At 43.5% G+C, this 111811-nt stretch overlaps 3 protein-coding genes across 9 annotated transcripts; 2 read left to right on the top strand and 1 right to left on the bottom strand.

Moving 5' to 3' along the window:
- Positions 1-23894: 23894 nt before the first annotated feature.
- On the top strand, positions 23895-31157 carry LOC123486035 (transcription factor PU.1-like). The gene is made up of 5 exons (XM_045217213.1): positions 23895-24359; positions 25010-25100; positions 25986-26173; positions 30282-30441; positions 30616-31157. The coding sequence occupies exons 1-5, from the start codon at positions 24312-24314 to the stop codon at positions 30936-30938; spliced, it is 810 nt and encodes a 269-aa protein (XP_045073148.1). The 5' UTR covers positions 23895-24311; the 3' UTR covers positions 30939-31157.
- Positions 31158-35103: 3946 nt separating this feature from the next.
- Positions 35104-79006, top strand: LOC123481013 (myosin-binding protein C, cardiac-type-like). Of its 7 annotated transcripts, none has more exons than XM_045217205.1 (34): positions 35104-35250; positions 38522-38842; positions 40567-40740; positions 41061-41138; positions 41318-41466; positions 41679-41796; positions 41981-42029; positions 44346-44405; positions 44556-44558; positions 45702-45731; positions 46005-46174; positions 46870-47002; positions 47190-47192; positions 47551-47675; positions 47916-48021; positions 49406-49572; positions 54449-54614; positions 54711-54817; positions 54911-54940; positions 55065-55204; positions 55838-55885; positions 56705-56864; positions 57274-57378; positions 57720-57908; positions 63146-63280; positions 65441-65608; positions 68889-68977; positions 70500-70695; positions 71347-71486; positions 74116-74275; positions 74501-74637; positions 74921-75107; positions 77957-77977; positions 78569-79006. In XM_045217205.1, the coding sequence occupies exons 1-34, from the start codon at positions 35226-35228 to the stop codon at positions 78616-78618; spliced, it is 3939 nt and encodes a 1312-aa protein (XP_045073140.1). In that variant the 5' UTR covers positions 35104-35225; the 3' UTR covers positions 78619-79006. The 7 variants fall into 7 exon arrangements, with proteins under 7 accessions (XP_045073140.1, XP_045073141.1, XP_045073143.1 ...); XM_045217209.1 differs by having other exon boundaries at positions 35105-35250; positions 40567-40701; XM_045217206.1 differs by lacking the exon at positions 44556-44558.
- Positions 79007-80220: 1214 nt separating this feature from the next.
- On the bottom strand, positions 80221-106454 carry LOC121556304 (leucine-rich repeat-containing G-protein coupled receptor 4). The gene is made up of 18 exons (XM_041870220.2): positions 105666-106454; positions 97484-97555; positions 93901-93972; positions 91785-91856; positions 89872-90087; positions 88231-88302; positions 87545-87613; positions 86400-86471; positions 85456-85527; positions 85127-85195; positions 84874-84945; positions 84699-84764; positions 84501-84572; positions 84113-84184; positions 83851-83976; positions 83586-83683; positions 83445-83498; positions 80221-83347 (listed from the first exon to the last, which is right to left on the bottom strand). The coding sequence occupies exons 1-18, from the start codon at positions 105851-105853 to the stop codon at positions 82002-82004; spliced, it is 2880 nt and encodes a 959-aa protein (XP_041726154.2). The 5' UTR covers positions 105854-106454; the 3' UTR covers positions 80221-82001.
- Positions 106455-111811: the final 5357 nt, after the last annotated feature.

Raw genomic sequence — 111811 nt, 5'->3', positions numbered from 1 at the left:
CACGGACGGTAACACTCACCCCTGCGCATTTTTCTCCCGTCAGCTGTCCCCGGCAGAGCGGAATTACGACATGGGGAACCGTGAGTTGCTAGCGGTCAAGCTCGCCCTGGGGGAGAGGAGGCATTGGCTAGAGGGGGCCGCCCATCCATTCGTCGTATGGACGGACCATAAGAACTTAGCCTACATTCAGGGGGCCAAGAGGCTCAACTCGCGCCAGACCAGGTGGGCATTGTTCTTCACCAGGTTCTGGTTCACCATCTCATACTGTCCGGGGTCGAAGAACACCAAGCCTGACGCGCTATCCCGGCAGTTCAACCCCGTGGACCTGGTGGAGAGGGACGACCCCATTGTCCCCAACTCCCTGATTGCTGCACCAGTTTTGTGGGGAATCGATAGGCTGGTCAGAGCAGCGCTACGGCGGGAGCGCAATCCGGGCGGAGGTCCATCGGGGAGGATGTACGTACCCAAGGCGGTGTGCTCGCGACTGCTTCAGTGGGCACACGTGTCCGACCTCACCAGCCATCTGGGGGGCGCCAGGACGTTGGAGTTCCTGCATAGGAGGTTCTGGTGGCCATCTGCTGAGGGGGATATTTTTGCCCAGTGTGCGCACGCACAAAGAGCTCACGTCTGCCCTACCCCCCTCTGATGGATACACAGTCATCCTGGTCGTTGTGGACCGGTTCTCGAAGGCTGCCCACTTAATTCCCCTTCCCAAACTCCCGTCGGCCCGGGAGACGGCTAAGTTGGTGGTGCAGCACGTTTTCCGGGTCCACGGCCTTCTCCGGCGCCTCCGCCAGCTTGTCTTCCGGCTTCCATCCCCAGTCGAACGGGCAGACAGAGCGCGTCAACCAGGATCTGGAGGGGGTGCTGAGGTGCTATGCCTCCAGCAACCCAGCTACGTGGAGTCAGCGACTGGTGTGGGCGGAGTATGCCCACAACACCCTTCTCTGCTTGTCCACTGGCCTGTCCCCCTTCCAGTGCCAATATGGGTACCAACCCCCTTATTCCATGAGCAAGAGGAGGAGGCGGCGGTCCCATCGGGCCACGCCCACATCAGTCGCTGTCGCCGCACCTGGAGGCAGGTACGGGCGGTGCTTAAGAGGGCCTCGGTCAGGTCTCAACATCAGGCCAACCGCAGGTGTCGCCCGGCCCCGGTTTTTCACCCGGGACAGAGGGTGTGGCTCTCCACGCGGATCTTAATAATAATAATAATATGCCATTTAGCAGACGCTTTTATCCAAAGCGACTTACAGTCATGCGTGCATAATTTTACCGCCTGCAACTTCCCCCCACCATGCGGGTGCATCCCACATTCCATGTGTCCCTCCTCAAGCCCGTCGCCACCTGTCCCCTGGCTCCCCCTCCTCGTCCTGTTCCCCCGCTGCACCTCGTCGGAGGACAGCCGGCTTTTACTGTGGACCTGATCCTGGACTGCCGGCGGGTGGGGAGGGGTCTCCAATTTCTGGTGGACAAGGTAGGGTTATGGGCAGGAGGAGCGGTCCTGGGTGCCCAGGAGGGACATTCTGGACCCAGGGCTGATAACAACATTCCGTCGCCTCCACACGGAGGCGCCGAGGTGAACGGCTGAGGCCATTCGTGTGGGAGGGGGTCGCAGTTCCAGAGCGACCCACTAGGTGTCATCCTCCGACAACCTTAGGCAGCTCCTCACTCACAGTCTGGACTAATCAGTATCCTTTGGTGTCACCTGTGTCTACCTGTTCACCTGTGTATTTATGCCCTCACTTCCCTGTGTTCCCTTGCTCAGTTTTCTCTGTTAGTTTCTCTATGTCCAGCAGTACTACTCAGTGTCTGATCGGAGACCTATGTACAGGTACTTGAGAAGTGTTCTCCCTGTTTCGTTATTTGTTTCAGTCGTAGGTAGTATTTCGTATTTTGGGTGTCAGACGGTTTTTGGAGACTTATTTGCTCCGCCTTTCTTTTATCGTGATAAGTCCGTTATTTTGTATTCTGGCTTCGGGACCACCAGTAAAGATCCTCGTTTCACCATCTATGCCTACTGCCTACTGTATGTCCTGCACCGCACCTGGGTCACACCTCACACCAACCCTTACAGAAGTCTTCCGTCTAGCTTGGAAAGACAGTACCGTGCAATATCGAAGAGCCCTCACTGCTGATCGATCATCCTATTTTTCCAACCTAATTGAGAAGAATAAGGACAATCCAACATTTCTTTTTGATTCTGTCGCAAAGCTAACTAAAAAGCAGCATTCAATAAGAGAGGATAGCTTTCACTTCAGCATTGATAAATTTATGAACTTCTTCGATGAAAAGATTACGGACTCCTCATTGAATCTGCATATTTCTCCAAAGCTCAGTTGTCCTCAGTCTGCACAGAACTGCCAAGACCTAGGATGAATGGAGACACTCAAGTTTTTTAATCCTGTATCTCTTGACACATTCATGAAAATAGTCATGGCCTCTAAACCGTCAAGCTGCATACTGGACCCTAATTCCAACTAAACTACTGAAATAGTTACTTCCTGTGCTTGGCCCTCCTATGTTGAACATAATAAATGGCTCCCTATCTACCGGATGTGTGCCAAACTCACTAAAAGTGGCAGTAATAAAGCCTCTCTTGAAAAACCCAAACCTTGATCCGGAAAATGCAAAAAACTATTGGCCTACACCGAATCTCACATTCCTCTCAAAAATGCCTTCCTGAAGACAAATAATGTATACGAAATGCTTCAGTCTGGTTTTAGACCCCATCATAGCACTGATACTGCACTGAAGGTGGTAAATGACCTTTTAATGGCGTCAGACCAAGGCTCTGCATCTGTCCTCGTGCTCCTAGACCTTAGTGCTGCTTTTGACACCATCGATCACCACATTATTTTGGAGAGATTAGAAACCCTAATTGGTCTAAACGGACAAGTTGTTGCCTGGTTTAGATCTTATCTGTCAGAAAGATATCAGTTCGTCTCTGTGGATGGTTTGTCCTCTGACAAGTCAATTGTAAGTTTCGGCGTTCCTCAAGGTTCCGTTTTAGAACCACTATTGTTTTCACTATATATTCTGCCTCTTGGTGATGTCATTCGGAAACACAATGTCAACTTTCACTGCTATGCGGACGACACACAGCTGTACATTTCGATGAAACATGGTGAAGCCCCAAAATTGCCTACCCTGGAAGCCTGTGTTTCAGACATAAGGAAGTGGATGGCTGCAAATGTTTTGCTTTTAAACTTGGACAAAACAGAGATGCTAGTTCTAGGTCACAAGAACAAAGAGATCTGCTGTTGGATCTGACAATTAATCTTGATGGTTGTACAGTCGTCTCAAATAAAACTGAGAGACCTCGGCGTTACTCTGGACCCTGATCTCTCTTTTGACGAACATATCAAGAATATTTCAAGGACAGCTTTTTTCCATCTTCGTAACATTGCAAATATCAGAAACGTTTTGTCCAAAAATGATGCAGAAAAGCTAATCCATGCTTTTGTCACTTCTAGATTAGACTACTGCAATGTTCTACTCTCCGGCTACCCGGATAAAGCACTAAATAAACTTCAGTTAGTGCTAAATACAGCTGCTAGAACCAAAAAATTTGATCATATTACTCCAGTGCTAGCCTCTCTACATTGGCTTCCTGTTAAGGCTAGGGCTGATTTCAAGGTTTTATTGCTAACCTACAAAGCAATACATGGGCTTGCTCCTACCTATCTCTCCGATTTGGTCCTGCCGTACATACCTACATGTACGCTACGGTCACAAGACGCAGGCCTCCTTATTCTCCCTAGAATTTCTAAGCAAACAGCTGGAGGCAGGGCTTTCTCCATGTGAGAGACGTAGACTCGGTGTCGACCTTTAAGTCATTACTGAAGACTCATCTCTTCAGTAGGTCCTATGATTGAGTGTTGTCTGGCCCAGGGTGGTGAAGGTGAACGGCAAGGCACTGGAGCGACAAACCACCCTTGCTGTCTATGCCTGGCCGGCTCCCCTCTCTCCACTGGGATTCTCTGCCTCTGACCATATTACGGGTGCTGAGTCACTGGCTTACTAGTGCTCTTCCATGCCATCCCTAGGAGGGGTGCGTCACTTGAGTGGGTTGAATCACAGACGCGATCTTCCTGTCTGGTTTTGCACCCCCTAGGCTCTTGCGGTGGAGGAGATCTTCGTGGGCTATACTCAGCCTTGTCTCAGCGTAGTAAGTTGGTGGTCTGTTGATATCCCTCTAGTGGTGTGGGGGCTGTGGCTTTGGCAAAGTGGGTGGGGTTATATCCTGCCTGGTTGGCCCTGTCCGGGGGTATCGTCGGACGGGGCCACAGTGTCCCATGACCCACCCCAGTCTCAGTCTCCAGTATGTATGCTGCAATAGTCCATGTGCCGGGGGGCTAGGGTCCGTCTGTTATGTCTGGTGTAATTCTCCTGTCTTATCTGGTATCCTGTGTGAATTTAAGTATACTCCCTCTAATTCTCTCTCCCTCTCTCCCTCCCCTCCCGGAGGACCTGAGCCCTAGGATCATGCCTCAGGACTACCTGGCCTGATGACTCCTGGCTGTCCCCAGTCCACCTGGTCGTGCTGCTGCTCCAGTTTCAACTGTTCTGCCTGTGGCTAGGGAACCCTGACCTGTTCACCAGACATGCTACCTTCTCCCGGACCTGCTGTTTTCGTCTCTCTCTCTCTATATACCGCACATGTTGTCTCGACCTCTGAATGCTCGGCTATGAAAAGCCAATTGACGTTTACAACTGAGGTACTGACCTGTTGCACCCTCTACAACCACTGACTATTATTTGACCCTGCTGGTCATCTATGAACGTTTGAAAATCTTGAAGAACAATCTGGCCTTAAATGGCCATGTACTCTTATCTCCACCCGGCACAGCCAGAAGAGGACTGGCCACCCCTCAGAGCCTGGGTCCTCTCTAGGTTTCTTCCTAGGTTCCTGCCTTTCTAGGGAGTTTTTCCAAGCCAACGTGTTTCTACATCTGCATTGCTTGCTGTTTGGGGTTTTAGGCTGGGATTCTGTATAGCACTTTGTGACATCTGCTGATATAAAAAGGGCTTTATAAATACATTTGATTACACACCACGGACCAACAAATATTATTTACATCAACAACATAGGAATCACTACAAAACGTATTGTATTACCTCTTATACACTATATTAGGACCAGCCTTTGGAACTTTGCTTTTCAAAGATATGGCTACTATATTGTTATCACTACAGCCGATGGATTTGAATACAGCTTTCAAACAAATTTCTGCAGCATTAGTAAAGATATGTCTGTAATTTTTATCATATGTACACTTCAACTGTGAGAAATGATCCAGAAAATCACAATGTATGATTTTTAAGTAATTAATTTGTATTTTATTGCATGACATAAGTATTTGATCACCTACCAACCAGTAAGAATTTCGGCTCTCACAGACCTGTTAGTTTTTCTTTAAGAAGCCCTCCTGTTCTCCACTCATTACCTGTATTAACTGCACCTGTTTGAACTTGTTACCTGTATAAAAGACACCTGTCCACACACTCAATCAAACAGACTCCAACCTCTCCACAATGGCCAAGACCAGAGAGCTGTGTAAGGACATTAGGGATAAAATTGTAGACCTGCACAAGGCTGGGGTGGGCTACAGGACAATAGGCAAGCAGCTTGGTGAGAAGGCAACAACTGTTGGCGCAATTATTAGAAAATGGAAGAAGTTCAAGATGACGGTCAATCACCCTCGGTCTGGGGCTCCATGCAAGATCTCACCTCGTGGGGCATCAATGATCATGAGGAAGGTGAGGGATCAGCCCAGAACTACACGGCAGGACCTGGTCAATGACCTGAAGAGAGCTGGGACCACAGTCTCAAAGAAAACCATTAGTAACACACTACGCCGTCATGGATTAAAATCCTGCAGCGCACGCAAGGTCCCCCTGCTCAAGCCAGCGCATGTCCAGGCCCGTCTGAAGTTTGCCAATGACCATTTGGATGATTCAGAGGAGGAATGGGAGAAGGTCATGTGGTCTGATGAGACAAAAAATATAGCTTTTTGGTCTAAACTCCACTCGCCGTGTTTGGAGGAAGAAGAAGGATGAGTACAACCCCAAGAACACCATCCCAACCGTGAAGCATGGCGGTGAACACATCATTCTTTGGGGATGCTTTTCTGCAAAGGGGACAGGACGACTGCACCGTATTGAGGGGAGGATGGATGGGGCCATGTATCGCGAGTTCTTGGCCAACAACCTCCTTCCCTCAGTAAGAGCATTGTAGATGGGTCGTGGCTGGGTCTTCCAGCATGACAACGACCCGAAACACACAGCCAGGGCAACTAAGGAGTGGCTCCGTAAGAAGCATCTCAAGGTCCTGGAGTGGCCTAGCCAGTCTCCAGACCTGAACCCAATAGAAAATCTTTGGAGGGAGCTGAAAGTCCGTATTGCCCAGCGACAGCCCCGAAACCTGAAGGATCTGGAGAAGGTCTGTATGGAGTGGGCCAAAATCCCTGCTGCAGTGTGTGCAAACCTGCAAAATCGGCAGTGTATCAAATACTTGTTCTCCCCACTGTACACTACCAGTTAAATGTTTGGACACACCTACTCATTCAAGGGTTTTCTTTATTTTTACGTTGTAGATTTTTTTGTAACCTTTATTTAACTAGGCAAGTCAGTTAAGAACAAATTATTATTTACAATGATGGCCTACACCGGCCAAACCCGGATGACGCTGGGCCAATTGTGCGCCGCCCTATGGGACTCCCAATCAACCAGAGGGTCTATAGTGACGCCTCAAGCACTGAGATGCAGTGCCTTAGACCACTGCGCCACTCGGGAGCCCGATAATAGAATAATAGTGAAGACATCAAAACTATGAAATAACACATATGGAATCATGTAGTTACCAAACAAGCGTTAAATAAATCAAAATATATTTTATATTTGAGATTCTTCAAATAGCCACCCTTTGCCTTGATGACAGCTTTGCACACTCTTGGCATTCTATCAACCAGCTTCACCTGGAATGCTTTTCCAACAGTTTAAAAATAGCGATATTTTGGAGATGATTTCATTTTCAAATAACTGAAAGTGAGAGGTTGTAATCTGAATAAAGGGAAAAAGGCCATTCTTGAACTTTGGGTGAGACATTCTTACTAATCTGCTAGAGAACCAGTTCGTATTTAAGTATAACTTTTGTATGACTGAAGCCTTTAGTGAGAGGTCTAATGCTTGAACATTTAATAATTTCTGCCCTCCGAATTCATATTAATTATATAAATATTCCAGTTTAATTTAATAATCCGTCTACCTTGCGGATCTGTTTGAACAATTTGCACATTCGGATCAAAATTATTGTTAATTAATTTCATAACCCCTTTTGAGTTTCTTTGCCATGGGAGAAGTATATTTTGCCTCCTCCCAGTCCTTCATCTAAAATAGTTGAATGAGTTTCCTGTAACAATAGATATTATATTCCTTCTCTTTCAGCCAGTTAAATACTGATCGTCTTTTCTTATTATCTGCTAAACCATTACAATTATAACTGGCTATACTTATTTCACCATTTACCATAATGAGATACAAGTTTCAATTCTATTTATCATAATATATGTTTGTAAACTCACCATAAAGTACCATAATGATTGTCCATATAGCTATACCATGGTATTTGCATTGCTACTGAGTAAACCTCCAATTGTTCTCCACTATTCCACCCGCTAAAACCTCCCCCCGTCCCAAGTTGGATTGTCGTCCCAGTGACTGTCCACCTGTATCCTAGGGCCTTTGAGAGATTGGGACCCATCCTTTAAAAAGAGCACACAGTGCCACCCACAGAACAGAAGCAGATTAACTGCCAAAAGCATTTCCAACGCACTCACCTCACCTACAGTTATTAAAAAATATATACTGTATAAAAAATCTTGCATATCTTAATTTATTTCCACAATTAACAAATAATATGTGTAATAATGTTGGCAGTTCATACGAAAGATTGTTACCTATAACCAGGATTGGCATTACAAACATTTCATTTTTGGTAAACAATTATTATTTTGGCAAATAATTATTGTGATTCATCCTGTATTGTCCCTAACATCATTACCCCATAGCAACAGATGTGGGACACACACACACACACACACACACACACACACACACACACACACACACACACACACACACACACACACACACACACACACACACACACACACACACACACACACACACACACACACACACACACACACTCCACACCCTTCCCCCCCACAAACAACCACAAGCTCAGATGTTCAACAGTTGTTCCATCCCCAAGCCCAACTCAAGAGAAGACTTGATGTGCGAATGCATATCCAGTTGTAGCTGTTTGAGAAGGCATGCATAATTGAGCAAGAATGGGGAGATTTGATTAACCAATGTCAAGTCCTAGCTTATGGCGCTCAGATACACCCCCCTACCCTGAAATACACACACACTGGTCCCCCATTGTGAACATTTCCCCAAGCATCTCTGTGCAATCAGACCTTTTGATGATTTTGTGACACCAGAGACACAATAATTTGCCCCTTCTCTGATTTTCCGAGTGTGACCCCCTCCCGGTGGGTTACTGCAGCTAGTGTTGCCAGCACTGCCACTACCTGGGTGGGGGCACCCCACCGTAATCCCCACCGACTAGGTACAAGGTCATCAAGGTTCTCATTAGCAGCTTTGAGAAATTCCTTGTATATTATGCTCACCCATCCGGGGGCTTTGGCTGTATTGGACCAACCCTGCCAGGCAAGCTCAGACTCTTGAGGGGGCAGTGCTGCTTTAGTGGGTCTCTGATGCCTTTATATTTCTGTCTTGGCTGCATATAGGCTACTTGCAGTAGGCCTATAAAACAGATAAGGATTTCTCCTTAGTGTGTGGGTCGCTCAGGTTGGCGTCTAGGGTACAGGGTTGGGGACCGCTCCATCATGATAAGACAATAAATAAATAAACTATTTTTATTATCTGTTTTAAAATGTATATCCCATATCTGCATAAAATTGAAAGCTCTCTCTGTCACATCTCCTGCTCGCAGACACGCACTGGCTCTGGCATTTGCAAACATTTCCCTTTTTCACTCACTTAACTCCAGACTTTTCCAAACACAAAAACACACACCCCACCTTCCACCACAATACACCCGCACATACTGTACCCACATACTGTGCCGTCTATGTCCTCTGTTCACTGTGTTTTTATCCCTACCATCTTGATTATTTTTGATATATTGTTTTGGTGCAACACAATGGACACATTATGGTCTTGAGAACACATGCAGACTGTTTGTGAGAGGTTAAGATAACAGAAAACATGAAAAATGTCCACACTATGAGTCATCCCTAGCTGACTTGAGCAATGCATATAGAAAGAGGAACTTATGGTTGGTGGGACAAGGGCCCATGAAGCAGAGTTTAATGGAAAACATAGTGTGTGCGTGTGTGTTTATGTGTGCGTGTGTGTGCGTGTGTGTCAATGGGCCATGTGATTTAACTTTGTCTTCTATCCAAGCTTTGTCTGATGGTTGGATCTTGTAAAGCCCAGTGCATTGGGGAAAATGAGGAATCGGGAATAAGAAGTGAGAAATCTGGATGTCCCCTTGCACGCCTGTCAGGGGTGGCTTCATGTCATTGTGAAAGAGATGACGGCCACCGAAACGGCTGGTGACAGTCAGGCAGGAAACCAGGGTCAGGGTCCTCTCTGCGGCCTGTCTATCCAGGCCATGCCCTCAAAACCATCATTTTCTTGACTGTTGCTCTCTTTTTCAGGAATGGTTTTGGGGATTTGATATTCTGAGTATCCTCCATAAAACATATGCATACAACCAGTTCTTTATTATCTTGGTAGACAGTAGACAAAACAAATAATTACGACTTACATTTGGATAACCCACACCCATAGCAGTGTGTGTCCACTCCGTTCTGTTATAAACAACTCTCTGATGTACATCCAAATCAATAAGGGCCCTTGGTGTGCAGTTCATCATATGGTCATCTAATGGAGGCTATGGCATACTACTGAATTGCAGCTGCAGTATAAGGCCTGGCAGGAGCAAGTGCCCCCACAGAGGGAGCAGAAATAAGATGACAGACGACTACCTCGACCACTACCTCTAATCAAGCTTTGCTTTGTGGCAAGCTGTTTAGTTACCATCTGGTTTAAGGAAGAAGGAGAAGGAGAAGAAGAAGAAAATATTTTGAGTTCCAGCTTAAATTGGTAAAATTAAGGAAGTTTTTAGTTCCCTAGTTAATTCAGTGAGTTATAGAAATCTCAGATTTCTTGCACTCTGTGGTAATTTGCTTTAACCGACTCAATGAGATTCTCCTGCATTCACAGAGAGCGTACTACTATACATGCTGCTCCTGGAAGACTGATGAGTGACGGTAAGAGTGAGGCTGGCTGGACTGAGAGAGACAGGAGGCGTTTCTTCCCATGAGCATCCTTTGATACAGATTATAATGTTATGAAATATGTTTTTCTGCTGGTTTCAGATCAGAGATATATCTATATTACTAGTATCGGTATTCTTGCTACTTTTTATTGAATGGAGTAAAAAGTTGATGCAATGACAGAGGCAATTTGGCCTTTGTAGATCACTTGGGAGAGATTCCAGTTGTTTGCATTATATCCTTTTCCATTATTTAATTTGATAGTCTTACAGTATAAGTTGTTGAAAAATAAATGCTAATTTACCCATGTTGATCGTTAATGGTATATTTTATCTTTGACTGAGAGCCAATGGATTACATCAAGAGTAAAAATGTGCCTTTAAACATTATCTTTAGCTAACATCTAGGCAGTAGACCTATGGTCATCACTGGGAGCTAATACTTTGTATCCACATTTGTCTTAATTTGTTTCTTCTAAATGTAATTACTTGGTTTAGAATATGTTGTCAGCACATCAAAACGAATAACAGTACTCTTTAAATAATAACTAGAATGAAGAATGTTTGGTAACACTATTTGGATAGTCCATCTGTAGATGCTCTACAGACACTATCAGTAACATTTCAACTAACTATCTACTAACCCTAGCTCTTATCTTAACCATTATCCTAATCCTTATTCTAAACCTAACCCTAACCATAACCTTAGCAAGCAGTTGCTTATCAACATAGTGTGTTGGGAAATCCGGACTATCCAAATAAAGTGTGATCGAATGTTTTACTGGGCTATAACATGTTTCCAACTATTCAAGCTAATTTACTCTAGTTGTTCAAGAGAGTTTGTCAGAGGATGATTACGTAAATGCGGTTAAAACCAGCACAGTGTGGACATTGATCTGGATACATTTTGGTCAAACAGAATAGATAGACAAAGAGTGCAACATTTCCTGTTGCGACGGTCTCTGTATCCTGTTTTCCACAGTCAGTGGTCATGCATGTCATCCCCTTGTGAGAGGGTCTGTGGGTACGTTCTCATGACCCAAAAGTGTGAGGCCACAGAGGTCTAGTAAAGGCTCTCTGTCTGTCAGAATAAAACTGACAGATTATGACATATGAATAATCAAAGGTATCAGTTAAAGCCAGATATAGTCCTGAATAGAAATGTAGGCCTAAATTGTGACTATTTTGCAATCCTAAAGAATACAGCCTTTTGCCACAAAAAAATATATTTAAAAAACTCTAATTGGTTTAGACCAGGGATGGGCAACTTTGATGGGAATGGGGGCCACATCCATACCCACACATGCAGTCAGTTGCAAAAGACCCTAGGCTTTTGGGGGGCCCCGCCACCTTGCAAGCAAAACATTTTACGGCAGATAGAAAAAAAATGTAAGCTGCAATTTGTAACTTTTTGGGACGAACCGACCAAATTCACATAGAAATATGTGTTATAGATCTGTCATTCTCATTGAATGCAAGTCTAAGAAGCTGTATATCTGTTCTATGTGCGCTATTTCTATGCTTCCAGTTCTTAAGTTTTGTTTTTGCGTCTTTTACTTTCGGTTTTGTTCACCAGCTTCAAACCGCTGAAATACAATATTTTTGGTTATTGAAAATATATTTGACAGTGGTTTAGATGGTACAATGATTCTCTACACTATACATTGCTTGTTTTGTCCGGTGAACTGTTTGAATTTTAGCAAACAGGAAATAGCGGAGCGATTTTTGCGTATTGCATCTTTATGTTTCAGAGCACATTTCCTGCAATTTTACACATTTTGCCATGAGGCGGAAAGAAGATTTTGCTGTTTTAACAGCTAATTTCCTGCAATTCTACACATTTTTCCATAGGGTGGATAGAAATGTTTGCAATGTTTAATATGATATTTGAGTGAGAGTGACCAACTAAATCAATGGGGGTGTCACGAATTCCGCCGAGACTGCTCCTCCTCCTTGTTCGGGCAGGCTTCGGCGTTCGTCGTCCCTGGAGTACTAGCTACTACCGCTTGATGTCTCGATGTTTGTTTGGTCTTGTCTTGTTAGTGCACCTATTTCATGTTATGTATTGATTAGGTCACCTATAAGTTTCCTTTAGTTTTGTTTGCAGTTGTGTGTGATTGTCCGCCTGTCCGTTGGTGTCTCTGTACGTTCTTATTGTGGAACGAGTATTTTACGCACTGTGTTGCGTAATCGTTTTGCCTCCTGTGTTTTCAAGGCCGTTTGATTTTGTTCTCTATTCAGTCTGAGTAAAGTCGTTTTGACTGAGCCTCTGTGTCCTGCGCCTGACTCCTACACCGCATCCACATCAGCTATTGTGACAGAATCACACACCAATACCATGGAGTCAGCAGGAGCAGCGGCGGTGACCGAGTCGCTGGAGGATTGGGTCAGCTGCCAGGACGCCAGGATCCAGCAACTCGGCTCCGCCATGCAGGAGGTGATGAACACCCTGCGCCGATGGGAACGGGGAGGCGTGCCCACACCTCCTCCTACATTACCATCACCATCGGCCAGCCCCACCAGACCAGCTCCGGAATCCAATGGGATTCGGCTCTCGCTCCCGAGGGCGTATGATGGCACCGCAGCCGGGTGTCAGGGGTTCCTCCTTCAGGTGGAACTCTACTTGGCCACCATACACCCGGCGCCCTCGGGATACGAGAGCGTTTCCGCCCTCATCTCCTGTCTCTCCGGCAAGGCGTTGGAGTGGGCCAACGCCGAATGGAGGGGAATAGACGCCGCCACCATCAGCTACGCGGAGTTCTCCCGCCGCTTCATGGCTGTTTTCGATCACCCTCCTGAGGGTAAAGCGGCGGGGGAGCGTCTGTTCCACCTCCGACAGGGGAAGAGGAGCGCACAGGAGTTCGCCCTGGATTTCCGGACTCTAGCGGCGGATGCGGGGTGGAATGAGAGGGCCCTCATCGACCACTATCGGTGTAGCCTGCGTGAGGACGTTCGTCGAGAGCTGGCCTGCAGGGACACCAATCTGTCCTTTGACCAGCTAGTGGACATGTCCATCCGTCTGGATACCCTGCTGGCCACCCGCGGACGTCCCGAGTTGGGGCCGTCCATTCCATCCCCCAGCACCTCCGAGCCGAGCCCTATGGAGCTCGGGGGTGCTGGCGCTAGAGAGAGAAGGAGAGAGAACCCGAGGGGGGCCGTCCCCTGCACCAGCTGTGGCCGTGGAGGACACACTGCGGCTAGGTGCTGGGGAGGGTCTCCAGGGAATCGGGGCAACAGGTCGCGCACTGGGGAGTCATTTCAGGTGAGTAGGCGCCCCACTCACCCAGAGCTCTCTGTTGTTCACTTGTGTATACCTGTGGTATTTCCTCAGGTTGCATCTCATTCCCAGCATAAGGCGCTAGTCGATTCAGGCGCAGCTGGGAATTTCATTGATCAGAAATGTTGTACTAAGTTAGGGATTCCCCTCCTCCCCGTTGATGCACCCTTTCCTGTCCATGCCCTAGATAGCCGCCCGTTGGGATCTGGGTTGATTAGGGAGGTCACAGCGCCACTAAAGATGAAGACGCAGGGGGGTCATGAGGAGATTATTCAGTTGTACCTGATTGACTCTCCTGCGTATCCCGTGGTGCTGGGGCTTCCTTGGTTAATCACCCATGACCCCACCATTTCGTGGCAACAGAGGGCTCTCAAGGAATGGTCTGACCAGTGTGTTGGGCGATGTTTAGGTGTTTCCGTTGGGGCGACCACGGTGGAGAGTCCGAACCAAGTGCCCGCAATGCACATTCCCCCTGAGTATGAGGATTTGGCACTCGTGTTCAGCAAGACGAGGGCGACGCAATTGCCACCTCATAGACAGGGAGATTGTGCGATAAACCTCCAGACAGGTGCGGCACCCCCGCGGAGCCATGTGTATCCTCTGTCTCAAGAGGAGACGGCGGCTATGGAGACATACATAGCTGAGTCCCTGAGACAAGGATACATACGGCCCTCCACTTCCCCTGCGTCCTCGAGTTTCTTTTTTGTGAAGAAGAAGGATGGAGGGTTGTGCCCGTGTATTGATTACCGCAGTCTCAATCAGATCACTGTGAAATACAGTTACCCTCTTCCTCTGATTGCGAGTATGACTGAATCATTACGCGGAGCGCGTTTCTTCACAAAACTGGATCTCAGGAGTGCCTATAACTTGGTGCGCATTAGGGAGGGAGATGAATGGAAGACGGCATTTAGTACCACCTCAGGTCATTATGAGTATCTGGTCATGCCATACGGGTTAATGAATGCTCCTTCAGTCTTCCAATCATTTGTGGACGAGATCTTCCGGGACCTGCATGGGCAGGGAGTGGTAGTGTACATTGACGACATCCTAGTGTACTCTGCTACACGAGCCGAGCATGTAGCTCTGGTGCGCCGAGTGTTAGGTAGGCTGTTGGAGCATGACTTGTATGTCAAGGCAGAGAAATGTCTGTTTTTCCAGGAGTCCATCTCCTTCTTGGATCATCGGTTGTCCGCGTCAGGGGTGAAGATGGAGATTGACCGTGTGTCAGCCGTGCGTAACTGGCAAACCCCAACCAACTGGCAAACCCCCACCAAAGAGGTGCAGCAGTTTTTGGGTTTTGCCAATTACTACTGGAGGTTTATCCGGGGTTTTGGACAGGTAGCAGCTCCCATTACTTCCCTGCTGAAGGGGGGCCCGGTGCGTTTGCAGTGGTCGGCTGAAGCGGACAGGGCGTTTTGTAAACTGAAGGACCTGTTCACTTCAGCTCCGGTACTGGCACACCCAGACCCCGCTTTAGCGTTCCAGGTAGAGGTGGACGCGTCAGAGGCCGGTATTGGGGCAGTACTGTCGCAACGCTCCGGCACGCCTCCTAAGCTCCGTCCCTGCGCTTTTTATTCTAAAAAGCTCAGCCCGGCGGAACGTAATTATGACGTAGGGGACAGGGAGCTGTTAGCCGTGGTTCAAGCCCTAAAGGTGTGGAGGCATTGGCTTGAGGGGGCTCAACACCCTTTTCTCATTCTGACTGACCATCGTAACCTGGAGTACATCCGGGCAGCTAGGAGATTGAACCCTCGTCAGGCTAGGTGGAACATGTTTCTGACCCGGTTAGTTTTTAAGATCACTTACATCCCAGGGTCCCAGAACGGTAAGGCAGATGCCCTGTCCCGGCGGTATGACACAGAGGAGAGGTCCATTGAGCCCACTCCCATACTGCCGGAGTCTTGTCTGGTGGCACTGGTGGTATGGGAGGTCGATGCGGAAATTGAGCGGGCGTTACGCACCAACCCTACTCCCCCAGAGTGTCCAGTGGGTCGGACGTACGTGCCGCTCGAGGTCCGTGATCATCTCATTTATTGGGCTCATACATCACCCTCCTCTGGACATCCAGGTATTGGCCGGACAGTGCACTGCCTTAGTGTTAAGTACTGGTGGCCAACATTGGCTAGGGACGTGAGGGTGTATGTCTCCTCCTGCTCGGTGTGCGCTCAGTGTAAGGCGCCTAGACACCTGCCCAGGGGGAAGTTACAACCCCTGCCCGTTCCACAACGGCCGTGGGCTCACCTCTCGGTGGACTTTGTCACGGACCTTCCCCCCTCTCAGGGGAATACCACTATTCTGGTCGTTGTGGATCGGTTCTCTAAGGCCTGTCGTCTCATTTCAATGCCGGGTCTCCCTACTGCCCTACAGACCGCTGAGGCTTTGTTCACCCACATCTTCCGGCACTACGGGGTTCCCGAGGATATAGTGTCTGATCGGGTCCCCAATTCACCTCTAGAGTCTGGAGGGCGTTCATGGAACGCTTGGGGGTCTCGGTTAGCCTTACCTCGGGTTTCCACCCTGAGAGTAATGGGCAGGTGGAGAGAGTGAACCAGGATGTGGGTAGGTTTCTGAGATCATATTGCCAGGTCCGGCAGGAGGAGTGGTCGGGGTATATCCCTTGGGCAGAGATGGCTCAGAACTCTCTTCGCCACTCCTCTACTAACCTGACCCCTTTCCAGTGCGTGGTAGGGTATCAGCCGGTTCTGGCACCATGGCATCAGAGCCAGATCGAGGCTCCTGCGGTGGATGAGTGGTTTCGGCGCTCGGAGGAGACGTGGAACGCTCCACACGTACATCTGCAGCGGGCCATCCGCAGGCAGAAGGCGAGCGCCGATCTCCACCGCAGTGAGGGTCCAGTATACGCCCCTGGAGATCGAGTCTGGCTCTCAACTCGAAACCTGCCCCTTCGCCTGCCCTGCCGGAAGCTTGGCCAGCGGTTTGTGGGGCCATTTAAAGTCCTGAGGAGATTGAACGAGGTGTATTACAAGTTGCAACTGCCTAATGACTATCACATTAACCCCTCGTTCCATGTGTCTCTCCTCAGGCCGGTGGTAGCTGGTCCACTCCAGGACAGTGAGATAAGAGAGACCCCTCCGCCCCCACTGGACATCGAGGGGGCTCCGGCGTACTCAGTCCGGTCCATCGTGGATTCGAGACATCGGATGGGGGGTCTACAATATCTTGTCGAGTGGGAGGGGTACGGTCCGGAGGAACGGTGCTGGGTGCCTAGGAGGGACAATTTAGATCCATCTCTCCTGACTGAGTTCCACCGTAGTCATCCCACGCGCCCGGCTCCGTGTCCTCCTGGTCGTCCCCGAGCCCGGGGTCAGCGCACGGCTGGAGCCGCGCGTCAAGGGGGGGGTACTGTCACGAATTCAGCCGAGACTGCTCCTCCTCCTTGTTCGGGCAGGCTTCGGCGTTCGTCGTCCCCGGAGTACTAGCTACTACCGCTTGATGTCTCGATGTTTGTTTGGTCTTGTCTTGTTAGTGCACCTGTTTCATGTTATGTATTGATTAGGTCACCTATAAGTTTCCTTTAGTTTTGTTTGCAGTTGTGTGTGATTGTCCGCCTGTCCGTTGGTGTCTCTGTACGTTCTTATTGTGGAACGAGTATTTTACGCACTGTGTTGCGTAATCGTTTTGCCTCCTGTGTTTTCGAGGCCGTTTGATTTTGTTCTCTATTCAGTCTGAGTAAAGTCGTTTTGACTGAGCCTCTGTGTCCTGCGCCTGACTCCTACACCGCATCCACATCAGCTATTGTGACAGGGGGCCACTAGACTAACTTACCAATCAAAAAATATTTAGTTGACAGGGGCTAATTGACTGGCTGTCAGTGACTGACATAACAAGAGAAAAACTGCTGATGCACAACCAAATTTCGAAATTGCACCTTGTGTATTCTATTATTCTAACTCTCAACAGGAAGTTGAGACCCCGACTGAGTCCCCACCCAGTGTATGTTCTCTATTGCTAAATTAGTAGTAATGTCACACTGTGGCCCTGAGAACTCAGCCCCATAGGGGTCTGTGAAGAAAGAGGTGTTAATGTGACTGCCTGCTTGTAAGGAGGCTTTAGCCATCAGAGATATGCATCTTGTGAACATAACTTCATTCAGACATCAAGTTGTGGAGTACTCAGTCACACACTGTGGTATCCTAAAACCAAAGCGTCCATGGGTGAAGGGCGATACAGTAAACACAACAGCATCCGTGTGCCTTATCTACGTGTCTCCACATAACCTTCTGTCACACCCTGATCTGTTTCACCTGTCTTTGTGCTTGTCTGCACCCCCCTCCGGGTGTCGCCCATCTTCCCCATTATCCCCAGGGTATTTATACCTGTGTTCTCTGTTTATCTGTTGCCAGTTCGTCTTGTCTCGTCAAGCCTACCAGCGGTTTTCTCGTACTCAGTTTTTCTCTAGTTCCTGTTTTCTAGTTTTCCCGGTTTTGACCATTCTGCCTGCCCTGACCCTGAGACTGCCTGCAGTTCTGTACCTTTTGGACTCTGTTCTGGATTACTGACCTCTGCCTGCCCTTGACCTGTCATTTGCCTGTCCCCACTGTTTTTGTAATAAACTTTTGTTACTTCGATACTGTCTGCATCTGGGTCTTCTCCTGAGCCGTGATTCCTTGGGTTTCCTTTAAAACAAGTAACACAATGATGGTGGTCGATTTTACCATCTTTAAAGTGTGTCTCTTGACATATTAAAGTATTTGTCTTATCTCCTTTTGCAAGGAATAAGGCTGAAAATAGTTACCTTCTGTTCACCAAACCTATCCCACGGTAGCATAGTTACACACTGAACTTCTGGGCTGGTTTCCCTTCTTGAATTAAAAAGCATGTTTTACGAAGTATTGCCATTAATTAAGTATTTCTATTCCAGTAAAAGGCTTTATCTGTGTCCAGGATCTGTGTCCACAAGTAATTGGTGGAAACCAAACACAGTAGACATTTTATCTACTGTGTTTTACCAAAGAGAGAAGCTGGTCTGATCTGGCAGGGACTGATTAGATAGAATAAGTATTAAGTTTCCTTACTGTATGAAAAGGCCCAACGTGATCAGACAAGACACTCACTGAAATACCCCTGTAGATTTATATTTTAAGTTTTGCGGCCTAGATCATACTGAAGTTTAGACACACAAATGGAGTCATTCACAGCAACCCCCCCTATAAGGAACTGAATCTAAAAGAGAATTTCCCAGTTCCTCTTTTACATAGTGTGTGTGTGTGTGTGTGTGTGTGTGTATGTGGTGTGCGTGCGTGTGTGTGTGTGTGTGTGTGTGTGATGATGATGATGATGATTATGGTGGTCAAGACTGAAATTGACTAACAGTAGAAATGTAAAACCAAATTATAGGCCTGATTCTGTTGGAACGTTATCTGCCTATTTCCTGTAGCTTTTTACATTGTGAGAAACATACATTTTATGTATTGAGCCATTCATTTAAACACAGAACTGAAAGTTTGTTTTTGTCTTTCCCAAAATGGGATGAGCACAATGCTGCCTGTTTTGGTTTCATCTTGTTTCTTAGCTGTCAAAGGCCTAGCATCCTGGAGCCTTATGTTGTATGTAATAGACCTGCATGTGGATGTACTGTGTAAAGCAAAGTACAGGGGAACAGAAATTACACTATATCATACTCATCAAACTAACTATAGTGCTGTCCATGAGGCTGAGGACCGGTCTCTTACTGAGATGTCCACCAGTCTCCACCTAATAGCACATTTTAAACAGATTACAAGATCTGGGAAACCTGATTGATTTCTGACAAAACAGCAAATTTTTTAGCTGTGTTAGAGAGTCGTTTGTGTGCTCTGAAAATAGCTGTGGTGAAAATAGCGTGCTGTACTTGCTGTAACGCACATAGTATATTCATACTAAATGTCATCAGTTTTGCTCAGACAGCTGTGATTAACATGGGGGCCATGGACAGGCTGTGTGGTTTCAGCAGCCCCACAAGTGGTAAAAGAATGCAGTGGACTCAAATTATAACCCCAGACCATGCAAGCAAGGCAAACAGAAAGGCCACATAAACCAAAATCCAACAAAGTACACCAAAATCGAATGCACAGGCCTACCAAATTAAGATAGTTATACCACAACCAGCAAGTCAAACAGATTTTTTGCCTTTTTGTTAATGTTGATTATTAAACAAACAATGCACTGTATTTGGTGCTGCGTAGCACATCAAAATAATATCAAATAAGGTTATAACATTCACAGAAAATTCAAGATAGTCTTTGATAGAGATAAAGGAGAGGAAAAACAATAGAATACAGTGCCTTGCAAAAGTATTCATCCCCCTTGGCGTTTTTCCAATTTTGTTGCATTACAACCTCTAATTTAAATTGATTTTTACCTTCAAAAGTCACATACAGTGGGGAAAAAAAGTATTTAGTCAGCCACCAATTGTGCAAGTTCTCCCACTTAAAAAGATGAGAGAGGCCTGTAATTTTCATCATAGGTACACGTCAACTATGACAGACAAAATGAGAAAAAACAATCCAGAAAATCACATTGTAGGATTTGTAATGAATTTATTTGCAAATTATGGTAGAAAATAAGTATTTGGTCAATAACAAAAGTTTCTCAATACTTTGTTATATACCCTTTGTTGGCAATGACACAGGTCAAACGTTTTCTGTAAGTCTTCACAAGGTTTTCACACACTGTTGCTGGTATTTTGGCCCATTCCTCCATGCATATCTCCTCTAGAGCAGTGATGTTTTGGGGCTGTCGCTGGGCAACACGGACTTTCAACTCCCTCCAAAGATTTTCTATGGGGTTGAGATCTGGAGACTGGCTAGGCCACTCCAGGACCTTGAAATGCTTCTTACGAAGCCACTCCTTCATTGCCCGGGCGGTGTGTTTGGGATCATTGTCATGCTGAAAGACCCAGCCACGTTTCATCTTCAATGCCCTTGCTGATGGAAGGAGGTTTTCACTCAAAATCTCACGATACATGGCCCCATTCTTTCCTTTACACGGATCAGTCGTCCTGGTCCATTTGCAGAAAAACAGCCCCAAAGCATGATGTTTCCACCCCCATGCTTCACAGTAGGTATGGTGTTCTTTGGATGCAACTCAGCATTCTCTGTCCTCCAAACACGACGAGTTGAGTTTTTACCAAAAAGTTATATTTTGGTTTCATCTGACCATATGACATTCTCCCAATCCTCTTCTGGATCATCCAAATGCACTCTAGCAAACTTCAGACGGGCCTGGACATGTACTGGCTTAAGCAGGGGGACACGTCTGGCACTGCAGGATTTGAGTCCCTGGCGGCGTAGTGTGTTACTGATGGTAGGCTTTGTTACTTTGGTCCCAGCTCTCTGCAGGTTATTCACTAGGTCCCCCCGTGTGGTTCTGGGATTTTTGCTCACCGTTCTTGTGATCATTTTGACCCCACGGGGTGAGATCTTGCGTGGAGCCCCAGATCGAGGGAGATTATCAGTGGTCTTGTATGTCTTCAATTTCCTAATAATTGCTCCCACAGTTGATTTCTTCAAACCAAGCTGCTTACCTATTGCAGATTCAGTCTTCCCAGCCTGGTGCAGGTCTACAATTTTGTTTCTGGTGTCCTTTGACAGCTCTTTGGTCTTGGCCATAGTGGAGTTTGGAGTGTGACTGTTTGAGGTTGTGGACAGGTGTATTTTATACTGATAACAAGTTCAAACAGGTGCCATTAATACAGGTAACGAGTGGAAGACAGAGGAGCCTCTTAAATAAGAAGTTACAGGTCTGTGAGAGCCAGAAATCTTGCTTGTTTGTAGGTGACCAAATACTTATTTTCCACCATAATTTGCAAATAAATTCATTACAAATCCTACAATGTGATTTTCTGGATTTTTTTTCTCTCAATTTGTCTGTCATAGTTGACGTGTACCTATGATGAAAATTACAGGCCTCTCTCATCTTTTTAAGTGGGAGAACTTGCACAATTGGTGGCTGACTAAATACTTTTTTTCCCCACTGTATACACCTGTTCTGAAAGGCCCCAGAGTCCGCAACACCACTAAGCAAGGGGCACCACCAAGCAAGAGGCACCATGAAGATGAAGGAGCTCTCCAAACAGGTCAGGGACAAAGTTGTGGAGAAGTACAGATTAGGGTTGGGTTATAAAAAAATATCAGAAACTTTTAACATCCGATGGAGCACCATTAAATCCATTATTAAAAAATGGAAAGAATATGACACCACAACAAACTTACCAAGAGAGGGCCGCCCACCAAAACTCACGGACCAGGCAAGGAGGGCATTAATCAGAGAGGCAACAAAGACACCAAAGATAACCCTGAAGGAGCTGCAAAACTCCACAACGGAGATTGGCGTATCTGTCCATAGGACCACTTTAAGCCATACACTCCACAGAGCTGGGCTTTACGGAAGAGTGGCCGGAAAAAAGCCATTGCTTAAAGAAAAATATAAGCAAACACGTTTGGTGTTCGCCAGAAGGCACGTGGGAGACTCCTCAAACATATGGAAGAAGGTACTCTGGTCAAATGAGACAAAAAATTAGCTTTTCGGCCATCAAGGAAAAAGCTATGTCTGGCGCAAACCCAACACCTCTCATCACCCCGAGAACACCATCCCCACAGTGAAGCATGGTGGTGGCAGCATCATGCTGTGGGGATGTTTCTCATCAGCAGGGACTGGGAAACTGGTCAGAATAGAAGGAATGATGGATGACGCTAAATACAGGGAAATTCTTGAGGGATACCTGTTTCAGTCTTCCAGAGATTTGAGACTGGGACGGAGGTTCACCTTCCAGCAGGACAATGACCCTAAGCATACTGCTAAAGCAACACTTGAGTGGTTTAAGGGGAAACATGTACACCAGTGGAACCCATCCAACTTGAAGGAGCTGGAGCAGTTTTGCTTTGAATGGGCAAAAATCCCAGTGGCTAGATGTGCCAAGCTTATAGAGACATACCCCAAGAGACTTGCAGCTGTAATTGCTGCAAAAGGTGGCTCTACAAATTATTGACTTTGGGGGGGCTGAATAGTTATGCACGCTCAAGTTTTCAGTTTGTTTGTCTTATTTCTTGTTTGTTTTACAAAAAAAAATATTTTGCATCTTCAAAGTGGTAGGCATGTTGTGTAAATCAAATGATACAAACCCCCCCAAAAATCCATTTTAATTCCAAGTTGTAAGGCAACAAAATAGGAATAATGCCAAGGGGGGTGAATGCTTTCACAAGACACTACACATGGACATCCATAATAGAGCAAATTTGACTCTATTTTGTTTTTGGTTGTGTGTTATATTAAGCTTTGTACAACCAAGGGAATATAATAATAATTCTGAAATTATCTTCAGTGCGATTTGGATCTTACTGTCTACAGTATTTCAAGTATCTTGTCCTTATCAGACTGATGCACTCTTCCTCTGCCCAAACCTACACAAGCCTGTCAGTGGAGGCTTGCCTTGTGTCCTCACTTCTCTTCAAGATAAAACAGAGATGTTGTGTCAGGGAGAGATAACTGAGACAGATAGGGCTGGTTTCCCAGACACTGCCTAGTCCTGGATAAAAAGGAATACTCATACTGTGTCCTGTAAACCAGCCCATAGGGTCAGGAGAGAGGGTCATCTGAGTCTAGTAGTAGACCTACAGTACACTGTACTCATTATGATGAAGAATATCTTGGTGAGAAAAACACATTTGGTCAGAAAATAGAATAAAACATTTGCGATTTCTCAAGAATTCCCCTACCAACACTACTATTGTCTCAGGATGTGTTTTATCTCCTCTCCCTTAATCTCCACAGACCTGTTGCAGGATTTCAAAAAGGAAGTGGCATGATTTTATGTGTCCAGCTAATCTACACGCAGATAAAACAGTTGTTTGGATAGAAATACAACAGAATTCATTGATGTATGTGAGTCATTATTATATTGATATGGCTAGAACTCAAGCTACTAGTTTGTTTTTAAATTGACATATTTACACCAAATCCAATGTACACACTGATACTGGTCTGATAAGTAGGAATTAAACCAGCTTAAAATGTGAGATGACAATGTTTATGTGTCTGGCATTGAAACATGGTAAAACATTTTTATTTTTTATTTTTTATATTCATATCGATTTTTCTAGTGTATGGAAGGTATATGAATATGGATACCTGCTCTTTAGCCACACAATTATTTATATATTTTTAATTTGGTTGGGAAAATTTGGTCACGATGAGATGCAAAGATACTATCCACTGACAGATGCTATGCTACTGCCAGTAAAGACTGACAGTTAAGACAGGCCTTGAAATGATTGGCTGGTTTGGGAGGTGAGCTTTAATAAATGTGAGATGTTAGAATCTCCCCCTGACAAATCACCAATGACCAGGAACTACCACCAGACACACTGAGATGTGTACACCCACAAAGATATCCAGAAGTCAAAATATCAGGTTCCCTTTAAATGTTTTGTCATTGAGTTGGGCTAATTTATTTTATTTTATTAGACGAAATTTGAGTCCCGGAGAATAGTTTAGCTTACAAGTGGATAAAGTTGTGTAGGCAGAGGGAGACATTTTGGGTTTCGTTCGGTGAGAGGAAATTTGGTAAACGTTGTGCAATGGTGCGAGAAAAGTTTTGAAAGAGTGTGAGAAACAATTGCAAGCTAAGTGCCTGAGAGTAGGTCGGTTCAAGAAGAAGCCTTCATGTTGCATCCATACAGAATGGAGGGGTACCTCATCTCACCTGGTCCTGTAAGTACACGATGAGTCAAACAATTTGTGTTAATTCAGTTATAGGCCCAAGTATGTACAGGGATGTGGTTATTTGTTGAGCATATTTACTTGTTTATATACCATAGAATGTACTTATACAGAAAATGCATCTCAAGCATCGTAAGCTCACTGGATTCAAGTTTGGATTTCATATTAACATTAATATTTTCATTAATGAAAATATGTTAATAGATTACTGCAAGGTCATTAATTTTCAAACTCTTAAACTGGTACACAATACATTTGTTTACGCAGTGTAAGTGATTTTGTGGTCTACATACTTTCACAAGAACAATATTTCTAACATAATAGTTTATCATATTTATTGATTCACAACAATTCATTTTGTAAGGTTATGACCGACCATTTAAAAAAAACAGCAAAGATATTATAGTAAATGTCAATGAAGCTCAAAATAAAAAAACAGAGCTGAAGTTGCTCAAGTTATTTTCATGTATGTTTTTGTCCAAAAACATGTTGTTCAGCAATGTCATTATCAACAAACATTATCAAGGGCAGAAAGCAATTTGTATATAAATGTTGAGTGTCAGTTCCTTGGAAACAATAGTAAGACATTATGTGAAGTTTTGATATGCTTTCAGTTGAGGATATCCTTTTTGTTTTAACAGCCATCAGAAGACATGTACGAACCCGACATCTATAGACAACAGATGTCAGAATATTCATATCCGTATGTCATCGATGGAGAGAGTCAAGGAGGTGAGCTTTAAAACACTAAAACATTTTTCCTAGTATTAATACCTCATGTATTATCTATTTATAATCATGATTACTATGATACAATGATATACTTTTTTAATTAATTTCCCTTTCTCTGATGAACTTACCATCACATAATTGTTGACAAAATAAACAATTTGAATATCACTTATACGGAAGTGAATAGTGCCAGCCCAACTAGCTATGTGTTTGACCAGGCCTGAGGAAATCACACACAGTAGCTATATTAAAGACAATAAAAAGCATCAAGACACTGCAGCTGGAGCCAACCATGTTGCCCCCATGGAGTACAGGAAACAGATGCCATTTCTGTCAACCTACAGTCATAGAACAACTTTCCCCCCTGGGGTTTATTGAAATGGAAAGGTTCAGTTGTATTTTCTCCTGTAATCAACTGATCCTACTGCCAAGAATAAACTGGTATTTACTAATAGGAGGTATAGAATTATATAGGCTCTGCTCCATTTAATGAACTAAATTATTACAGTATGCTTGATAAACAGAAAATAATAAGAATGGTAAGTCTCTGGTGCAGTGTCAGGACAGAACACAACAGATCACTAAAACATGTTTACATGCAGAACGTTTTTAGAGTTTCTACACGTTTTCACATTTGTGACATTTGGGCTCAAAGAAAGAAAAAGACAACTGCCAAAGCAAAGATGTGTGAACAGGAAACTGCTTAATACATTTTGCTGAACACTCTTTAAACTAATAGCAGACATTGTGTGTTACATGTATTTGGAATCTGTAATCAACTAGGTTCTCTCTATTCTACGCCATCTGAACACTGCCATTTAGTGTACACGTCCTTCAGACCTACCTCTTACTCTATGAACAATTTAAATGTTTCCCTCTGTTCAGATCACTGGGACTATCACACCACTCATCATGTTCATCCGCTGGACTTTGACAACCTGCCAGAGGGCCACTTCACTGAGCTCCAGAGTGTCCAGCATCTACATGTACCCAGCATGGCTCGTTATAATGATGCTGACACTCTCTCTCTGGACCCTGGCCTTGGGGGATACCACAATGCCCTACCCCCACCGGTGAGCCCACCCCCCTGACCCCTCTTTTCCCCTAACACAGACAGAGTGTTGGAGTTGGTAATTATTTCATGCAGACAGTAGAGTGTACATGACTAATAGAGAATGTTCTGAATGTTCAGGAGAAAAAAAAGAACATAACAGATCATCAATCCTAAAGCAAGTAGCATAATGTATTTCCATGTCCCCTCTAGTGGTAATAGCAATGCCTCAGAAATGTTTAATAACAGGTAAACAAAAAATCAGTCATCTGGCTTCAGATAAAGAAATGACTATGAAAAGTGTATCTGGGCTACTGTTTGTTACTGGTGAGCTGTGTTGCGTGGAGGATGTTGGGTGCGCCTACAGACAGATGGTTTGACATTGTGGCCTTTCCCTAACTGGGGCCTGCTGGTGTTGCTACAGAACTATAATCTGCCAACTCACTAACGGCTGATGAACAAATAATTCATTTTTAACCAGAAGAGGCCTCCCCCAACATTATGTCACACACGCACGCACACACACACACACACGAATCATTGTCAGTGTTCTTAGTGTAAAATCTGTAACAGCAACCACACATCACAGCTCATGCAGAGGGACGGTGCCCTATAATCTTTGCCACCGCTGGGCTAAATTGAGATGATTATATCACCAAGTAACAGGTCAATGGGCAGAGTTTAACAGATATACAACTCTTGAAAACATGGCGAAGGTTTGAACTGAGAATCATGTAAATAAAACTTTGAGTTATAAGTTGTTATTATGTTAAAGTAGTCAGACAAATGTGACAATACCTCTAAGATACAACTGGTCTCCTGACTTGAAACAAAGAGTCAAATGTAGCAAGCTAGCAGCGACATGCTAAGCAGAGATGGACAGTTATGCTGCCCCAGGGGCATCAATATAAAATGCTAAGCTAAACAGAGCTAGTTGGCTGGTAGATAGCTATCTTTTGCTAATGTTGAGTCAAAGAATAGACCTAGCTAGCTAGGTCTCAAATATGCCAGGAAATGTTAGTTTGGGTGAAGATAACAATAGGATATAATTTAGATAAGGGCAATTCCACGACTCCGATTTTTCCCTTAAAATGTATGCCAAACAAAAACGATTGATTTCAAAGTTTAACCTCTACGGGATCGGTGTCCCGTATACGGGACGGTTGAGTTTACGTGCACTAATGTGATTAGCACGACTGTTGTTAATAACAGCAAACTTTCCAGGACATAGACATGTCTTATATGGGCAGAAAGCTTCAATTCTTGTTAATCTAACTGCACTGTTCAATTTACAGTAGCTATTGCAGTGAAAAAAATACCATGCTATTGTTTGAGGAGAGTGCACAACAACAAAAAACTTATCATGGCAACTGGTTTGATACATTCACCTCGGAAGGTAAATAATGTACTTACATTCAGTAATCTTGCTCTGATTTGTCATCCTAAGGGTCCCAGAGATAAAATGTAGCATAGTTTTGTTTGATAAAATCAATTTTTATATTCAAATGTAGGAACTGGGTTCTACAGTTTGAACCCCTGCTGTCTCTGGCTCCACACCCACCCCACCCGGCCATCTAGATGTGTGAAAGTTAGTGTATAAGCTAATGATCCATCATGTATGACATTCCTGGGAGTGTGTAAACTTACAATTTGTATTACTATATCATTTTTGTATGTTCTCTATAGTTATGTACTTGAAAATGTATCAATTGACCAATTCGGCACATTTGGGCAGACTTAATACAAAATAGTCCAGTATTGCAACGCTTCATTGGATCAATCTGAAACTTTGCACACACACTGCTGTCATCTAGTGGCCAAAATCTAAATTGAGCCTAAACTACAATATTATATTGTGGCCTTTCTCTTGCATTTATTTCAAAGATCATGAAAAAACAAAACAAAAACAAACAAAAAAACGCATGTTTTTTGTTTATATTATCTTTCACAAGATCTAATGTGTTATATTCTTCTACATTAATTTCACATTTCCACAAACGTCAAAGTGTTTCCTTTCAAATGGTATCAAGAATATGAAAGTCCTTGCTTCAGGTCCTGAACTACAGGCAGTTAGATTTGGGTATGTCATTTTAGGTGAAAATTGAAAAAAAGGGTCCGATCCTTAAGATGTTAACAAACCATACAGTGGACAAGGACTCTATGCACAAGGGCTACTTTTAACAATTTACACAGAACATTTTACAAGAACACATTTACTGGAAGAACTGTGAAGATTCAAAGTTTGGTAACAGAATTTCTGTAAAATCTCCTTCAGTTCTTTTATGTGTCCACGTTTTCCAAAAACTCTGTTAAATATCTGCTCAAAATTAAGATTCAACAATGTCTGCAGAAAGAATGGGGTGTCAGCTATGACATGACACATTGACTTTGAAAAAATATATTCTGGTTATTGAACTACAATAAGTGAAGTGGATTTACACCGGGTAACTGAAATGCGGTAACGGAATTTCATCATGGGTCCCTGTAGCTCAGTTGGTAGAGCATGGCGCTTGCAACACCAGGGTTGTGGGTTCGATTCCCACATGGGGCCAGTATGAAAAATGTATGTGCTCACTAACTGTAAGTTGCTCTGGATAAGAGCGTCTGCTAAATGACTAAAATGTAAATGTCCCTGATCTGTACTACACAGAAATGCATAATTATGGATATGAATGTCATTCTCTTCATGGTGATCTATCTTAAATAGGTACACAAAGGTAGAAATGTGCAATATCCTCCTTTGCATATTTAGGGATTATTCTACACAAAGGCTATTATTTAAATGAGCTCTGCCCCCAAACAAGACCAAATTTGGTTGGTCGAAACCGGACCAAATCTGAAACAATCAAAGACGTCTATGTTTCAGAAGTTTGGACATCAAAGTACAGCACAGTAGAACTCAGTAGAGTACAGTACAGCAGAGCACAGAACAGTAAAGTAGAGTAGAGTTCAGTACAGTACAATACAGTTCAGTACCGTAGAGAACAGTAGAGTAGAGTTTAGTATAGTACAGTAGAGTACAGTAGAGTACAGTAAAGTAGAGCATAGTTCAGTTCAGTACATTACAGTCTACTGTACAGTACAGTACTGTACTGTACTGAACTATACTCTACTTTTCTTTACTGTACTGAACTGAACTGAACTCTACTCTACTGTACTATACTCTACTTTTCTTTACTCTACTGTATAGTACTGTGCTGTCCATACGTGTGAACCCAACTGTGGTTTGTGACTACTATGATTTCCCATTGTAGCCAATTCAATTGCAGAAATTCCGTTACCGATCAACATTATTGTGTTTTTATGTATTTTTAATACTTTTTAATACTTTTTCTGGTGGATGTTTTCTAAGACCCCTTTTCCATCTGTTTGACCAAAAATGCCTTTGCTTATTCCTGGTTGAAAAATGTATGTCTGCCTTAATTTCTAAAATACACTGTATAGACTCTTAGCTCATAGGAGCAATTTGACATGCTCCTATGAACTTCACATGTTGGTGCTCATGGGTCCTTTTACATGGAAATGACCATAAGTCCATGGCTGCCCCTAGGGCAGTAAATACTTTTGTGCTTGAATTCTGCCCTTTTTGTTTATATTGCTTATTCAACTAAACTTTTAATAAAACAAATGTTAACTGACCTACTGGCAGATTTGAGACCTAACTTGCTAGCTATTTTTATTTTATAATTCGACATTAGTAGGAGGTAGGTCTCTGCTCAGCTAAGCTACATTTAGCTTAGCATTTTACATTTCTTCCCCCAAAAGTTTATATAGCTTATTCAACTAAATATTTTGATAAAGTAAATGGGAGCTGATTTACAGGTATATTCGAGACCTAGCTAGCTCTATTCTATGACTGAACATTATATTTATTAATTCAACATGAGTAGCTAAGAGGTTGCTAAATGCTTAGGTAGCTAGCCTGTTCTGATTAGCTTAGCATGATGCTGCTAGTTTGCTACATTTTACTATTTGCTTCAAGTCAGGAGACCAGTTGTATCTTAGAGAAATACTAATTTGCTAAGTAGTAATTTCTCAGTGAATACTGCTCCAAAAATAATGTATTGTAATTGTAATGATGGTTTTGTATTGTAATGACTACATGATTATTGTTGTTTGTTGTTCCCAAGGTGCCGTATTGCCCTCGAGCCATGGGCTACTTGCACCCCTCTCCTCAGACAATGAGGAGCTCAGATGACGAGGAGCCAGGAGGCCGCAGCCCTCCACTAGAAGTGTCTGATGAAGAGTGTCTGAGAGACCACATCACGCATGTAACAAGGGGAGAATTGGGTAAGGAATTCATTCATAAACGCATTCCTAATATCTCACATGTTTCATTTAGCTTTTGATGTCACAATAATCCTACTCATGTAGGCCTACTCCATGTAGATCATAGGTAGGGAACCTCCTCAACTGATCCATTGCATGTTTAACCATTTTGCCCTTTTGTCAACATTAATATAGGCAACAAGAAGAAGATCCGTCTGTACCAGTTCCTGCTGGATCTGCTGAGGAACGGGGACATGAAGGACAGTATCTGGTGGGTAGACAGGGACAAGGGCACCTTCCAGTTCTCCTCGAAACACAAGGAGGCACTGGCACATCGGTGGGGCGTACAGAAGGGCAACCGCAAGAAAATGACCTACCAGAAGATGGCTCGGGCTCTTCGCAACTATGGCAAGACAGGCGAGGTCAAAAAGGTCAAGAAGAAGCTGACTTATCAGTTCAGTGGTGAAGTGCTGGGGGGGAGGTCTCACTTGGAGAGGAGGCCATATTCCCATTTGTAGAGGGATAAACATAGTGGAAGTCCTGAAGAAGGGTAGAGAGAGAGATAGATTGTTAACTGTATATAGTATGCAAGATGGTTATCAATGTAATAACTATTGTTTGTGTTTAAATCAACAATAACTGTTTTTGCTGTTCTTGTAAAAAGCATTTACAGTGAGGGAAAAAAGTATTTGATCCCCTGCTGATTTTGTACATTTGCCCACTGACAAAGAAATGATCAGTCTATAATTCTAATGGTAGGTTTATTTGAACAGTGAGAGACAGAATAACAACAAAAAAATCCAGAAAAACTGATGTCAAAAATGTTATAAATAGATTTGCATTTTAATGAGGGAAATAAGTATTTGACCCCTCTGCAAAACATGACTTAGTACTTGGTGGCAAAACCCTTGTTGGCAATCACAGAGGTCAGACGTTTCTTGTAGTTGGCCACCACGTTTTCACACATCTCAGGAGGGATTTTGTCCCACTCCTCTTTGCAGATCTTCTCCAAATCATTAAGGTTTCGAGGCTGACATTTGGCAACTTGAACCTTCAGCTCCCTCCACAGATTTTCTATGGGATTAAGGTCTGGAGACTGGCTAGGCCACTTCAGGACCTTAATGTGTTTCTTCTTAAGCCACTCCTTTGTGGCCTTGGCCGTGTGTTTTGGGTAATTGTCATGCTGAAATACCCATCCACGACCCATTTTCAATGCCCTAGCTGAGGGAAGGAGGTTCTCACCCAAGAATTGACGGTACATGGCCCCGTCCATTGTCCCTTTGATGCGGTGATGTTGTCCTGTCCCCTTAGCAGAAAAACACCCCATAAGCATAATGTTTCCACCTCCATGTTTGATGGTGGGGATGGTGTTCTTGGGGTCATAGGCAGCATTCCTCCTCCTCCAAACACGGCGAGTTGAGTTGATGCCAAAGAGCTCGATTTTGGTCTCATCTGACCACAATACCTTCACCCAGTACTCCTCTGAATCATTCAAATGTTCATTGGTAAACTTCAGACGGGCCTGTATATGTGCTTTCTTGAGCAGGGGGACCTTGCGGGCGCTGCAGGAGTTCAGTCCTTCACGACGTAGTGTGTTACCAATTGTTTTCTTGGTGACTATGGTCCCAGTTGCCTTGAGATCATTGACAAGATCCTCCCGTGTAGTTCTGGGCTGATTCCTCACTGTTCTCATGATCATTGCAACTCCACGAGGTGAGATCTTGCATGGAGCCCCAGGCCGAGGGAGATTGACAGTTATTTTGTGTTTCTTCCATTTGCGAATAATCACACCAACTGTTGTCACCTTCTCACCAAGCTGATTGGCAATGGTCTTGTAGCCCATTCCAGCCTTGTGTATGTCTACAATCGTGTCCCTGACATCCTTGGAGAGCTCTTTGGTCTTAGCCATGGTGGAGAGTTTGGAATCTGATTGATTGATTTCTTCTGTGGACAGGTGTCTTTTATACAGGTAACAAGCTGAGATTAGGAGCACTCCCTTTAAGAGTGTGCTCCTAATCTCAGCTCGTTACCTGTATAAAAGACACCTGGGAGCCAGAAATCTTTCTGATTGAGAGGGGGTCAAATACTTATTTCCTCATTAAAATGCAAATCAATTCATAACATTTTTGACATGCGTTTTTCTGGATTTTTTTGTTGTTATTCTGTCTCTCACTGTTCAAATAAACCTACCATTAAAATTATAGACTGATCATTTCTTTGTCAGTGGGCAAACGTACAAAATCAGCAGGGGATCAAATACTGTTTTCCCTCACTGTATGTGAACGTCAAAGCCAATGGAATCTGACAATTAGCTAATTTTGCTCCTATAAGTCAATGTTTGCACACACACCTCTGGACCTTTTACATTCCATAGCACGTAGAAACAGGACCCTTTAAAATAATACTGTCAATCATTATTACCAGAATGCTTATAGGAGTGGTAATACAGATGACCACTAGAAGTCCTCAGAGATCTCCTTTCTTAAAGCTGGCTGTATTCACCGACATCTACTCACTATGTTGGAGTGACTGACCATTGTGCACATTTGACATCAATTATACTTGGATGCAATGTAAACAAACAAAAAGACTGTGATAAAGAGCTCTTTAGCATTAATGAAATTGATTTGATACTCTGAGATGCACTGACTTTGGATACACACTTCCTGTTGCTTAACCTTTGGTGTAGCAGCACACACAAACACAACATATTATACATTAGCTTTTGCTAATCAGAATTTAGTATTCAGCCAAGCCGTGGTATAAAGCTTGTATATTTGTATAATGGTACTACATGTGTATTACATACTAACTCAAGGTAGCTCAAGACTTTGGGAAGTAAACCCTTCTGAACATTGGGAGATTGAACCTGCAACCTTTTCGGACTGTCCCCTTGACCATTACTTCCCTGTCACAACCCCTAGACTTGTTCCTGACATGGGGAGGGTGAAGAGGCTTGTCACCCAGCCTTTATCATCTGCTTGTGTTCTGAGATGAAGCACAGACCCTTGCATCCTCCGAGCAAAGGGTGCAATCTATTCCTAGCCTAGGAATTCCAACACAGGGATATTTCTCCCATGCTCTCATTCATAGACTCCTGTTTGAACTGTATGATAGTGTATATGACCAGTTGTTTTTCCGTACTCTGTGCTCTCTGTATAATGCATCTTGGCCTGTTTGTATGTTGGCATGACTCAGTTACATATCTGCACGTGATGAACTCGAAAGCATTTCTATTACTCACACGTCATGTGGTTTTAGTCGACTCATCCTCACATTGTTCCAGCACATCACAGACTGGCTTTAGCAAATCCTCTGGGAATCACAGCCATGTACGCAGAACCCCAGTGGCCGAGCCAGATAATATATAGACATTTGGGCAGCTGTGGAGACTTTACTGGGCCCACTGGCAGCATACAAGGCCACCCAGTCCCCCACCATCCACCCACCCCCAGCCCAGTTATGTGGCAGCCGAAGCCTCTAGGTGTAAATAATTCTGGGTGCTGACACAGCTCTATGATGGGAGCAAAGGGCACAGTCTGCAGTGAAAAGTGACGCAAAGTGGGGTATCCAGGGAGGGCGCCATCAAGAGGCACAGACAATATTATTAGTCGTATTTGCCCTACAGCACCTCTTGGATAAAGCAATTAAGAAATACAACTGAAAAGGAGACATAAAGGACAGGGATATAGTTAGAATAATTCAATTGAATAATGCAAAATCATAGACAGATTGAGGATTGATTTAAGTGAACCCTCCTGCATTTATTACTGACTGAGAAATAAAACGAGGTTGAAAATAAATACATATACTCTATTTATTTTAGGAAGTATAAGGTCGCTTACGGTAATAGCTGGGACACTTGAGACAACTGGGCAGACACAAGGCCAAGGTAAAACACAAAAAGGAAAATCCTAAAATGTTCAGGATGTAGGGTTAAGGATCAGGGTCAGACATGCCTTATTATCCACAGTTAACACTCCATAATATTTTATTCCAGTCAGTCAGTCTGTCAGTCTGTCATGTCCTCGCTATGCCACCGAGCCGAGGCTTCGGACGGTAGGCCTTTACTAATAAGATGCTAAGCTCCAGTGTCTCAGGCAACAGTATATGATTAAACCAGAACATGAATTATTTAGAGAGGGTAAAGGTCACACATATATGTGTATTACTTCCTTGGGCAATTAGGTTCTGATGTAAAATTGACTGCCAATTGGAAGGCTTGTTTTACATGAAAAAGTATTGTTACGTTACAAACATAAAGAAAGGTATTTTGCTGTTTACAGTGCTGCCTGGTCAGAAAATAAATGTTAAATTAACCAGATGGATGATGGAAAGCTGTGCACACGGCCATGGAAGGTTCCTGGAAGTCCTGGTTCACCAGGGGAAAAGAACTCACATTCCTGCCAACAGATAAAAGGAATACTCTAGCCTCTAGAAAGAGACCTCGCTGGACTCAGTTTCTAAATTTAACCCCCCACCTCCCATTCCCACCCTCCCTTGCTTCACCTGTCATGAAGCTGAGGTGTTGGGCGAAGGGACCTTGAAATATGGCCTGTAGGAGGTCAGAGGAGTCTGGGGTTGTGTGAGTGTGGGGTGGAGGAGTAGGGAGGGATGGTGCACGTCTATTATCTCATTGCCGGACAGAGAGGGGATTGGGTCTAGACATCGTGACAAAAGTGGGTGGGTTGGTACTGTTGTGAAGGGGGGTTGCTCAGGAGCCCCACTATTAAACGCAAGGGGTGAGCTAGGAAGGAGTTAGTTAGTTATTGTTGGTTACTCTCTGGAAGAAACGTCCAATCAGAATGCCAGAGCCAGTCAAAAAAACAGGTAAGTGCGCTTGATTAGATTCCATCTCGTTTTACTGCAGCATCATTGTATCACCAGCTGCTATCTAAAGACATCACTGGATTTTCTACCTCCTCTCCCGTTTCCCTCTGTAATAACAAATCCCTCCCAACCTGTGGAACTGGTGGGACTTTTGATCAGTGATCAGCTCATGTCATAGTTTCTTGTCTTCACAGTTGCATTTCAGAGAGGTTACGTTTGAAAGTTGTTGCTGTTACAAGGGGGAACTTTGCCAATACCTGCCTCTTCAGCTTCATATTAACTATGCATGTCTTCTGTGTTGTATTTTTCTCTATTTGATAATCTGTGTGAGAAAAATAACGCTGTCTCCATACTGTGTTTCTTTGACCACACCCTCCTCCATCTTCCAGTCCTTCAGAAAAGGGTCCATGTTCAAGTGCTAAGCAATGCATGTGTTTCAATGGTTTAAAACACACCGTTTTTAACCTACCCAGTTTTGGTTACAAATTACATTAGCGTAAAAGTACAGACCACTTTTATACTCACCCCCATGAAGTCATGATGACAGTTGTCCAACCATCATCTCACATTGCAGTGTTTATGCAGTAGCCTATAAACAAGCATTTTCCCCCCCTGTGGTCTACTCTTTTTAGGTACCAAGAAGAGTAGATAGAATTCTCTCACATAATTCTAATATTCTGAATAATGCACATATGTGCTGTGGCAGGAGTTGTGTAAACAGAGCTACTGCATAAACATGGCTAGGTTATATTGACTACAGCCCACTGTCATTTTCTTCTGGATCATTATGGAGCCAATTGTTACCAAATGAGTCTGCATGGACGTTGTATATTTACAATGCCCTACTTATTTATTTGGACAGTGAAGCTAAAACTTATAATTTGGCTCTATACTCCAGCATTTTGGATTTGAGATCAAATGTTTTATATGAGGCGACAGTACAGAATGTCACCTTTTATTTTAGAGTATTTTCATACTGTATGATATATATATATATATATATATATATATATATATATATATATATATATATATATATATATATATACAGTGGCTTTGAAAGTATTCACCCTGCGAAAGTATTCACCCCCCTTGGCATTTTTCCTATTTTGTTGCCTTACAACCTGGAATTGAAATGGATTTTCTGGGGGTTTGTATAATTTTATTTACACAACATACCTACCACTTTGAAGATGAAAAACATTTTTAATTGTGAAACAAACAAGAAATAAGACCTAAAAACTGAAAACTTGAGCGTCCATAACTATTCACCCCCCCAAAGTCAATACTTTGTAGAGACACCTTTTGCAGCACTTACAGCTGCAAGTATCTTGGGGTATGTCTCTATAAGCTTGGCACATCTAGCCACTGGGATTTTTGCTCATTCATCAAGGCAAAACTGCTCAAGCTCCTTCAAGTTGGATGGGTTCCACTTATGTACAGCAATCTTTAAGTCATATCACAGATTCTCAATTGGATTGAGGTCTGGGCTTTGACTAGGCCATTCCAAGACATTTAAATGTTTCCCCTTAAACCACTTGAGTGTTGCTTTAGCAGTATGCTTAGGGTCATTGTCCTGCTGGAAGGTGAACCTCCGTCCCAGTCTCAAATCTCTGGAAGACTGAAACAGGTTTCCCTCAAGAATTTCCCTGTATTTAGCGGCATCCATCATTCCTTCAATTCTGACCAGTTTCCCAGTCCCTGCCGATGAAAAACATCCCCACAGCATGATGCTGCCACCACCATGCTTCACTGTGGGGATGGTGTTCTCGGGGTGATGAGAGGTGTTGGGTTAAAATTAAAGTTGACATTCTGTACAGTCGCCTCATAGAAAACATTTGATCTCAAAGTTTTAGCTTCACTGTCCAAATAAATACGTAGGGGAGTGTATGTAGCGTAAGTTCTAAATTCAGAGTGCATCATTTCATGCACCACTGCATTCATGTGTAAACATCACTCATCATGTGCCGATGATCCAGTAATGCCTCACAGGATTCCACTTTTTTGGGTCAGACGGAAAGCATTGCCATTCACTGTGGAAAGAGCAACTCAACAGATCAGATGACAATACAGCCTCCTCACAGTATTAGTTACTCAGATACAGTATGTCGGCTAAGACATCTAGCATTCAAGATCTCCCAAAGTATAACAGTCATGGGCTGTTTGAGTAATTTAGCATTAACATCAATACCCTGCTATCAACAGATAATTATTCTGTAGATCAGGTTTTTGTTGAAGTGTCTTTTAAACGTAGAATTAGTCTCTCTACCGATACAAAGATGCTTTGCACTGCATCTGCAAAGGGGTTTTGAATTCCCCAACAGATGAAGAAATAATTTGTGGTAAACTATTTGGACTGAAATAAAACAAGAAACTAGAAGATACAGTTGAACTATATAAGTTAATTGGGTAAACACTTCCTGGTCCTAGTGCTAGCTAGCTAGCTGCTTTGCTTGCTAGCTATTTTTCCTCTTCTTTTTACAATAACTATTGTTATTTCAAATTATGTTTCAACCCTCATATTATATATTTTTTCTGATTTACTTTACTTTATATGAAGGAATTGGAGTGAAATGTAATATATGCATAGGCCCAATAAATACACTGTTGAGGTTAAGGAGGAGATACCAGTCATCACTAGCCTGAAAAAAGGAGGCGCACTTGGAAGCCCAGCACAGGCGTAACATTCTTTCTATACTCGCTGCGCAACTAAAATAGAGTCTCACTAATCCCTCTAGTGTGCTACCTGTGCCCCCGTCACTGGGGTTGCCTGCTGAGTGCATTTATTAGTGGGGCACATATGCATTCTATATTTAAACCCATAGGGTAATCTTGCTCCATATGGAGGTCATTTGTGATGTAATGAGCTGATGGAAACCTTTCCCTGGTTAGAGGGTAATAAAACACCTGATACGACTCACAGAGAGGAGAAATGTTCTAGACAATAAAAACCTCTTATTAACAACACATTGGAAGGCTCTGATATTAACCCACTACAATGCAGATGATTGCAATGATAATATTGGCCTTTTCAGCATTCATCAATTTCAATTGATTCATTCAACTGAATTCAAGACAGTGGTACAATGAAGGTTATATATTATCTTATTTGTAATTTAATCTGAGGAGCTTCCGTTTGATAATGGAATATTATGGTGTATCATCATAGCGCACTTCAAAGGTTTTACATCACAATGTACTGCAAAAATCCATGACAAACTGGGCATCTTAAAGGGAATTATTTCATTCTGACCCATCCCTCCCTCTCCAGTCTCAGCATTTGCCAAGAAACCAAAGACTCAGGTGGCAGAGGAGGGGGAAACAGTGGTTTTTGAGACAGAGACAGAGAAGCCTGATACGAAGGTGAGATGGCAGTGCAACACAAAGGACCTTGTCTCTGGCGACAAGTATGTGATCAAGGCAGATGGAAACAATCACTCACTTACCGTCCAAGCAGTCACCAAGGAGGACGGCACTGCCTATGCTGTGATTGCCGGAGGGTCAAAAGTCAAGTTTGACCTAAAGGTGAAAGAGAAAGAAGTCAAGGAGGAAGTCAAATTGGAAGTGAAGGAGGAAGTGAAGGAGGAGAAAGGTGGGAGTCTATGAGGATGCAGACCTGTTTCCAGTGCCATACTCACCTGTGAGCACAGTGTGAGGAGCACCGAGCACAGAGGCCACCAAACGCCATAAACACCATGTTCGTTGAGCACTGAGCACTGTTTGTTGCACTGCTAGTTGTTATCACCTTGAATCACAGTCTATTTCAGACAATCACTCAGTATGTTTCATTTCATCAAGCACAGAACACAGTGTGTACTGTAACATTCCCTGCATAGTTGATCACACAGCAACATGTGCACTTTTAGCCTGTCAGTAGGTACTGTGTGTGGTTTGATAAGATGGAAACGTCTTGGGTTAGAGAGAGAGTGGCTGTGGAGAGCTCAGACTTGGAGCAGCTCCTGCCTGTCCAGTGCTGCCATGATTCACATCAAACCCTCCCTGATGACCTTCACCCTGGCCTGACACAAACAGATTGTTTCCTCATGAGTCACCACAGCAGCAAGTGCTCAGGATAGATAGCCACAAGAGGCATCTGACAGGAGATAACACAGTGCACATGGAAACTTGATCTGTTCAAAGTTGATCAATTGAAATATTTGCAAGATAAGCGTAGAAAAATTTGTAAAATAGGGACCTTGTAGCAGTCGTAATGGCAGAAATGTTGCAAGAGGCAGGCAGGTTCAGGTGCAGAAGTTGTGCTTTTATTTATGTCAATGGTGATCCAGACTTTCAATTGACAATTTAGACAAAGTAATAAAACATAGTGAATATAATATAATGAAAAACAAAATGCCTAGGGGCAGGCAAACCTGTCTACTGCAGACTCAAGTTGGGGTATAACAGGCTCACATCAGCCTCCTCACAATTATGCAAACTGCCCAAAAACTAAATAAATAATAAACAAACAGGCAATTATGATTCTCTTAGCTCCCCCCTGGGACATACCTCTGTCAAGATGACAGTTAACCCATAACTGGTAATGTAAAATGCATATTAATTCCAAAATCCGTCATTAGCCTACAATGTAGAGTAATAGTCTAAAGCAGACATAATATTCATCAGAACTTATTTATTTCACAATTCACAGTCGAGTCATTCATAATATTGGTGTCCTCGCGGGAAGGCCACCTACAACTATTAGAATGCACCTGCGCACGAATACATTACAGGTAGGCCAACTCAGAGCCATCTATATACTGTATGTGTCTGCGCCTACCCAAAGATTGTCTATTATATTGACAAGATAGTAGATTGACCACCCCAACAATGTAAATACATGTCCTTTAAAGATGGAAGGCAGGCGGGGAGAGGTGAGATCAGATAGGACCATTCTAGCCAACGAGAGGGAAGATACTCGAGTGAACAACAAGCCATAGAGATAGATATCTGCCCCCCCCCCCCCCGATCATTTCATTAGTTCCTGCATGAACGCCGCCCCCTCAAGCATGTCATCTTCCTGCTTGTGTGACACTTTTGATATTCACAACCTGATTGTCTATGCAATTAAAATGTGGGTCAAAAGGGAAATAAAAGTATTATCTGACTTTTTCGAGGGTCCACCAGCCAACTTGACACAACTGTGGGAGGCATTGGAGTCAACATGGGCCAGCATCCCTGTGGAACACTTTCAACACCTTGTAGAGTCTATGCCCCGACGAATTGAGGCTGTTCTGAAGGCAAAAGGGAGGGATGTTTTTACTAACTAGAGAAACATTCAGTTCTATGAGTCTCTTATTGTAAACTCTTTGTTACCAGAGGAAGCCCAGGGTGGAGCAGGGGACCCAGCAGCTCCACATCCAGCTGCTACAGACACTGTAGCTCCAGCAGATGCCCCAGCTCTAGCAGAGACCCCTGCAGCAGCGGACACAACACCAGCAGCACCTCAGCCAGGTGCCAATATACAGGCACATGACACTCCAGGATCTGATGGTTAGACCAATGTTTACAGATTCCTTCCACCGATCCTTTGAGCTACTGGATACACGCTTGTGGTGGTGTTGTAGGGTCACAATGCATGACAATGGATACATTGTAATATACTTCACTGAAATCTTGAAAGAAAATAAAGAACTTGTGCACTGCGCTTGCCAGTATCACAATTTAGCTTTTGTATCAGCCTTACGGCCTTCCACAGAGCTTCTGGGAATAATAAAACATACAAAAAACTAATGATATAACAATACTCTGTAGTTTGCTCCCAGCTTCTCCCTAGCTCTGTCCTGTTTAACATTTTCCTGTTCCCTTGCCAGAAAGTCAAGCCCCTGACACGAAGACAGACCTCACAGGCCTGTTTACAGAGAAACCCCAGAGTGGGGAGGTCGCTGTGGGTGAGTGACACCATTACATTTTAGTCATTTAGCAGACACTTTCCTCCAGAGTGACTTAGTTAGACACCAGACATGGTAACAATAGGGAACAGCACCCCAGAGATCATAGACATTCATGTAAGCCATTCATAAAGATGCTATGGGCATGTCAAGGCATGTTTCTCTACTATTTTGTCCAGGTGAGAACATCAATTTTGTGGCTAAAGTGAATGCTGCTTCACTGCTGAAGAAGCCCACCATCAAGTGGTTTAAGGGGAAGTGGATGGACCTGGCTAGCAAGTCTGGAAAGAACCTGCAGCTCAAGGAACTTTATGATCGTAACTCTAAGGTTAGACTTTTGTCCCATCCATAGGCATGTTACATACTGTTGTCGCCAATGTACAGTTCTGAACATCATGATACAAAAACAGGTTGGACACTGCCATGAGCTGTTAAAAGTTGTTCAGGAAAGTCCTAGAGATCACCTTGCAAAAGACTTCAGAGGTTTTATGGTTTTGGCTGACATTATTATGACCAGGAATTTCTGGCCTTTGTTTTCAGGTCTACACCTTTGAGATGCAGATCATTGCAGCCAAGCCCAGCTTCGCTGGAGCTTACAGGTGTGAGGTGTCATCCCGAGACAAGTTTGACAGCTGCAACTTTGACCTAACTGTGCATGGTGGGTGCCCTCACACACAGTAAAATCAATAGGGGCAGCTTAACAGAAACTACATTTTTTCTCATTTTCTCCTTAGTGCCTTTCCTTACTAAAGCATAGAGTAAATATCAGTTATTTTTATAGTACCTATGGTATAAAAATCAATGATAGAGAAGAGATTACTGATTATTCTATCATGTTTCAGAGGCCCGGGCTGTGGAAGGGTTTGACATCAGGGCAGCTTTCAGGCGCACGTAAGCTCAAACATGTATTTATTTGTGTGTGTGTGTGTGTGTGTGTGTGTGTGTGTGTGTGTGTGTGTGTGTGTGTGTGTGTGTGTGTGTGTGTGTGTCACAGGAGGTTGGTGGTACCTTATTTGGGGAGGACGGGCTCAAGGTAATGGCTGGAGCGGAATCAATGGAACGGTATCAAAAACATCAAACACATGGTTTGATGCCATTCCATTCGCTCCGTTACAGCCATTATTATGAGCCATCCTCCCCTCAGAAGCCTCCACTGGTGTGTGTGTGTGTGTTTGTGTGTGTGCGTGTGCGAAAGTGAGAAGGATTGAAGGGAAAGTATATCACATTGATATTTAGCAAGCTGTATCAACAAAACAACACACATCTACTTTGTACTATGGACACAACAAAAGCATTTTCTCCCAGCCCCAAACTAGCAGTGGTGTGCATATTGTTGGATGGTTATTTAAATCCTTCTCTTTTTTTGTATACAGTATGTGCCACTACACAATAAGTAAATGGGGTGTGATAGTATTTGTACAGTCCTTTGGATATGTGAGAGAAATAACTTTCTGGCAATGCCAACTTGTCAGGAGTGGAGCTGCTAAGAAGAGAAGTGTACCATCAGGAAGGTAGTGGGGGGAGGGGGTTTGCTGCAACATTGGGGGTTCATATCCAAACACTTGGGCCTCTGATTACCAAAAAGACTTCAGGGAAAGGTTTTCAGTCCCTCTTTTTCTTCGCTTTCCTTTTAGGTCAAACAGAACCAGTTTCTGGGAATATGTAACTTCCTCTCTGGGTTTTGAGAAGACAGCCATGGTGTGAAAGAGAGAGGGTTTGACCTAACTAATCTTTTAAAGAGACTACCTCCGATGTTAAATCCACTGGGTCATCCTTTAGCTTGACAGCTTGAACACTGTCATTGTGTCAACTTTGACAGAACCAGCTTCTGGTCTGGAGGTGAGAGAGTACAATAGGCTCGGTTAACAAGCAGCTTAACAGCACACCAACTTTATATGTCACTCAAACTCTCTCTCTGATCTACCTGTCTTTATCAAAACAGCGGAACCAGTTGCACAAACAGTGAGCCGACGGAGTGAGTTTTGGTCTTGCCCCTGGTTTGATGGTATTGAAAGTGTCAGGATGAGTTAAGACACACAGGCTTTTCTGTGGCACTGGTTCTCCAGGGCTGTCGGATGAGAGATATCACTGGAGGAAGTCACTGCCGTGTGTTGTAATTCTACCACATGAACCACCAGGCCCTCGTTTAATCCTGATCGCTTCAGAGATCAGAGGGAGGAGATAAACACTTCCAGCCGCATATAAAACTGCTGTCCTCTCCCTGAGATCCCTCATCCCATTTGATCAGTGTGGTATACAGATTCCATGGGGATTTTGACCAGGTGCTGCCATTCAACTTGAGTGCTTAGTTTTTTGTTTGGAAGATTGTTGCTTCTCATGGTTACGCTAGTACAGGGAAAGCATCTATCTCTCCAACCAACCAACTGTCCATCCATCCTGTCTTCCATCTTTTCATTCATGCAACCACCCGTCATTCATCCACCCCTCATCCATCCATCCATTGATCATCATCTATCTTTCTGCCAGAAAAGACAGTCTGTCTATTATATTTACAGTGCATCACAAAGTTCTCTTTGTTTCTTTCCCCTTTAAATATCTACCAGCTCCCTGCGTTCCACCTTGAAAAAATGTCAAGACCCTGTCTGCTACTGTCTATAATTGTCCCCCATGATGAAATCCGTCCGTTCCTCTGTACGTTAGTCACACGCAATATCTCAGACAGCACTGGCCTGATTTTGAAAAAACTTGGGTGAATGATGAGTCTTGCCACAGAGATCCGGCATTTACAAAATGACACTGATTGGTCCAAGGCAGGAGCCATAGTAATTAACTGACAATTGCTGCATCATTCGTGGGGGACATTTACATTTTAGTCATTTAGCAGACCCTCTTATCCAGAGCGACTTACAGTTAGCGAGTGCATACATTATTTTTATTTATTTTTCATACTGGCCCCCCGTGGGAATCGAACCCACAACCCTGGCGTTGCAAACACCATGCTCTACCAACTGAGCTACATCCCTGCCGGCCATTCCCTCCCCTACCCTGGACGATGCTGGGCCAATTGTGCGCCGCCACATGGGTCTCCCGGTCGCGGCCGGCTACGACAGAGCCTGGACCACATGTTTACTGTTGTTTTCAAGGGTGCAGCTCATCTCTTATGGTGATGATGATAACCACACTATAAGAATACATTTCTTTGATAAAGTACTGACATTGTGTTATTGGTGCTGATATTTTTTACAGTAGTGTGGATGGAAGTGAGGAAGCAGGAGAGTTGGACTTCAGTGCCTTGTTGAAGAAAAGGTGAGTGTGAATTATCTCAGATTATTTCAGACCAAAAAGTTGAGTAACATTAATATAATTATTTTCAAAATCAGAAAGCTTGTTTCTCTTGGGCATATTATCTCACTATGTTCATCTCGCTTTGTCACCCCCCTCCATTTCACTATACAGAGAGTAAGTGACTACTACTACTTTACCTAACAGATTGGATTAATGGACATCTTTTCCAGCTACTTTATCACTAACCTGACTTCAGGTCTGTCTTGCTGTCTACTAACAATGCATCTTGAGTCCTCCTGCTAATCTCGCACTGGTCCCAGACTACTTCTGCCTAGCCCCTCACACCCCTCATGCCCTATAGAAGGCTCTGTCACTTCTACCACACAAGCTAGAACACATAGAGCAGTACACTCTTAAAAAAGGTTCCAAAAGGGTTCTTCGGCTGTCCCCAAAAGAGAACCCTTTTTGGCTCCAGGTAGAACCCTTTTTGGTTCCAGGTAAAACCCTTTTGGGTTCCATGTAGAACCCTCTGTGGAAAGGGTTATACATGGAACCCAAAAGGATTCTACCTGGAACCAAATAGGGTTCTTCAAAGGGTTATCTTATGGGGACAGCCGAATAACCCTTTTAGGTTCTACATAGCACCTTTCTTTCTAAGAGTGCAGAAGACTTAGCACACATCTGAATGTACTAGAAGCTTTCACAACACTTTGTGGTCTGCATCTGTTTCTTCTCTATGAGTGTCACTGCTTCATCACAATGAGTCATCACTGACTCTCAAGACCTTCCTTCCATATCCAGTCACGACTCCGCCTGTTTTAAAAGCACTGGTTTATTTCCGCCCCCATCACACACAAACATTGTTCCATCTCACTCAATCCCTTAATGTCAAACCCATCTCCTAGACTAGTGGATGTCATGCCCTGGCATTTACCTTGATGTCATGTGTTGACCTATACTGGCAAACACATTTTTTTTAAGGTCTCTTGTTTGTTGAAAATGTGAATGTTTTTTTCTCCAAAATTCATAATGCAGTATAAACTATTCTGATTTGATGTTCTGTATAATTCAGATTAATCGGAATTCATTTTCAAAAAATTTTTCAATAGCTATGGCACTTTTCTGTATGTCTGCAGACCATTGCAGCAGATATTATATTTGTTGTAGTTATTCCGCTGGTTTGCTGTCTTCATGGATTGGTTCTAGGGTGCTATAATTCGATTTTGGGTACTGCAATGTATATTTGATGTGTGTATTAATTTGTTTGGTTTGTCTTGTCATGCCTGTCGCTTGGGTTCTGCTTCGGAATGAGTGCAGCAGTTTTTTTAAAGGTTCACCAGGTCATCGGTAAGAAACAATTGTTGTCTATGTAATAATATGCTCTGTGATTGTTATGTGAAGACTGCAATGAGTTTTTGAGTGAAACCTGAATGCAAATTTGACTTGTAAAAATGTAATGGAAAATTGCAGGTAATGAAGAAAATGTATAAATAGGCCTATTGAACATGAGTAGGCCTAACTGTTACTGTGCATGGTCTGTAATGCAGCCTAATGATAATGCTAAGTGATGGCTTCAGACATTGGCTTACCCTGTCCCCTTGTGTCCTCTTTCTGTGCCAGTACCTCTAAGTCCCAGGTCAAAAGTGAGCCTGATGGGGATGTATGGGAAATCCTCCAGAAGGCTCCAGCCAGTGAGTATGAGAAGATTGCCTTCCAGTATGGCATCACAGACCTGCGTGGGATGTTGAAGAGGCTAAAGAAGATGAAGAAGGAGGAGAAGAAGAGTGAAGGTTGGTGTCTCTATCTTTGTGAAACCAACACTTATCCTTCAGCTAATACATTATGCATCCTGTGTAAGGGTTGGTGTGAGGTGTGACCCAGGTGCAGTGCAGGATAGACAGTAGGCAGTAGGCAGAGATAGTGAAACAAGGATCTTTACTGGTGGTCCCGAAGCCAGGATACAAAACAACAGACTATACACGAAAACAAATGAGGAGCACATAGGTCTCCAAAAAACAGGCTGACAACAAACAATACGAAATACTAACTCTGACTGGAAAAAGACAATGACACAGGGAGAACACTTCTCGAGTACCTGTAACTCCGTCACGTGATCCGACACTGATATGTACTGCTTGACATCAAGGAACTAGCAGAGAAAACTGAGCAAGGGAACACAGGGAAGTGAGGGCATAAATACACAGGTGAATCAGATAGCCAGGGAGAGTAAATGTTACCTCTGTTGCACAGGAGGCTGCTGAAGGGAGGACGGCTCATTATAATGGCCGGAATGGAGTTAATTGAATGGCATCAAACACATGGAAACTATGTGTTTCATGTAGTTGATACCATTCCACCTATTCCGCTCCAGCCATTACCACGAGCCCGTCCTCCCCAATTAAAGCGCCACCAACCTCCTGTGCTCTGCATGGTTAACTATAGGAAAGGTAATTGCTCTCCATGTGTCTGTGTCTCCAAACCCCAGCTTTCCTAAAGAAGCTGGACCCTGCCTACCAGGTAGAAAAAGGGCATAAAATGAAACTATGCATTGAGGTGGCCAATGAAGATGTAGATGTAAAATGGCTGAAGAATGGACAAGAGATTCAATCAACTGGAAGGTAGCCATGAGCGGAAAGGGTTTTCTGAGCTTGCATTCAACAAACTGAATGAATTACTGATGTACCATCTCTTAAAAAACGTGTGTACAACACATACGTATTCAGCAAATCAACAATACAATTTCTCTTCCCTACCCCCACAACACGTGGATGGACTGTGCTGATCTTGCTGACCTTTCATGAACAGCAAGTAAGTACTTTCATCATTTCAAGCAGCACATCTGAGATTTTTTTATCTAGGTACCGACAGTAGCAAAGGGCTCACTCCATACTGAAATAAGCCATTGTCAACCATTGTAAATATGGAAGCTTTTTTGGGTCTCCACACTGCTGTCTACTCTGAAAACAATATGATGGCTGATGTAAATCTGTTATGCTATAAACCAATTAACCAACTATCTATACAATGTATCATCAAGAAGAAGACAGTGTTACACAGAAGGCTTTTGTGATTTGAATGTTGTCTGTCAAAAAGAAGGGAAATGTATTTTATAAAAGATCTTGATGAATAATTGAGTGGATAATGAAGGTTCTTGTCCATCTACCAGGTACATCTTTGAGAGCGTTGGCAACAAGCGGTACCTGACCATCAACCACTGCTCTCTGTCAGACGATGCCACATACACCTGTGTGGTTGGAGATGAGAAGTGCACCACAGAGCTATTTGTCAAAGGTACATGTGAGACAACTGAAAGTGGACAATCAACGGTCCAACATCAATGTTTCATTTGTACACCAGTTTGAATGCATTTCACACTGACATTCTATTTGTGCCTGTGTGATGTTTAAGATAGCATCATGACATAACAAGGGACAACAAGGGAAACTCACAACAAAGGAAATATGATTATTTGCTAAGATGCCTGGTGGTTTAATTGTGGTTCTTATTGTTTCTTTCTCTGTGTGTCTGCAGAGCCTCCTGTCACTATTACAAGTAATCTGGAGGACCAGATGGTTATGAAGGGTGAGCGGGTGGAGTTAGAGTGTGAGGTGTCAGAAGAAGGGGCTGCTGTCAAATGGTAAGACATTCCCTCAACCCACAAATCAAACTCAAAAACCATAACTTCCTTACCATAGCAGGTGTGAGGAGGTCAACAATGGGAGCCATACCAGACAGGATCTTAAGATTTACAACGTGCCAAGTCCCTGACCCAGGACATCAAAAGCATGGTCTGGCATACTGTTCACATTAAGTCACTTCACAACAACTCGGAGAGACACAACAGATGGCTGGAATAACTAATATGGGTGACATAGTGGTACAGTAGGTTTCGTATAGGAAATAGCTGTATTTTCCGTTTCCCTTGATAGAAGTAATCCACATATCAGATATTGGTTTGAGGATAACATTACTCTGGTTGTAAGGATTGAAACAGTAGTCGTTTTTGAGTCTGTGCTGCATGGTGCACATTCCTCACATGTCCGGTAGATGGCATTTGTGTCGCTCATGGCTGTAACGTGTTAGTCACCCCCAGGCTGTGACTTCCCTGATTGACAGATATATGCTGACCTGCCTGTCACAGTGTCTCTGCCACAGGACTGGGCTGTATATCACGGTGTCTCTGCCACAGTGTCTCTCTCACAGTGTCTCTGCCACAGTGTCTCTGTCACAGTGTCTCTGTCAAAGTGTCTCTGTCACAGTGTCTCTGCCACAATGTCTCTGCCACAGGGCTGGGCTGTGTATCACAGTGTCTCTGCCACAGTGTCTCTGCCACAGTGTCTCTATCACAGTGTCTCTGCCACAGTGTCGCTGTCACAGTGTCTCTGTCACAGTGTCTCTGTCACAGTGTCTCTGTCACAGTGTCTTATCCACAGGGCTGGGCTGTATATCACAACATGCAGTAAATTATCAGCCACATGAAAGGTCACACAGGGCTGTTAGCACCTCCCCTGTCCTTTAGCGTAACAAGAAAGTCATCGTGAATTATGGTCACCCATCTAAAATACAACAGGGTGATGTTCCTGGAATTGGGCCTAACCATGGGCACAGAAATAAATACCTATCTGCCAGTTTGTTTCTATGGGCAAACATACAGTATCAGATTGCCATGATACCACTGTTAATACCTGTGCAACTGTGCCTTCATTGGTGAAAATTAAATAGTTATTGTAAAGTGATGACCTTTCAGAAAAGTGACATGTTGAGAACATTTGTCAGTGCCGATTTGTAATGCAAAATGGCTGACAGTGATACATCGACAACTCTGTAACACATTCACTAGATACTGTCTAACATAACCTCAAATCAGAGCTGTTATAGTGACACCTCTGACTGTTTATAAAGTCTTTATATAGTGTTGCTTAATATATAGAAATGTAGATGTAGAAATGTAGATTCAATCAATCAGACAATAATGGAGAATTTGAGACTGCTGGTGCTCATGTGGGGCTCTGTCTATGCAGGGAGAAAGATGGTGTGGAGCTGACAAGGGATGAGTCCTTCAAGTACCGCTTCAAGAAAGATGGCCGCAAGCACGTCCTCATCATTAATGAGGCAACTAAGGAGGACTGTGGCCACTACACAGTTAAAACCAATGGCGGTGAATCTATGGCTGAACTCATGGTGTCGGGTAAGTGCTCACGTCAGACAACATAACAGAATGAAATACATCTCTGCTCAACAATTTTGAACATGATAGCTAGCATCCGGGGGTCCAACCACCTGCAGTCCATAAAGCATGTCCAGTTTAAGGACAGACAAAGTAATCTTTGAACTACAGTACTGGGCTGAAGATACAGAAAACATTGTGAATCACCCTCCACCGATACCCAGCCTACTCTTGTGTTCCTGTCACTCCAAGCATGCCCCTGTTCTGCCTAACCTTGAAACATGGCTGCCCAGGCCATCAACCATGCCACTATGCCAAGGTTACAGCACAGACACAAGTCTGTCCAAATGCCGGCTAAAGTTAGAAGACATGGCCACATATATTTTATCTGAAGGGTACAGGCTGGCGCGGGTGACCCTTAATTGTCTATCTGTCTCTTTGTCTCTTTGTCTCTCTCTCTCTCTCTCTCTTTCTCTTTCTTTCTCTCTCTCTCTCTCTCTCTCTCTCTCTCTCTCTCTCTCTCTCTCTCTCTCTCTCTCTCTCTCTCTCTCTCTCTCTCTCTCTCTCTCTCTCTCTCTCTCTCTCTATGCCTGTCTCTCTGTCTCTCTCTCGCTCTCTGTGTTCCTTCTCTCTCTCTCTCGCTCACTCTCTCTCTCTCTCTCTCTCTCTCTCTCTCTCTTTTCTCTCTCTCTCTTTGATCTCTCTGTGTTCCCTCTCTCTCTCTCTCTCTCTCTCTCTCTCTCTGTTCCTCTCTCTCTCTGTTCCTCTCTCTCTCTCTCTCTCTCTCTCTCTCTCTCTCTCTCTCTCTCTCTCTCTCTCTCTCTCTATTCGGTTCTGCTGTATGTTTCATTTGTTCTGTATATCTAATTTTTGCCAACAGGGGTATATTTATAGGGATATTCCCGAAAAGATATTCAGGCAATACAGCAAACTGAAAATGTTGTCCTATTCCAGAGAGTATAGAGAATAACCCACAGGCGACGAGGTAGAGAAGTTGGATGATGACCATTCAATGGAAGCGAACGTAGAAGAAAATCTAAACGACCGTAGGACCAAAATTAAATAACAATATTAATTTAAACCGTGATTGAACAACAACCATCAATTCACAACGTCACTTCAGCATTTTCAACTATGCAGAACCTTAGCCATGTCACAATGACATCTAAAAAACACCCATTCTCCACCATCTCTTAACTAAGCATCAGTTTATGACCATTTCACAACCCTAACATGACCATAAATGCCCAGTCATTGATGTCAAGAGCTGCAGAGTGCAGACATTGGTTTTGCTGTCCTAAAGATAGACCTGCAATATTTTTTGACAATTTTTTATGTAGATGTAAATTACATATACAGACATGTATGTTTGTACAGTGGGGAAAAAAAGTATGTAGTCAGCCACCAATTGTGCAAGTTCTCCCACTTAAAAAGATGAGAGAGGCCTGTCATTTTCATCATAGGTACACGTCAACTATGACAGACAAATTGAGAAAGAAAAATCCAGAAAATCACATTGTAGGATTTTTTATGAATTTATTTGCAAATTATGGTGGAAAATAAGTATTTGGTCACCTACAAACAAGCAAGATTTCTGGCTCTCACAGACCTGTAACTTCTTCTTTAAGAGGCTCCTCTGTCCTCCACTCGTTACCTGTATTAATGGCACCTGTTTGAACTTGTTATCAGTATAAAAGACACCTGTCCACAACCTCAAACAGTCACACTCCAAACTCCACTATGGCCAAGACCAAAGAGCTGTCAAAGGACACCAGAAACAAAATTGTAGACCTGCACCAGGCTGGGAAGACTGAATCTGCAATAGGTAAGCAGCTTGGTTTTAAGAAATCAACTGTGGGAGCAATTATTAGGAAATGGAAGACATACAAGACCACTGATAATCTCCCTCGATCTGGGGCTCCACGCAAGATCTCACCCCGTGGGGTCAAAATTATCACAAGAACGGTGAGCAAAAATCCCAGAACCACACGGGGGGACCTAGTGAATGACCTGCAGAGAGCTGGGACCAAAGTAACAAAGCCTACCATCAGTAACACACTACGCCGCCAGGGACTCAAATCCTTTAGTGCCAGACGTGTCCCCCTGCTTAAGCCAGTACATGTCCAGGCCCGTCTGAAGTTTGCTAGAGTGCATTTGGATGATCCAGAAGAGGATTGGGAGAATGTCATATGGTCAGATGAAACCAAAATATAACTTTTTGGTAAAAACTCAACAAAGAACACCATACCTACTGTGAAGCATGGGGGTGGAAACATCATGCTTTGTGGCTGTTTTTCTGCAAAGGGACCAGAACGACAGATCCGTGTAAAGGAAAGAATGAATGGGGCCATGTATCGTGAGATTTTGAGTGAAAACCTCCTTCCATCAGCAAGGGCATTGAAGATGAAACGTGGCTGGGTCTTTCAGCATGACAATGATCCCAAACACACCGCCCGGGCAACGAAGGAGTGGCTTCGTAAGAAGCATTTCAAGGTCCTGGAGTGGCCTAGCCAGTCTCCAGATCTCAACTCCATAGAAAATCTTTGGAGGGAGTTGAAAGTCCGTGTTGCCCAGCGACAGCCCCAAAACATCACTGCTCTAGAGGAGATCTGCATGGAGGAATGGGCCAAAATACAAGCAACAGTGTGTGAAAACCTTGTGAAGACTTACAGAAAACGTTTGACCTGTGTCATTGCCAACAAAGGGTATATAACAAAGTATTGAGAAACTTTTGTTATTGACCAAATACTTGTTTTCCACCATAATTTGCAAATAAATTCATTACAAAACCAACAATGTGATTTTCTGGATTGTTTTTTCTCATTTTGTCTGTCATAGTTGACGTGTACCCATGATGAAAATTACAGGCCTCTCTCATCTTTTTAAGTGGGAGAACTTGCACAATTGGTGGCTGACTAAATACTTTTTTTCCCCACTGTTTATACAGTTGTCAAATCCAATCAAAATCAAATCACATTTTATTTGTCACATGCTCCAAATACAACAGGTGTAGTAGACCTTACTGTGAAATGCTTACTTACGAGCCCTTAACCGACAATGAAAAAAAAAAAAAAAAAGTAAGAATGTTTTTTCTAAATAGACTAAAGGTAAAATAGTAACGCAATAAAATAAAATAACGTGGCTATATACAAGGAGTACCGGTACCGAGTCAATGTGCAGCGGTACGGGTTAGTTGAGTAATTGAGGTAATATGTACTATACATGTAGCTAGGGGTAAAGTGACTATGCATAGATAATAAACAGAGAGTAGCAGCAGCGTATGTGAGGAGTGTGAGGGAATGTGAATGTATGTGTGTGTGGCGTCATATGCATGTATGTGTATGTTTTGTGTGTGTGTCCGTGTGTGTGTGTGTGTTGCAGTGTCAGTGTAGTATGTGCGGGTGTGTGGTTAAAGTCCAGTAAGTGTACATCGAACCTGTGCAAGACAGTCAATGCAAAAAAATAAGAATGAATAAGAATAAAATAAGGGGCTCAATGCAAATTGTTCAGGTAGCCATTTGATTAACTGTTCAGCAGTCTTATGGCTTGGGGTAGAAGCTGTTAAAGAGCCTTTTGGTCCTAGACTTGGTGCTCCGGTACCGCTTGCCGTGCGGTAGCAGAGAGAACAGTTTGTGACTTGGGTGGCTGGAGCCTTTGGCAATTTTTAGGGCCTTCCTCTGACACTGCCTGGTATAGAGGTCCTGGATGGCAGGGCCCAGTGATGTACAGGGCCGTATGGACTACCCTCTGTAGCGCCTTGCAGTCGGATGCCGAGCAGTTGCCATACCAAGCAGTGATGCAACCAATCAGGATGCTCTCGATGGTGCAGCTGTATATTCTTTTGAGGATCTGAGGACCCATGCAAAATCTTTTCAGTCTCCTGAGGGGGAATAGGCATTGTCGTGCCCTCTTCACGACTGTCTTGGTGTGTCTGGACCGTGATAGTTTGTTGGTGATGTGGACACCAAGGAACTTTAAGCTCTCGACCCGATCCACTACAGCCCCGTCAATGTGAATGGGGGAGTGCTCGGCCCTCCTTTTCCTGTAGTCCACGATCAGCTCCTTTGTCTTGCTCGTGTTGAGGGAGAGGTTGTTGTCTTGGCACCACACTGCCAGGTCTCTGACCTCGTCCCTGTAGGCTGTTTCGTCGTTGATGATCAGGCCTACTACCGTTGTGTCGTCGGCAAACTTAATGATGGTGTTGGAGTTGTGCTTGGCCACACAGTCGTGGGTGAACAGGGAGTACAGGAGGGGACTAAGCATGCACCCCTGAATACACAAGTATCTTGTGTGTATTATTTTGTCATGTGTCGCTCAGGGGTTGTTGCGCGTAGTTGAATTTAAAGATGATATCTGGCCCAGCTCGCAACTATAGTTTATCTAGGCCTCTAATCAAATGTAGCCATTGCCAAGAATTACCAGCTGCCAATCTGCTGCAGGAAGCAACGCCTCCCATAGCATAGCTCCCATTATGCTCTCAGTAGCAGCTTCTCATTGCCCCTGTCAGCTAACTTCATTCTGCTGTAACCTTCACTCTGAGTGGAGTAGTTTATATTGATCATTGCGGACACTACCTGTCCACTACCCTTAACTGTCTCGTACTCTCTCTTATTTTGATAGACTTTAAGCTTGCAGCCTCCATCGATGTCTGAAAGTCTTTGTTTCCTGTGTGGATCAGATGCCCTATCCTCTATGCATCTGGTGTTGTCATATACTGTATAAGTTATACGGTATATCCATGTCACCTAGGATCCCCTAGAAAAAGTCCCCCAGAAAAACATAGGATTATAATGAACACACCCCATACTCTGAAATATTTCATATACTACATACATTGTGAATCATATGAGGGCCAGTCATGACATACATCTCTGACCTCTGACTTCTGACCCTTTAGAGAAGGAACTGGAGGTGTACCAGAACATTGCTGACCTCACGGTGAAGGCAAAGGACGAGGCTGTGTTTAAGTGTGAGGTCTCAGATGAGAATGTGAATGGTATCTGGTACAAGAACGGAGTGGAAGTGAAGGCCGATGCCAGGACCCATATTACACACATTGGCAGGTGAGAATGATATCCATACTGTTGTATTGGGTAGGGTCAGAAGGTTTGTTGGGTAGTTGGACAAATTCTAGTGAAAATTATGTTCTCTCACTGAAGGATCCACAAACTCACTATTGATGATGTCAAACCCGAGGACGAGGGTGACTACACCTTTGTTCCAGAGGGATACGCGTTCAACCTCTCAGCCAAACTCAACTTCCTGGGTACTTTAACAATTACACCATGTCATGTGACCCTGTATTTCATAATGATAATTTTCATCTAATGAATTCATTGCGTGCTTGTCTGTTTTTCAGAGGTCAAGATCGATTATGTGCCTCGCCAAGGTATACCATGGTCTATTCTTCATCCTCGCAGCCTCTTATTCTATTGCAAAGATTATATATCTTGGATTGCTGGATTAAGATACATTTACATATGTTGCATGTCTATCATTCTTTATTCCTGAAGATCCTCCAAAGATCCACCTGGACTGCACGGGTCAGACGGCCGACTCCACCATAGTGGTGGTGGCTGGGAACAAGCTGCGACTGGATGTTCCCATCACTGGAGACCCAGCGCCTACTGTGGTCTGGACAAAGGGAGAAAAGGTAAACCAGCTGGTTTTCCTCATCAGCCACACAGGCTAGCGCATAGCCTCTATTCCAATCTTGGCAGCCCAGAACCAAATATTGTGTGAACACTGGCCTCTGGCCAGTGAATGTTTAGGAGAGACTACCTCAGTTCCAATCCAGATGATCAGGTCTTCTAGGTAAGGCTTGCTGTGAGAAGACTGAACCATGTTGTTTTATCTGACCCATTAGTAAGTCCTAAGCTGTCTAATACTTTGTATGTTCCCTCATACAATTAACTCTTCCACTACCAGTGGCCACGTACTGTAGACTAGCATAATTATTAATGTTTCTTTCCATGTTTTTTCACTATCAACTATGTGGTTTACCTTGTTTTCCACTATCAACTATGTGGTTTTCCATGTTCTCCATTGTCTTTTTAATTTATGTCTTGACTAATTGTTTCACTTTCATGGTGAGAGGGTCCCTTCCTCACCCATACCAACAGGTAGGAGGTCTGCAGGTGATCACATGACCTAAATGCCCGCAGATGACTGGTTGTTTACTGGGAACGGGAGGTTAGTTGGGGAGAAGGGGAGGACAAGAGGGGAATACCCTCTGGCCCTCTGGCCTCCTCTTCAGCACCCTTACTGCTTTGCTCTGCTCATGTAGGCTGGGTCTGAGGTGGCGGCAGAAACATGGAGCATCAAGGATGGGGATGTGAGTGTGGCCCTAAACACCAACGCTGAGGCCTGTGCATGTCTCTTTTCTGTTACTACTTCTCTCCATATCACCTGGGTTCCAAAAAATGCATCTCTTTGCCCTGTATATTTGTGTTGATGGATTTGTGTGTCAGTCTCATGCTGTTCTTCTTTCTCTTTTGACATCCCTGTTACTTTCTATTCCTCATTTTCTCACACACTGTTCATTTCAAAACATCAAGGATTTTGTCTGTGCCAATAGAGGCCTGGGTGGTAGCATGTTGCATTCTGTCCTACACCAGTTAATTACCTGATAATTAACACAGCATTCAATGCTAAGAAAACAATGCATGCAGTTTCATTCTTCCATGATGATCAGGTAAGAGCATGTTCGAAATCTTCTGCTGAAATGAAAGACATCGAAGAGGTGACACCAGGGCAGAACAGTAAGTATTATAGCTGCTTTTGCATGGCCATTTCAGCTGAGTCTATGAGCAAACCTCCCAGTGTGGTTGGTTTTCAAGCCAAAAAGCATGACCAGGTACATCCTTTCCAGCCAATGTGTCTTGGAAAGTGTATTTCATCCTTTTTTGGCTTTGACAATAAACAGTATCATCAAGGGTGTGTTCACTGGAACAGACCGGAAGCAAGCAAGCCAAAACAAGGAGGGACCTACCTGAATTTGTCCATTAAGAAACTCTTGTTTGCAACGGTGTTCACTAATGAATACACCCCAGATCAGATGATAAAAACGGTTGCATTACGAATTGGAATTGATCCCTTTAGTTCAGCTGAATGAGAATAACTCCACTAATGATCTGCTGTCCTGATGAGTCAGGTGATGACAGAGGAAGATGGAAGGGTCCACGTGGAGAGCACCAAGGGACACTGTATCTTCACTATTGAGGGAGCGGATAAACAGGACGAGGGCCTCTACTCTGTGATTGTTCGGAACCCTGCTGGGGAGGACAAAGCTGACATTAACGTCAAAGTTGTTGGTAAGATACAACCACTGTCCACAAGGATTTTTGTTGATACATTTTTGTTCCTGTTATTAGTCAAAGAGATGAGACACGTTTGTTTAATCAGGTTGTGCCTTGCTTATCCTGTATTTTACGCTATATTTCCAGAGCTTGGGACAAACGTTCTATCTGCATTTTTGTCCAAATTGAGTTATTGTCAAAGCCTTGTTCTGTTCAATGTTCTCTACCTATATAGTACTCTAAATACCCCAATTCATGTTGTTAAGTTGAAACGAATACTAGATATAAATTGCGGACACCATTCAAACCATTGAGGGTTTGGAACTTTAAAGCCAATTATCTCAGAATCATCTTTTTGGAGATAAAACCTTATAGTCCCAAGTCAGCTTATTCCTGTTTTTTTATGGCCTTTTAATTTCCTCAGATGCGCCAGACCCTCCCTCGGCCCCAAGGATCCTCAGTGTTGGGGAGGACTCCTGCGTTGTCCAGTGGGACCCCCCTAAGTCAGATGGTGGCAACCCGATCATTGGTGAGGATATACAGTAGCGTGCATAATGGCTTACCATATCTTATGTTCAGGCAGACACAGTGCTCACTTGTTTACAGCAAATATGAGTAGTTTGACTGTAGTATACTGATAGGTACAGTCACATGTCTATCAGTTGAGGCTGCTGGGAGGATGGCTCATAATAATGGCTGGAACGGAACTAATGGAATGGCATCAAACACATGGAAACCATGTGTTTGATGTATTTGACACCATTCCACTAATTCAGCTCCAGCCATTACCATGAGCCCGTTCTCCGCAATTAAGGTGCCACCAACCTCCTGTGATGTCTATAGTAACCATGTTTGACTTTTTTTCCCCAGGCTATGTGCTGGAGAGGAAGAAGAAGAAGAGCTACAGGTGGATGAGGCTGAACTTTGACCCCTACACTGATACTACCTATGAGTCCAAGAGGATGATAGAGGGTGTGGAATATGAGATGCGTGTCTATGCAGTGAACGCCATCGGCATGTCACGGCACAGCGCTGCCTCACAACCCTTTATCCCAGTGGGTGAGTTCCCCTCCTATGGTTTTTACTGTGTGAAATTGAACTTGCCTGTTTGAGGGATGGGGAAATAACTTTTGTCCCAAATGCAAACAGATAGGTGTCAGCTTTCAAAACATGTGTGGAGAATGATTTAATGGGATGGATGGTCATCCCATAGACACATGCTCTGGTGGGGCGGTCACACTGGGCTGTAATCATGCTTGACCTTTGGTCATTCCTGGTGACAGTCAGACTAGGGGACAGTCAGACTAAGGGCCAGGTCAGCTAAAGGTATCAGTCACTCCCCAGTCATATGAGTATGTTTACATGCTCACTAATAATTTGATATTAAACTGATAATGGCAGTAGGACCAGTATTTGCAATAACCAGAGTAAGGTGTTTACATGACTATCTTAATCGGCGTAAGGTCAAAATCGAAGTAAGCATACGCTGATTAAAACACCTGGTTTTCTGAGCAATCTTTTGAATTATTAGGACATGGAAACAGCTTAATCTGAGATCCAGCAGTGTATTTGATCTGCACATGTGCCAGCACCAGCAGCGCAAGCCTCTTACAAACTGTATATAGGCTTCCCAAAAATAACATGATCACTGTGGTACAACGTTTATTTTGATTGGTGATTTTCAGCATTTATTAAATGCCATCAGGTAGCCTGATTTCAGATGTGTCCATGTAAACAGGATTATTAGGAAAATCGTTCTTCTTACAAACCATGTAAATGTTTAAATCAAACTATTATATTCATCTGACTATTCACAATAATCGTATTATTGTGTGCATGTATTGTCACACTGTCACGTAAACACAACTTTTGTCCTGGCAGAGATGACTGCTGTCTGATTTACACTGACCTGCTGTGAGCTGACTACAGAACATAAACAGAGCATAAAAACTGTGGAAACAACCCCATTGTTCTCACTGCAGCTACATACCTGTATTCTCTGAAGATAATGTTGATATTATTTCCTTGAGAATACAGTTGCACTAATATGTCACAAAATTCACAGTTTGATGTATCATCTTATTATTTACATGATTTTAATTGAAAATGTGCAAAACTGTTTTCATCTTAAAGTATTTGGATTAACCGTATACATATTTTCAGTGGCAGTGTGTTTGATTGACTTCAGTGTTGTCTATCACTACAGTGAATTGTCTTGGGGGTTTGGCTACTGAGAGTTAAGTTTACATAGCCCCTAAGCCATGTAAGGTCTGCTATGCAATCACAACGGGCACCTGTAACCACTCAACAACACATGGTCATCTTGACATTTGGTTTCCATGGCATGCAGACTTGTGCTTGTAGGGAAAACATGTTTGGGTAGACACTGGCTAAAATAAGACTGGAGGTGTCTTCAGGACAGAAATCAGAGTCTGGTGGAATTAAGGGGCTCTCTTTTGCTGTGTCTCTTATTATTTTACCTTGGGTCCCCCTCAACCTACTCATCCTTCTCCGGGATGTGAGTGTGAACCCCGAGGTATCCGGACGGACCCATCTCTTGTAAGACAGCTGATTAGGAAACTATCCGTGGCATCCCCCTCTATAAATAATGGCATGTAAGCGCGCGGCGGGGCTGGGACCAGCTGCTTAGAACACAGGGGCTAGCTGCTACTGTTGAGGCTGCTCTAGGAGGACATTGACCCAGCTGAACTGCTGCTGTCGAGTGCTATCACTGAGGCAGAACAGAGAGAGAGAGAGGAGCAGCAGCAGAGTAGATTGAGGCGTGTGGGAGACAAGGAACAGGAGGAGTACGACAAGCTCACTTCGAACAGGACTATCTTAACCTTATTCAAGGATGACCAAGCCAATGCTGCCAAAGACGGCCGAGAAGAAGCCAGCGGCGGAGGAGGTTCCAGTGGACGGTGCAGCAAAGGCACCGACAGAGGGGAAGGCCAAGCCAGAGGCAGCAGCAGCACCTCCTCCAGAGGAACCTGCCCCAGATCCAGTGTCAGAGGCCCCCGTTGAGCCAGCAGCACCCACAGCAGAGCCAGCCCCAGCAGAAGGAGCCCCAGCTGAGGACGGGGCCCCTCCGGCAGAAGCAGCACCTCCGACAGAAGGAGCCCCACCAGCCGATGGAGCTCCTCCTGCAGAGGGTGCCCCAGCAGAGCCTGCCCCGGCAACAGAGCCCGTACCAGAGCCGGAACCTCCTAGGAGTAGGCATTGATTTATTTTCCTCTAAGCTAGGGTCAACTATTAGGGGCACGGTCTGTGCTGTAATAAATACTGGGTTTTCTTTCATGATGATGATAATAAGATAGAAGGTAAACCCTGGCTGTGGTTTCTGTGGTTCTGTTCTCCTTTTTACTGTTTTTGTGAGGGGCAATATAAGTAGGAATAGACAGTGCCACATTAATTGGTAGATCAGAGATGTTTGCTGTATGTTTTGTCTCTCTGTATTAAAACTCACAGGCGCAAAAGAGAAGAAATGTTTTCTACTAACAGACTTTCCTGTGTTGTTGTTTGTGTATTGGCTAGTAAGATGAAAAGGATGTTTATCAAATTATTATGTTTGCTGTGTTCCTGTTCTGCCGGTAGCCGTCGGTTGGTCTTTCCCATTCAGTCCGACCCTTTCAACACAGACTGACCTCTGACCTCTAGTACGGGCCTACATGGCGCCCCTGTCTGTTTAACCTGTGACATGGGACCAGAAATGATCAGTCTATAATTTTAATGGTAGGTTTATTTGAACAGTGAGAGACAGAATAACAACAAAAAAATCCAGAAAAATGCATGTCAAAAATGTTATAAATTGATTTGCATTTTAATGAGGGAAATAAGTATTTGACCCCCTCTCAATCAGAAAGATTTCTGGCTCCCAGGTGTCTTTTATACAGGTAAAGAGCTGAGATTAGGAGCACACTCTTAAAGGGAGTGCTCCTAATCTCAGTTTGTTACCTCTATAAAAGACACCTGTCCACAGAAGCAATCAATCAATCAGATTCCAAACTCTCCACCATGGCCAAGACCAAAGAGCTCTCCAATGATGTCAGGGACAAGATTGTAGACCTACACAAGGCTGGAATGGGCTACAAGACAGTTGGTGCGATTATTCGCAAATGGAAGAAACACAAAATAACTGTCAATCTCCCTCGGCCTGGGGCTCCATGCAAGATCTCACCTCGTGGAGTTGCAATGATCATGAGAATGGTGAGGAATCATCCCAGAACTACACGGGAGGATCTTGTCAATGATCTCAAGGCAGCTGGGACCATAGTCACCAAGAAAACAATTGGTAACACACTACGCCGTGAAGGACTGAAATCCTGCAGCGCCTGCAAGGTCCCCCTGCTCAAGAAGGCACATATACAGGCCCGTCTGAAGTTTGCCAATGAACATCTGAATGATTCAGAGGAGAACTGGGTGAAAGTGTTGTGGTCAGATGAGACCAAAATCGAACTCTTTGGCATCAACTCAACTCGCCGTGTTTTGAGGAGGAGGAATGCTGCCTATGACCTCAAGAACACCATCCCCACTGTCAAACATGGAGGTGGAAACATTATGCTTTGGTGGTGTTTTTCTGCTAAGGGGACAGGACAACTTCCCTCAGCCAGGGCATTGAAAATGGGTCATGGATGGGTATTCCAGCATGACAATGACCCAAAACACACGGCCAAGGCAACAAAGGAGTGGCTCAAGAAGAAGCACATTAAGGTCCTGGAGTGGCCTAGCCAGTCTCCAGACCTTAATCCCATAGAAAATCTGTGGAGGGAGCTGAATGTTCGAGTTGCCAAACGTCAGCCTCGAAACCTTAATGACTTGGAGAAGATCTGCAAAGAGGAGTGGGACAAAATCCCTCCTGAGATGTGTGCAAATCTGGTGGCCAACTACAAGAAACGTCTGACCTCTGTGATTGCCAACAAGGGTTTTGCCACCAAGTACTAAGTCATGTTTTGCAGAGGGGTCGAATACTTATTTCCCTCATTAAAATGCAAATCAATTTATAACATTTTTGACACGTGTTTTTCTGGATTTTTTTGTTGTTATTCTGTCTCTCACTGTTCAAATAAACCTACCATTAAAATTATAGACTGATCATGTCTTTGTCAGTGGGCAAACGTACAAAGTCAGCAGGGGATCAAATACTTTTTTCCCTCACTGTACTCTGTTCCAGCCATTATTATGAGCCAGCCTCCCCTCAACAGCCTCCACTGATGGTTAAATAAGACAGATGGTTACTTAAGGGAAAAATGAAAGTAGGGTGTTTGGTCAGGGTGGATGAGTAGGCATATCATGCAAACGTCTAGCAACCCAAAGGTTGCGAGTTTGAATCTCATCATGGACAACTTCAACATTTTAGCTAATTAGCAACTTTTCAACTACTTACTACTTTTGAGCTATTTTGCAACTACTTAGCATGTTAGATATCCCTTCCCCTAACCCTAACCCTAACCCCAACCTTAACCCTTTTAGCTAACCCTTCCCCTAACCTTTACCCTTTAACTTAACTCATAAACTTTACCTTAACCCTAACCCCTAACAATAACCCCTAGCCTGGCTAACGTTAGCCAGCTAGCTGATGTTAACCCCCTAGCCACCTAGCTAGAATTTCTAACATATCATAAGTTTGCAAATTCGTAACATATTGTACGTGTCGCAAATTCGTAACATTTAATATGAATTGTAATTCGTAAACATGTCATACGAAATGGGTAATGGACATCCACAAATTAATACATACCATATGAAACATATCATATCATACTAAATGGAGTGGCTCGGATATGCGTACAGAATAATACGAAATGCTCTAAGACCAGGTTGAGTATTGATGAAAGCTGTGTCCTGCAAGGGCCATTCTAAATCTCCAGTGTGCTAGCTCCATGTCAGCTTGCCTGCAGGGGAGCTTAACACATTGGTTGTGGTAAGGTTGGAGATACTGTATTTCAGGACTCGTGCATTTATTGTAGGACCCTAGTTTACATGGCTGTTACCTGTAGCAACATTACACTTTATCTGCAGCTAAGTTAAGCTGCCTTGATGCTGAGGCATCAGTGACAGGTAGCAGTAAATCCACAATAAAAATATCCTGGCTTGACACCTGCTGACACTGATATGTTTCCTCCTCTGTTTTGCAATATGTCTTCTTTACAGTCACGTACTGTGACATCCGTGACATAACATATGGAACTATTTATGTATTTTTTCTTGACATAGATTTCTTATTTAGACTAGACTAATGTTGCTGATCTCCCTCTCTCTTCCTTTCTTGTGTCCCTCTCTCCCTCTCTCTCTGTAAGCCCCAACCAGTGAGCCCGTCGGCCTGTGCGTGGATGACATCAGTGACACCACCATCTCACTGAAGTGGAGAACCCCGGAGCATCTGGGCTCGTCTGAGCTGGATGGCTATGGGGTCGAGTACTGCAAGGAGGGCTGTGAGTCCTGGGGTCCAGGAGGGTCTGGCATTCAATATGTTGATCCCTGACACACACACACACACACACACACACACAATATCTGGGTAGATAAGGGGAGGATGACATGAAAGCTGTTGAAGAGAGTATTTCAGTTAGGAACACAATATTTGAAAACCAACCTAACAATATACAGTGGGGGGAAAAAGTATTTAGTCAGCCACCAATTGTGCAAGTTCTCCCACTTAAAAAGATGAGAGAGGCCTGTAATTTTCATCATAGGTACACGTCAACTATGACAGACAAATTGAGAAAAAAAATCCAGAAAATCACATTGTAGGATTTTTAATGAATTTATTTGCAAATTATGGTGGAAAATAAGTATTTGGTCACCTACAAACAAGCAAGATTTCTGGCTCTCACAGACCTGTAACTTCTTCTTTAAGAGGCTCCTCTGTCCTCCACTCGTTACCTGTATTAATGGCACCTGTTTGAACTTGTTATCAGTATAAAAGACACCTGTCCACAACCTCAAACAGTCACACTCCAAACTCCACTATGGCCAAGACCAAAGAGCTGTCAAAGGACACCAGAAACAAAATTGTAGACCTGCACCAGGCTGGGAAGACTGAATCTGCAATAGGTAAGCAGCTTGGTTTGAAGAAATCAACTGTGGGAGCAATTATTAGGAAATGGAAGACATACAAGACCACTGATAATCTCCCTCGATCTGGGGCTCCACGCAAGATCTCACCCCGTGGGGTCAAAATGATCACAAGAACGGTGAGCAAAAATCCCAGAACCACACGGGGGGACCTAGTGAATGACCTGCAGAGAGCTGGGACCAAAGTAACAAAGCCTACCATCAGTAACACACTACGCCGCCAGGGACTCACATCCTGCAGTGCCAGACGTGTCCCCCTGCTTAAGCCAGTACATGTCCAGGCCCGTCTGAAGTTTGCTAGAGTGCATTTGGATGATCCAGAAGAGGATTGGGAGAATGTCATATGGTCAGATGAAACCAAAATAGAACTTTTTGGTAAAAACTCAACTCGTCGTGTTTGGAGGACAAAGAATGCTGAGTTGCATCCAAAGAACACCATACCTACTGTGAAGCATGGGGGTGGAAACATCATGCTTTGGGGCTGTTTTTCTGCAAAGGGACCAGGACGACTGATCCGTGTAAAGGAAAGAATGAATGGGGCCATGTATCGTGAGATTTTGAGTGAAAACCTCCTTCCATCAGCAAGGGCATTGAAGATGAAACGTGGCTGGGTCTTTCAGCATGACAATGATCCCAAACACACTGCCCGGGCAACGAAGGAGTGGCTTCGTAAGAAGCATTTCAAGGTCCTGGAGTGGCCTAGCCAGTCTCCAGATCTCAACCCCATAGAAAATCTTTGGAGGGAGTTGAAAGTCCGTGTTGCCCAGCGACAGCCCCAAAACATCATTGCTCTAGAGGAGATCTGCATGGAGGAATGGGCCAAAATACCAGCAACAGTGTGTGAAAACCTTGTGAAGACTTACAGAAAACGTTTGACTTGTGTCATTGCCAACAAAGGGTATATAACAAAGTATTGAGAAACTTTTGTTATTGACCAAATACTTGTTTTCCACCATCATTTGCAAATAAATTCATAAAAAATCCTACAATGTGATTTTCTGGATTTTTTTTTTCTCATTTTGTCTGTCATAGTTGACTTGTACCTATGATGAAAATTACAGTGGGAGAACTTGCACAATTGGTGGCTGATTAAATACTTTTTTTCCCCACTGTAGAAAACTGTCAAATAAATCCAAACAAATCCAAATGCAGCAACATTTCAGAGAACATTGCCTGTTTTTTTGTTTATCTTGACCCCCTTACATATAACGACATACTCTTTCTTGCAACTGTATTACACTTTCCATGACGAGCCATTATCTAAAAAGCTTTGGTTTTAGTCTGACAACACCAAGAGCCTAAGTTGTCAAGAGTGGATTGAGCCAGGGACCATTAGCACAATGCCTATGTAATTAAAGCAATCCCTTCAGGGCTGGCTGTGCTAGCCAGCTGCACGTCAATGTTCTAACTCAATCCATGCAGGCAGCCCTAGTTGTGATGACATATAGGGATGGGGCACTGAGCCTTCTTCTGATGTTGCGTTTTGACACATCTGTCTGGCCGTCTCCTGCCCACAGCTGATGAATGGGTGCCAGCCTTTGAGGGTCTGACAGAGAGGACATCTGTGATCATCCGGGACCTGCCAACCGGGGAGAAGATGCAGTTCCGTGTCAGAGCCTACAACATGGCAGGGCCCAGTGCACCTACCTCCCTAGCACAGGCCGTCACTATCCACGAGATCATGCGTAAGCATTCCCCCATGATTGCCTAAAACAAATATACATTTTTCCATTTTACCCTCCCTCCCATACAACGAGCATAAAGTCCAAACATGTACAAGACATGCATTTATTTTTTACCAGGGAAGTTCCTAAAACACTTGCACTGTAAGAGTAAGACATCATCAGTTTGTTCAAAACCCAAAGGTTGAAATGGAAAGTAAGCGAGGTGTCCTGCTGTTGTCGCCTCTCTCCTATTTCTCTACAGTTTGAGATATTTAGCTGATGAGGCTTGAAGTTAGCCTCCACTACCCTACATGGATCTCAGGGCTCACAGATCATGTTTGGGAACACACATACATTGCCAAGGTCATAAGCTATTTCGCTCTCAGCACCTAACAGATTAGCTGCGAGGTGTATTTTGAGGTCTCAGATGCACACTGAAGCCCCCGGCCTTTCCGCTTGCTGACAGGATGATACTATCACTAAGTGCTGATTGGCAGTAAGGCAATTCCACAGTGACAGAGTGACACTGAGACTCAGATTTTTCACTTTAAAATGTATGTCAAACAAAAACCAATGATTGCAAAGTTAAACAAACCATACAACTCTATGCACAAGGACTACATTTAACATTTTCCATTGAAAGTGTTACAAAAACACATTTACTTGTAGAAAAGTGCAGATGCAAAGTTTGGTAACAGAATGGTGGCACAAACCCTCATTCTGTTACCAAACTTTGCAAACTTTCAAGTAAATGTGTTTTTGTCAAATGTTCTGTGGAAATTAAAAGTAGTCCTTGTACATAGAGTTGTATGGTTTGTTTAACTTTCCAATCATTGGTTTTTGTTTGACATACATTTTTAAGTGAAAGTCTGTGTCATTGTTACCGTGGAATTGCCCAGTAGCACTGACAAGCACTTGATGTTGTCAACTCACGCTTACTACTACCTCACAGGCGGCTGGTCAATGTACATGAACAGTAACTCATTAGACCAGTAATGGTGCCATCAAGCTAAACGTGATAGTTGAAAGGTATTGTGGTACTCCCAGTCTCAGGGAAAAGTCAGAGCCATGAACCACCTTCAAGGGTTGGGCGGTATCCAGATTTTCATACCTTCATACCGTTCCTGTACCATAGCGGGGTATACGGTATTACCGGCAGTGCACACAACGGCCGCTATTTCTTTCCCCCAAAAAATTCTCATCGCGGACGCTAGCTAAATGCTAACAAGTGCAAGCGAACATAAACTAATTGCAAGGACAGACAACCCAGCCCATAAAGTTATATAACTACAGTATCTCAAAAGGCTAATCAGTTTGCTGCGGCACAATTTTCTTTGGGGCAGCCAGGATTTTTATCCAGGAGGGGATTGATTGTTTCTGCCGTAACCAAGAAGCTTGATCTTGCGAGCTAGCTACTTAGCTAGCAAGTTAGCAAACCAAATACGTAGCTGGAGCCTTTTTTAAAATTTATTTTCTTCACCTTTATTTAACCAGGTAAGCCAGTTGAGAACAAGTTCTCATTTACAACTGCGACCTGGCCAAGATAAAGCAAAGCAGTGCGATAAAAACAACAACACAGAGTTACATATGGGGTAAACAAAACATAAAGTCAAAAATACAACAGAAAATATATATACAGTGTGTGCGAATGTAGTAAGTTATGGAGGTAAGGCAATAAATAGGCCATAGTGCAAAATAGTTACAATTTCGTATTAACACTGGAATGATAGATGTGCAAAAGATTATGTGCAAATAGAGATACTGGGGTGCAAATTAGCAAAATAAATAACAATATGGGGATGAGGTAGTTGGGTGGGCTAATTTCAGAATGGCTGTGTAAAGGTGCAGTGATCGGTAAACTGCTCTGACAACTGACGCTTAAAGTTAGTGAGGGAGATAAGAGTCTCCAGCTTCAGAGATTTTTGCAGTTCGTTCCAGTCATTGGCAGCAAAGAACTGGAAGGAATGGCGGCCAAAGGAGGTGTTGGCTTTGGGGATGACCAGTGAGATATACCTGCTGGAGCGCAGACTACGGGTGGGTGTTGCTATGGTGACCAGTGAACTAAGATAAAACAGGGATTTGCCTAGCAGTAATTTATAGATGACCTGGAGCCAGTGGGTTTGGCGATGAATATGTAGTGAGGGCCAGCCAACAAGAGCGTACAGGTCACAATGGTGGGTAGTATATGGGGCTTTGGTGACAAAACGGATGGCACTGTGATAGACTACATCCAATTTGCTGAGTAGAGTGTTGGAGGCTATTTTGTAAATGACATCGCCGAAGTCAAGGATCGGTAGGATAGTCAGTTTTACTAGGGCATGTTTGGCAGCATGAGTGAAGGAGGCTTTGTTGCGAAATAGGAAGCAGATTCTAGATCTAACTTTTGATTGTAGATGCTTAATGTGAGTCTGGAAGGAGAGTTTACAGTCTAACCAGACACCTAGGTATTTGTAGTTGTCCACATACTCTAGGTCAGACCCGCCGAGAGTAGTGATTCTAGTCGGGTGGGCGGATGCAAGCAGCGTTCGGTTGAAGAGCATGCATTTAGTTTTACTAGTGTTTAAGAGCAGTTGGAGGCTACGGAAGGAGTGTTGTATGGCGTTGAAGCTCGTTTGGAAGTTCGTCCAGCTGGAGCCTTGAGCTGGAGATCATTTATTTGGTAGCACGCACACCCGCAGCCCCCGTGAGGCAGGTAGGCCCCCGAGCTTTAGGGTACTGATGGCATTGGCATCATTTCAGGTAAACCTATGGTAGGCTATAGCAAAGTGACTTTATTTATTCTATTTACTGCATTTCTACATAATTTAAAAACTCTAAAATGCTATTCGGAGAACAGCAAAAACAAGCAATTGACAACAATTGACTCCATCCATTATCACCTTGGCTGCTGTAGCTTCATTCACCTCAGTTGATAAGGGACATAAATAACATTCTTCAGCAACATGTCTTACAGCAATTAGCTGCTACGCACTAGCTCAGCACCGGGATTGAAAACTCTAGTTTAGTTTCATGTCAAGTCAAACAGCAGTTACCTAGTCAACTACAGCCATTTTCCACCTCTGTACTGTTTTGAGAGGAAAGTCGGGCTCTTCACTGCAGCCAGGCAAACAGCCTTCCCGCCCACTCCAAGGTGTCTGCATGGTCCTAAAGCTAGCCCAAATTGATACCCCTGATTGACAGTATTGAAAACACGATATACCGCCAAGCCTACCACTTTCCCCACACACGCACACACAGCACACCACAAAACTGTACCCAAACACTTTTATTAATTGACATCTTATGATATTTTTGGTCACAGAGAAACCCAAAATCTGGATTCCAAGAAATCTCCGCCAGACCCTCATCAAGAAAGTGGAGGAGACAATCAACCTTGTGATCCCTTTCCAGGTACGGGGTAGAGTACACCCTTCACACTCTATAGGATGAATGTACTGAATATATGCTGGTGCCCTTGCCCATAAGACAAATATGTTGAATGACACAGGAACTATAAATTGCTATTTGCTTTTCTTTGGTGCACATTGAGTAATGGAATGGTGCTACCCACATGACAAAATACTATAGTTTACTATAGAATACTACAGTAGGCCTACTTACTATAGAATTCTTTAGTAAACTCTAGTATACTGTAGAATACTATACTACACACTGTTTCCCAATGTCATGTGTAGTACAGATGTAGGATCTTAATTTGATCACCCTGTTTTCAGGAGAACTTTTCTGCAATGCAGGAAATTGAAAACTTGTAGTGTATTTGAGGTTGAAAAGGCCTTAATTTTTCTACAAAAATGTCCATTAATTAAAATCCACATAATAATTCACTTATTACTGATTTTCCTGCTGTAGCGAACAGGCTCAAATTAAGATCCTACATCTGTACTTACTATAGCATTTTGTAGTATACTGTAGAATACTATAGTAAATACTACATTATTATCCGCACCAAAAAAATACTTAAGTAAATACTACAGTAATGTCCGCAAAAACACAACAGTTTTTTATGTATAAAAATACTACAGTATTTAATTTTCATATTCCCCTCCCCCATAACCCAATTTGTGCCACCCATAAGTGAGAAACCTACATGCCAAGTATAGACCATACTGTGTTCACTACAGGTTATAGAAAAGAGCAGAGGCTCTGAACTATCTGTTCAGATATGTAGACCACATTCCTACATATCTACAGGTTATGGAAAATTAGCTCTTTTAGTATTTGTCCAGTACACTACCAGTCAAAAGTTTGGACACACCTACTCATTCCAGGGTTTTTCTTAATTTTTACTATTTTTTATATTGTAGAATAATGGTGAAGACATCAAAACTATGAAATAACACATGTGGAATCATGTAGTAACCAAAAAAGTGTTAAATAAATCAAAATATATTTTATATTTGAGATTCTTCAAATAGCCACCCTTTGCACACTCTTGGCATTCTCTCAGCCAGCTTCATGAGGTAGTCACCTGGAATGCGTTTCAATTAACAGGTGTGCCTTCTTAAAAGTTAATTTGTGAAATTTATTTCCTTATTTTGACAGACTGATAACTGATACAGACATGATTCTCTTAAGCAGCTCATAGTGAGTGACTGCTGAAAACCACAAGCCAAGGAGTCTGGGCCACCGCCAAATGTACCACCATCTACTGTATCCATTAGGCACACTTATCTAGGTTAAAATCTGCCATTAAAATATCTGAACAATTTCACATTTCAAATTTATTAGTTTAGAGATGTATGGAAATCATCATCACCCCTGGAAATATAATGATTATGTAGTAAATTTAGGCTACTGAGGTAAACCAATTTTTCACAAATACTTGTCCTGTAGTCCTCCAGAGTCTGGTTTGGCCTTAAAAAAAAAGAGAATGTTTATGTTAATTTCCAATCTCAATTATTTTTTATTTTAGGGTAAGCCAAGGCCTGTGATCACCTGGACTAAAGATGGGGAGCCTCTGAACCCAAAGCAGGTCAGCGTCCGGAACAGCGACACCGACACAATCCTCTTCATCCGCAAGTCAGAGAGGAAGGACTCTGGGAAGTACGAAATCAAGCTGCAGATTGAGAATGTTGAGGACACAGCCAGCATCTCAATTCAAATAGTCGGTGAGGACTCCTTACAACTCTAATGGTTTTGAATAGAATGGAAATGTTTTATGATTGATTGATGAGTCACTTTCATATCATAGTGAACAATATCATTCACACAAACAGAGACTTTGCAATGTCCACATACCAGATAGAGTATTTTGGATTCAGTTATTGGATAAGTTGATAACTGAAGCCAGCTTATCAAGGCCCTATAAGAAGAGAAAGTAATGTAAAAAGGATGTAATGTTATTCAAATTTTATAATTTTTGTAATTTCTTGTACCATATTGTCTTTCATTGAAATAGTAAGATGAATGCACCAATTTGTAAGTCGCTCTGGATAAGAGCGTCTGCTAAATGACTTAAATGTAAATGTAAATGTAATGATTGATCCTGTGGTGGCACTATCGGTTTACTCAGAATGGGTTTATGCTGTATCTGAGGTAATAACTACATTGAAACTGACACATCCCGCAAGCTCGTCCCTTTGCCGTCATTATCATTGGATATTGAAACAAAACCACACCTTCCCCTAAAATACAGCGTAAACAATATTCTAAGTGTACCCGCCGTGTGGTTTACCTTATCTGTGATGAATTGAATTGGAGTTTAAGGCAAAGTTATGGTACAGTATGTTGACTCAATAAATATTATTTATTATCTTTAGATTTGCCAGGGTCTCCAGAGAAACTGAAGATCATGGATGTTTGGGGCTTCAACGTGGCTCTGGAGTGGAAGCCACCCAAGGACAATGGAAACTGTGAAATAACCGGCTATATGGTTCAGAAGGCTGACAAGAAGACCATGGTGAGAGTCAATGTGCTGGGCAGTGTCTTAACATGAAAATGTTCTCTTCATCAATTTTTGCAAGAGGTTGATATACAACACAAAATTAGCAATCAATATTGGTCAGACAATATTGAATGAGTAAGGTTATACGAAGATCATACACTGCCCCACCCATGGCAGGTTCAGGAAAGCATGATCTATATTCTAAATTATGATTAGGCTAATATTTATTTTCACATCCCAGTATGTGTGTGAGAGAGGGAGAGATGCCTGATAATATCAGTTAGTTATCTGGCTGGGCTCAGAGTGAACTATGCCAAGCTCTGAATGTTAGAACGTTGGGTTTAATAACCATACCATTGCGAAGGCAAGGTACAGTGGGGAAAAAAAGTATTTAGTCAGCCACCAATTGTGCAAGTTCTCCCACTTAAAAAGATGAGAGAGGCCTGTAATTTTCATCATAGGTACACGTCAACTATGACTGACAAATAGATACTTTTTTTCTCCAGAAAATCACATTGTAGGATTTTTAATGAATTTATTTGCAAATTATGGTGGAAAATAAGTATTTGGTGACCTACAAACAAGCAAGATTTCTGGCTCTCACAGACCTGTAACTTCTTCTTTCAGAGGCTCCTCTGTCCTCCACTCGTTACCTGTATTAATGGCACCTGTTTGAACTTGTTATCAGTATAAAAGACACCTGTCCACAACCTCAAACAGTCACACTCCAAACTCCACTATGGCCAAGACCAAAGAGCTGTCAAAGGACACCAGAAACAAAATTGTAGACCTGCACCAGGCTGGGAAGACTGAATCTGCAATAGGTAAGCAGCTTGGTTTGAAGAAATCAACTGTGGGAGCAATTATTAGGAAATGGAAGACATACAAGACCACTGATAATCTCCCTCGATCTGGGGCTCCACGCAAGATCTCACCCCGTGGGGTCAAAATGATCACAAGAATGGTGAGCAAAAATCCCAGAACCACACGGGGGGACCTAGTGAATGAGCTGCAGAGAGCTGGGACCAAAGTAACAAAGCCTACCATCAGTAACACACTACGCCGCCAGGGACTCAAATCCTGCAGTGCCAGACGTGTCCCCCTGCTTAAGCAGGTACATGTCCAGGCCCGTCTGAAGTTTGCTAGAGTGCATTTGGATGATCCAGAAGAGGATTGGGAGAATGTCATATGGTCAGATGAAACCAAAATAGAACTTTTTGGTAAAAACTCAACTCGTCGTGTTTGGAGGACAAAGAATGCTGAGTTGCATCCAAAGAACACCATACCAACTGTGAAGCATGGGGTGGAAACATCATGCTTTGGGGCTGTTTTTCTGCAAAGGGACCAGGACGACTGATCCGTGTAAAGGAAAGAATGAATGGGGCCATGTATCGTGAGATTTTGAGTGAAAACCTCCTTCCATCAGCAAGGGCATTGAAGATGAAACGTGGCTGGGTCTTTCAGCATGACAATGATCCCAAACACACCGCCCGGGCAACGAAGGAGTGGCTTCGTAAGAAGCATTTCAAGGTCCTGGAGTGGCCTAGCCAGTCTCCAGATCTCAACCCCATAGAAAATCTTTGGAGGGAGTTGAAAGTCCGTGTTGCCCAGCGACAGCCCCAAAACATCACTGCTCTAGAGGAGATCTGCATGGAGGAATGGGCCAAAATACCAGCAACAGTGTGTGAAAACCTTGTGAAGACTTACAGAAAACGTTTGACCTGTGTCATTGCCAACAAAGGGTATATAACAAAGTATTGAGAAACTTTTGTTATTGACCAAATACTTATTTTCCACCATAATTTGCAAATAAATTCATTAAAAATCCTACAATGTGATTTTCTGGATTTTTTTTCTCATTTTGTCTGTCATAGTTGACATATACCTATGATGAAAATTACAGGCCTCTCTCATCTTTTTAAGTGGGAGAACTTGCACAATTGGTGGCTGACTAAATACTTTTTTCCCCCACTGTAGCTAAGCTCTCTGACACACAGCCATAATTGACTAATGTATGTACACTATGTGAGGGGAAGAATGCTACATGGTCACCGAGGGGTATTTTACCCTCCCTTGTGACACACAGTCAACCACAGCTTGGCAGAGAGTCTTTGTGGGTAAGGAGAGCTGCATTCTGGGCCTGTTTGTTTGATCTCCAACTGCCACCTTCCACCACCCCAGGCAGCCACCCAGAGCACAGCAAGCCAAGCACACCCTGTTTTTAGCCCCCAGCCTTGGCCTCATACTGGACATGGCTTGTCTGTGTAGTGATGCAAAGCCATTGTACTTCTGAGCTGCAAGGTTAGTTGCTAAATAAAAAGCTCCCTGTTCAGGTTTCACGCGAGTCATTATTAGACCCAATTAATTTTCTTCCATCTCACAATGGCAGGCTGTGAGATATGAGGTTATCATGTTACAAAGAACAATATCTCAATTGGATATCTGAGATGCCCCATTGCTAAATATAAAACTGTTGGGCCCCTTTGTTTGGCATACATTCATAGAAGGTGGCATGCATACTCATTCTCTCAAGAGACACGTTTCACTGACATTGTGGTTTAGTTGAACTGTAGTATTTTGGTAGCCCTAAAATATGGTCTCACTTAAAAATGAAGAGTTTGACTAAAATGTGGTTGATTTTCAGGAATGGTACACTGTCTATGAGCTGTATAGGCGAACTAACTGTGTGGTGGCTGACCTCATCATGGGGAATGAATACATCTTCCGTATCTATGCTGTGAACATGGTAGGCCTCAGCCTAGAGCCCTGCTTCTCAGCAGACAGCGCCTACATCCAGAAAACAGGTGGGCTCCCATACCTGGTGCACTGTTCATTACAGTAATACCACCCTGACATAATATCTATAAACAAACAAAAGTTATACATTTAACATGGTCATTGTGTATGTATGTAGGAGCGGAATTCACATGAAATAAAACGTTTTTTAACATCCACTACTGCCACCTGTGTAAAACCGATAAACCTTCTGAACATAAGTTGAGCACTGCACCTGTCCATCTGTTCATCAGGTTTCGAATACAAGCCTCCAACCTACAAGGAGCATGACTTTTCCGAGGCGCCTAAGTTCACTCACCCTCTGGTGAGCCGCTCAGTCATAGCAGGCTACAACGCCACCCTCAGCTGCTCTGTCAGAGGCATCCCCAAGGTGAGGTGTCCCTATACAAGTGAGAATGACATAGATAAAGCCTATGCTACTAACCATGAATGATACAGTCACTGTTATCACCATCAGAATCACCATGAAATCAGCATGACCATTACATTATCATAATGTATGCTACTAGTGCTGTAGGGGAATGACAAGCATGTCCTGACCAGTAAAAACTATGAGCCTTAGTTATAGCAGATAGACATTATTACTTCATTATTTTTGCCATAATGCATTGTTATAGGCAAATCTAGTTCACATTGTAACCTCTCTCTCTCAGCCCAAAGTGACATGGTACAAAAACAAGATGGACATCTCCAACGAGGCCAAGTACCGTATGTTTAGTAAGCAGGGCGTACTCACCCTGGAGATCCGCAAGCCCTGCTCATTTGACGGGGGAGTGTACATGTGCAAAGCAGTCAATGCCAGTGGAGAAGACGTAGTGGAGTGCAAGCTGGAGATTCGCCGTAAGTATCCCTAACACTACTCACTTTTTCTCTGCTGGTGAGCTCCTTAACACACCTGGCCTACACAGCTCTGCAAACCAACTGCCAAATCCATTGTCATTCTTGGTTTATTAGGTACATCACCCTGTTCACGAAAATGGTTAGCATCTACAGACAATGAATCATGAGGCCATGGCTTGCAATACAAAGCAGGTAGACAGGCATCAAGGCATCCAGTTACTGTTTGATTGAATGTAAGAATGGGCAAAATGAGTGACCTAAGTGTCTTTGAGCGTGATATGATCGTCGGTGCCAGGCGCGCCGGTTCTAGTATCTCAGAAACGGCCAGCCTCCTGGGCTTTTCACACACGACAGTGTCTAGGGTTTACCAAGAATAGTGCGACAAACAAGAAACATCCAGTCAGCGGCAGTCCTGTGGGTGAAAACAGCTCATTGATGAGAGGTCGAAAGGAGAATGGCAATAATTGTGCAAGCTAACTGGCTGGTGGTGGTGGTGTACTGGTGTGGGGAACGTTTTCCTGGCACACGTTAGGGCCCTTGATACCAATTCAGCAATGTTTCCATATCCCAAAGAATTCAGGCAAAGGGGGGTCCGACCCGGTACAAGATGGGTGTACCTAATAAACTGGCCACTGAGTGTACATGGTGATTGTTACAGTTATGACCACCGTAAATAGGGATGTAATTGTCAAGGTTTCCAACTTCCGGTGTACTTCACTCTATTTCCTGTCTGGAACAGGTACCCTTAGTACACACGTGTCCATCAAATATGAAGTCATATATGAATGTCTGAAAATGTCATCATATATGAATGCTCCCCAACTCATATTTGAAACATGTTTTGGGGTTTCCTTATGAAATAATACATTTGGACATCAAATCTGAGATGGAAGAATTATACTTCTACGTGTCAAATGGTATGTGCAAATCTAGAACATGTATCATGGGAATGATAGTATATTCTAGCAGGCAAATACAGTAAATCTATTCTTCCTATTTCAGATTTCATGTTAACATATACAGACATATCATTGTGTCTTCATAAGGGTACAGTTGAAGTCGGAAGTTTACATACACCTTAGCCAAATACATTTAAACTCAGTTTTTCACAATTCCTGACATTTAATCCTAGTAAAAATTCCCTGTCTTAGGTCAGTTAGGATCACCACTTTATTTTGAAGAATGTGAAATGTCAGAATAATAGTAGAGAGAATGATTTATTTCAGCTTTTATTTCTTTCATCACATTCCCAGTGGGTCAGAAGTTGACATACACTCAATTAGTATTTGGTAGCATTGCCTTTCAATTGTTTAACTTGGGTCAAACGTTTCGGGTAGCCTTCCACAAGCTTCCCACAATAAGTTGGGTGAATTTTGGCCCATTCCTCCTGACAGAGCTGGTGTAACAGTCAGGTTTGTAGGCCTCCTTGCTTGCACACGCTTTTTCAGTTCTGCCCACAAATGTTCTATAGGATTGAGGTCAGGGCTTTGTGATGGCCACTCCAATACCTTGACTTTGTTGTCCTTAAGCCATTTTGCCACAACTTTGGAAGTATGCTTGGGGTCATTGTCCATTTGGAAGACCCATTTGCGACCAAGCTTTAACTTCCTGACTGATGTCTTGAGATGTTGCTTCAATATATCCACATAATTTTCCTTCCTCATGATACAATCTATTTTGTGAAGTTCACCAGTCTCTCCTGCAGCAAAGCACCCCCACAGCATGATGCTGCCACCCCCGTGCTTCACGGTTGGGATGGTGTTCTTCAGCTTGCAAGCCACCCCCTTTTTCCTCCAAACATAACGATGGTCATTATGGCCAAACAGTTCTATTTTTGTTTCATCAGACCAGAGGACATTTCTCCAAAAAGTATGATCTTTGTCCCCATGTGCAGTTGCAAACCGTAGTCTGGCTTTTTTATGGCGGTTTTGGAGCAGTGGCTTCTTCATTGCTAAGTGGCCTTTCAGGTAATGTTGATATAGGACTCGTTTACTGTGGATATAGATAGTTTTGTACCCGTTTCCTCAAGCATCTTCACAAGGTCCTTTGCTGTTGTTCTGGGATTGATTTGCACTTTTCGCACCAAAGTACGTTAATCTCTAGGAGACAGAACGCGTCTCCTTCCTGAGCGGTATGACGGCTGCGTGGTCCCATGGTGTTTATACTTGCGTACTATTGTTTGTAAGATGAACGTGGTACCTTCAGGCGTTTGGAAATTGCTCCCAAGGATGAACCAGACTTGTGGAGGTCTACCATTTTATTCTGAGGTCTTGGCTGGTTTCGTTTGATTTTCCGATGATGTCAAGCAAAGAGGCACTGGGTTTGAAGGTAGGCCTTGAAATACATCCACAGGTATACCTCCAATTGACTCAATGATGTCAATTAGCCTTTCAGAAGCTTCTAAAGCCATGACATCATTTTCTGGAATTTTCCAAGCTGTGTAAAGGCACAGTCAACTTAGTGTATGTAAACTTCTGACCCACTGGAATTGTGATACAGTGAATTATAAGTGAAATAATCTGTCTGTAAACAATTGTTGGAAAAATTACTTGTGTCATGCACAAAGTAGATGTCCTAACCGACTTGCCAAAACTATAGTTTGTTAACAAGAAATTTGTGGAGTGGTTGAAAAATGAGTTTTAATGACTCCAACCTAAGTGTATGTAAACTTCCGACTTCAACTGTATATTAACTCCCTGACGGACCTTTGGAATGTACACTGGAATACATCTAAAGGTTCTAAATGGATCCTGCCACCTTTACATGATCCATCTCCTGACGTGTCTCTCCTTCTGTCTGTAACCCCACCATGCTGTGTCCTGTCACGCTTCTACCCTTTTTATTCCCAGCACCTGGCACTTTCCCCCAAGGTAAGCCCCCACACTCAGTAATAACTGAGGTCAATCCCATTATTATAGAATTGTTTAATTTGTGTTAATTAGAGAATAATTAAAGGTGTGCCAAAATAATTAACCCTAATTGCTCCTGTAAGTTGCTCTGGATAAGAGTCTGCTAAATGACTAAAATGTAAATGTACTATACATTACTGTATGTAATCATGTGTATGGTCCATCTCACTTAATTTAACGGTACGAGAAGGTAAAATATGTTACAAAATATTGGATAATGTGAAAGGATGACACATTTTACCTCATCTATACACTCTAGATTTTAAAAAAAATCAATCTTGATATTAACAAATTGAACTGCAGATGTTATTCTAATCCCAATGTTATTGAAGTTACATAATCATTTCCTCAGTGGTAAGTATTCATCAAATGGCATGGATATTAGTTATAGAATTTATATAGAAATAACATGTAAAAAGACAAGAATTAAATTTAATAAATTCTAAAATAGTGAAATTATTATCAGTCCTACATTGATCACCAACCATAGATATAGCATGTTTCATTTTAAATTGGAAATATGATTAACGACTTAGACTAATTGCCTTGCAGCTCAAATCACCAAAGAGGAGAGAGAGAAGCAGATGAACAAGGCCGATTAGATGTAAAGAAGCCGGTTGAAGATAGGGTGGATGTCCCATCTCATCCTACACAGACCTCTACTGGCACCCTGGCCAGACTACAGCTCAATGTGAAGAGACCAGAGATAATCCATTAGCTTTCATTTCCCTGTGTCCCACTTCCACCCCGTTATGTGCACGTCAATCATCCCCATTCCCTGTTGTGAAATCATCTTACATAAGTCATCAGACATTACATTCATCCACATTGGTTTATTGTACCTTTATTTATTTCATGTAATAATTTCAGGAGTAGCAGAGGACTGCATTGTTTGATTCACTCTGGCATCCTTTGTAGAAAAAGGTTATTGAGTATTAGTGGCAATGAGTATTTGTTTTATGTCTGAAAAATAAATGCAAAGCTTTGTCATCGGGCAGTGGGCACCCCTTTTTTTCTCACTTATTCAAATGCAAGTCTATCCCAGGTTTCTAGGGTGCCCAATCATACTCATATTCCCAGCTGTAAACTGGTTATAATGCAAGTTAAGTATACCACTCTCCCTGGTGTGGCCTGTTTGCTAGTGGGGCCTTATAAAACCCCACCATTGTTTAAAATGGGAAACAGACAGTGGACAGGGGTTAACTCTGAGATGAGTACACAGGTGTAGCAGCACTCGTATGCCTCATGCTGCCCTACCCACAGAACATGATCACTATGAGGTCAAAAAACAGTTGACGCTGTGACACTCAAATGCCAGTGGGAATGAACAAAAGCTGCAAGGTATTTACATAACAAAGCCTGACTAAGGCCAAAGAGGATACAGCAATGTGCTTAATGTGTTTGGCGCAGCGGGAGGTGTGAGGAGGGTTGGAATAGCTGGAATGTCCCATTCCCCCTGTGGCTGCATCGCTGGGAGGTTAAATGTTTGGTCAAGCCACGTCCATTGCCAAACAGGGTGTGAGAGGTAAGGCTGCTTCTGTTGGTTTCTGAGGTCCATTGCCAACTACCTACCTTCATTCACTAGCATACATTCACTAAACGTAAACACTTATTGTCAAACTTGGTGCAGATTTGACATGTCACATTCAAGACCATAGTTCCTGTGCACTTGTCCACGCTTCCACTTCCAGCAAGCATCCATCATGATGGCGTTACACCCCTTGTGAGGTTTAGATGTGTTAAAGGAACAGGGCCACCCAGTGTGAATCAGGTGACATGGACACCATCAACAGGGTTATTTTTTTACCCATAATGCAGTCAAAACTCTCCACACATCGGCCAGAGGAGCCAATTGAGAGAGGTGCCAGTGCCCTGGTGCCCTCTGGGCCATTTCTAGCCCTGAAGATTTCAACAGCACCGGTGAGTCACACTATGGTCAGACAGAACCTAACACTGTAGGCAAAGAAAAACACTGACAGTCCTGACAAGGTCGAAATCAGGCCAACTCATCTGTGTGTCAAATAAATTACATGAATGAGTGAGAGAGTGTGAGTGTCTGAAATCTTGTACATAAAGCATAGTATTTTTTTTTTTAAGCAACTGGGTTTATATAGTTTGGTTTATAAAAATCACAGTATACAGTAAATACTATACATTCCTCCCACAATTGGCATTAACTAAAAGCGTGACTTAAAATTCAGTGACACTGTACAACCAGATGTATTTACAAACAAAGCCTACAGTTCAAACCAAAATAACAATAATAACAATATCAATAGCATAAGAACACACACCTTCTTACAAAGCACTGCTGGTAGCCACTAAAGTTGAAGAGGTAGCTTCCGTGGTTAGACAATGCATCCCATTCTTGATAATTGGTTTTTCTATCAAAAATAATTTACATATGGATAAACAGACCGCAATACACACCGATTTGGAATTTGCACGTACAGGCTTCAAACACCTCCAATACAATCTGAACAGTTGGTTGGGGTTAGAATTACACTCAGTCAACATGTTGAGAAATCCACACAAAACTAAGAAACCAATGAGCTTCATAATATGGACACATTAACAAAATGTTTAGGGCAGTCTAGGCTTCCCTACATTGCCTAAATTCCTGAGCACTCACATGAATTACACATGTGGATACAGGCTCCTAGGGTGTGGTGCTGGCCCCATATGGTAAGTCATACTCTTGCACATCAAACAGTCACACCTGATCCAATAAAATGTTTCATAGTGAAACATTATCTACATTTATTGTTGTTATTATATCATAATATATACCATGATATACATTACACTGGTGAGATGTGGGATTGTGAGCGTCTTGATCATAACGACTGGGTTGTGAGCACCAATTATGTCCAATTTAAGAGAAAAAAAAGCGAGCTTTTACTACAATGCAATCTGTCTCAGAGAACAATCCAGAAATGAAGGCCTTTGTGTGGCATCAACATTCAGCTTGCACTTGGTACATGCTGCATTCACCTTTCAAAGACCAACTTCCTGACACCTGAAATAACCTTGTCCATGGCCCGGACATTCTGCTCCTCTTTAAGCAATAAATTAGAACGATCCGGGGGGAAAGGACAGTTCACCGAAATGATTTTCAGTCCAAGAGACAAAGCAAACAAAGTCATAAAACTCTCCACAACTAGTGGGAAGACTGTTGTTAAAACAGTGCTCTCTTCCATTCCCACGTGACATTCAAGACTTTATCACTCATAGCGAGGAAGAATTGTTGACACTTATTGTCAAAGATGATAAACATTTAAGTTATTGTCTTGTACTACAGGGCATATGAACATACATGAACAGATTCAGACTGGAGATTCAGTTGCCTCATATTGGGAGGGCTGCAAATGCAGCTTTCGAATTATATTTAACACATTGTCAGTACCCCTTAATTTAAAACCGCTGCCATACAATTCTCCTTTCAGTTACTTTACATTCTCATATAGAAATTATGGCAAGGCTTTAAAATCGAAAGACCAGGGAATGACAACATATCACACAAAGAACCATATAGCTAGCTACAGGTAGAACCCACAAAAGGATGGCACATAGATCCTTGCCTTAGCAAGAGACGTGACAGATGAATTCAGGCTTGTAACATCTTGATAATGAGTTCGCTCTAAACAAAGAAGCAGGCACAGGTGGCAAGGTTTCCTCTTTTGTTACATATTTGACAGCCAGTTTGGTGTTATCACACACAGGAATCAGTTCAAAATCCTGAAGGGCAAAACAAGTGTTGGCCAAAAGTCTCTGGGCTCAAAGAAGTCTAATTCAATGCCAGATTCACTTTTGGGATGTTTGAGTCTGTTTCACACAGTGATTAAAGAAGTGCTTCCTGAATGATTTGTGTGCAGGGACCCTGCACATGTTTTGTTGTGTATCAAAAACAGTTTGTTTTTGTTATAGTGTCCAACCCACACACACAAACAAACACAGATGCACACACACACAGCTGTAGAGTTTCTCAGTCTTTGATGCGAGGTATGTTGTATGCGTAGTGGACCAGAGGGAGCCCTCGGCTCTGGCAGAAGCAGGCTCGTCCACAGGCCTGCACCTGGTCTGAACTGTCGGACACAAACGAGTCCCCCTCGTCAGCGTACTCTGACTGGGCTGAGGGCGTGCCGCTGTCTGCCCAGTAGCCCTCCGTACGCTGGCACGCTGCTGCACCAGCCGAGAGGGTTGGGCAGCTGTGGGACTTCACCAAGTGTCTGCAGACTGATGATGATGAGGAGGAAGAGGTCCTGGCATGTAGAGCCGCCTCGCAGCGCTCACACACGCCTGTTTCCCCACAAAGCTGGGAGTACACCCCACAGTCATAGCCCAGCCTTGTAGAGGAGTCCCTGTCCACAGCCCCAGAGCCCCCTGCACACTGACCAGCCTTCACACCCCGGGCCACAGCTCCATGGCCCCGCAGCCGCAGCCAGTCCTCCCGGAAGGCGGGGCTGAAGAACACGTAGAGCACGGGGTTAAGGCATGCCGGCAGGGGGAAGAAGATGAGCGTAACGGACTTGGCGATCTCAGGGCCCCCCGCGGTGCCAGACCTGGCCAGCAGAGGGGCGAAGGAGAAGGCTGCCACAGGGCAGAAGAAGATGCAGTTGGTAAATATGAGCCATGCCACGTGGCGTACAGCCCCTGCCTGCTCCTGGTCTGCCAGTTCCGCCCTGCCCAAGACACAGTACAGCTGGGTGTACACTGCTGCTGTGAACAGGTAGGCCAGGGCATTGAGCAACACCAGGGCCACAGTGACCCCCAGCGCAGGGCCCTCACCGCCAGAGAAGGGTAAACAGAGAGGGGAGGCTGAAGGGTCGCTGGTACTGAAGAGGGGCAGGCAGGCTGCTGCAGCCGCCAGGAGCCCCAGGAGAGCAGCTGCCAGGGCGAAGCGTCTTTCCCAGACCCCCCTCTCGCTGCTCCTCCTGGGCGAGAGGACCTTCCCCAGGAGCCCCCTCACCGCCACGCTGCGCTCCACAGCCGCCAGGGGCAACAGCAGCACCGCCCACTCTGAGGAGAACACCGCCAGGGCCCCTGTCGCCCGGCAGCCCACCCCCGTCTCCCACCAGACCCCAAACTCAGCGAAGGAGCCCCAGGTGGCAGCATCCAGGACAGTGAGCACCCCCACATAGACCCCAGTGAGCAGGTTGGTGAGGGCCAGGAGGCCAACCAGCAGTCTGGCAGGGGAGAGGGCCGAGGCCCGGCGGGAGAAGGTGGCTGCCAGCACCAGGGTGTTGAAGATCAGAGCCACCAGGCAGATGAACCACACGGTCAGACGGATCATCCAGCTGCCCAGGAGGTGCTCACAGGGCTTGAAGGCTCCTGGAGGGGAGAAACAGAGTCAGCCTTCAGTTAGTAAGAGGTGTGATAATGTACACAATTCAATGCTGTAGATGACAATAAAGTGACTGTGGTTTACCTGGAGAGGGAGAGCAGTGCATTACCATTGATATCCTCTCCACTTCTTCTCCACCTGGAACACAAAGATTTCAATATACTTTTTATCCCTCCTCTGAACAACACATTTTGACATCAGGAGTGGTCTAATGATATGTTTCACCTGTAACCTTCTTGATGTCCTCCTCATCAGTGGAAGTTGTTGAAGAATCACATCCCACAAATGCACAGCACTGGTAAGCATAGGGAACTGATACTGACCTGTAGACCACAATAGGACCATTATCATTCAAAGTGTTGCGTGACCCCAACCTCACAATTGGACTTAAGTTTAGTTATTGTAAGTGAATTGGGTTTGGCCCTACAGTAAGTTCACATCTAGTTCAGGAAAGAGTGAGGTCATTTGGATGAATTACTTGGATTCTGACCTGAGTTTGGGGAGGCTCTTTGCAGTAAAAACATTTTTAATCTGCAGGTTTCCTGTGAGTTTCAGTTGGTTCAGGGAACTCAGTCCAGTTGTTGGAATGCTGGTCAGCGAGTTTAAACTCAGGTCTCTGAAACCAACAATACATATTAGCATAAATTCCTGGAACACACTAGCATATGTACACAGATATGTTTAAACAGTAATGTATTTGTTATCATGACTTCACAGATTTCGTTTTTACCACAGTACAGTGTCATACTCACAGGTTTGTTAGCGCCGTCAAATAGAGAAAAGCATCTCTGTGGATGGTTTTAATTTCATTTCTACTCAGGTCCCTACAGGAAAGAAATGACTTAATGATGTGTTCAGAATCAGGGCAGCAAATTAAGCATGCTTTTTAAAAATTAGCCACTGGCATGAGCTAGTGAAAGCAGAACTGAGTTAATTTACAATGAGATCTACTTAGGCCCTTCACCTTTAAGCCTCAAGGTACTATAGGCTGCAAGTGTGTGTGTGTGTGTGTGTGTGTGTGTGTGTGTGTGTGTGTGTGTGTGTGTGTGTGTGTGTGTGTGTGTGTGTGTGTGTCTGTTTGTACAAGACTGTGTGTGTGTGTATGTGTGTGTGTGTGTGTGTGTGTGTGTGTGTACTCACAGCAAGCGCAGGGCAGACAGACCCTGGAAGGTGTCCCTGTCGATTTGCTGGATGTGGTTGTGCTGCAGGCTTCTATAATTAGGACAGAACACACAATATACACTCAGAAAAAGGTAGAAGATGGGGGTCATATTGAGTGTAATGTTAAAAAATGTGTTTGTGCTCTTGCTCATATTCCCAACAATATACCATACTCACATTTCCTGCAGCTTTAGACAGCCCTGGAAGGAAGGCAGCTCCTCAATCTCATTGTAGGACAGGTCTCTGATGAAGCAAAAGGATTAAATAATGTAATCTGGAATGTCACCGGCATTTATGTGAAATAGATTAATAAGGTAGGATAAGGGTGAGAGGTGAGGTTGGGGATACTTACAGAGTCCACAGCACCTTGAGATCCTCACAGAGCTCAACCGGTATGGAAGCAATCTTTGTGCCTGTCAAAGTGCTGAGAAAGAAACTCTGAGTCAATTACCACTGACAAACTGTCTCACTTGACCTCAAACTAGGCAGAACAAAAAAACGAATTCACTCACAATATATCTAACATGAACACATTCATTATAACATTGTCAGTCAGTGTCAGTTGTGTATGTTGATGTAAAGAGTCAGCTGTATTGTGCACTCACAGACTCTCCAGGTTGTTAGTCCCAGTGAGACAGGGAAACTCCTGCATCATACTGGCTCCACGTAGCATCCTGAAACACATACCTCACAGGGTTAGAATGCAAACAGGCATGCCAGACCAGAGACTGTAACTTTAGTCTGAATAACTGTCCACTCCTAACATTAGATCATGGTATGAAATAAGCACCAGCGATATTCAGTGTATGGTATCACATGGTGATTTCATACACTGTTATTGTAAATCAGTCAATTCAGAGATCATTACCACACTATGAATACAATGTTCAGAGTACCAGACTTGGTTTTCTAACAGATATGGACAGGGACTTACAGGGAGTGCAGGTCAGACAGGTTCTGGAAGGCTGAAGTTCCCACAAAGGACAGGGGGTTGTCATACAGGTGGCTGGGGAAGATAAGCGAAGAGGACTCTGATAGTAAACTCATTTACTATGCGAGAATGGCACCATCTTCTGGACAAGTTTCTTCTAGGGCCCATGGTCAGTCACTATATTACCAGCTTGGTGCTGTCAGTCAGTCACTATATTACCAGCTTGGTGCTGTCAGTCAATCACTATATGACCAGCTTGGTGCTGTCAGTCAGTCACTATATTACCAGCTTGGTGCTGTCAGTCAGTCACTATATTACCAGCTTGGTGCTGTCAGTCAATCACTATATGACCAGCTTGGTGCTGTCAGTCAGTCACTATATTACCAGCTTGGTGCTGTCAGTCAGTCACTATATTACCAGCTTGGTGCTGTCAGTCAGTCACTATATTACCAGCTTGGTGCTGTCAGTCAGTCACTATATTACCAGCTTGGTGCTGTCAGTCAGTCACTATATTACCAGCTTGGTGCTGTCAGTCAGTCACTATATTACCAGCTTGGTGCTGTCAGTCAGTCACTATATTACCAGCTTGGTGCTGTCAGTCAGTCACTATATTACCAGCTTGGTGCTGTCAGTCAGTCAGTTATGTGTGTAAATATGATCAACTGTACATACTTGTAGTGTTTCCCAACTCCTGGACTACCCCAACAGTACACATTTTTTGTAGCCCCGGACAAGCAGACCTGATTCAACTGGTCAACTAATCATCAAGCACTCAATGAGTTGAATCAGGTGAGTTTGTCTGGAGCTACAACAAAAATGTGTGCTGTTGGGGGTACTGGAGGACTGGAGTTGGGGAACACTGTGCTAGTACATGAACATGTGAAGGCTTAAGGTTCTATTCAATAGTATTTGTTGACAGTAGGACTGGTTTTGAAGTATGGCCTTACATGGTGCGGAGCAAAGGGTTCCTGTGGAAGGCTCCCTCAGGTATGGCTGCTATGTCATTGCTGTGAAATCCACTGGAGGAAAATGAAAACATACACAGTGAAACAATTATTCTAACCACACTGTTTGAATACACGTATTTGGGATGAAGGTGGAATATTAAATGTGCAATAATACAGTTGCAACAGCTGAACGAGAAGAACAAGATACAAATTGTGATTAGGAAAACAGATGGGTCCAAATTAAGTAAACTGTTATAGTTGCCAATATGTAAATGACCACTAATTCTGTATGCATGTTCTGCTATAGCTTCCTGATTTCTGTACTTAATGTGGCTAATTCCAGTTTTCACCATTATATGGCTTCTTTCAATCTAGTGCGTGTCAGTTATTTGATTGAAGGTTTTATTGCTAATGAATCTATACTGCTGTATAAAGGTCATAAAACATGGTAAATTCCATATCTGTTCATTATTGTTTTTCCATCAGAAATATGAAAGAACACCATCTGGAGAACAGTTGTTACTGTCCACATCAAACGTTGTGAAGTCATGATCTATTGTTCAAGACAAAGCCCAGGTAATGTACCTAAGGTGCCTGCATCTTTTATCTAGTAGACATGTCCCTTAGATCCATCAAAAGTTAAATGGATCAAGAAACCATTGTACAGGAACATTAAGAGAGCCTCTCTCTTTACTACACCTCTGACAGACAGGAGTGGAGCGCAACAAAAGAAAGGAAAGGAAAACAGATGGAGGAGTGTATTCTTGGGGCCACTATTCAGACCCCGTCATTAATCTCTCAGCTCCCCCTGCCAAGGTTCACAGTTCCACTGAGACACATCAACAGCTCACATTTCTACAGAAACACTGCAGCCTGCACGCAACTACAGTTACACTGGAGAAAAGACTAGGGGTCTCCTCTTTTTTCAGAAAATGATATCACCTCTAGGCCACATGCCACTTCCTGACTAAACAACCTAATCACTCAAAGTTGACGTTTCAGATTCAAAATAATCTCACAAAGGGAATCTGTGTACGCATGTGCATCCCTGTGTGTGTGTGTCGGTGTCGGTTTGTGTGTGTGTGTGTGTGTGCTTCCATTTGTGACTGTGTGCGTGCATGCGTTTGTCATGGGACAGTACTCACAGCTCCTTCAGTTTGGGCAGAGCCTGGATTGCTTCTGGGAAGGTCATCAGGTTGTTGAAGTTAAGATCCCTGAGGGGCCAAAAGGAGCAGGGAGTTCCATAATCATTACACCACACACCACAGCACACTCAATCATACTGTAACCATTCACTAGCAGTGCTGTGCAAACATATGGTCACCTTAATGATACTAAAATATTGATCTTCCAGCTTCACGCACTACACTAGAAAACATTATCTTAAAGGGATATCCAGTGTTCACGAATAGCCAAGTGTACTGTAGTTCCCATGACAGACTGGAGTGGTCACATATAAGGTAGGCTCCTTTAGTAGGTCAGACAATTCTCTTTATGCTTTATCAGTGTCAATGTTGTGAGTGAGTGTGACACTGCCAAAATGATTGTAACAGCCATGGTACGTTTAATATGGCTGCTGTTAAACCATAGGTCAGAATGTCTCTGTCCTCTCCGGACTAAAGATGTTGTGTCACTGTTCAGGCTGGTGACGCAGGAGGAAGCGAACAATGGGAGGGTAGTGCAGATAGCCATCATGGACTCCGCTCCATTTATCCTGGAGCAATTACAGGAGGAAGTGGACACACTGACGTCCCGGCCGCTCTGGGTGTGGGGTGGGGTGGGTGGCTCACACACACACACTTTTAATGAGTTTGTATTCAAATGTACTTACAGCGTCTCTAGGTTCTCCAGCCCCGTGAAGCAGCTCTCCCCAATCTCCTTAATTCTGTTATTATGCAGATGTCTGGAAGATAAAGGATATATTTATATTCCATTCCCGGCTCAAAATAGACTTCACTGTTGCAGACGAGCCAAAACGGACATTGAACAACAGAAGGAACATGTATAGGATATCTAGTCTACGTGATTGAACATGCAGAGAGGTTTCATAGGGTTCCGTCTGGGTTTTTAAGCAGGATATAATATAGCTATTCTGAGTGACATACAACACACATAAAACAAAATGCTCAATCCGCCACATGGCATCCCATCCTTTGTGGATGAACAATGCAGCACTTTTCACATCTCCCACACTCCCTGCCTGATAGTAAGACCCAATTCAATCTATTCATAAGGTAAAAGGTAAATGTCCTCTGCAGCTATCACCAGAGATCACAGTGATTGGTAAGTCAGGTATCAGTGTGAGTGCTGGTGTGTCGAAGTCTGATGGATTCAAGGTCTTTTCTTCCTGTTTATTCTTGTCAGCCACTAGGGACACAGCTATGTCCCTTTTCCCTCCAACTGGGCCCTGCAGCAATAGCATTTTTCTTGTGAGTGTGTGTGTGTGTGTGTGTGTGTGTGTGCGTGCAAGTGAGTGCATTTGTGTTTGTAGGGGCATTCCACAGTAAGTGATGGCTTCATACAGTATGTTGATATATTTAACTGAGAATTTCATTTGACTTGGAGTGGAATGAATTTGAACATCTGCAATGTTTGAATGGTAGAGAAGTGTAATCTGATGATTTTCTCCTTTAACACTTTGTTTAAAAACATTAAAATAATCTTACATGTAACTGTCTTTCATAATAAAATAGAGATAGTTCTATTACCCATGATTCTACATGTTCTTCTTCCAATTGCTACCACACAGATGTAAATCTCCACCAAAAATAGCAAATATCGGTCCTACATCTGAATCTACAGTATATTATCAATGAGTTGAAACCCCCCAAACTCTCCCCTAAGGGAGGGAGCACAGAACAGATCCTCCGTTTTGACTTGAATAGATCAGACATGGGTTCAAATACTATCTTGAGTTTACTGAGCTTGCCTGGCACTGTCACATCCTGATCGGTTTCACCTGTCTTTGTGCTTGTCTCCACCCCCCTCCAGGTGTCGCCCATCTTCCCCATGATCCCCTGTGCATTTATACCTGTGTTCTGTTTGTCTGTTGCCAGTTCGTCTTGTCAGGTCTTACCAGCGTGCTTTCCCGTTTTCTTGTTTCTCAAGTGTTTATTTCCTAGTTTCCCCGGTTCGGACCATTCTGCCTGCCCTGACCCCGAGCCTGCCTGCCGTCCTGTACCTGGCTGACTCTGACCTGATTACGAACCTCTGCCTGCCCTCGACCTGCCCTTTGCCTGCCCCGTGTTCTAATAAATTATTATTGAGAACTGTACTAACCGCCTCCTGTGTCTGCATCTGGGTCATATCCTGAGTCGTGATAGGCACAATGGAACCAATAGAATAATCACAAGGAGTCCAAACCCTGTCCATCTTGCACTCCAGGCAGACTGGAGCAAACACTAAAAGTATTTGAAAGATTTTAAATAGTATTTCAGCCCAGGTCTGGAATAGATAGATCTGCAGCACTCACAGCACCACCAGACTGGAGAGGTTGGCAAAGGCATTGTTGGGGATGTGGGTGATGCGGTTGAGTGCCAGGGTGAGAGCCTGCAGGTTAGCCTGGTGTCTCATGGGGCCCACTGGGACCTCCGTCAGGCTGTTGTCATCCAGCCAGAGGTGGCGGAGCTGCTGCAGGCCCTCAAAGCTATCCTCAGGCACCGTTGTGATGTGGTTGGCATCCAGACGTCTGCAGAGGGAGGGGGGGGAAATAGATTTTAGAAACCTTTATCTTACTAGTTATGTCACAGCAATGTGTGAATCCTGTCATACATTCACCACCATTAACATTCTCACGTTGAGGGCATTTCATATTGAAACAGCACATAACATAGAGAGAGAAAGAGAGAGAGAGAGCATGAAGGGCCAAGTAAGGAATGGTATTTATGAGGTATTTCTATTGCCTCAGTAGAAAAACATTACACTATGGTCTTCCATTTTTAACAGCTTTCCATTTCCCTTACTCTTATCAACCACAAATATTTGAATGACCCATTGGATAGCCTACTGCATTATAATGTATGTATAGTATGGTGTTACTATACAAATTGGAATTTCATTATTCTTCTAAATATTCTGTATTTACTTCTAACTATTTAGACTGTTCTGGTGAGGACTACAATAAAATGTTTTAAATAGCTTTGTTTGACAATCAAGGTTTCTACTAAATCTTAACCTTTCTAGTTTTGTATTTGGCTGCTGCTGCACATTCTGTTCATCATTCATGAAACATGCTCCTTAATGCTGGTATCACAACGTTCGCGCTCTTCCTCAACAAAAGCTCTATCCCTTTGTAATTCCGCTCTTCCCTTCACAGCCTAGCTGGGTTTCACTCTCCTCTCCCCTCTCCCTCTTTCTCTCCACCTCCATGACTCCATTTCTCTCTCTCCCCCTCTAAATTCCCTACGAGTCTGTGTTGGAAGCAGAAAGGCACGATGATTGACATCTAACTCTCAAAGGCATTATAGAAACCCAGCTAGGCTCTGCCAAAACATATTACTTCAGCTACAGACCTTAACCCCTAAGAGAGAAAAGACTTCTGCAAAAAAAGAGAAGGACAAAAGAGGGAAATCATGGGACTGAGGGAAAGGATCTGGAGAGGTGATAATGGCAGAAAGCTGGATTTTCAGCACATCCCAGACCAGGCTTCCAGCTGGATCTCATCCTACACTATTCACAGTCAGAGTCAAAGAGGCACGGGGAAACAAAGATGGAGTAATGCTCAGTCATAGTCCCTCAGAGAGTGACATGCAGTAGTCACAGAGAGTCACTAAGTCAAAGAAAAGAGACGCTGGGGAGCTGGGGATTTGGAAACCAGTGCATGGCTCTACACTGACCTTTACAAGGAGCACGTGTGCGCCTAAGTTGAAAAATGTAGGAGCACACAAAGACATATAGGAGCACAATGAAAAATATTTGAGTTATTAAAGCTAGAATCCTTAATTTTTCTAGGCACACTGGTGTTCCTAAATAGAAATTCCAGGTCGCATAGCAAAATATTCAAATGGTCGCACTGTAGAGCCCTGCAGTGTCTAGGAAACATAACAACCCACACACATCCCTTTCAAACCCATACAGGCAAAAACCAAACACATAAATAAATCCAGGATGTCTAACTGTTGGTGAATGCAACGTGGTGGGGGGTAGAGACAGCATGTTAACCAGATGGTTATGTGTGAGCTGTGTGAAGGTTAGTGCAATGATGCAGGCCAGTCTAGAGGAAGCTATTAGTTCAATTGGATTGTAGAGTGAATGCTTCCCATTGTAATTGTCATGATTATGCTTACGATGTCCATTTGAGGAGTTTTGCCATTTCAAGTCTCTAAAAGGTGTGTGTGTGTGCACAGTCGTGTAATTCCAGATGGATGAAGAGATAGGGGGACTCACAGAGACTGTAGAGAGTAGAGGTTCTTTAGAGCTGTACTTGGAACAGTCTTCAGCTGGTTATTCTGCAACATCCTGAGGGAGAGAACACCGTTTTATAACCTGAACTGTGGTCGCACCAACATGCCTCCTCATTACAATTTCTGCACAACCAGCAGTCATGTGGTGCATACGAGAATGAGTAGATCAGCTCTGTATTGAGTTAAAGTGTGAACACAGTATGAAAATGTATGCACTCACTACTGTAAATCGCTCTGGATTAAAGCGTATGCTAAATGACTAAAATGTAAATTGAAAATGAACACAAAAGGATCACAAAGTGTTGCAGCCTCTCAACCTCTTATCTCTGTAAAGGGTCAACGTCATTGACTCTAACTAGCACCTCAGGCTTTGCTGCATAAGCTTGTGTATGGGTTCGGAGTGAGGTAGTGTGTACAGCATGGACTACAGTATAATTGACTGTGGGGAGGATGTGTGTGTCTGAGCACAGACGTTTGTTTCTGCATGCATATCCCATATGAAAAAATACTATAGTGTATACTATGGTAGGAATACTATAGTATTCACTGTGGACTTTACTCACTTACAGTTTACTATAGTATAAATACTATAGTAAAAAAAATAGTATACTATAGTAATTACTGTAGCTTTTTTGCGGACTGTAGTATACTGTAGTATCTACTGTAGTATTTTTGCAGACATTACTGTGGTATTTACTAAAGTTATTTTATTATCTATGGCATAGAAGTGGGGGGCTTTCTCTTTGACTAAACCTACTGGAGAAATACTAAAATACCACATTTTCCATAACCTATAGGTAGGTAGGACTGGAGTCTGAACGGAAAGTTCAGAGCTTCTCCTCTTTTCTATAACCATAGGGAACGCAATACACTTAGTGTACAAAACATTAAGAACACCTTCCTAATATTGAGTTGCACCCCATTTTGCCCTCAGAACAGACTCAATTTGTCGAGGCATGAACTCTACAAGGTGTTGAAAGCATTCCACAGGGATGCTGACGCCAATGCTTCCCACAGTTGTGTCAAGTTGGCTGGATGTCCTTTGAGCGGTGGACCATTCTTGATACACACGGGAAACTGTTGAGCTTGAAAAACCCAGCAGCGTTGCAGGTCTTGACACACCCAAACCGGTGTGCCTGGCACCTCCTACCATTAAATATTTTGTCTTGCCCATTCATCCACTGAATGGCACACATACACAATCCATGTCTCAATTGTCTCAAGGCTTGAAAATCATTATTTAACCTGTCTCCCCTCTCCATCTACACTGATTGAAGTGGATAAGTGACATCTATAAGGGATGATAGCTTTTACCTGGATTTACCTGGTCAGTTTATGTAAAGGAAATGTTTTGTCCACTCTGTGTATATGGTCTATACTTGGCATGTATGTTTCTCACTTACAGGTGGCACAAATTGCAGAATGTTGTGTTTTTGCTGATATTTCTGCAGTACTTACTACTGTGTTTTTTGTGGATAATACTGTTGTATTTACTATAGTATTCTACAGTATACTACAAAAGTACATACTACTAGTACTACACATGATCGAGGGATACTACAGTTTGTAGTATAGTATTCGACACTATACTACAGAATTATATAGTAGGTACTGTAGTATTCTATAGTAAAGTGTAGTATTCTTCTTATGTGGGACGTGAGTACTTGACCATGTAGTGAAGAGCGTTAGTATCTGTCTGTGGATCCTAGTCTCTACTGGACACAGATGTGGTTATGGTGACTATCTCCCTTCCTCTCCACTATCAGTAGTCTCTGTCGTCAATGCAGGCTAGGGCCCAGGGGAACAGGCCCTCTGGTTTCCTGCCTCCACTCACACACACACGTCATATGGCCACCGCTCGTTGGGAAGGAAGTGAACACCTCTGTTTTATTTCATTCACCAGTTTTATTTACAGGTGAGTGTGTGTGTGAATGTCTGTGTGTTTGCTTTTGTGTGGGTTGTGCCCGAGCACTCACCAGTATTGGACTTTGAACCCCTGGCTCAATGTACTGTCACAGAACATACAGGTATTATATGAGTGTTTGTCTGTGTGTGCGTGTTGTAAGTGTGTGTGTAGGACCAATGAGTGGCATACTTACAGAACTTTGAGCTGATGCAGTCCAGACAGAGCGTCAGGGTGGATGAATGAGAGGTCATTTCCTGCCAGTCGTCTGAGGTAGAGAGAGAGAGAGAGAGAGAGAGAGAGAGAGAGAGAGAGAGAGAGAGAGAGAGAGAGAGAGAGAGAGAGAGAGAGAGAGAGAGAGAGAGAGAGAGAGAGAGAGAGAGAGAGAGAGAGAGAGAGAGAGAGAGAGAGAGAGAGAGAGAGAGAGAGAGAGAGAGAGAGGAGAGAGAGAAAAATATGGTGATAAATTCCTATTTGCATCGAAAGCTAAACGATGATTCATACAGTAATCTTTATGTTGTTGATACAACTTTCAAAGCAGTCAATTTAACAGCTTCACTTTGAAATGTTAATACATACAAGATTGAAAGTCATCAACCAAAAAAACTAATGAAAACACCTCATAGGCTCCAGTTTGTGTTATCAAGCATAGCATAACATAACATAACGCCTGGGGTGCCAGAGCGACGTGTCAGTGCGACGGCATGTTGTCACTTCACCAGATACTCTGGGAAGAGAGTGGCCGCATAAGGACTGGACCTGGGTTTCCCCTCCTGGGCCTGGTCTACCTCCCCTTCCCTTCCAGCCAGGATATCAGGAGGAACTGGACGTGTGAATAATCATGTGGGGGCGGAATGTCAGGGACTCATAGCTCCACCAAATCTGGCCTGGGAGATTAGCACCAGATTTATCACCCTCTGCAACTTGAGTCGGGTGGCGTTAGATTATCCTGCAGCCAATAGCTGCTGGGAGTGAGCCTGAGAGCCTGGGGAATCTGAGTAACAACTCCCACCATGCCCGAATACAACCCTACAACGCACCCCCTTACTGGGGCCTACTGGGGGACACACTTCCAGGGATGTCGAACACTGTTGGTCCATCATATGACAACCAGACAGCATCATATGACAGGGTCTCTAGTCTAAACACACAAACACTAGTGGCAGACTTCCACTGTGATCCAATGGCAGACCATGTTTACAATAACATATTTGTTGTGGGTGACAAACATGGTTAGGATTTGGAAGGCTATATAATGGTTCATGCGCTCCAACTTGACTTGGCTCTGGCTCAAACCAAATGATTGCCTTCCAGTGGTGGATTCCACAGGACACACTTCACCATCAAACAACCAAATCAATTCTCATGTGTCTTTGTCAACTATTCATTGACTGAATTGTTGCCTTTTGACAGCATTTTCATTATTTCCCAGCAGTAATTGAACTCTTGAAGCACTTGTAGTCAAAGGGGCCAGTTTCATGCACATAAATCAAGCCTACTCCTTGACTCTATTGCACTAAATTGTCTGCAATTGCAATCCCAACTACTGACAATTATTTAGCAAAAACAAGTTTAAACAATCTTGGTTTACAACATTTGTAAGATAATCGAGAAAATGAAAACAAAAAGAATTAGGCCTAATTTGACTAAATGCACCCAATGCTTTATATGAATCTAGGACTCCAATAATACAGCTTCATGTTTGAAAGCAGAGTAGGATTTATGTACAAATTGTATGTGGTTAGTGTGTCTGCCAGATTTATAAGGTACTGTAAACTTTACGTCCACAGCCTTGGAGCTGGTCAACGCCCACATGTCTACGGCCCAGCCACCACACGCAGGCCTGCTAACAAATTGCTAAGACATCCTTCACGTTTCAGGGTGAAGAACCTCCCCACCCATTCCCTTTCTCTCAACAAATTCAGAACACGTCCCTCTAGGCTTTGATGAGGGCAGAAGAATGTGCTAAGCCTTGTTGAGGAAAGACTAAATCCTCCCCTTCTGTAGCACCACTCCCACAGCCATTCTATTTCACTAATAAATTCACTGGTAGACAACATACACTTTTACAACATCAGAAAGTAAAGAGATTAGGAACACACGCTCATGGAGACAAATGTGTGCAGACACACAGACACATACACACGTGCACACAAAACCTTAAGCACACTAAACACAAATTGAGGGGGACGACTCCCCTACATCTCTTGATCTGTCAGCATGGTGGCTAGGCTGTGTTGTGCTTTGTTCAGGATGGGAGGTGTGTGCGAAGGAGGGTTGCGTGACTATCAGAGAGGGAATGTTCCTTTCTGGGCATGTCCCCCTCTCTCTCAGTCGGCCCTCAGGGCTGGAGCTGTGGTTCAGTGACACTACAACACCCTGGGCTATAGAGTCATCCGCTCAGTTCACTCAATGAAACCTTATGATTTGTTTCAAGGATAAGGCTAAACAAACACAAATTAAAAACTCTAGACACCTGTCAACAAAACAGCGTTCTGAAGCACGAATCTAACCGCTAGGGCCTACAGTGCTGCTCAGTAGGGTTGGGCGGTATCCCGATTTTCATACCGTTTCTGTACCATACCGGGGTATTCGTTATTACTGGCAGTGCACACAAGGGCCGCTATTTCAAAACTTTTTTGTTTTGTTTTTTTGGGGGCACAGAACAATTTAGGCAAAAGGGATCTTGATCCAGGAGGGGATTGAATGTCACTGCTGTAACCAAGAAGCTTGATCTTGACATCTAGCCACTTAGCTTGTAAGTTAGCAAACCAAATGCATAGCTGGAGCCCTCAGCCGAATATAATTTATTTGACACATCTTAGATTTCTTAGTGTTATACTTACCTTACAGTTAAAAGCAGTGGTGTAGCACGCACCCCATTTTTTAAAACAGTATTGCAAATCATACCGTCAGTATTTCGAAATATACCGTACCCCGGGGTATCTCCCAAGCCTACTGCTCAGCTCCAGAGCAGGATGGAACCCAGAGAACAGGTTTCACTATGTATATATGACACTGGGCAGAGACCCCTGCCCCTGCCTGAAAGGTAATGTTGAGTGGTAGAGTGCAGCGAGGGTGCGTTTTTAGCCTGGTTGTCATGGAAACCATTGTTTTGCCTTCTTCCTTCCTGCCTTGCATTCCTCCACTTACAATGCGATGAAAAGTAAATTGCCCTTTGACAAAACAGATGAAGTAGGCCTAGTGTTTGGAAAAGAAGAGAGCGAAGACTGGTTCGAGATGAAAGACACACAGGCTAAAATAACATGGACACAAAAGCAGCACTGGGAGCAGAATAGTGTTAGCTGGTCATTTTGCATTCTCAGGGTTGCATGTTACCTGATATCAGGTAGACAGATCTTATCTTTACTTCCAGCTCTGAACCAGACAGAGGGGTATTTAAAGAGTAAAGAGATGACAAACACACGCTAAGATTAGATATGCTCATTGAATGGGTCCCAGAACTGAGACATGCAGTTGCCATCCTGTTAATTCTCAAATAAAATACAAAGAAAGAACGTGATGCATCTCACATAGATGTTCTCTAGAATCATACATAGCCTATAGTCATGGTACTTTTCGCCCTTTGTGAAAACACTGCAACTTAGCCGACTCTACAATGGCATGACTCTTTGGTGTAAAATAAACTACAGGGTTCTTTATATCTTGTTGATCAAACACATAATACAACTGGTCTGTTGTGGTTGAAAACCACTGATTATCATATGCATGTGACAAGAACTGTATTGGGTAATGTACAAGAAAAGATGAATACTCACAGTTCTTCTAGATAGGGGAAGTTCTTGAAGACGAATGCCGGGAGCTCTGTGATGTTATTCATGCTGATGTCACTGTGGAACCAAAGTGTCATGAGTGGATCAGTATTTCTCTCAGGTTAGAAACAGAACACGGCCCTGATTCCAATTCAAATCTCAAACAATCAAGCTGGACTTATACTCCTAAAGACACAACAACAGAGAATTGCAGAAATAGTACATAATGTATGGTAGTGGGTAACAAATTAATATTTTTGGAGGCATAACTAGTAAGTAATTGCTCGGAAGCATGCTTTCAACACTGTTACATTGGTTTTCCTGTAGATTGGTAGAGGGAAAGTACTGTCATCTTCCCAAGGAGCATAATGATTCATTTGGGCCAAAACAGGTCCCCAGCAGTACTGTAAAACCTTGAAGAAACCCTTCTCATATGGCCCAAGGGACGTTCGCTTTTCCAACTCACTGCAGGGAAAGACAGGCATGTAGCAGCACGACAACTATGCAGACAACACTCACGTTTCTTCCCCACCTGACTAATTCAGTATGTGACTTAGATATGTAATACATAGAGAGTAACCATGGGCAAAAATTGTCATCGAATCCAACTGAAGTTCTTGGAATTGATGAGAGATTGTTATATAGGCAGGTTTAGTAAAGATCGTAAACTGATTTTAGAAGGATCCTAAAGCAGTCTACAGATTAGTGCACATCCTACAAAAATGACACAGGCTATAGTATAAAAAGACTGCAAAAATGGTATGACACCATAGCCATTCCCTTGTGTTCCACAACTCAACAGAGAGTAGCTTTTAACTTAGGAATCCATTCATTGTTTTCAAAGAGGAGCCCATAGACACCAGATGTTAGAGTTGAAGTACAACACGGGGGGCCAGTATGAAAAATTTAAAATAATGTATGCACTCACTAACTGTAAGTCGCTCTGGATAAGAGCGTCTGCTAAATGACTAAAATGTAAAATGTAACAGGACTGAAAAAACATCCTGCATTTGTTAATGAAGCGAAACCCCCCAAAAAAATTGTCCATCTTGAATTTCACTACCAGGCCTCCCCAAAGTTTTGCATGTGTGTGCATGTAGGACTTTGGATCCTTAAAGGATAATATCGCCCGCCACACTCCCACCCCCCACGTTTCAAGCTACAAAGGCCCCCAACAGAAGCCCTCATCGTCCCTGCCATCTCTCTTTCCCATCTCTAGGTTACCTAGCTTATCCAATTGCCTTCTAGGCTCTGTACAATGGAGCTTCCACCTTGACCCCCCCTTATCCCCCCTACGGACTCTCCTGGGGGCGTTGTGGGGCCACTATTTGGAAGGCTTTCCCGGTGGTCCCTCCTTTAGATACATTCTGTCTTGCTGACAGCACCCCTACACCCGCACCCTGTAACCATCTTTCACAGGCTGTTGGCTACCATGGTCAAGAGTGCAGGCAGCCACAGGGACAGGATGAAAGGGTGGCCTGTGAATGCCGTCATCCTCCCTTCCGGCTGCTTTAGTCATCAGGGGGCCTGCCTATCCTACATAGAAATACAGTTGTGATACATATAGAACAGACAAAAAACAGCACTATTTCTGAAGCAAAAAAGTTATATGCCCACTGGTTTGAGGGTATGAAATGTCAACATGACATCAAATAATGCAAAGGTGTCACTTTGGGCTCATAGCAGCCTTGGTGGGAAATGGAAAGAATCACATTTCTAGCAAGAGTTGCCAAAAGTTTCACTTCTCAAGCCAGATTGCCTTACAGAAAAAAAAAAAAAGAGATCAGCGACAAAGAAATCCTTCAAAACACTAATCACACCCAACAGAGGAAAGTATGGGGAGCAGGCAGCGGAGGCTGTTGTCAAGTCTCAACAGAGCACCTTTAAAACTCCCTGGGATTTCACCTCCAATCCAAGTAAATAGAGACATATAGATCCTCTTAGCTCAGATGTTTTTTTTTGTTACTAAAAGACACATGATACCTTTCCAAACTCACTTTTGCAGTCAATGTCAAAGACCAAATCTATACCTTTGAAACAATTTAAAAATAAGCAATAATTAATAATCTCTGCTATGATGCAAGATGAATATATTTATTCTATCTCTGCATTATCTCAAAGCCAACCACAACCTCTCCATGGTAAGAGGGTCAAAAAGAGGTCAACTCTGTTCAAGTCTCTGGCAAGTGAGAAAATATACTTGTTATTTAGTGGCTTATTTGTGTGGTCTCTGATGGTTGGAGCATGGTTTTAGAAATGTTTATGGTCATAAGCACATCCTTAAAACTTTGGTGCTGGGCTAATAAAGAAGGCCTGCACACTGTTTATGTTCCCAATTCACCACTTTATTGACAACGTTTAGATCTGAAACTGATCTTGGTCAGCATGGTTTTAACCTGAGCTCAGGGTTAGCTTCCCCCTCACAATTACACAGGCCACTGGTGTTTGCCCACAGACCAGACAAGGACCTCACCAAAGCCACACAACAACCACAGAGCTCCACATTACAGACAGAGAAATATACATGGAGTGTGCCAAGCAGTGCAAAGGCAGACCAAAAAAGAGATTCAAATTAAAGCGACTCTAAAACCAAGGCGTGTATATGTGGTATGTGTGTGGGTGGATCAGACACTCTGGCTGGCATGGAGCCATGAGAGGGAGGGAAAGCTACCATGCCAAGAACAGCAAGAACAGTAAGGATTGACAGACAGGACAACGGCAGATAAGTAAGATAGAGATTTGGGGAAAAAGGTTACTACGTCCTTCCTTTGAAGATCTCTGGGTGATGAGTTGGAGGGCGTTGAAGGTAGCAAGTGTAAAAAGTATCTGATGTAGTCTCTGCAAGGGCCTTGCTTCAAGGTGGCATAGCCTTAGTTCAGGTGCACCATGAATCCCAAGGTGATCTTCAAAAGGAGGACAACTTCACTTCTTCAATACCTTTTGGCAGTGTTTATTTAGCCGGCTAATCAATATCCTGCCGGTAGATCATTTGTTGAGGTAGAGAAGCCAAACAGGGCACTAACACAACCACCTGCTTGCTGCTACCATTGACTCCCTCAGAAGTAAAGCAAACTCAGTAATGCTTTTGCTTTTTAGCCCCCTGGTCCCATGACAACAGAGTTGTGGGAAAGGTGCAGGTAATGGGAAACTATTTTCTCAGCTGGCTGTTTCTTATTGACTAGAGAGGAGGTGAAGGTGGTGAGAATTGAGGAAGATGGCTGAGGTTCCCTGGCTGCCATGCTGGAAAGGAACAAGGGAACTTTGTATACACAGACGGGCAGAGTGTTCTACCATGGGAGTGCAGAGAAGGTCAAGCATTTACCACATGGGTACAAGGGGAGACTGATTCACTATAGCTAGAGTACAAACAACCAGCCTGCAAGGCAAACATGTCAGAGACAGAGGGGGAGAGAAGTGATTGATATGGGTATGGGAGTTGTTGTTGTTAGCTTTCATTAAACGTATTGTTATTTTGCTATTCTAATGTATGCTTTGTATGCCAATTTACAACATTGAATTGAACCGAGAGAGAGATTGACAGAGAATGTGATGATGAGAGTTGGAGAGGATTATGGAAAAAGAGGATGAAAATTGGGAAGATGAGTAAGTGATTAGAAGTAAAAGAGAGTGAGAGTTGTGTATGAGGGAGAGAGAGAAAGAGACAGACAGAGCAATGTAAACATTCTACCATCTAGCAGTCATCCTGTTTGGGAGCGGGAACCAGTGACTGGCTCCTTTCACCTCTGCTGACCATGAACAAAAGTATAATTCAGCTTAAGATGGATAGAGGGCACCAATGGCGAGTGAGCTAGCTGGACCAGTGGACTGAAAGGGCACTAGTCCCCCTATCCCCTCCCCCCTAAACTTGTGCTTGTTCACACTATGAAAGGACTTCAATTGAGATGAGATGTGAGAAGTGACCCCCTCCTATCCCAAACCCTCATGTCCCCGCACACATGAGAGCGAGTGCACACACAGTCACCAAGCCCTCAAGAGGCTGAGATGTTCTTTCATCACTCGTATCCAGCAGAGATGCAGCAGGCATCCACTGTCAGAGGGGAAATTGGTGTACAGGGTGAGGGGGGTTCCAGAACTTATTTCTCTCTCGCCTCACCTGTTCTCCTCAGGCAGGAGAGTCTCCATTTCAGCTGCCAATAAAATAACGTCATGTACACACCAACATGCTGCAGGCAGCTCCACCCCCCAGCCTGCCTCTCCAACCTTCCCCTGGGCTGCTGGCTGGTGCCAACCCAACACACTGATTTATGGACTGATAAAACAAAGGGCACAGGCCACTTCCCATCTGTGTCAAATTCCATAAGATTATGCAAATCAACAGATGCATAAATGTATTGTAGGATATTGCCAACGAAAGTGGTAATGTACAGTACTGAATATTATTTTGTGACCAAGTATATTGGTTACTAATTTTGACGAATGACGAAGTAATGCTCTCTAAATAACTACAAATGCAGGACAAGAGCAGGTCTAGTCATACCTCTGTCTGAAACTATTCCAATTTTAAAAGGACATTCCAGAATTCCAAGGCCAGAAATCCAACAAAAGACCTGACTTTCAAACTATGAAGTTAATGTTTGTGGTCCTATTTATTTTAGTTCTCTTCATACAGAACTGCTGCCCTCCATTCTCCTCTCTGCTTCTATGTCCAACAGTTTCAGTACATTCATGGGGTGGCAGATTGTACTGGATGGAATCACAGCAGGAGGAAAATCCCAAACAAAGCCAACCTTCTAGGAAACCATTCTCCCACCTGTGGGGACAGCAGGGCCTGCAATGTTCCTCCTGTAAGACTGCTGGACCTGTCTGCTTCTGTCATTATCTCTCTGTGTGTGTGTGTGTGTGTGTGTGTGTGTGTCAGTCAATTTCCCTGTCCATGAATCTCTCCCTTCAGTAATTTTCCATATCTCAATTTATCAAGCTCCTCACTACTTGCCTGTCTTGTTGATCCCTGTCTGTTTCTGCTGTTTGAGCAAAAAAGCTTATAATTGCCACTAAACGTCACAGCAGATGATGTGTACCCCAAAGAATAGACTAGTGTGTCAGCAAATAAGCAACTTAATGTAAAGTGTTACCAAAATATGTTTCTAGAAGAGTACTAAGGATGTAATTCCACTTTTGATGAGTGATAACTGAGATTAAATTGACATTATGGAGGTGAATATTTTGTTTAGTTCTTTAAACAAACATTAGCTCACTTCCGGTAAGGAGCATTAACAGCTCAGCACAGCCTCCCTGTGCATTAGCTCTGACAAAAGAGTCTTTCTACAGCTGTGATGTGTCGCACTAATCCATCATGACCCCTGCCCTCTGCTCACCAAAACACAGAAGGAATGGAAAGAAGGGGAGTTTAAGAGACGGAGAAGAGACATTGAATGGAGAGAGGGAGAGAGAGAAAAATACAGAGTGAGAGAAATAGAAAGAGAGAGACAGCTGCACTAAGGGTCAATTCCACAGCAACAGACCAATAAAACATTACTTGAAAATGTATTTCAAACAGAACCCAATGATTGACCACTTAACAATTTCCACTGAACATTTTACAAAAGCACATTTACTTGAAGAACAGTGCAGATGCAGTTTGGTAACATAATTATGTTTTGTACTGTTTGTGCCATCATTCTTTTACCAAACTTTGCATCTGCACTGTTCTACAAGTAAATGTGTTTTTGTAAAATGTTCTGTGGAAATTGCTAAGTAGTCCCTATGCATGAAGTTGTATCATTTGCAATCACTGGTTTTTGTTTGACATACATTTTAAAGTGAAAAATCACTCTGTTAGCGTGGAATTGCCCTAACGCAACCCGTCAAATACTCGGAGGGCTTGAACTGAATATATCACATAGTTATGAGCTAAAAAGCTGTCACAAAGCATTTAGTTAACCTTGCTCAGTGTAGGCGCACAAGAAGCCTCCTCGCCCACACTTCCAATCGTAATAAGTAGACTTGGCAATTGTAATACAATATTTGGGGATATGTTGGTAACTTACATACAAGTCTGAAAAGACCATGGTGTTTGATAACAGCATACATTACACTGTGTCTTAGTTGACACATTGGTAAATACCACTGTTTCTCTTCAGTTTACCAGACACAAAACATCCCTACATTGGCGGTTTATTGGGTCAACTAGAGCTTGCGGATTTCTACAATTCTGCTGAATATTAATACACTCAAGAAGTTCAAAAAATAGACTTAGAGTCCATGTGGTGTAATGTTCAGGTACCTAGGTGGAAATAAAGGTAAAAACCAATCCCTCAGCTTGTGTTAAATAAATAAAGGTGATGGTGATATTGTATATATTTCAATTTCTCATTCAGTCTTGGATATGAAACTGTTCTGTTTCAATACCCACCAGGCCCAGACGTCAGTTCAACATCTATTTCAAGTTGGTTCTACGTAATTTCACAACTTTGATTCAACCAGTGTGTGCCCAGAGGGTAGTCTTCTCAAGGTCAGATCCTTCCTTCTTTTCTACATTAGGAAGCACATTTCCTTGGTCCACCTTCAATGAATAACACATAGCCCATTTGACGCCCTTGGGCGGCTGCTCAGTTGATCATTAACTAAGACATTGTGAAACCTTTAAGGCTAGTTAACCAGAAATATATTAACTATGTAGTCCCAGTCTCAGTTTCTCCTCAGTTAGTAATGCTCTTCCTCTCTAGTAAGGTAGGGCAGAGCAACTTCCTTTTCTTGGTACAGAGACAAAGACAGATATGATGGCGGAATCACAGGGAATACAGAAAAGAAACCATGACCATTCCTTCAAATCAACTATAGGCTAACTAAAAGATCCATGTCATAGGGCTTTTGGTTTAGTTGTTATTTTGTGGTGTTGATCACAACAGCTTTTTCGTTTCGGCGGTTCCTGGCCAAGATCCAGAAAATATTTTTCTTAGTTAAAAATATACAGTCTACAAACAATTTCACATTTTCCCCATGTTGATAAGTTGATTGAGCCACAATTTTGCAACTTAGGAAACTTTGGAAGTAAAGTAAATAAGACTTAATTTTTACAGTAAAGTGTTACCCAACTGACTAATTCTGGGGTAAATTCTGGGGTATCCCTGTAAGATGAATTTGAAAGGTTTTCCTGCATCACTTTGTAAAGGACATGTTATGCATATGTAAAGGATATGTCATGCAGATATCAGAATACCAACCACAACAACTGTCTCTGAGATGATGGGTAAGTGTGTCCACAGTGTTTTCTTTTAGGGGTAGGCATACACCTAAAGTGACCTGGGACTTTCTCTGCCATGATGTGAGTTGGTAAGTGGAGCAGCATTCAGGATAAACAGTCTCAGGCAGGTACAATCACCTTCCTGCCTGGGTATTTCTGGGACCTCTGTATGTCTGATCGCCAATATTATAAAGATCAAATTAAAGGTATACACCAAAGCATTATATGAGGTTCCCTCTGTCAATGCCTGTTCGGGATCAAACCTCCACCTTCTCACAACCACAGGCACAAGACGTCTTCATAGTTGTATTCCATCACATCTCACCAAGGAGTCAGTCCAGACTACAGAGCCAAGTCAGGCTGAAGAATCAGCAAATGAAGACAAATCCACCTTCTTGCTTTACACCGATGATGGACTACTATTCCACATGTCCCTGAATATGAGTGTAAACGATCATGGCCGTGGTCTAAGAAAGTGAAGGTTCAGGTCCCAGGCCAAGGAATATGCTATAGCTTGTATGCTTTCCAGTAGAGTAAAAACTAGGGTATATGAGGTATCATTTTAAGGAAAGTTCAGCAAGTGAATGAGTTTGGACCAGCATCAACAATTTTGGCAACCATTGCATTAAAAAAAATTATAGCCTAGCCAATACTATATATACTGTATCAACCTTTTGTTTTATGGCCTATTTTTCCTCTGGCTGTTCTTCATTCTTTGTGTTTGCCCTCTTATACCAACCACAATAATGTGTTTGTTATTAGTTTAATCACTGATCCACAACCAAAGGTTGTATAAACGCACTCTATTATTTGGCTTCATTGACAGCCATTGTGCAAAAGTTTGCTCTAGTAGTGACGTGGAGAGGTGTCCCTCTCGAGTAAGTAGTGGCCAACCTTACCGTTACAAACACGTCCTAACCAGGGAGAGAGATTGATTGTAGGTTTAATCGTGTTTTATTACAGTTTCAATGTGTTGATACTTACAGATAGTAGGTGAAGGCGCTTAGACCAGTTGGAACAGTGGTCAGACCCTTCCCAGAGCAATCCGCGCCTCCGTCCTCGTCGCAGCTGCATGAGGACGAACAAATAGCCGGAGTGGATTGTCCTTGACCAGCGGCACCGTCCCGTAGTGAACACAACCGCAAAAATATCCAGACGACAAACACGCGCATGTTCTTCTTCTGTTCAGATTGAGCAAAAATTGTTTTACGTTTCTCTCTTATAAGGACATATAGGCTACTTTTCACGTGACTGCTCCGTTGTGGTGGCTTGTCCAAGAAGCTTGAATACGTATAATTTTTTATAGGTAGTCGACCACTTCAAGAATATAAAATGTTAATGCATCAGTCCCACCAAAAATATATCATTAACTACCCCTGTCAAACCTGGGTATTTTTCTTTACTCAAACAATGCGGTTTACCTTGCACTAGAAAAGTGTCCTCCTATGCATCCCGTGTGGAGTGTTGGTCCCATAAAAAATAAGTAGCACCAGTCCACACAGACGACAAAAACGGCACCTTTTGCTTTTTTCCGTTTTCGTTGTCCCATTAAATCAGCAAACCAGGCGGATCCGTGCGTGGTCAAAATAAGAAGCTTCAATACAATTCTCCAACCGAAATGGGAAACATTTGGTGCCTTGTTTTTGCTATCGTTTCCCTCTCCTGATTTGTTTCCTGTAGAAAAACAGTCAGCTTTCAGCCATTCCTCACGTTTCCTTCCTTTGCTCCCTGCCACCAGCAGCCCGCTTTTTCTTGCTCACTCCGTAAGCACCCTGCCGGACAACCTGCCACACGATCTGCTGAATACAGTATGTTAATACTGACCTACATATTAATGATTTGACAACGTCACACTTTTGCTTTAGTAGGCAACATACTGCAATTAATAACTTTGTAATTGTGTAACAATTAATTGAAATCATCAATTCATTGTCACCTCATTCCTTTCTTTGAGTGTGGTACCATCTCAGGATAGTCCTTTGATAGTAATTGGTCAATATCTGATATAATGGTAGGCATACCATTGATATTTTAGTGAATTCCAACTGACCGAAATGTAGTTATTATTAGGTATGCCTAATTGTCCGGGCATTATCATTTTACCATATGATTTCTACCAATAATACTGTAGGCCTAAAATAAAGTGTAACGAACAGTTTCTTCAACAACTACATGCCAGATGAAACTTGTTAGGTAGCCTTTTCAGGTCAAATGTTATTTGTTTGATAACATAATAATTTTCTTTGTGTGGGACCTGTGATTTGTTGAGTCGGAACTTAGGCCATGCACCCTTTTCTGCTTGACTCCTGCCTCCAACAAGGGGCAATGTGAAAGTGTGACAACAATCCACCCAGTAGAGTAGATACTTCTCTCTCGAGGGTTTAAGAATCGCTGTGCTAAATAGGACTCTATCTTCACCAACCGGGTGGCGGGTAAGGTACTTTGTTACTTGTCCACTTCCAACTTGTCCACTGCTCCCTCCTCCCAGTGTTGCTCTTCTCTGTGGTTGGGCAGGCAATCCTCTGTGACTTGTGGCAGAGCCTCTGCCGCAGAGGTGACCAGTGTGAGTTCTCAAGAGGCATGCAGACCTACAGCGGGTGCCATTCAGCCTGTTCAACGTAAAAAAATATATGGATAGTGTATGATATCGAAGTGGATAGTGTATGATATCATTAAGAAACTTTGTAGAACCAGCCATCTCTCCAAACTGAGCAGCCAGAGAAGAAGGAAACTTCTTAAGGATGCCACCATAGGTAATACCAGCTTTGAAAGAGACAAAGGGCTACACATCATGCTTTGAGCATAATGGAATCAGGGCTGTGTTCTGTTTCTAACCTGAGAGAAATACTGATCTGCTCATGACTCTTGTTGTTTGGTTCCACAGTGACATCAGCATGAATGTTATAATGGCGACGGAGGGGATGGCTGCCATTTTACGGGCTCCTAACCAACTGTGCTATTTTGTGTGTTTTTTTCGCATTGTTTGTAACTTATTTTGTACATACAGTGAAGGAAAAAAGTATTTGATCCCCTGCTGATTTTGTACATTTGCCCACTGACAAAGACATGATCAGTCTATAATTTTAATGGTAGGTTTATTTGAACAGTGAGAGACAGAATAACAACAAAAAAATCTAGAAAAACGCATATCAAAAATGTTATGAATTTATTTGCATTTTAATGAAGGAAATAAGTATTTGACCCCTCTGCAAAACATTACTTAGTACTTGTTGGCAATCACAGAGGTCAGACATTTCTTGTAGTTGGCCACCAGGTTTGCACACATCTCAGGAGGGATTTTGTTCCACTCCTCTTTGCAGATCTTCTCCAAGTCATTAAAGTTTCGAGGCTGACGTTTGGCAACTCAAACCTTCAGCTCCCTCCACAGATTTTCTATGGGATTAAGGTCTGGAGACTGGCTAGGCCACTCCAGGACCTTAATGTGCTTCTTCTTGAGCCACTCCTTTGTTGCCTTGGCCGTGTGTTTTGGGTCATTGTCATGCTGGAATACCCATCCACGACCCAGTTTCAATGCCCTGGCTGAGGGAAGATTTGACTGTACATGGCCCCGTCCATCGTCCCTTTGATGCAGTGAATTGTCCTGTCCCCTTAGCAGAAAAACACCCCCAAAGCGTAATGTTTCCACCTCCATGTTTGACGGTGGGGATGGTGTTCTTGGGGTCATAGGCAGCATTCCTCCTCCTCCAAACACGGCGAGTTGAGTTGATGCCAAAGAGCTCGATTTTGGTCTCATCTGACCACAACACTTTCACCCAGTTCTCCTCTGAATCATTCAGATGTTAATTGGCAAACTTCAGAAGGCCCTGTATATGTGCTTTCTTGAGCAGGGGGACCTTGCGGGCGCTGCAGGATTTCAGTCCTTCACGGCATAGTGCAGGGTTCTTCAATTCCGGTCCTGGAGGGCCGAAACACTTCTGTTTTTTATTTCTACCTGGTAGTTAATTGCACTCACCTGGTGTCCCAGGTCTGAATTAGCCCCTGATTAGAAGGAGAGGATGAAAAACAGAGGTGTTTCGGCCCTCCAGGACCGGAATTGAAGAACCCTGGCGTAGTGTGTTACCAATTGTTTTCTTGGTGACTATGGTCCCAGCTGCCTTGAGATCATTGACAAGATCCTCCCGTGTAGTTCTGGGCTGATTCCTCACCGTTCTCATTATCATTGCAACTCCACGAGGTGAGATCTTGCTGGAGCCCCGGCCGAGGGAGATTGACAGTTCTTTTGTGTTTCTTCCATTTGCGAATAATCGCACCAACTGTTGTCACCTTCTCACCAAGCTGCTTGGCGATGGTCTTGTAGCCCATTCCAGCCTTGTGTAAGTCTACAATCTTGTCCCTGACATCCTTGGAGAGCTCTTTGGTCTTGGCCATGGTGGAGCGTTTGGAATCTGATTGATTGATTGCTTCTGTGGACAGGTGTCTATACGGTAACAAGCTGAGATTAGGAGCACTCCCTTTAAGAGTGTACTTAATCTCAGCTCTCCTGTATAAGAACCTGGAGCCAGACTTCTGATTGACAGGGGTCAAATACTTTCCTCTTAAATGCAAATCAATTTTAACATTTTTGACTCGGATTTTTTGTATTCTGTCTCTCACTGTTCAAATAAACCTACCATTAAAATTATAGACTGATCATTTCTTTGTCAGTGGGAAAACGTACAAAATCAGCAGGGGATCAAATCCTTTTTTCCCTCACTGTAATATTGCTGCTACCATCTCTTATGACCAAAAAGAGCTTCCGGATATCAGAACAGCGATTACTCACCTCGAATTGGACAAAGATTTTTTCTTTAATGAGTCCGACATGAAGGATATACTCCTTCTCCGAGACCAGGCCCAAATCCCCGTCATTCGCGTGAAGAAAAGACGGAAATACAGGGGGCAGAGATTGGGGTGCCTTGTGAGAATTTGTTGGCGAGTGGGTAACCTGTCTCTACCATCCGTTCTATTGGCCAACGTGCAATCACTGGAGAATAAATTGGATGATCTCCATTCGAGACTATCCTACCAACGGGACATTAAAAACTGTAATATCTTATGTTTCACCGAGTCGTGGCTGAACGACAACAAGAATAATATACAATTGGCTGGGTTTTCCGTGCATCGGCAGGACAGAACAGCTACGTCTGGTAAGATGAGGGGTGGGGGTGTGTGTCTATTTGTCAATAACAGCTGGTGCGTGATGTCTAATATTAAGGAAGTCTCGAGGTATTGCTTGCCTGAGATAGAGTACCTCATGATAAGCTGTAGACCACACTATCTACCAAGAGAGTTTTCATCTATATATTTCGTAGCCGTCTATTTACCACCACAAACCAATGCTGGCACTAAGACCGCACTCAATGAGCTGTATAAGGCCATAAGCAAACAAGAAAATGCTCATCCAGAAGCGGCGCTCCTAGTGGCCGGGGACTTTAATGCAGGCGCATTTCAACCAGCATGTCATGTGCAACCAGAGGAATAAAAACTCTAGACCACCTTTACTCCACACACAGAGACGCATACAAAACTCTCCCTCGCCCTCCATTTGGCAAATCTGACCATCATTCTATCCTCCTGATTCCTGCTTACAAGCAAAAACTAAAGCAGGATGTACCAGTGACTTGCTCAATACGGAAGTGGTCAGATGACGCAGATGCTACGCTACAGGACTGTTTTGCTAGCACTGACTGGAATATGTTCCGGGATTCATCCAATGGCATTGAGGAGTATACCACCTCAGTCATCGGCTTCATCAATAAGTTTATCGACGACGTCATCCCCACAGTGACCGTACGTACATATCCCAACCAGAAGCCATGGATTACAGGCAACATCCACACCGAGCTAAAGTTTAGAGCTGGCGCTTTCAAGGAGCGGGACACTATTCCGGACGCTTATAAGAACTCATGCTATGCCCTCAGACAAACCATCAAACAGGCAAAGCGTCAATACAGGACTAAGATTGAATCCTACTACACCGGCTCTGACGCTCGTCGGATGTGGCAGGGCTTGCAAACTATTACGGACTACAAAGGGAAACCCAGCCGTGAGCTGCCCAGTGATGCGAGCCTACCAGACGAACTGAATGCCTTTTATGCTCACTTCGAGGCAAGCAACACTGAAGCATGCATGAGAGCACCAGCTGTTCTGGACAACTGTGTGATCACGCTCGCCGTAGCCGATGTGAGCAAGACTTTTAAACAGGTCAACATTCACAAGGCCATGGGGCCAGACGGATTACCAGGACATTGATCCTCAACACGGGGGCCCCTCAGGGGTGCATGCTTAGTCCCCTCCTGTACTCCCTGTTCACCCACGACTGCGTGGCCAAGCACGACTCCAACACCATCATTCAGTTTGCTGACGACACAACAGTGGTAGGCCTGATCACCGACAACGATGAGACAGCCTATAGGGAGGAGGTCAGAGACCTGGCAGTGTGGTGCCAGGACAACAACCTCTCCCTCAACGTGAGCAAGACAAAGGAGCTGATCGTGGACTACAGGAAAAGGAGGGCCGAAAATGTCCCCATTCACATCGACGGGGCTGTAGTGGAGCGGGTCGAGAGTTTCAAGTTCCTTGGTGTCCACATCACCAACAAACTATCATGGTCCAAACACACCAAGACAGTTGTGTAGAGGGCACGACATCACCTTTTCCCCCCTCAGGAGACTGAAAAGATTTGGCATGGGTCCCCAGATCCTCAAAAAGTTATACAGCTGCACCATCGAGAGCATCCTGACCGGTTGCATCACCGCCTGGTATGGCAACTGCTCGGCATCCGACCGTAAGGCGCTACAGAGGGTAGTGCGTACGGCCCAGTACATCACTGGGGCCAAGCTTCCTGCCATCCAGGACCTATATACTAGGCGGTGTCAGAGGAAGGCCCAAAAAATTGTCAAAGACTCCAGTCACTCAAGTCATAGACGGCAAGCAGTACCGGAGTGCCAAGTCTAGGTCCAAAAGGCTCCTTAACAGCTTCTACCCCCAAGCCGAATAGACTGCTGAACAATTAATCAAATGGCCACCCGGACTATTTACATTGACCCACTTTACCCCTACCTACATGTACAAATTACCTCGACTAACCTGTACCCCCACACATTGACTTGGTACCGGTAGCCTCGTTA

This window comes from Coregonus clupeaformis, unplaced genomic scaffold (genome assembly GCF_020615455.1).
Source record: "Coregonus clupeaformis isolate EN_2021a unplaced genomic scaffold, ASM2061545v1 scaf0964, whole genome shotgun sequence".
Taxonomy (NCBI): Eukaryota; Metazoa; Chordata; class Actinopteri; order Salmoniformes; family Salmonidae; genus Coregonus; species Coregonus clupeaformis.
Note: the sequence above shows the minus strand (reverse complement) of the source record. Positions and strands in the feature narration are given on the sequence as shown.

Excerpts from the sequence above, each read along its gene's own strand:
- LOC123486035 (XM_045217213.1), top strand. The coding sequence starts at position 24,312 with ATGTTGCATCCATACAGAATGGAGGGGTACCTCATCTCACCTGGTCCT. Across the intron at positions 25,101-25,985 it reads CGATGGAGAGAGTCAAGGAG|ATCACTGGGACTATCACACC; the intron begins GTGAGCTTTAAA and ends CCCTCTGTTCAG. Across the intron at positions 30,442-30,615 it reads TGTAACAAGGGGAGAATTGG|GCAACAAGAAGAAGATCCGT; the intron begins GTAAGGAATTCA and ends ACATTAATATAG.
- LOC123481013 (XM_045217205.1), top strand. The coding sequence starts at position 35,226 with ATGCCAGAGCCAGTCAAAAAAACAG. Across the intron at positions 38,843-40,566 it reads GGAAGTGAAGGAGGAGAAAG|AGGAAGCCCAGGGTGGAGCA; the intron begins GTGGGAGTCTAT and ends CTTTGTTACCAG. Across the intron at positions 74,638-74,920 it reads CTGTCAGAGGCATCCCCAAG|CCCAAAGTGACATGGTACAA; the intron begins GTGAGGTGTCCC and ends TCTCTCTCTCAG.
- LOC121556304 (XM_041870220.2), bottom strand. The coding sequence starts at position 105,853 with ATGCGCGTGTTTGTCGTCTGGATATTTTTGCGGTTGTGTTCACTACGG. Across the intron at positions 84,765-84,873 it reads CTCAAGGTGCTGTGGACTCT|AGACCTGTCCTACAATGAGA; the intron begins GTAAGTATCCCC and ends TTGCTTCATCAG. Across the intron at positions 83,684-83,850 it reads AAGAGCCTCCCCAAACTCAG|GTCAGTATCAGTTCCCTATG; the intron begins GTCAGAATCCAA and ends TGTGGTCTACAG.